At 43.3% G+C, this 143,655-nt stretch overlaps 5 protein-coding genes across 15 annotated transcripts in view; 1 reads left to right on the forward strand and 4 right to left on the reverse strand.

Annotated features, from left to right (window-relative positions):
* Positions 1–5,576: 5,576 nt before the first annotated feature.
* On the reverse strand, positions 5,577–56,850 carry LOC102933937 (OX-2 membrane glycoprotein). Of its 8 annotated transcripts, none has more exons than XR_006288041.1 (9): positions 56,368–56,849; positions 40,629–40,710; positions 39,392–39,712; positions 38,467–38,739; positions 34,857–34,967; positions 30,201–30,278; positions 14,085–14,131; positions 6,768–6,813; positions 5,577–6,567 (listed from the first exon to the last, which is right to left on the reverse strand). XR_006288041.1 is itself a non-coding variant. In XM_037907175.2 (9 exons), coding segments are annotated over exons 3-9 (888 nt in total). In that variant the 5' UTR covers positions 40,687–40,710; positions 41,963–42,077; positions 56,368–56,850; the 3' UTR covers positions 5,577–6,566. The 8 variants fall into 8 exon arrangements, 6 of the variants coding, with proteins under 6 accessions (XP_037763103.1, XP_027675826.2, XP_027675827.2 ...); XM_037907175.2 differs by lacking the exon at positions 14,085–14,131 and adding an exon at positions 41,963–42,077 and having other exon boundaries at positions 56,368–56,850; XR_006288042.1 differs by lacking the exon at positions 30,201–30,278 and having other exon boundaries at positions 56,368–56,848.
* Positions 56,851–71,480: 14,630 nt separating this feature from the next.
* Positions 71,481–91,885, reverse strand: LOC102933707 (nectin-1). Its single transcript, XM_027819990.3, has 6 exons — positions 91,650–91,885; positions 87,223–87,561; positions 81,479–81,778; positions 79,438–79,555; positions 75,840–75,960; positions 71,481–72,986 (listed from the first exon to the last, which is right to left on the reverse strand). The coding sequence occupies exons 1-6, from the start codon at positions 91,729–91,731 to the stop codon at positions 72,813–72,815; spliced, it is 1,134 nt and encodes a 377-aa protein (XP_027675791.2). The 5' UTR covers positions 91,732–91,885; the 3' UTR covers positions 71,481–72,812.
* Positions 91,886–101,071: 9,186 nt separating this feature from the next.
* On the reverse strand, positions 101,072–117,750 carry LOC114018952 (OX-2 membrane glycoprotein). Its single transcript, XM_037907231.2, has 5 exons — positions 116,928–117,750; positions 115,042–115,377; positions 106,452–106,757; positions 105,768–105,913; positions 101,072–101,499 (listed from the first exon to the last, which is right to left on the reverse strand). The coding sequence occupies exons 1-5, from the start codon at positions 116,974–116,976 to the stop codon at positions 101,395–101,397; spliced, it is 942 nt and encodes a 313-aa protein (XP_037763159.1). The 5' UTR covers positions 116,977–117,750; the 3' UTR covers positions 101,072–101,394.
* LOC114018951 lies at positions 117,134–137,047 on the forward strand. Its single transcript, XM_027820021.3, has 6 exons — positions 117,134–117,273; positions 122,601–122,879; positions 129,169–129,218; positions 132,035–132,069; positions 132,746–132,787; positions 135,213–137,047. Exons 2-6 carry the CDS (start codon positions 122,854–122,856, stop codon positions 135,405–135,407), a joined length of 348 nt encoding a protein of 115 aa, XP_027675822.1. The 5' UTR covers positions 117,134–117,273; positions 122,601–122,853; the 3' UTR covers positions 135,408–137,047.
* Positions 137,048–138,044: 997 nt separating this feature from the next.
* C1H3orf52 (chromosome 1 C3orf52 homolog) overlaps positions 138,045–143,655 on the reverse strand; it is a 16,095-nt gene continuing 10,484 nt past the window's right edge. For all 4 annotated transcript variants that reach the window (XM_043538483.1, XM_037907249.2, XM_027820020.3 and 1 more), the window contains 3 exons: positions 143,388–143,458; positions 141,172–141,371; positions 138,045–139,698 (listed from right to left, as the gene is read on the reverse strand). In XM_043538483.1, coding sequence (XP_043394418.1) covers positions 139,697–139,698; positions 141,172–141,371; positions 143,388–143,458 — 273 coding nt within the window. In that variant the 3' untranslated portion in view covers positions 138,045–139,696. The remainder of the gene's footprint in view (positions 139,699–141,171; positions 141,372–143,387; positions 143,459–143,655) is intronic.

Raw genomic sequence — 143,655 nt, forward strand, 5'->3', positions numbered from 1 at the left:
ATATGATTTGTGCTTGGTAAATCTATGCTGGCTGCTAGTGATCACCCCTTCATCTGCCAAGTCTTCACAAATTGAATGTTTTATACATTGCTCTAGTAGCTTCCCAGGTATCAAAGTCAGGCTGACTGGCCTATAGTTCCAGGGCTCCTCCTTTTCCCCCTTTTGAAAGATGGGCACTACCTGTGTTCCCGGACCTCTCCTGTCATCCACTGAGGTTGCAAGTATTATTGCATACAAGGTAGATGTTGTGCCAGTCTGCTACTTTCCTTTGAGCACATAGGTACAACCTCACAGGCCTCAAAGTAATAAGTTACTCATGTTGGAAGCTACTCCAGGCACTCCAGCTTATTCATGTGGGGAAGAAGATTTTAGCTTTTCCGTACCACCTAAAGGGACTCTCATGGTGCCTGGAATGACTTTCAGCTGAGAATGCCAAACTCAAGGCAGACTGTCAGAAAATAGGGCAGATACTCCAAACTGGTGGTATACACTATCATTAGATTTCACCAAACCAGCAATAAAAACGTAATTCTGGACCACTATACTAGTTTTTCCCTGGAATACAGACAGTCCCCTTGCCATTCTGGCCCCTTATTACCATCCAGCCAAACTGAACTATATGATGAAAGGTTACCACACATTCACCACACATTAGGTTCTTCCAGTCCCAAAGAACTAGTCACTTACCCCAGGTCAAAATATGCTCCAGATCTCCCCAAAGACAATGCTGGTAGCCAATTTCTTTAGTATCTAAAATGAAAATGTATTAGCTAAGAGAAGAAAGTAGTTGTTAAAAGGTCAAAGCAGATAAAATACATTACTGTATTGAGAATGTATGAGTCCAGTTGTTAGCAGAGGTATAATGTCTGCTAATTCTCCATAAGTCTCTTAGAATCTTTCAGGGTGTCCCAAAATGGTATTTGGGGGCTCTCAGTCCAATGGGTCAAACTCCCCCTGTTTAGAGTTCAGCAGATCAGAGATGGCAGGATTGTGCCCAAAGTCAATTTTTATAGCTTTCACTCAAAGAACAAGCGGATAGGTGTCCAAACAGAAAAAAGTCACACCTTAGTCTTTAAGGTGCCACCGGACTCCTAGTCAGAGCTTGTGTGTTCCTCTGATGAATAATAGGTGACTGAGTCTGTGAATGTCCCATTGTTAACCAATGTCCCTTGCTTTGAAGTCTACCACCCTTTCCTTTAAAGATTTAAGACTTTACTGTGGTTGCCAGGCCATTCAAAGATAATGCATTTAGTAACTGCCCTTCAACCTAATATGATGGTCTACGGCCGTGGTTCTCATGGCCCAATCAGCACAGAGCTGTGGCCCATGTGACATCCTCAGGGCCATACAGGTAGTATTGGATGCAGCCCACAATGGTAAATAGGTTGAGAACCATGGGTCTACAGATAGTTTACATGATAAGTTAACAAGTTTCAGATAGACTTAGGCCTCGTCTACATTAAACAGTTTTGTTGGCAAAAGGCAGCTTTTGGCGACAAAACAGTGGAGGTGTATACACTGCTATGCTACGCTGGCGACAAAACTGTCCTGTTTTGCTGACAAAATAACACCACCTTGACGAAAGGCACGGAGCTTTTTGTAGCAAAATTAGAGCGACAATGCATCAGCGTAAACGCTGCGTTCGTTAACGTCACCATTACTGGCCTCCACTCACTCTTCTGCTCTGCTCACTATTTTGAACGCCGCTGCCCTTCACCCAGCTACACAGGCATGCACTCCTCTCCTTTCAAGCCCCTAGGAATTATGGAAATTCCTCGGGGTGCAGAGCTAACCTAGCTAATGCCCAGCTGAGCATGAAGGCAGCAAATGCACTGCCGCCTGGACTGCGGGGGAGGAGTGGATCATCTTGGTCTGTTCTGAGGGGAGTCTGTGGGAGAACTCAGGGGGAATCACAGTGTCATTAATGTGGAATCCTGCTCTTCCCGGCACTAGGAACACAGCTGCAAGCAGGCTGGGCGGGCTGCTGCTGGGGGAAGAGACACTGTGCTGTGCATTGCAGAGCCAGGAAGGGAGGCAGGGGCTGATGGCCGGGGGGGGGTCTCCCCCTCTCCCTCCCCCAGAATTGGTTGCTTCAGTCTCCTGTCTGAAGTTGACATAGAGTTGCCAACTGTCTAATCACACAATCCCAAATAACCTTGCTCCACCCCTTCTCCGGGGCCCTGTCACTTCCACAAGGCCCTGCCCCACTCACTCCATCCCCGCTCCCTCCATCGCTTGCTCTCCCCCATCCTCACTCCCTTTCATCAGGATGGGGCAGGGGGTTGGGGTGCTAGAGGGGGTGGGGGATGCAGGCTTCAGGAGGGGGCCCAGGGCTGAACCTGGGGCAGAGGTTGGGGTGCAGAGGGAGTGCGGGGTGCAGGCTCCAGGAGCGGGCTCAGGGCTGAGCCTGGGGCAGGGGTTCAGGAGGAGGTGCAGGCTCTGGAAGGGAGTTTGGGTGCAGGAAGGGGCTGAGGGATGGGACAGGGAGTTCGGGGTGCGGGCTTCGGCTGGGTGGTGTTTACCTCGGGTGGCTCCCGGTCGGCGGTGCAGCAGGGCTAAGGCAGGCTGCCTGCCTGCCCTGGTCCTGCGCCACTCCTGGAAACAGCCGCCGGGTCTCTGTGGCCCCTAGGCACATGAGCAGCCAGGGAGGCTCTGCGCGCTGCCAGTGCCCTGAGTACCGACTCCGCATCTTCCATTGGCAAGGAACTGTGGCCAATAGGAGACGCAGGGGCAGAGCCTGCCTTAGCTACGCTGCACTGCTGACCGGGAGCCAGCCAAGGTAAGCGGGGCCAGGGGGCTCCGCACGCCGTTCCCAGAAGTGGCCAGCACATCCCTGCGGCCCTGCAGGAGGGTCAGGGGATTCCGCGCACTGCCCTCACCTGCAGGGAATGCCCCCGCAGCTCCCATTAGCTGCAGTTCCTGGCCATTGGGAGCCGTGTAATTGGCGCTTGGGGTGTGGGCAGCGCGCGGAGACCCCTGCCCCCCTGCACCCAGGGGCTGTAGGGACGTGCAGTCACTTCCAGGAGGAGTGCAGGGCCAGGGTAGACAGGGAGCCTGCCTTAGCCCCACTGCACTCCAGACTTTTAGCAACTAAAATCTCCCGGGTTGGCTTCAGTAGCCTCCGGGAGATAGAGCCTGATTCCGGGAGACTCATGGTGAAACCGGGAGGGTTGGCAACTCTAAAGAGACAGCATGTTGACACACTCACTTTCTTGCAACAAACACAGACTCTCACATACACACTCCTTCCCCACACACACACACACTCCCACACCACACACTCTCTCTCTCTGCCCCCACCGCACTACTCCCCTTACACCTCCCCCCTTCCATTAAAAAGCAGCTGGCAATCTAGTAGGATGCCCATGGAATGATGGGATTGAGAATCCTGCATCACGTGACGCTGTACCTGCCCCATGTGGCATTGCAAACCCGTCCCAAAGCACCCTGCAGCCGTCTGCACAGTGGGATAGCTACCCACAGTGCACTGCTCTCTGTGTTGATGCAAGAGCTGCTAGTGTGGATGCGTTCTGCTGATATGAGGAGCATAGTGTGGACACGCAACAGCGATTTAAAGTGGTGGCTGTATGTCAGCATAATTTGTGGTGACAAAACTCTGAAGTGTAGACAAGGCCTAAGACTATGCCATTATCCTTCTAGTAAACTTCATCTAAATGCTAAATGCAGGCCTTTTGATCTAATGACAATTTAGTATAGTTGCATACATAATGTAAAGGTAATACAGAGTTACAAGACATGAAAAGGATTTAGGAACTACAGGTTAATTTGGTTACACAGGTATACATTTAACAGAATGTAGGTAGATACAATTAACATCTATTCTTGATTTTTATCAGCACAAGAGAATGGGCTTGTGTCTGCTAAGCTATTTACATACCTTTGTTACCTCCACACAGTGAATTAAGATTTCTTTGAGGTCATGTCCTGAGCTGACTAGCTGTCAGAACCACAGGGACATTTTGCAGAAGCCATTAACAGCTGTGGGAGTTTTTTTGAAAGGTCAGCAAGTGGGTCGGGGTGCTGCAAGCTCAGAATTCTCCAGGAGTCATCATCTGTCCCTCTCTACTAAGGGCTTGTTTACACTACCCAGTTTTGTTGACAAAACTTATGTCAACACCCAAAAGTCGACAAAACAAAAATCGCCAAAGGGTGTTCACACTTGCTCCCTCTGTCGACAGATCACGTCCACCCTGGGGACACCATCATCGACAGGGTGAGCAATGCACCGTGGGTATGTATCCCACAGTGCACTCTTGTGGGAAGGAAGAGCTGATCGCTGTGCATCTTGGGATTCTCTCCGAGTTCTCCCACAGCCCCCTCAGCTGCCGAGAGCAGCACCAGGACTAGCTCTGTGAGCTCTCTGTGCTGAGGAATGGCAAAGCAGCACAGCAGTCTGTCCCCCTCCCCCTGCAACAGCCGTCTGTATTTATATTTAATATAATATTTATACTGCTTTCTGTATTTTTCACTCCATGCATCTGATGAAGTGGGTTTTAGCTCATGAAAGCTTATGCCCAAATAAATTAGTTAGTCTCTAAGGTGCCACAAGGACTCCTCGTTGTTGTTGCCTGCTGCTGTGTTCCTAGTGCAGGGCAGAACAGGAGAATTCCAATGATCTGCTCTTTGTTTGTTCCCCAAAGGGACCAGCCTTGAAAGGAGAGGGGCATGCAGAGATCAAAACACTGAGCAGAGCAATCAGGGCAGGCATTGTGGGATACTGTCGGAAGCCAGTTCTGTCAACAAAACAATCAGCAGCGTCTACACTGGCTCTTTGTCGACAATAAAGGGAGGGGGAAAGAGAAAAGTCTCTCATAGGGGTGGAAGTTTTTTGTTGCCGAAACTGGGCGTTTTTCGCGACAAAAGTCCCATTGTAGTGTGTACACTCTTGCTGTTTTGTCGCCAAAAGGCAGTTTTTGGTGACAAAACTTGACAGTGTAGACAAACCCTAACTCTCCATATTCTTCAGCACAAGGCTCAGACAAGGAAACAATTTCCCCCCCTTCATTAATATTTTCAGATAGGGCCCAGGACACTTAAATCCCACTATCTTAACATAGTTTTTTAAAGGGAAGAATGACAGTATTCTACCCTGTATCTGAATTTTCACCATCACAGAAACATCTTCTCAGAGTTGGATTTTTCCCTCTCCCCAAATTGCCTTCTGTCCTTTTGAACTGGGCGTTGAATGGGTGTCAGCTCACAGCCGTTTGGTGCAACAGCACATTTAGGTGGCGGGTGCCAGAATCTAAATTTAATCTCTTTTAAAATGAAAGTCAGTAGCCATTATGGCTGTACAAATAACTGTACTTTTACAGTTCATCCAAAAGACTGCACCTCCAGCAACACCTTAAAACCATGCTGGGGCTTTGGGTCATTTCTAACTTGTGGGAAAGTACCACCTACTACGTCATGAACACAGCTCCTTGCAGCGGCTGTGTGTCTCTCTCTGCCAGGTACCAACTTGCTTGGCTTGCTTCTGCTTTGCTCAGATGGAGGAAATGGGATCACAGTATAAAGTAATGTGCAGGCTACTCAGCGAACAAATGCATAGAGCCTTTAATTTTCAAAATAGCTTTATTTGGTCTTTTTTCAGCATAGCTAGAACACAACGATGAATAATAGAATCAAGGAATTAGTAAGAGAGGTAGCTTCAGGTAAGAGAATCATTAAGCAGCAATAACAAAGTCCCTAGCACAACAGTAACTGTCAGCAACTATCTCTAATGGCCTTACAAACACAAAGATGAATACACATTAATGCACATACAAATGCTTGTATCACGCTGGGGTATTGAAACAGCTGCAGCTCTGGAAAATTGAAGAGATCTGTCTTTCCTCACACAAATAGATTTGAACTTTGAATCTGAAACAGTTACTTTAGTTTCAAGAAATTCAGCTGCTAAATGTTCCCTGTTGCCTTAATAAATATGCATATAGTGTGTACATAAAACTGTAACCCAGCATGTCTTACAAAAAGTTAAATAACATGAAACATGACTGATGCAAGAACAAAAGTTAATGGAATAGAATAGCCAAATGCCTTATAGGAAGGTAATAACAGTGCTCTAGATGGGATACAAGGCTTAAACCACTCCTGCTCTGTCTGGTTGACGGCCTGTCTTAATACTCATTCACCAGTAGTGCCAGGTAAATGAAGTGTGGCTGGAGCCATGTTGAAGATCAACAGCAAGAGGAGGAATGTAAGGAAGGGAAGCAACAAGTCTTGTGAATGAATTCCATGGACAGATGATCCAGATCCATCAGTCATTCACTGCTGAAGAACCACCGGATCAGCTAGATAGGAGGAAAGAAGCAGGTGGATAGTTGCTGTCCAGTGGGACTGAGACAGATGACATTAGGTTTGTCCCTTATATGTCTGAATCTGGTGCCAGGTTTTTTACTTCCTATCTTCTAGCTGCTGAGTCTAGGTTGGATCACACTTCCCTTTTATTGATGTAACTTTCAGGCCATGCCAGGTCACTGCTTCTAATGCTGAATCAGGTTTGCCAAGGAATGATCCAGTAGATGGGTTAAAATGCTCTAGATTCTAGAAGGGAAAAAAAAAAAAAAAGGGAAGAAAATCTTGTTGATTGTTGAAAGCAAGAAAAGAGGACTGACCGACTGCTTAAAATACAGCAGCAGCTGTAACTAAAGGCTCCCCTAGTCACATTATATTGAGTGTTGGATTTCTTATCCACAGACAGGCTCCCATGTAGCTTGAGTTCCACCTTTATTTCCCTTGCTTACCAGGAAGCATACTTCATCTGGAAATCTCCGTAGCACAGAGAGACATCTAGTGAAAGAAAAACACAACTGCCAGTAAATATATAATTATGTAACATGTGATCTTTAGGGTTTTACCCAGGACCTATTGACCTAACAACAGGAGCTCCGGTCTGTTAGTTCAAAGACTATACAGACTCAAACCTCTATGAGGTCCAGCCACTAAAGACAGACAGAGCACCTTAAGGAGTTACAACTACATCTACTCATGCTCGGCAGCTAGGTCCCCATGCAGCAATTGCTTATCTGTTATCAGGTTCCCCTGTGTGGGCTTCAGTATACTTCTGACAGCAGTCTCCTCAATGCCAGGTTTACTACTTTCCCCCAAGGAAGAGGATTCTTAAAGTGAAAGCCTTCTGGAGGCTGTGTTTTGTTTTTTGTTTTCTAACTAGAGAAAGTGCCTTGAGAATCTGTTTCTGAAAGAGGCTCAAAAGAGATTATTCAAAAGTTAATGACTAGAGCATACTCTGTGCCAGTTTTCAGAGTAACAGCCGTGTTAGTCTGTATTTGCAAAAAGAAAAGGAGTACTTGTGGCACCTTAGAGACTAACCAATTTATTTGAGCATAAGCTTTCGTGAGCTACAGCTCACTATGCATCCAATGAAGTGAGCTGTAGCTCACGAAAGCTTATGCTCAAATAAATTGGTTAGTCTCTAAGGTGCCACAAGTACTCCTTTTCTCTGTGCCAGTTATTTCTCTTTTGGCACAAGCTGTCCCGATGGAACACCGTCCTTCTCTGTAGATTCATAACAGTGGTGATGGTGGGGTTGCTGGTTTAACTTGATGGAGCATTTTACCTGTATAATAGATCACTGAATCAAATCCACCCCAGGTCAGTAGTGAGTAGTTACCAGTGGTAGTTACCAACTGATAACTCTCCAGGACCATGAATAAAAATCAGAATAAAAATAAAATAAAACAAACCAAAAACCCAGATTTTTAAAATTTAAATTGGAGTTTTATTTTTGAAAACAAACATGTTGAAAATTAAACTTAAAGTTAAGGCCTGTAACAAGGCCAGCTGCCTCCTGAGTGACTCCTCATGGCTGGAGATCACTCTGCAGCACCCCACCCACTGTTTCTCCTCTCCTTGAGGCTCCTTAAGAACCGCACTTGGGCTTCTCTGAGTTACCACCAACCGTGCCCGCTTTAATTGAAACAGTTCACAACAATCCTCAGAGTCCCAAAATGACATTCATCACCACAACAGAAAAGTTTATACTTAGATGTGGCATGTTCTATCACCACCAGAGCTCTTCTTCTGCCCCAATCTGTTCTCCCCTCCCTGCTCAGCCCTCCAGTTCTGGCCTCCAAGCCCAGACCCAATCAGGGTTTCCCTCAGAAGGCTCCAAACTCCCCTGATATCAGACATTTCCTGCAAGAGCCTTTCACTTTCTGCAGTTTCCTGATCATGCTCAAATAAATTGGTTAGTCTCTAAGGTGCTACTTGTTTTATATACAGAATCAATTGGGGGCAAGCCATCTTTAACAAACTTTTGAACTCCAGCTGTATAAATATGGCACAACATGCCATGTACTGCCTTAAGTTTTTATATTATTTTTGGTCTTTAGAACGGAGTGAACTCTGGTAATTTATTTATTTCCAGTTGTTAGTCGTTTCAGCCTGTTGTGCACAAAAGATCTGCAGAAACACTTTTAGTTTCACTTTTTTTCTTATGTTATCTATACATTTAAAGTAGTTTTATTTAACTAATTAAAACAATTTTTAAATGCTGATTGATATGTGCATTTTTTAATTCAATTCCAATTTCCATCCAAAAGCAGCTTGATAGAAATCATGGGTAAAAAGTTACCTGGTAAATAAGAAACATATTTTCTACCAATGAAAAAAATGGAGTAATTAAAAATCGAAATATAAAAAGAATATTCAGAGTCTTAATTTCTGAAGGATGGCTACATAGATGGTTAAATCAACGTGGATCAACGTGTATCATGTATCTGTCTGGTTAAAAAAAAGTCATACCGAATCTAATGTAAAAGCTATATTTAACTATAAATAATCAAATCAACATCTCTGTCTGTGACAGCATCAGCGGCAAGCAATTCCCATCTCATTACATCATGAGGCCTGGGAAACTATACATCTGGGATCAAATTAAGAGTTATTGTACAAAGCAAAATTGTATTTGGTTTATTCTAAGGACCTACCCAAATATATAGTAAGAAGATTAATTGTATTTTTCTTCCAGAAAATAGCATCCAGACTCTCTGTGCATCATAGACTAGCTATTATTACATAGTAACTGGCATAATCCTGACTGCTATAGTGCAGGTTGCCAAAGAAACATGTTTTGATAGTTATATCAGCCTTTCCTTAAGAAAATAAGGACAAATGGAAAACATGACTAAAATGGGTGATATAAAGCAAAGTTTTCTATTTGTTGAATTAAATCAACCATGTTCTAAATCAATCCAACTGCTCTCCAGCGGCCTATGAAAAATGACTTGCTATGTTTGCAGTCCATTTCCCAGTGAATAAATATCCTCTCATCACAAAGATCACACAACAGTTGGCACCCTGCTGTACAGATACAGCGGCTAAATGGACCCAGCAGAAAGAAGTTCCAGCCAAGTTTTCAGGAACAATATTGGGATACTTTAACTGCTGCTGCCTGTGGATTATTGATAAAGGTTTTAGTCCCTAGGACAATCAAACTGTTAGTTTCAAACAGCAATGAGTTCTCCTAAGTAAGTTGTTTTGCATATATAAATACAAACATATTCAATAAATACCCCAAAAATATTGTCTTCTGCTTCCAAACCATCATGACACAAAGTTCACGATATTGCACCACATGATGATGTTACATTACCCGAATACTATCATAGATTTAATAAAGAGAGGCCCCAACTTGAACATACAAAACTGGCACAATTACATACACAACCAGAGCAAACAAACACAGTTGTAAGTGCAACTATATATTCACCAGGTGGCACTTATGAGTGCCAAGTCCACTGTATACTGAAATAACTGGGCAAAAATAAGAAAGCGTGTTCAGAGAAGAGTCAGGGACTATAGCTATATATACAACAGCCTGAATGATCATCTCATCTTAATGAAATTTTAAGCATCTAATTTTAGGTAATCTATTTGCACATGATAGGAATTATTGATTATTTACTGGAATCATTTAGAAAGCTTTGCTTTCTATTTCCTATGAATTCACTCACTACGGGATAGATCAAGATGATATTATTCTGACCCTAATTTCCTTGGTAGTGCTATCTTTGCGATAAAGGAAGACTAACAACTAATTTTTGGATGAGACTTCATATTTTGGAAAAAAGTTATTGCAGAATAAAGACAAAAATAAATCTTGCATAATTTGTGTGCAATTCAGATGAAAACAGCTGTTTTAAAACAAATATTCCCTCGCAGCATTTGCAGCCTACACATTGCCACTTCGAGAGTTTAAAGGTGAGATTGAAAATAAACAAAAGCTAAATCAATGTTATTGTAAACAAACAGAATAGAATAAACAGTGAAAAGCAAATGGGGTATTGAATTTTCCCTATTTTTCAATAATGCAAGCTATTACTAGTAGCACATAGATAAGAACATTTGTTCCAAGTACATATACCTAATTTTTCAAATTTTACTCACAGTATTGGGAGTCCAGCTTGAGACACCTAAAAAGGAATCTGATTTTCAGAGGGCAGTGCTCAGCTCTTCTGAAAATCGGGTGTCAGAGCCGGGCGGTAGGCAGCCAGATCTAGTGGTTAGCAACCTGATTCAGGAGTGTCATGTTCATGTTACCAGGAATCAGGCAGGAGCCAGTCAAACTAACCCCAAGAAGGTTAGACAATATTTGGGTCACCAGGAGTCAAGCCAAGGTCAGGATACCAGGAATCAAGCAGGTCAGAGTCTGTAGCATGAGGCAAGAGGGCTGTAGCGAGTGGAGTGGCCTCCCTCCAGACTTGAGAGTGAGGGACCATTCCACTCCCCGTGATGGGAAGAGCCAAACCCTCCCTACCCCCTGCCGGAAGTACCGGGGTACAACAGGAAGTATAAAAGGGCGGGCCCTGCAACACAGTTGAGGCTGCACAAGGTAAGGAAGCAGATGTCTCTTCTAGGCAGGTTGACCCTTCTGCAGGACCCTAGTCCAGCAGCCGAGCAGACCAGAACTCTACTGAATGAAGAGGACCCCAAGGAGTAGCTGAAGAGGCTGCTGCCCCACTATGAGAAAACGAGACAGAACCCCAGCTCGATGGAGCAACGCTGACTAGCTGGGGTAGGAAGTAGCCCCGGGGAACCAGACTTCAGCCAGATTGTGTTGCCGGGAAGCCAAGCAGCGGATTTTGGTTTCCCTGTCATCCCAGGGGTGGGAGTACCCACCACTAACAGGGCCCTGGGCTGGGATCCAGTGAAATAGGGTGGGGTTGGGTACTTCTACCCCTTTTGCTGCTACCCCACACCTAGGGATTGGTAGCACACTCACCCTAGGCCTGAAGGCCTATGCCTTGATTGTTGGTTGCCCCAGCCTGGAGGTTATGGGCTCTAGACTATTGATTGCTGTCTGTCTTAGCCAGGAAACTCAGGGCTAAAGACTGCTTATTGCTCTGCCCCGCTTGGGGGCCAGAGGCCCTCTGACATTATCTGATTAAAATGTGACCATGTAGATTATTGTTACTACTACTGTTATACAATTGCAACAAAGCTTGTGCACAGTATGTCATGTAAGGTGTCTAAAAAGTTATGGTTTGCTGAACATGATTATCCTATTTGTATCATGTATCACTTTTGTTTCTGGAGTTATGTATATTGACTATGTACCTGTATTTCAAATGTGTTTGCTCCTGTGGTAAGACCCACAAGGTATTTAGCCATCGCATTGTGAAGGGACTATTAAAGTTGAATGGCCCATCAAAGAACACTTAACTCACAATGGGCCATGGCAGAAGCTCATCTACACCTAATGGACTTTCCTGTGGATATTCTAGCTAGAGTATGGGTGATGGTTCCTGCTATGACTCAGCAGCGCATGCAAAGGCCTGTGTTGAGACCATGTGACACTAAACACCATCGTGTTACCTGAATTTTTCCACAAGCTGTGCGGAGGGCTTTGTTTGAAACAGTGGCTTTCCCTCCATATAAACTAGGGCAGAAACTATAAAAGGCCCTAGAAACATCTCCATTTTGCCTCTTACCTGATCTGATCTCTGGACTATGAACTTATGCTAATGGGAGTATTCTAACCAAGGGACTGCGGACCTTCCAAATAATTGAGAGCAACCAGAGATTTAACCAGTTAGCAGTTTATGCCATCACTGCTTCAAGAACTCTGCAACACTAAAGCTCACCATCTCTACTATGACACTGATTTCACAGCTGTACTCATGTCTGTTTGTATAATCTTTTAACCAATACCCTCTTTTATTTTTAAAAAATTTTAGTTTAATTAAGAATTGGCTGTAAGCATGTATTTGAGTAAGATCTGAAATATTCATTATCCTGGAAGGTAATGGAGCTGATCCTTTCGGATTGATTGAACTTTCATATTTGACATGGCTGTCTGGGAGGGAACCTAAGGGCTGGGTTGTTTTGGCTTCTGTGTAACCAGTAAGGTATTACAGAAGTTGTTTTGTGCTAGCTTGGAGGATCTAAGTATTGGAATGACCACCAGCTTTGGGGATTGTCTGCCCCTTCCTTTGCAGTTTGCCCTAATAGAGTTAACTCAGTGTGGCTCCCCTGGGACTCTGGACACAGCCTTAGACTCTTAACTGTTATTTGCACAACCCAGGAGGCTGTGAGCAATAGACTGCTTGTTGCTTGGCCACAGCCAGAGGGGCCTGAGCCCGACTACTGTTGCCACATGCAATGAGGTGGAGTGGCCTCCCTCCCCACTTGAGAGTGAGGGATCACTAGAGTGTCCAAACAATAACCAGATAGTGCCTAGTAGTGCAACCAATTTCCTGTACCTCTCTTTGTGTTTAAATAGGAAGCCCTGACCAATCAGAGGTCCTGTTGTTCCTCAAGCAGGCCCAAGGGAGGCCTCCCTCATGTAACTTCAGGTTGTATGGTTGCTCCACTTGGTCAGTTGGGAAGAAGCTGCTGGCTGAGAGCAGGGAGATAGCACTCAGTTGGGAACCTCACAGACTCAGGTTCAAAAGCCACAGGGTCATGACATCAGGCCCCCATAAGGTGATGCAAACTGGGCACCAAAAAATAGGCACCCAAAATCATGAGTCAATTTTGACCATGATTTTAAAGTTGCACAAATAACTTGATATGACAAAATACCTGTATTGCCAACTATCATGTTTTTTTTTTTATTTTTTTATTAGTGCCAGAATTTTAGAGCATTCTGGAGCCCATCTCACAATGATGCAAGAAGCTCCAGGTGCCTTGCAAATTTTTGCCCTGCCAGAATCCAGCAGAGTCTCTACTCTCGTTCTCCATTCTCACAGGAGGGGGGAGGATGCAAAGAGCCCATCAGCTCAGTGAGGCTCTACTCCCTCCTCCCTGCCTGTGAGCAACCCAGACAGAACTGTGCCTCCCCTCCTTGCCCCTCCCCCTGCTGCATCCAGCCTGGGAAGAGGTAGAGGGGGGTGAAGAGGCACTGGAGCTGCGCCTCCCACTCTACAAAGGGGAGAGGGAACCCCTCTGCTGTCGGCCCACATCTAGAAAAAGTAGGGTCAAGAACCCCAGGTGGGACAGAGATGAGGCTGGGCTGAACTGATGGGGAATGTGGGCTGGGTGTGGACTGAACTTTTGGACAGGGCTGGGGGACAGGATTAATTGCTGGGCAGGGAATGGGCCGATGTCGGGGTGAGATCTCATGCAGCGGGGGCCAAAATCACGTTACCCAATACATTTAGGAGAGTGAGCAATGGTAATTGTCACACACACACAGGAGATGGGCAGGAGGCGTTCAAAATCAAAAGATGGAAAAAATAATATCATGTTTTAAAATCTCATTAGTTTGCGGGGGGGTCTAATTCAGGGGGTTTGATCTCGAGGTTAGCAACAGTGAAATACACACAACAAAAAGACACCTGACAAAAGTAACTATAGTGGGAATAGTTTACAACTACATCTGATGTTTCATCCACTGAGTTGACGTCTGATCCACTGTAAATATTTATTCCAATAACAAACAACTTATTCAGAGGGAGACCCACCTTTAGATAAGAAACTACATAAAATCTGACAGCCCAAGGCTGCCAAATAAGCTGATCTAGAAATCTTATTGTATCATGAGTTTTCACAATTTATGTAGATAAAAGAGACCGAAATGGAATGGTTACTCTACTTACATGGCAGAGCCAGCGTTAGCATTTCAAAGATCACGTGCAAATAATTTCTGTGAGGAATTAAATAGGGATTTGTAAGAGTGAAACAATTGTTCATATGTTAAGGTCATGTTAATTTTTTCCTCCATATCAGTAAAATAAAGCTTTCAAAGGCCAGTGATTTTGAACATGGCTACATGATTTGAATGAACAGCCGAAAGGAGCTATTAGAAATCATTTTACACTGTGAAATGACACAAATGAGGTGTGGGAGGCAATTATGTGAAATTCCCCCCTGTGCAGAGGGCCAACAGATGGCTCATTTTGAAGACTGTGTACTGGCCCTTTGCACACAAGAGAATTTCTCTCTTGGTTACTGAGTTACTATGTAGCTGGGAGCACAACAGACTCTTTCTTCTGTAACAGATAAAATCTGAAAGGTTTCATGTGTCCACACTTAGATACACACACAACTGCATGTACAGCCAATACAATTAGTTTCAGTTGTACTTGGTCCTCCAGGAAATAAATGCAATTGCCCATGGAATTTTGCATACACCCGGTCAAATTCTGTTTTTGATCACACAAGTATAAATCTGGAGAACCATGATGGACTGAAACTGAGGAACTCTACATTTAGAGAGGTGTAACTCACAGAAGAACAATGAAAAAGCAATCAGGTTCTTAAAAGAAGAATTTTAATTGAAGAAAAAGTAAAAGAATCACCTCTGTAAAATCAGGATGGTAAATACAGGGTAATCCGATTCAAAACATATAGAATCCCTCTAGACAAAACCTTAAATTACACAAAGACACAAAAACAGGAATATCCATTCCATTCAGCACAACTTATTTTATCAGCCATTTAAACAAAACAGAATCTAACGCATATCTAACTAGATTGCTTATTAACCCTTTACAGGAATTCTGACCTGCATTCCTGCTGATATTGGCAGATGCATGAGTAATCCTGCATTCGTAATTCTTCTTTTAAAAATAACTCTAAGTACAAGTAGAGAGCAGTATGGGCATAGTGTATTATTAAACCAAGAACAGTTCATAAATACTCTTACTTTTGTGTTGTGCAATGTTTATCCTTGGATAGGGCGGGGAGGATTTGAGTAACTTAATTACCACAAAATTACCCCTTTAATTATACCATACGTCACTGTGAGGGATTGTTGTAATGGCTTTCTTTGTGGTTTGTAAGATTATTTTCCACCTGGATCCAAACCAACTCACTGTGGCAAAATGTATTTCTGGAATTGCAGAATATTCATCTGTCCACAACCAAAATACTCTCCCCTTTACAAGAAAGCCACACCAGACTAAACAACGGCAATTCTAAAACAAGACTCCAGGGTCAGGACTCTAGTGGCAATGAGACATTCTGACTGTGATATTCTGCCACCTTGGAAATACAGTAGAACTTCAGAGTTACGAACACCTTGGGAATGGATGTTGTTTGTAACTCTGAAATATTCATAACTCCAAACAAAACATTATCATTGTATTTTAAAAGTTTACATCTGAACACTGACTTAATACAGTGGTTCAGTTAACTTAATTCAGGTGAATTTTCAGTGTCAGATCAGACATGCTGGGTCATTCTCAGACCAAAAACCCGGGCTAAACCTTCCAGTCAGGGGCAATTACTACGTACCAGCAGTAGTGCCACATCAGACACTTCTGCACAGATTTCACAATCCATTTTTGCCTACAACAACTAAATCTTCAGCACTTTTAATCACAGTGCTGCAAAATAGCATTGAGACAACAGAGGAGTAATTCTGAAAATAAGTACTAGACATTTACATGAGTAAGAAGTTAATCAAGACAGTGTGTTCCATTCTTCCAGGGAAGAATTGGTAGGGGAAGTAGAAATGGGTGGCAACCTGGGCAGCAGTGACCATGAGATGGTTGAGTTCAGGATCCTGACAAAAAGAAGAAAGGAGAGTAGCAAAATACAGATTCTGGACTTCAGAAAAGTAGACTTACACTCCCCTAGGGAACTGATGGGCAGGATCCCCTGGGAGGCTAATATGAGGGGGAAAGGAGTCCAGGAGAGTTGGCTGTATTTTAAAGAAGCCTTATTGACGGTGCAGGAACAAACCATCCCAAAGTGCAGAGAGAATAGCAAATATGGCAGGCGACCAGCGTGGCTTAACAGTGAAATCTTCTGTGAGCTTAAACTCAAAAAGGAAGCTTACAAGAAGTGGAAATTTGGACAGATGACTAGGGAGGAGTATAAAGATATTGCTAGAGCATACAGGGGTGTAATCATAGAACGTCAAGTTTGGAAGGGACCTCAGGAGGTCATCTAGTCCAACCCCCTGTTCAAAGCAGGACCAATCCCCAATTTTTGCCCCAGATCCCTAAATGGCCCCCTCAAGGATTGAACTCACAACCCTGGGTTTAGCAGGCCAATGCTTAAACCACTGACCTATCCCTCTCACCTAATCAGGAAGGCAAAGGCACAATTGGAGTTGCAGCTAGCAAGGGATGTGAAGGGTAACAAGAAGGGTTTCTACAGGTATGTTAGCGACAAGAAGGTGGTCAGGGAAAGTGTGGGACCCTTACTGAATGGGGGAGGCAACATAGTGACAGATGATGTGGAAAAAGCTGAAGTACTCAATGCTTTTTTTGTGTTGGTCTTCACAGACAAGGTCAGCTCCCAGACTGCTGCATGGGCAACACAGTATGGGGAGGAGGTGAGCAGCCCTCAATGGTGAAAGAACAGGTTAAGGACTATTTAGAAAAGCTGGACACACACAAGTCCATTGGTCCGGATCTAATGCATCCAAGAGTGCTGAGGGAGTTGGCTGATGTGATTGCAGAGCCATTGACCATTATCTCTGAAAACTCATGACGATCGGGGGAGGTCCCGGACAATTGGAAAAAGGCAAATATAGTGCTCATATTTAAAAAAGGGAAGAAAGAGAACCTGGGGAACTACAGACCGGTCAGCCTCACTTCAGTCCCCAGCAGGTCCTCAAGGAATCCATTTTAAAGCACTTGGAGGAGAGGAAGGGGATCAGAACAGTCAACATGGATTCACCAAGGGCAAGTCATGCCCGACCAACCTGATTGCCTTCTACGATGATATAACTGGCACTGTGGATATGGGGAAAGCGATGGATGTGATATATCTTGACTTTAGCAAAGCTTTTTGATTTGGTCTCCCACAGTATTCTTGCCAGCAAGTTAAAAAAGTATGGATTGGATGAATTTGCTATAAGGTGGATAGAAAACTTGCTAGATTGTCGGGCTCAATGGGTAGTGATCAATGGCTTGATGTCTAGTTGGCAGCCGGTATCAAGCGGAGTGCCCCAGGTGTCAATCCTGGGGCCGGTTTTGTTCAACATATTAATGATCTGGATGATGGGATTAACTGCACCCTCAGCAAGTTTGCAGATGACACGAAGATGGGGGGAGAGGTAGATAGGTTCCAGAGTGACCTAGACAAATTGGAGGATTGGGCCAAAAGAAATCTGATGAGGTACAACAGGGACAAGTGCAGAGTCCTACACTTAGGAAGGAAAAATCCCATGCACTGCTACAGGCTGGGGACCGACCGGCTAAGCAGCAGTTCTGCAGAAAAGGACCTTGGGATTACAGTGGATGAGTCAGCAGTGTGCCCTTGTTGCCAAGAAGGCTAACGGCATATTGGGCTGAATTAGAAGGAGCATTGCCAGCAGACCGAAGAAAGTGATTATTCCCCTCTATTTGGCACTGGTGAAGTCACACCTGGAGTACTGCATCCAGTTTTGGTCCCCCCACTGCAGAAGGGATGTGGACAAATTGGAGAGAGTCCAGCGGAGGGCAGCAAAAATTATTAGGGGGCTAGGGCACATGACTTATGAGAAGAGGCTGACGGAAATGGGGTTATTTAGTCTACAGAAGAGAAGAGTGAGGGGAGATTTGATAGCAGCCTTCAACGACCTGAAGGGGGGTTCCAAAGAGGATGGAGCAAGGCTGTTCTTAGTGGTGACAGATGACAGAACAAGAAGCAATGGTCTCAAGTTGAAGTGGGGGAGGTCTAGGTTGGATATCAGGAAACACTATTTCACCAGGAGGGTGGTTAAGCACTGGAAAGGGTTGCCTAGGGAGGTGGTGGAATCTCCATCCTTAGAGGTTTTTAAGGCCGGGCTTAACAAAGCCCTGGCTGGGATGATTTAGTGGGTGTTGGTCCTGCTTTGTATAGGGGATTGGACTAGATGGTCTCCTGAGGTCCCTTCCAACCCTGTGATTCTATGATTCATTCAGTGAGGTTTAAATGATTAACTAGACATGCAAAATAAAAGAAATAACATCACTACCTGCTACTTTAGAACCAAGCCTAGCTACACAATAATCTCAACAGGGTTGGTGGAAATTTTTTCATCAAATCTGTTCTATGATGGAAAATTGGGTTTTTCAAATAAATGAATTTTTTAGCAAAAAAGTGTCTGCTTTCTGCTGAAAATTTTGGGGATTTTTTTGGTAGAAATATGGAATGTCCAAAAATCTGAAAAAAAAAATCAGTTCTGAAATGCCAGTGTGATGCATTATGTGAGTTGCAGTTTGGTTCCCTCATATTTCTCATCTCTTGGATGGGCCAGGCTTCCCAACTGGCCTTCATCTCCCATGATGCATTGTGGCCACGCAACTGCATGAAGCACTGCCTCATTTTACTAAGAGAGGAGACTGTGGTGCCTAATGGGAAATGTAGTACAGCCAGAGAACCAAGTCTGTAGAGAGAACAGGAGCATGAAACATCTGAACTACAATTTCGATGAGACGAGGCTGGCAAATTAAATATTTTGGTTTTTGGCCAGAACATTTCAGTTTTCAATTTTCACTGAAAACTCTAAATTTTCCATTGAAAAAACCCTCCATTTTCTGACCAGCTGTATGTCTCAGTAACTTGCTCTTGATTTTTGTCTGTACATGAGAGAGAATATGTATGAGCACTGAATACTGTTCAAAAGCTGCAGTTCTCAAATTGTGGAGCCTTGGCTGGTGGACCACAGAATTCAACTTTTTGATAAATACACAGCTGTGGTATTAAAAGAGGAATGATCTGCAGTATGAGAGAGCTGGAAAACCTCTGGCTATGTTACTTATGACAATTTGAAACATCTTGCTCAATTTCTCTCTCTAGGAGTAGCACAGATAGGATAAAAATTACAAGGGCTATAAAGTCATGTCATTTCAGGACATAAACTGATCAGCAGCTGGGGTCAACAGGATATTCTCCCCCACCCCACATGTCACAGTATGGATGTTTAACACCTCTCTCTGGAGAATCCAGCATTGACCACTCTCAGAGACAGGATAGTACAAAAGATGGTTGAAAAACTGTCAAAGGAACAGTTTTCTGACGGAAAAGGTAGTGTCATCAAAATTGAAACGCTGTATGAGAATGTCTCAATTTTGACAAACATTTTTGATGGAAGACAGTTGAAATTAATGGTTTTGACTTTCTTGTTCTGGTAACATCAATGTTTCATTTAGTTTGACTTTACAGTAAAATATTGATTTTAATATTATATATCTATATTTTATATTTGTATTTATTTTAGAATGTATCCATAGTATTGAAAGGAAACAATTCAATGTGTCTGAGTGACTCTTAGTGTCTACACTGTAATTTTTAGCCCCGCAGCCTAAGCCCCAGAAGTCTGAGTCAATTGAACCAAGTTCTGAGACTCAGTGCTGTGGGTTTTTTATTGCAATGTAGACACACTTACAGTGTTCTCAGCCAAGACCCTACATCTGTTGGATCGGCTCCCTCTGAGAATCTACCATGCCTTCAGGGAATGATGCAAGTCTTTTAACTAATTAGGCTTGAACAAGAGTCTGCTGTAGAACAGTAATTTTACTAAATCATCCTTCTGGTGCCATTGATGTTTTGTATTTCTTTTTAATTACTGTAATGTACTCAGATACAATAGTGGTGGATGTCATGGAAATATTTAAGTAAGAGCTTCTGGGGCAGAGAATCTATTTTATAAATCTAGAGATATGTCAAGCACACCCCCATTCATTTCACCTGTTTATGGAAAGCCTTGTCCATCTGTGGTTTATAAATGACTGATTTGCAAACATTATGTTTCCAGCAACATAAGGAAGACAGCCTGATATCTTTGTTCATCTCACGTGACACTTAAAATTTTTATTCTTGCTAGAGCTGTAAAACACAAATTCTTGCTTTTGGCAAAATCGGGGGGTGGGGGGGATACTTTCTCTCCAAGTTTTGATGAGAAAAAACAAAACGATTTTCATTCACACCTCATATATATTTTTGGGAAATATGAGGTGGTAAAAAGCTAATTTTGCACAGAATAGCGTGGAGCTGATTTGGTGAAAAAAAGCAAAATTTTTAAAATTCACAATTTTGCCTTTGGATGTAAGTTTGCCATTTTTCCAGCAAAAAGCCATATCATGGGAAGTAGGTGAGAACCTTTGTCCTGGATCAAATTAATGAATACACAAGTAAACATCCGTTTTCAGTCTCAACTACAAAGCAAAATTTGGTGGGTTAACTCAGATAAGTCTAAGTGAGTGGCAGCATATCAAGAGGGAGTCAAAATTTTGGCAAACTTACACCTTCTACATTCTCCGGCCTATGTCCCGGATGCCAGTGGACACTTAACAGACTGCTTTACTTAGGCTTGGTCTACACCTAAAAATTTTACTGGTATTACTATTTTGGTTAAGGATGTGATTTTTTTTTAACTGACATATTTATATCAGTAAAAGTCTTAGTGTGGACATAATTATGCTGATATAAAGGTGGTTTATACTGGGATAGTCATTCCCTTTTCGATACAGGAACAGCTATACCAATATAAAACACATATAAAACAAATGCATCCATACAAGGAGGATTGTAATTCTTTAACTATACTGTTATAATTAAGGTTGCACAACTTTCTAGTAGAGACAAGCTGTTAGATGCACACTCACTTACTTTTGTATAACTTAGAAACCCTCTTAAAAGTCACCTTTGAATATGGGTCTAAATTTGCACAGCAAGACAAAACAGCATCCCTTTGCTAACCCACTTACTCCTATGACAATAGAACTTTTACATATTTAGGGTGAAATGATGCTTCAATGGAAATCCATGTGAATTTTGTCATTAACTTCTATCAGACTAGGTTTTGGCCCTAGTAAATCTGAGGCTATTCTGCTGTGCAATCAATTTCACTGCTTATCCGTCCACTATGGCATATTCTGTAGTCATTCCAGTGGAAGACGTGAAAGGTCTGTTTTGGGGCTACCAATCGGAGAAAGTCCAGTGGTTTCTTTCTAAGCCACAAAGATGCAATGCTTCTTCATATGATCTCAGCCATTAGTTATGCCAAACTAGAGGGGAAATCTCATAAAATCAGAATTTCTTGGCAGACACTTTTGTTACTTGATTGGAGAGTTTAGCTAAGAGAACATTAAATCCAACCTTTTCCTCCTCAGAAGACATTCATATCAAGTTTTGCATGAGTTCACCTTTATTCCAGCATGGTTTGCCAAAGTCCCTAGTGAGGACATGCAGGTTAAATTTAGCAGCATAGAAGATGGAAGTCTGGCAGATTATAAAACAGTATGTTGTCATCATGAGACAATTACATCATCTGGTCGGCAGTATCAAGTGAACAGTGTTGTTAGGGCTGCATCCATGCTTGGCTGAGCGTGAAGCTTCAAACTTGTAGATGCTGTAGCCTTAACACTTAAGACTAGAAATATTTGGAACATTTCTGACAAAATAAAATTTAGACAAATTACGCTTGTAACAGGTTAGCCTGCCAATTTAAGGGTGAGAGGCCCAGGATAGACAGCCCTGTTCAGCTAGCCCCACCTTGCCACACCTGTACTGAGTGTAGGATTTAAAGGTGAGGAAGGCCAGCAGTTAGGGGCTGGGAAGGTTGGCCTGGGCCCAGGCCCAGATAGGGTGTCATAAATAGAAAGGGAAGGCTAACCACCTTTAAATCCCTCCTCGGCAGAGGAAAAAACCCTTTCACCTGTAAAGAGTTAAGAAGCTAAAGATAACCTCGCTGGCACCTGACCAAAATGGCCAATGAGGAGACAAGATACTTTCAAAGCTGGAGGGGTGGGGGGGGTGGGGAAAGGGTTCTCTCTGTCTGTGTGTGGCTTTTGCTGGGACCAGAGCAGGAATGCAGGTCAGAACTCCTGTAAAGCGTTAATAAGCAATCTAGTTAGATATGCGTTAGATTCTGTTTTGTTTAAATGACTGACAAAATAAGCTGTGCTGAATGGAATGGATAGTCCTGTTTTTGTGTCTTTTTGTAATGTAAGGTTTTGCCTAGAGGGATTCTCTATGTTTTGAATCTGAATACCCTGTAAGGTATTTACCATCCTGATTTTACAGAGGTGATTCTTTTACTTTTTCTTTAATTAAAATTCTTCTTTTAAGAACCTGATTGCTTTTTCATTGTGCTTAAGATCCAAGGGTTTGGGTCTGTGTTCATCTATGCAAATTGGTGAGGATTTTTATCAAACCTTCCCGAGGAAAGGGGGTGTAGGGCTTGGGGTGATTTGGGGGGAAAGACGTTTCCAAGTGGGCTCTTTCCCAGTTATATTTTGTTAGACGCTTGGTGGTGGCAGCAATAAAGTCCAGGGACAAAAGGTAAAATAGTTTGTACCTTGGGGAAGTTTTAACCTAAGCTGGTAAAAATAAGCTTAGGGGGTTTTTCATGCAGGTCCCCTCATCGGTACCCTAGAGTTCAGAGTGGGGAAGGAACCTTGACATAGGGCTTAGCTGCTGGGCTGAGGTTTGAGTCAGGCTGAGTGCTGGTGTCTGGCTGAAGATAATGAGGGCAGGCTATAGGAGCAGGCTGAGTGGATGGCTGCAGCTGGCCCTGGGCCCCCAGCTGAAAAGAGGCTGAACACTAAAACTGATAAAGGAGGTGGGGGAGAGAAGGACAAGGCTATGAAGGAGAAGCAGCAGGGGGATGAGGAATGGTCTCAGCTTAGAAAAAAAAAACACTTGACATTTCAGGATTTGAAGAAGAAGGAATCCATAGAAACGAACAACAAAAATAGGATAAAAGTCAACATTTCATCCAGGACTGGCTCTAGGCACCAGCAAAGCCAGCACATGCTTGGGGCGGCACAATTCCAGGGGCAGCATTCCCGCCATCCTTTTTTTTTTTTTAATTATTTTTTTTGCTTGGGCAGTTGGGGAAGCAAATTTTTTGCTTGGGGCGGCAAAAAACCTAGAGCCAGCCCTGATTTCATTGTTGTCAAATCAGTGGCAGAAGATGTGAAAACAGGAGAGGTTAATGCCCTGAAAATGGCAGAATGGCTCAAGTGAAGTGTTGGTGCCATACAAAGAGCTAAAAAAATGCAGGGTGGAAATCTGATAGAACGTACACATAAGTAGCAACCTGAAAAGCTTCTTAAAACTGTAACCATAGGGAAAATGAAAGTTACTTGTCAACTGCCTAAATTCCTGACAGAAGAAAGAGAGGTAATGTATGGAGTGGTGCTAGGGCTGTCCAAGGATGATAGAAAAAAAAAGAGTACAGATGAAGATAGTATTGTTTGTTAAACAGTTACTTTGTAGGAAAGAGGGAGAAACATGGCCACCTACGGCTGTAAGCATAACACTTAAAGGTTGGCTACTTCGGGATAGGGTCTAAATGGAGTATCAATCTTGCTGGGTAAACCATATATTCCCCCCCGGTGAGGTGCTATAAAATTGTCAAATGTTTGGATATGCTGCAGCTATTTATAAGGGAACAAAGAGGTGCAGTAAATATGGAGTAAATCACTCATATGAGAATTGTGTAGAAGGAACAGAACCTAAATGCAGCAATTACAGGAGAAAGCAAGGTGCAGCATATAAAGGATGTGCAGTAGCAGAACAAGCTACAGAAATACAAAGAAATAAAACCATTCAAAAGGTATCCTATGCAGAGGTTACCAAAAAGTATCCACTGCAGAAAATAGTAAAAGAAAAATACTCAAATATGAGAAAAGATGTATGGCGTAACAGAACACACATGTGGTCAGGGAGGAGAATGTGAGAGGAATGGGAGATGATGTATTGCTTCTAGGTAAAGAGAAGTTTATAGAAGTAATTAACTACCTTGCACACAGGGAAAAAACCTGAAAGGATTAAAACCAGCAAAAGCAGCAGAAAAATATCTAAAAATAGACAATCTCTTGACAGACCACATTTACACAATTTTAAATAAAGGCAATAATACAGATTAATTAAAATGGTTTTACCAATCCTTAGCTGGAATGCACATAGTTTAATAATGCATGGACAGGAATTTAAGAAAGCCATCTTTCAAATGAGAAAAAAACCTGATGTAATGTGTGTGCAAGAAACACAGCTAATAAGTAAACTTGTGTTCAATCTACCGAGGCATGATATACTCTGCAGGGACCGAGAGGAGACATGGATGTGCAGAAACTAAGTTTTAACTATAATGCTATTGAGTTTCCCATGCAGAACAAAAACACTTACCGGTATATACGGATTTATGATGTTTATAATCCATGTAAAAATTAGTTATTTTAGAATCAGAAAAACTGATTATTTTAGAATGTCAAAAACCCATTCATAATTTGCAGAGACATTAATACAGGTCATAATAAGTTATGAGGAAGTAAGAAAACTTACCTTCTTACTTCCTCATAACTTATTATGACCTGTATTAATGTCTCTGCAAATTATGAATGGGTTTTTGACATTCTAAAATAACCAATTTTTCTGATTCTAAAATAATTTATTTTTTGATATGCGTAATATTGAATACAGGATTTAATTCTGTGGATGGATCCTTTTCTGTTTTGGATGTGGGAATTGCAGCAAATCATATAGCTAGTAAATGCAGCTCAGAAATTTAGAGAGAAGATAATGGGAAGTGATCACTTCCCATTAACTTATTGAGTGCCAAGGCTGAGAAAATGTTGAAAACACCAAAAGAGTCCTAGCTGGAATTTTCGAAAAGCTGACCGGGAGCTTTCCTAGATTAAATGTGATAAATATTTATGTAGTAACTGTACAAGTGACAACCTAGGACAATTCTACAACAATGTAATAAAAGGAATTACAACACCAGCTGATCCGGCCATTTACGAAACATCGAATTGCCCTGGGGTAGTCAATAGGGAGAGTGGGGGCCAAATCCGGACCACCAGACTCTTTTGAATGGACCATAAAATCTTTTTATTTCCTTTTTATCATTGTTGTTATTTCTGTATTATTTTCTCTGGAGTCTGGACCTTGACTATACCTTGACCAAGAAATTTGGACCTTGATAAAAAATAATTGATTACCCCTGCCTTAGACTTAGAAATCTGGTTCCCTGGTGGAATGAGGATTGCAAATGATCAATCAAGGGAAGACATAAGGCATGCAAGCAAGCAAAACACACAATGAATAGTTAAGACTTAATGAATTACAAAAGATGTAAGGTGGTGGCACAAAGGATTATCAAAAAGACAAAAAAAGAAAGTTGGAGAAATTTCTGTGGGAAATGGAACAAAGATGCAAAGCTTTCCAAAATTCTATGAATGAATGGGATTTGATGTAAAAGTAAATGTATACTTGGTCTTATCGTAAACAATGAAACTGAGGTGTCCAGCCTAGGAAAGGCAGACATTTTAGCAAAAGAATTCCAAAAGGTCAGTAGCGATATGAATCAAAGCAATAAGTTTCATGAGGAAAACTGTGAACTATTAAATGGCTGGAGAGAATATACTGATGATGTGTAAAACAAAAATTTTAGTATGAAGTATTGCAGCAGTTAGAAAAAGGAAAAAATACAGCTCCCAGTAAAGATAATATAAAGTAATGAAATGCTCCAACACTTGTCAGAAGGGGGCCAAAGATTCTACCGCATTCTATAATAATATATGGGAAAAGGATTGCTGCCAATAGAATGGAAACAAGCAATGGTAATACCAATTCGGAGGCCAGGCGAGGTCCATTCAAGACCTGATGCTTATAGGCCTATTGCCCTCACAACACGTGTGGGGAAAATCATGGGGAAAAAATGATACATGTAAGATGAGTGATATATGTGGAGAAAAATGATATTATAACTGAGGTACAAAGAAAAGTAAAGGAAGATGTGCAGTTGACCATATAATAAGATTAGAAATGAAGGACAAAATAAGCATAAGGACTAAGAACTTTATGATAACAGTCTTCCTGGACACTGAAAAAACATCTGACATGCTATGGATAAAAGGCCTCCTATAAACTAGCCAAAATTGAAATAAATAGAACATTTTTGGTGGATACGGGCCTTTTTAAGGGACAGAACTTTTCAAGTCAAAGTGGGGACAGCTTTATAAAAAAGCTACAAGCTTACAAATGAAACTCTACAAGGGAGTATTATTAGCTCTACTTTGTTTTTCATTGTGATAAATGACCTCCCAGAAAGCGTGCAGTCGGAAATAGGTACTTCCCTTTTTGCAGATGTCTATGTTATAGGAACTAAGGATAAAAGACAAAGTAGCCAAGGAAAAGACAAATGAGGAACTTCAGCAAAATGGTAGGGGATGTAAATTCACTTGCAAAAACTAAGGGAACACTTTTAACCAGGAAGAAAATTAGTGAACACTGGAACTTATTTCTTTATGGTGAAAAAATTCATATAGTTCAAAAGTTTGTTTCTGGGAATAGAGTTTAATAATAAATTAAGTTGGAAAGGTCACATAGATAATATCATACAAAAGTGTAAAAATAGGATGAACTTACTTAAAAGTGTAGCTGGAAACAAAAAGGGTGCAGATAAGATGGTATTGATGATGATGTATACAGCAAGACCAGTTTTAGACTACAAATGCCAACCTTTTGGTTCAGCCTCAAAAACAACTCTTAGAAACTTGGAACTGCTCCGGGTCCAAGCTCTGTGATTGGCATGTTGTCCAATGAGACCACCACCACTGCAGATACCCACAGAGAAGCACCTGTAAATCTAAGGATGGAACTATTAGCTCTAAGCTTTTGGGCAAAGGTAAAAGGGAACCATGAAAACAGAAGTTCACAACAGATTTATGAAAATTACTGGGAGCTTAGTAGACAAAATTATATGGACTGCCACCGATTTCCTCAGAATATCAGGAGATACGTAAAAAAGAAAAATTGAGAGAACTAAAAATTTGTAGTGATGGGAAATCAAATTACAGCTGGAAAGTTATTCCCCCATTAGTGGTTTTGGAATTGTATGAAAAAACTGAGAGAAGAAGAATCCTCACACATTATGGCCAATGAAATTTCTGAATTTACTGATGAAAAATGGGGCCAGCTTTGCCAAGTCCATAAAGATGGATCAAAAGATGACAGAACAGAGAGTGGGAACACTCTTCTATGTTCCCAGTCTTGGAATCCAGAAATCTAAAAGGCTATCAAATTATGTGACAGTTCTGATGGCTGAAGTAATGGGAATAATGTTGCCACTAATCTGCATAAGAGATGTGCAACCAGCTGCAGGTTTAATTTTATCTTATTCCTTGTCAGGCATTATGACAATCAGAACAGGGACTTTGGAGAGTGGACATGACATAATAAGTGACATAATATTCCTAACATCAGAAATAATGCAAGGAGGTATCTGTGTAACAATTGTGTAAGGGGACTGTTGCCCCCTTACTAACAGTCAGTGGGGGTGTTTTAGTTGCTAGCTCCCAGTACTAAAAGGGGGAAGGGTCGATGGGGAATCAGGACCTTGAGACTGCCATCCCTAGGAGCAATGGGGAGAGGCCAATGCTCCAGGTCAGCCTGAATGACAGGGCGGGCAGGCTAATCAGGGAGTCAGGAGGCCAGGGAGGTCCCGTTCTCTGTGTGAGCTGGAATTGCCTGGGTCAGACAGAGTGGGGCTGAGCTAAGGAGAAAGCAGGGGCCCGAGCTGAGCTGGGGAGCAGAGCTGTGCCAGATCCAGAGAGAGCAGACCCTGTCCTGGGAGCAGAGCTGTAGCAACTGGAGGCAGGGGGGCCAAAGAAGCAGCCCAGAAAGTTGGGGGCAGAGCAGCAGCAGCAGCAGTGCTGAGACAGAGTGGTGGAGCTGGGGCTGGAGCAGTCCGGAGCTGGGTGCAGTGAGCAGCTGGGAAGAGTGAGGGGGACCCTGGGCATCGGGCCCAGCACAGGGAGACACCTCAGCCAAGAGGCTCTGCAGGCCAGACTTGGATCGTGACCCTGCCTCCAGGGGGCGACACTGGGAAGAAGGGTCCTACCACTTAGAGCCTGGGAGCGTGTAGCCACCACCAGAGCAAGTGTCCAACCGACAGCATCCCTACAGCACAGCCACGGCCTGAGAAGGCGGCCTGGGACTTACAAGGAACAGACTGTGAACTGCCCTGACATTCCAGAGACCCTGTTTGTGATGTTCCCTGCCACAGAGCGGGTTGATGTGTTTCCTTTAATCTTTCCCATTTTTCCTTATTCTTTTTAAAATTAATTGTTGATTAAATAACTTGCATTTGCCTTAAATTGTATGTAATGATCAGTGGGTCAGAGAAGTGCCCAGTGCAGAGAGAGTACCCCGGAGTGGGGACACGCTAGCCCCTGTCCTAGGTGACCACAGCAGGGTTGGGGGTTAAGCCCCCCAGGAATCCTGGGCCCAGCCTTGTTGGGGTTATGAGGACTCTGCCAGACAGGAGAGTGGAAGGGGAGTCCTCAAGGGCAGGGAGGCCACTGGGTAAAGGAAGTGGGAGCGAGGACTCAGATCCTTTCGCTAGCCCACTTCACTGGGGTAGTGCAGAAGCCAGGAAAGTTCCCCACAATAGCAGGACTATTCCTCCGCTTACAATTGCATGGATTCTGGCACATATTGGAATATCTGGATTTGAGAGGGCTGACAGAGCTCGAAAAACGAGGAGGTGGATATTAAGATACCATTAAGTAGACAAGAATGTACAAGAATGGTCATGAAGGAGCTTGCAAAGGAATGGCAAGACCTATGGACTAAGGAAACAAAAGGATGAAGAATGATGTATGCTCAAAAATCAAAGATAATATTATACTCCACATTCATCATAGAAAAAGCAAAGTAGTCATTTTTAGAGTGTTAGTCTTAGATGATACATTAAACTTATTAAAAAGATATAAAGCTGGGTTAGGTAAAGCATGCAAAACCAATGAAAATGTTGATCATCTTCTATGGCATTGTGGACAATATTCTATGGAAAGAAAGGTTCTTTTTAAAAAAAGAGCTGGCTTGGAATCAAATATTTTTCTCAAAAGGGACTAGGGAGAATGTCAGGGAAATGGAACAATAAACAAAAAAGCAGTCTTGCTGTGTTTCCTTAAGGATATTAGACTGAGCGAAAGGATATTTTTTTAAAAAATGGCTAAAAATTAATAAAGAAAAATGGCGGTCATAGCCTCACATGATGAGGCTGCTGTGCCAAAACACAAGACAAAGACAAAGTTAGGGGCTGGCTGTGGAGGAGAGCAGTTGAGCTGGGTTGTGGCTGGAGAGCTGAGCCCCAGGAGTGGTACTAACTCCTGTGTGGAGCCTCTGGAATGAGGCTCCAGGGAGGCAGTCCTGGGGCTGGTGCTCTATGATAGAAACTGGGAGCTGAAGAGGAGCCCAAGAGGGATGGGAAGCCTGGGGAGTTTAATTTTGTTTGTAGTTCTGAGCTCTACTGAAGGGCCCAGGGATAAGTCCTGGGATCTGCTCTTCTGCAAAAGAAGAGTGTGATTCTGTTAAGTTCTGTTTGATTTTAGAAGGACTTCACTGTGGACCCAAGGGGAGACGGGTAAAGGGAATTTGAAGAGGTCAATTGGAAGAAGCCAGCTTACAGCAGGACTTAGATACCCTGGAAGGTGACTGAACTTTAAGTGTGCGGACGGTCTGCAGAACCAGGTTGGCTGACAAACGGGGCACTAGAGTGAGAAGAGTCTCTACAATGCTGCCTGCATCCTAACCCAAGGGGGAGCTCTGGTGGCAATGCTGTTTCACTGAAGCTGAAACATTTTGCAGACACACATCTGGTTCAATGAAGTTTTGTTGGGAAGATATTTTGAGAGAGAGGCACACAACCTCTCTGGCACTCTGCAGCCTGGAAGCTAGGGCACTGGCCTAGGATGTGGTAGACCCCGCTTTAAGTCCCGGCTCTGCCTGGTTCAGAGTGAACTACAATTAAAAATTCTCATCTGAATGAGACGGAGTACCTTGAACTTGGTTCTCCTGCATCCCAGCCAATGTCCTGTCCTCCATGAACAGACACTTGGGGAGCTCAGGTTTCAATCCTAGATAGGTAGAGAGAGACAGAGATACACAATTCTGTTTTCACAAGAACCTTTGAAATGTTTTGTCTCTGTGAAACAAAAACAAATTTTAAAACCTATAAAGTTGCTGTGGAACAGAATTGTCCTCCAGTCAGCTCTACCTGAGAGTACTGACAAGACACAGTGAATAGCTTTTTCTGGCCTAACCCTCTGGTCTCTTAGCTCCTTGTTTCTCTTCCGGGCAAGTGGGATCAGACTGACATATGTATGATTTGTTCTTTGTTCCAGCAGGCTCTGGCAACAATAAATTAGTAGCATAAACTGCCCACGCAGGATGTTTGTCTCTTTCCCTACTAACTTGCTCTGGCCAACACTTTTAAAAGCATTAATGAATTGCAAAGGCAGCCAAGAGGACATCAGTCTCTGCAACACCAAGTCTAAAGGTAACAATTTTTGGTGGGAGTAAACTAAGAAGAAATGAGGGGAAGAGCTAGAGTGAAATCTGAAGGGGACTCCATACAAAACCGTGTTCACTTTGAAATATGATTATAGTTTGAACATGATAAAAGGTTACTGTGGGTGTGTCATAAATATAAAGGGAAGAGTAAACACCTTTAAAATCCCTCCTGGCCAGAGGAAAAAACCCTTTCACCTATAAAGGGTTAAGAAGCTAAGATAACCCCTCTGGCACCTGACCAAAATGACCAATGAGGAGACAAGATACTTTCAAAGCTGAAGGGAGGAGAAACAAAGGCTCTCTCTGTCTGTGTGATGCTTTTGCCGGGAACAGAAAAGGAATGGAGTCTTAGAACTTAGTAAGTAATCTAGCTAGATATGCATTAGATTCTGTTTTGTTTAAATGGCTGATAAAATAAGCTGCGCTGAATGGCATGTATATTCCTGTTTTTGTGTCTTTTTGTAACTTAAGGTTTTGCCTAGAGGGATTCTCTATGTTTTGAATCTGATTACCCTGTAAGGTATTTACCATCCTGATTTTACAGAGGTGATTCTTTTACTTTTCCTTCTATTAAAATTCTTCTTTTAAGAACCTGATTGCTTTTTCATTGTGCTTAAGATCCAAGGGTTTGGGTCTGTGTTCACCTATGCAAATTGGTGAGGATTTTTATCAAGCCTTCCCCAGGGGAAAGGGTGTAGGGATTGGAGGGATTTTGGGGGAAAGACGTTTCCAAGTGGGCTCTTTCCCAGTTATATTTTGTTAGACGCTTGGTGGTGGCAGCAATAAAGTCGAGGGACAAAAGGTAAAATAGTTTGTACCTTGGGGAAGTTTTAACCTAAGCTGGTAAAAATAAACTTAGGGGGTTTTCATGCAGGTCCCCACATCTGTACCCTAGAGTTCAGAGTGGGGAAGGAACCTTGACAGGGTGGTTCCATAGTTCTTCTTGCCATTATATGAGCTCAAACTTGCTCTATTAACTAAACAGAGCAATGATTCCCACACCACCCAGGTCCCAAATGGCCTGTGCTGCAAACAGCCTGAGATTTAGAAAAAAATATAGCAGAAAAAACCCATTTCTGCCTGTCCCACCACCAGCAGCAACACAGATTGTGCAATCAGGACTTAGCTGACACTTCTCTTGATGATAGAAGAAGCGAAACAGAATCCTGCTGCCTCTGCAGGACTCATGGCAGTGCAAACTGTTTGTGACAATTGAGTTAGTAGATGTGACTTGATGACGCTCAGGGAGCTGACCTGGTGAGTGACAATGTGCTGTTATTAACTATTTTTCTGATTTTGTCTGCTTTTTTATCAGTTTGGGGGTAAGCAAAAAGCAGCCAATACAATGCAGACCTATTGTACACCATCTTGTATGACTGACCCTCCAACTAAAATGGGAATTAATTTAAGAAAATTGTCTACCAAATAACTCTTGGGGGAAAAAATCATACACAAGACGAAGAGTCTGTCAGCAGTTTTCAGTAAATAGATAAAAACAAGTAGAAAACCAGATGCTGGAAAGTGAAAAAAAGTGATTAGAGTGGGCAAGTTCTGGAGAGTATTTTACAGCATAAACTAAACAATGAGGCCTTCAGCGAATCTGATGTTTATTAAAAGGATGGGAAACACCTTTCCTCAGTTTGTCCCTCACAGCAAGGAATATAAAAGGAGGTTACAATGACTTTAGACAAAGTACTGTTGTGCAGAGGACTTTACTCTAAGTTTTCCAAACTAACAAAAGTACAACTCAACGTGTTCTATAAAAGTGTTTGTATGTAAAGAAAAGTGAGAAATTAATAGACTGGTCCAGACCTGCACTGAGTACGTTAAAAGAACAGAGGTAAAGGGTCCTTCCAGAGTTCTGGTAAATTCACATATTAACATAACAATGAGCAGGCAGATTTTAGAAATGGGAGGAAATATTTAGATTTTAAACGATCAAAACGTATTTTGATCGGTTAATGTTACTGGGATGAAGTTGCTGACAAACACTGGAGTATGGAACTCTATGCTTCTCTGTCTTCCACTCTTTGACCCCAAGCTCCAACAGTGAGCTTCTGGAACACACACAAGCCTCTTCTGGGCTCGCAGCACGAAAAGTATTCTGTGTTGTATCTGTCAGGATGCAACATCACAACACAGCAGTGCGAACGTGGTGAGTGTGTAAAGGGAGGTCTGTCAAACCAAATTTGCAATATTTGCACTGCGTTGAGCAAATTTTCAGTGAAGAGACTGATATTCACTTCCGGAGAGCACTAAGCCAGCTGATGATAACTATTTCAGAAGCCATATTTGCAAAGCTCACTTGCAAACCTTTGCATTTCAAGCAGTGTCTCCAGAGACCAGTGCTAGTTGTCCATATATCCAAATCTCGGACTATTCAAAAGCAATTGCATTCTGCTCTCAGCCTCTCTTTGGGTGGGTTTTTCACCATCCATTTCATCACTATTGTAAGAGGACACAACTCTGCTAGTTTCAGTGGAGTTGCACTAATTTATGCAATCGGGATATTTTGACCTAAAGATTCATTCTGATATATTTTGATTGGAAAAAAATACACTCTTATGTTTGTTTCATCAGAACAGGTTTCAAGAAGGAAAAAATAGTTTGGCTGCTTCGTGTTGTTTGCATGGAGCAGGAGATTTCTCTCTCTAGCTTGCCGGGCAGATTCTTTTCTTTTCCTGGGAAAAAATCAACTTCCCAATTCTGCAGCTTGCTCCCATCAAATCTTTTCAGAAACCACATCATCTCTTCTATTTGTTTATAAATTCATTTATATTAATTGTCTATGCACTTTTGCATTGATTCAGATGTTGTTAGAATTAGCTACATTACAAGCTGGGGCTGGGCTCTTACATTTTATAGCAACATAAGGAGTGCAGACCTTTCTGTCATTTTGAATATTTAGGAGTTAATAAAAATAAATACAAATAAGGTATGGGTTGAGAGGAGCGAGAGCGTGTAGGGTGGGGGGATGGAAACAAGGAGACCATGAAACCAGGCAGCTTGACTAAGTATTTGGCCTGGGAAATTAGGAGAGGCAGTGGGGTTGCGCACAGCTGTTCAATGAGGAGGCCTAGTCTCCCAGTGCTGGAGCCAGGGTGAAAGTAAGGTGGTAAACGCCAGTACAGTGCACTGGTAAGAAGTGGCCGCCGGTACAGGTCCTTATCACTGACTTTAAAGCGCTGCCCCTTTTGAGCCCCCTGTCCATGTTTTACTGGTGGAGGGGGAGAAGGAAAACTGAATTTTCCCTTGAAGAATTTTTGTGTTTATTTGGGAGATAAAATTCATTTATTAGAGTGTGAAGCAGAGGGAATTTAACTTTAGGAGGGAAAGCCCATAACCACCACAACATAGCACTTGCTTGCACATATCAAACAGAAATAGGTTTTTCATGTGAAACCTGCACAGAACAATGGAGGCCAGAATCAGCTCTCACCAAGACTCCCTCTTGTCCATCTTGTTGCAAAGTAATGGGATTTAGTGAATGATACAGTTTAAATTGGGTGTGGGGGGTTGTTTGTTTTTCATTCTTTATGGGACCATAACAAGATTGCGTGTGCTCTGCATCAGTAAAAAGATGCCAAAGACTATATTAGGGATTCTGATCAGTAATTAAAATCCAACTGATGATCAGGTGAGATCCCTTCTTCTGATGGGGTCTGTGAGTGGGGTCATTGTTTAAAAATGAGGGAAGAAGTCATCTGTTTCCTTCCTGAAAATCCTCTCAGAGGAGACTTGGATTGGACTCCTGTGTAAGACCCTGTAAAGCCAATAGAGACGGGAAGGGTACCTGATCTGCGCAGTCATAACTCTGAACATGAGATTCGGAAATTATGCTTTGCTGTGATTTTAACCTAACTCTGCTAATCTGCTGTTAACTGAAATGATACGCATAGTGTATTATCCTCACCAAGAGAATCTCAGACAAATAGTTTCCAAAATTGTAAGAAACGGAAGCAACCTCTAATAAACATGGAAATAACACTCGCAAATGTACCTGTCTCATATGGTACTACCATATACACCTCAGCAGGCACAATTTATCCTGTGCAACTGCCATTTTACAAGCGCTTAATACCACCTGTGTGGAAGCAACACAGTCAATCAGCTATTGGCTTTCACTTGAAAGAGTGACTCACCGCTTTGCTTTTTCCTGCGTCTTCTCCAGCACACCACAGTCAGAACCAACACAACAAAAACTATGAGTAGGGCCGCTGTGGCCAGCAACCAAGGAACTGAAAACCACCAGCCTGTGGGAAATAAAATCAAACAAAGGAACTTCAGATACATGAGAGAGTGTAGAGGGCGTAATGGGGAACACAGCGATGGTGGGCTCTTTCCAAGTTCTATTTAGGTCATCAGTAGAGTTGTTCAGAGCAACATTGGCTGAGTAAATTTATCTTTGACAACACACAAGTCAAAATACCTGCGGTGCCCATCTTCACCACTTATTTCTCCCCTATTCTGTTTCCACATCCTCTGGGAAATCAGAAAACATTTCATCAAGCTAACAAGATGTAACCAGAATCATTACCAGCAAAGAAACCTTACTGTCTCTCCATCGCTGTCATGATAAATAAGCAGGACCTTGTGTATTCAGAAGCTATGATATTTTTTGAAGAATCCTACCCATTCCAGATTCCAAGTTTTCATTTATGAAAAAAACATGCATTTCTTCTTAGTTAATATTTCTATTGTAGTTGCAAAGGTTAAATTAACCTTCAAAATATGAATTGAGTGCATGTAATGATGCCTGCAAGCAGGCTTAAACAATAGTTCAAAGACATGTAAACTGCTTTCCTTCATCTCAAAGTGGAATTAGCAATGGAACCCCAATGATGACAATTTAAGGGCTTGATCAAATTCTCATCTAAGTTAATGAAAAGACTCTCGCTGACTTCAATGAGAATTGGATCAAGCCAAAAATGTCCATGGTGTCAATAAGAGATGGTTCAATGTTTTCATCTGAAATTGTTTTTCTTTGAAAAATTGCAGGTTTGTCCAAATTGACACATTTTGCGAAAACAGTTCGATTTCACACACCTTTTGATTTTTCAACAAAAACAGTTAAAAAACCAAAACACTGTTTTCTTTTCAAAACTGAAATTTTCACGTCTTTTCAAAAACCTAAACCAAAGATTCAATTCCAGATGAAATTAAAATTGTCATTTTGAATTTTTTCAATAAAAATATTAAAAATCCAATTTTTTGGTGGAAAATTTTGACCAGTCCTGGTTGTTAACCATTTGTGTTAAAAAGATCATTAAAAATCATACAGCTTAATTGATTCAATCCACAGTCCCAGACTGCCTTGCATGCCTTCCCAGGTGCTATAAAACTAGAAGGATTGTCTTACAGTCAAGGCACCGAATATACTATAATTCGGGCCATGTGGGTTTCATTCCCATTTCTTTCACAGGATTCTTGTGTGACCTTGGACAAGTAACTAAAGATTGAGTGCTCAAAAGCAATCAGGTTCCTAATTTCTATTTAAATCAGTGGAAATTAAACAATGGAAGGAGCCTAACTCCTTTTGAATATTCAGCCCTTAATTTTTTAATGCTTCCATTTCCTCTCTATAACAACTGGGCTAATAATACTTCTCTACCTCACCAGGATGCTGGCAGGACAAATTCATTAGCACTGTGATGTGCTCAAATACTTTAGTGATGAATCCAAAAATACCTATTAAAAATTGAGCCTCAAATGTCTCCCTCCCAGCTACCCAAAACACCAGTCTCCACTGACATTGTTGGGTTGGCAGTAAAAAAACAAAAAGTTGATGTCACACTGAAAATGTAGGGGCAGAGAGCACGTAACTGAATTTATTATTAAAATAAACAACAAGTGATACTGTACTGACTGAATTATTCATTTTCATATTTAAGTCAATAAAAACGCTACATAGAATTTTCAGCCTGAGGCATGGGTTTGCCACAGGAATCATGGGGCCTTGTCCCAGAGAGCATACTGATACCAGTCAGCTCTGTGTTCTTGGGGAACCGGGGCGCAGTATCCAGCCTGTTTGACTCATGAAAGACACCTCCCGCCCCCAGCCTCTGCTTGAACCAAAACCCATCAGAAGAAAGACTTACAGAAAGCAATGAAAGGCGGCGGGAGACACACCTAAACCCCTCCTGACAAGGGTGACAAGATTAAGGCAACTCCCCTAACCTCATCTGCATCAAATATGGAACAGGGAGGCATCTCCATTAGCATACAGAATGGACAACAGAGATTCCAAGGCACTGAACACTGGGACCAGAAAAGCAGGGAAGCACTGCATCCTGGGGGATCTCTGCTCCAGATGTTAATGAACCTACGCCTGCACACACCCAGCTCAGCAATTATCAGACCAATTCTAGTAATGAATCCTTGACTGATATCCAAAATACTGAAGCTGCCCAATTGCATTGTGAGCTCCCTGGTAAGAACCACCACCCATAGCCAAGAGTGATCAGTTCCTATTGTCTAGCCTAAAGAAAACCCTTGAGTCAACAGTTTACCCATAAACAAATCTAGTGTTCTCCCTTGAACCATTGTTATTTCCCTACAAAAACCCCCTGCCCACACTCAAGTAACTGTTCTGATGCCTGGATTCAAACACCTCATCCGTTCCACTGGGACTCCCTCTTCTCCTGACTGATCGTGCTGGGGGTCTGCCTGTCTCCAGCACTCAGGACCCTGAGCTACCATCATCACCTGGGAACCCCAACCAGTTCAAGCTTCATGGAGTGGTGAGACCCCATCTCTCTCTTTCTGTTTTCTTTTCTACCTCAGGTATAACTTTTTAACCCTGACTTGTTTGATCAGTTTTTGTACTCCTTAATCATGTAACTGTTATGTCTGTTTAGGCTCTCCTGGTGTGGTTATCACTTTTATTCAATAAATAACTTTTATGGTTAAGCTGGTTGCTTCCCTCCTGCTCTCTCTGAACTTTACTCTTTTGTGTTTCTGGCTTTCCCATTTACTCTGCAGCAATGCTCCTCTTACCTAAGCTAAAGATCCCTGCAGTGCCCAAAAATCCTGTGGGGTTTGCTCATCAAGTGGGTTACTACCAGAACAATTGTAACGTGAAAGTGGGGATAGGGACGTGCTGAACCTGTGACATGTGAGGGTAGCAGCTTGGAAGTGCTCCTCGACCCAGACTACCGAGTCCAGGGACAAATAAGGGGTCGGCTTGAAAGTGTTGCCTGACCCTATCCACTCAGACTTGGTTTGTTAGTCTGTGTGTGTGTGTGTGCGCGTGTATGGGTGTGCGCGCGCACCTGATTCTAGGGTTGAGGAACCCAGCCCTGGGGCACCTAGGTCCTGCAGGATAGCTCCATTGGGAGGGGACTTGCAGAAGAGAGAGGTAGAGCTACATACAAAAAACACAAGTGACACAAGCAGTACATTGACAGAATTACAGAACCTGTCCCCCTCAGAAGAGTAACCCTAATAAATGAGCATACCCCGAAGTAATGGGGAAATCTGGTAACAATACAGAGCTCTCTAACTTTTTTTCCCCTCCAGAGCACATAGTGATAGACTGCCGACTCCTGCACCAAACCCCAATGCAGTGCTGAACTCAGAGTAGGATCCTCTCTCTTTCTCCCTCCCCACCACACAAACACTTGCCTCTCCTCTTTCTTGGACATTTGTTTCCCGTTATCTCCCCCATCCAAAAATGGGGCTGAAGATATGCTAGTACAAAATCTTGCAGCCAAAAGGACATTAACACTGGTCATGTATATATCACTAACTGACCGTCTTCCACTTTCACACTGTAATCTCTGTCTTCCTCCATGTGCCGTACTCTGCAGATCAGCAATTGCCCAGCCAGGCTTGTAGAACGGTTGACATAGAGTTTGCTGATGACGGACAATGTTCCATTGGGGTGCGTGACCACCTCTTCTGTCTTTTCACTCTGAGCTTTCGGCACAATCCAAGAGATCACAGGACGAGGCCAGGCATTAGCAGAACAGATGGCTGTCAAGTTACCTTCAGAGATTATATAATGGAGAGATCCTCTGAGCTGCTCTGAAACACACACAAACACAAGGAGCTTTTGATCAAATGGAATAGCATCGAAACCAAAGTACCTCATTGCATTCTGATGCAGCCCCACAGGGAAGGAATACAAACAAGTCCCCCTGCCCCAGACCCTTGCTATGATTCATTCCCTATTCCCTTGGTCCCCTATATTGAAGGGAACTATCATGGAGGCATTAACTTCTTTTGAGATCCCGGAATTGAGGGTTTCTACCAAGAGATAAATCATGTGGCCGCTTGACAATGTTCTCCTAGCTGCTACCAATAGTGCTGTGCAGTGAGGAGGCTCACGCAGCCTGAGTCCTAGCCATGACTGGGAAGACCGTGCAGGGAGGAAGATCCCCCTCCATGAGTTTTAGGTGGCACTTAGAGGACATTAAAGTAAGGACGCTCACAGTGAGAGTCTCCACATGCAGTAACAGGGGCCTGCAGTGAGGCAGCTCACATTGCTGGAGTCCCTCTAGCAGCGACAGATAGGGTATTCTTCTAACGCAGTTCCAGCTAGTACAGACATGGTACTGCTGTGGGGAAGCTCCCAGTGCTGGAGTCCTTGATGCAACTGACCAGTGAATGCTGCAAGCAAATGCTGCAGCTAGAAAACACCTTCCCTTTAGAGATTCTTCCCCACAGAGAACCTTACCATAGACAGTCAAGCAGGTGTCTTGTGGGATGGCTCCGGTGGGAAAGGTATTAAAGAGGCATTTGTAACATCCGTCATCCTGGATTCCAACTCTCCACAGGGTGATGGCCGTATCATTTAGTGACAGGCGTGTGACATTTAATCGACCTCGGTATGTTTCAGCAACAGTTACTCCTTTAGATACACTGTATGTAGCCAAATTCTCTCTAGTATTTTTCTTCTGCCATGTAACTTGCAGAATGTCATGAGATCCCATCAGGAGGCAGCTTAAGGTCACATTGCCACCCACCTCCACCACTTTTTTCTGTATCACTGTGTCTGCTGTAGTGATATAAAACAATACATGAAATAGACAAATATCACCTTCGGTCATGCTTAGAAGTCTCTTGCTGACTTTCTGGGCCAGATAACCAGCAGATGTAAATTGGGGCTATTCTATTGACCTCAATGGAGCATTGTTGATTTACATCAGCCGAGGTCCTTGGCCTCCATCTTTATTAGACCATCAAAAAGGGAAAGCCACTTACTGCATCTCCTTACCAACCCCTCTATACACCTACGTCCACTTGATTAAATCCACACATGGCTTCTGGTTCTCCCAAAAGATTTTTTTTTATAAGAGGTTAAAGGAAGACTGGTTAGCAAGAGAGACCCAAAGCCATTCCCACAGAGTCAGATGGAGAAAGAATCCATTAAGTTATCTATGTACACAGAGAAAGAGGGAGACTGAAATTAACTGGTTTCTGAGAGCAGTCGTTCGCAAAGTTATTTGCTTGCATCCCCCTTTTTTCTGCCTGAAGTAGTTTATGCCCCACTCCTGCCACACAAGTACACATACCAATTAAAAAAAACCCAGCAACATGCAACTTTCACTAAATAGTAAAAACATTAAGGCATTGATTCAAACAGAGCCATTTAAGTATATAGTAATGTAAATTTTAAGTGAGATACTGCTTACTGGCATCACACTGTTGTTACTGGTGTGAAGGGTGCACCTGTTTTTGTGTGTGGAGAAGAGCCATTCCATCTTGGATTGGTAATACCATACCATGCTTACTTCTGCCCAGCTCTGAAGGCAGCCAGCTCTCAGAATACATTCCGTTTCCCCCCGTTTAAGAATCTCTGTCTTAGAGGACCCAGTGAGCTGTCACTTCACTTCTCTGGTGGAGCCTCAGGAATCAGAGACCAGCCCCCACACCCCTTGTAGAAATCTGAGAGGAAATACCACTGGCCTCACCTTCTGCCCTGCAGAGCATGATAAAGACCACAGTCAAAATCAGACCTTGGCAAGTCATCTGAGAACTGATCTGTTCTTTCACCTGGAGAAGCAAGAGAGATTTGATACATGAAGTTATGGGCTTAACAGTAGATCTATTTCCAATGATAATGCTCCCATTTATGGAGCCATGACAAAACCGCTCTTGGGTGTAACAGGAACACATTTGCAAACTGCAGAGAGAGTCCATTCTAAAGTCCATTACACTACCAAATGCGATTGAAGTGTAGGAGCTGGAAAGTTACCTGAAGTTAAATCTCTTTCCTCCCCCCACACCCCCAAAGTTCTACATTTAGAGCTAGAATTTCAAACAGCCTCTAAGGTTGTGTAACCCACACACCTTCTGGGTGTGGTGTTCTGTCCCATCTAGTGGCACTGAGATCACTTAAAGAGAGAGCAATTAATGAGTCTGCTCTACAGCCTTAGCTAATAGGCAGTTGGCTTTTAGTTCATGCAGCAGAGGCTCATGCACTAAGCTCCGGATACCCCCGGTTCAATCCTGCCCGCCAGCGACCAGGGTCTGTCGGCGTTACAGTTGCACCCCAAAAAACTTTGTACATGCACTGTACATGTAAAATAGGCATTTGCTCATGTAAATCATGTTTGTGCACCCAGCACCTATATGCATGGAAAACTCTTGGGCCCAGTTTTGGAGGTATAATTGAAATGTTGGCATTTGGAGGCTTAGAAGTACCAGGGATGGAGACATACAGGGATTTGGGAGCTGTAGGACTTTGCTGGCATGTTTAGTTGTTTTCTTACGATAATTTTATCCACTAGGATACAATTATTGTCCATGAGTGAGTCACTCTGCTGCTCAAAGCCTAAACTGGCCACCAGCTGTGGATGCTGGGTACAGAAATAAATGTCTCCTCTACGTATAGCATGATTAGATGAGTGGTCTCTGTCACAAATGTTTCTAAGGCACTTGTACCTTAGTGCTATAGCATCTAAGAGCTACAGGGGTATTTATACTAGAGCTGGTTGATAGCCAGGACACATATTTTCATTAAATTTTCACAAAAAAGTTCATCCTTTTTTGTGAAAATTTTCAAAATTGATAAATTTTCATTCAGCTCTGGTTTATACCCTATGTCTGGCAATGGCCACACTGGAGACAAGATACCAGACATGATGGATGAGTCTTCCTTATACTTTCCCCCTTCAAAGACAGGGAGAAAGTAAGAGGCACACAAACACATGCATGTTTTCAACAGCATTAATAGCAAAGCATCCATATATAGTATTGTAACCGCCTTTCTTCCCTGGGTTACTCGGGAGCAGGCAACACTCACTTGTGTCCCTGGGCACCTGACGTTGTTGACATTAAAGGAGATCCTGAGTATCCCAGTGGTGATGTTGGATAAGTGGGAATCCTCTGTCCACCTCTCTGCTGCAGTCCCTTTACTCCTAAAGGAAGTTAAAATTGGTGGTACCTCCACCTGGCTGTTCCCTGTACACACTCAATGGCGTGCCTTGGGAACCACCAGGAATAAACGCCTTCAAATAGTAATAATAATAAATAATAATAATAACAACCTGTGGCATGGGTCTAACTCAAATACCAATTATAAATAATATACATCCAATATACTTAAATTAGAGCTAATGTAACGGTGACAGACCCTGGTCGTCGGTGGGTGGGATTGAACCGGGACCTCTGAAGCTTAATGCATGAGCCTCTACCGCATGAGCTAAAAGCCAACAAGCTGTTAGCTAAGGCTGTAGAGCAGACTCATTTGATCTCTCTCTCTAAGTGATATGGGTGCCCCTAGGTAGGATAGAACACCACACCCAGGAGGTGTGTGGGTTACACTAACACTCATTTACTTAACAATTTAAGAAACAGGGTATAACAGACTAAAATTAAATGTCACTACTAATTTAAATCCACAGAAACAGCTGAATAAAATCAATTAACAAATATAATATATAGTAATAAATTAAACTTAACTGGCATTTACACTGCCACCATTCACTCTACCCCACAGTGCACACTCTGGATCTCAGAGTCCTAAACGCTTGCGTGGGCGCGCTTGAAGATCTGCAGCTGGAGACAGCACTCTCTTGGTTCCGTGTATCAGTCCAGCCAAGTCAAAGAGCTGCAGAACCCCTCTGAAACTGGAGCTGGCCCCACCAAATGTCAGCAGCTCTGGTTCCTCGTTCCATGGAAAGATCACTCTGCCTCTCCTCTGATTCAGTCTCTCTGCGGTGCCCCTTCCCTTGCAAGTACTTTCCCAAACAAGAGTGGGGGCTACTCATAGTTCCTTCACTGCAGCCCACCTCAGTCAGCTCTAGGCACAGCAATAGTCTCTGCTCTTGACTCCAGTGAAGCCATCAACAGCCTCTGAGGCTCCCTGCTCGATCAAATCCCCTGCAGGCTCTCAGCAGCAGCTTCTGGCTTCCGAGCAGCAGCTCCTGGTATGGACCAAGCTCCACAGCAGCAATCTCACTCCTTTTCCCAAAATAGAGTCCACCGCCTGTTCTCCCTGCATGAGGAGATTGCTCCCCCTTTCCCCAAGGCATCATGGGAGTTGTAGTCTCTAAAGCTAGATTGCAGCACACAGGCTTTTCCCTTGGAACACTCCCCCCAAAAAGTTCAGAGGCCCCTCTAATAAGGGGTGCCTACATTCTCCCCCCACCAGAAAAATCCTTAATGTCCCCATTAAGGAACCAGAACAAAGAAGAAAAACAGTTTAATTTACAATATAATACATACATTCTTAATTCCTACTGCTAGCTGGGGTAACAGTCAATGGAAGGTAAAGTGTAGGCCCACTAGAATAGGAACAATTTAAGCATCTAGCCTGAGGTAAGCACCACCATGAAAAACGCTTGAGCTTATCACATATTCTAGTTTGGAATCCACAGGTGTTTTGAAATCTTTCAGCACAACCACCCCACAATGTACTGTGGGGATGGACACCTCACTGCTGACTCCAACCACATCATATGTTAACCGCTGTGGGGGCCTGGATTCTTGCTGGAACCTCCTTAAGGGCTGTACCATCCCTTCTTCATCTTCTACAGGAGGTGTTAATAAAGCTCCGTCAGAATTAGCCATTGTAGAAGGAGCAACATCTGTAGCAACCTTGTTCCCTACAACTGAAGACCCAGGGGGATTGTTGCATACATCTACGCCCTCCCTGAGGACTTCTCCCACAGGAAAGAATGGAAGAGCTTCTGGGTTTAAAGGAGGTGTGCTAATTGCGCTTTCAGGTTGATCTGGCTCAAGTGGCAGTACAACAGACCCAGTAGATATATCTGAGGGTTCTTGATACATAGTTATATAGTCAGGGCAAACCTCCTCAGAATCAGTCTCTGATGTCCATCATGGTAGCAGGGACTGGCACAGGATTAGCACCACCTATGGAGTTGTGGGAGGAACTCTTGGACGTCAGAGCTCTTCTCTGGTTAGATGATCTGGGTAGAGAGGTAGGCTCGATATCCGATAGAGCATCCATTCTGACGTGTTGCCCCAGAGGAAGTAAGTGGTTTCGATGTAAAGTCTTTAATGGGCCACCATTCTTTTCAGGCTTTAGTTAAAGACAGGTAGCCCAGGCATTTGATTCTCCACAATGTAGGTCTGCGAATTCCAGCAGTTTGCAAGTTTATGTTTTCCGGGGAGACCAAGATTTTTTTGATAAGAACACGATCACCGGCTTGCAGATCACAGTATCGCATCTTCTGGTCATAACGTTCTTTATTGCCCCGGTTCATCTTATCAGATGCCACCTGAGCAAGTTGATAAGCAGCACACAGGTCTTTTTTTAAATTAGCCACATACTGGAGGTAAGACTGGTGGGAAGATCTATCCACTGAGACCACAAAACAGAGGTCTACTGGTAATTGTGCTTCATGCCCAAACATTTGGAAATACGGAGAATACCCAGTGGCCTCATTTTGGGTACAGTTGTAAGCATGCACAAGTTGGCTAACATGCTGGCTCCACCTAGATTTCAGTTTGGTATTCAAGGTTCCCAACATATTAAGCAGGGTCCAATTGAATCGTTCAGGCTGTGGGTCTCCCTGTGGATAATAAGGTGTTGTTCTGGATTTTTTTATACCTAGCATAGTCAGAAGTTCTTGAATGAATCGACTTTCAAAGTCGCATCCTTGATCAGAGTGCATCCGCTTGGGTAGCCCATATTGCACAAAGTACTTTTCCCAAAGAGTTTTAGAAACAGTAGAATCTTTTTGATCTTTAGTGGGAAAGGCCTGTGCATACCTTGTAAAATGATCAGTTACGACTAGCACATTACAAGTATTTCTGCTATCGGGTTCAATTGTGCGAAAATCCATACAGACCAAATCCATAGGGCTTTCACTGTGAAGACGAAACAGTCGAGCAGCTCACGTGGGTAGAGTCTTCCGTTGTATACACTGTTGTATACACCGGCCACATGTCTTACAATATTCCTCAACATCAGTCTTCATCCGTGGCCAGTAGAATCGGTCTCGTGCAAGCCCGTAGGTCTTATCAAACCCAGGATGCCCACAGTCATCATGTAAAGACTGTAGTACAGCTTTGTGAAACTCTTGAGGTAAAATCAGTTGTTTTTTTGTGTGTTGCCCGGGATGGTTAGTGATTCTATACAAAAGTCCATTCTACAGGGAAAATCGATTCCATTCTTTCATTAGGAGAGGAATATCAATGTGCCTGCGCTTATTCACAGCATCAGGATTCCCTTGATCAACTGCCAGCCAAACCTTTCCAGCACAGGCATCATTCTGTTGTGTGGCTTGAAGCTCAGAACAATTCAAATGGGGAAGGTGGAAGGTGTCTAAAGAAGCAAGCTTGCAGTAAGCTTGGGGAATAGCATCAATAAGGCAGGCAGGTAACCTTTTAGTCAGTTTCCCACTCACAGTAGAAACTTGACACAAAGCTCAAACCCCAGGGGCAGATATCTCTTCCCACTCATCCTCAGGTGCCGTCATCTAGACAATGCATCAGCATCCAAGTTCTTGCTACCTGGGCGGTACTTTAGGCTGATGTTGTAGGTGGACAATGCCACTAACCACTGGTGACCAGTGGCATCCAGTTTGGCTGATGTTAAAATAGAAGTCAAAGGATTATTATCCATGTGAACCTCAAACCTCGTCCCATACAGATAATCATGCAGCTTGTCTACTATAGCCCATTTTAAAGCCAGAAATTCAAGTTTGTGCACAGGGTAGTTTTTTTCAGTGGACGACAAGCTTTGGCTGATGAAGGCAACCGGCCTCAACCCCTCAGGGTGTTCTTGATATAATACACCTCCTAATCCATCCATGCTGGTATCCACATGCAAAACATAAGTCTTTTGAGGATCAGCAAATGCCAAGACGGGAGCTTTGACGAGGCTTTCCTTAATTTTTTGAAATTTTCTTAATTCTTCCTCACCACAACAATTGGGAGGGATACGGGTTTTGTGACTCAGAAATTATTCCAGCAGCCATCAAGTCATGTAAGTGTCTCCAAACATCTTCCACATCAGCTGGGGCCAGGTGACAGGATCGTTCTCGAAAAGGTTCAGAGTCAGTTAGACAGATCTCATGCTGAGTACTTTTTGCACAGCCCACATCCCACTCATATCGGGAGAAGACATCAGCATGTTCTAACATTTTCCTACAGAGGCACTGTTTCCACTCCTCAGGGGTAGGGGAATCTCCACAATCAAAACAATCGGGTGTCAAGTCAATAGTGTGGTTCTTGTCCGCTGCAGCATGCATCTGAGGTACTACATCAACTAGGCAATCACTGTCCCACGCCGAATGATCACTTCGTGAGCAGATACATTTCTAACAGTAACTGTGATCCTTCTAGCAGACACTGCCGTAGTCGCTTGCACCTCAGGCCTGACCACAAATCCTCCAGAGAGAGAGATTTCCTCCGTTGTTTCCAAGAACAACAACTGATCAGTCGACTGAACAGGAAACTTAGGTCACTTGATGTGTGCTGCTGGGTGGTATGTAGACATTTCTTTTCTGTGCGTGCCACACATTGCCGTACCTGTTAGCATCCTCATCAGAAACAGAGAGATTCTCCTTGGAAGCATTTATAGGCCTCACGGATGTTAGGGTGAACAGGCAGGGTATTGATGCATTGTTTTTTGCCTACTTTGAAAAATCGCCAGACCAGACTGGTGTTGGTTTCAACCAAGATTGCGACATTACTCTTGACACAGGAGTCTGGGCACAGTAGGACTAAAGTGTCCAGCTTCTCGGGAACTCCCATAATGGACTATGGGAACTCAATATGAATGGCAAAGTACCCCTCATATGGGTATTTTTGATTACTCAACCCCCAGATTTGCAAATTATCTAAGGGTTGGATGGGCAAGTGATGAAGGTGGGTGTTGTAAAATGTCTTATATAGAATGGTGACCTGCGAACCAGTGTCCAGAAGGGCTTGAGCATAAATGCCTTCTACTTGAACAGGGACAATGGGAGCTGGACTGACCAGTCCTTGGGGAAAATCCCTCCAGGTACAAGCAACCTGTTGGTAGCACTTAGTGGAGCATACCTTCCTTGAAACACCAGTTTGCTCCTTCACTGGGCTTCTCTGAAGTTTCCCGAATTCTTTCTGGCTTGGATAAGCTTGCAGGTGACTTTCCGTAAATCCTCTTTTTTGCTTCACAGTCTCGTTTTGTGTGACCATTCTCCCCACATTTGTAGCAAAAGACGTCACTTCTACAAGTAGTTTCCACAGAGCCTCTTGAATGACAGGTGGTAATATCAGCACCTGCATCACTGGTTCTCACAAAGGCATCCCTCCTTTGTAACTTAGGATATCGGTCAGGTTTTTCCGCTAGAGTATGCAGCTGGAGTAGCTGATTAATTTGCTCAGTTAGATACAGCAGGCCCTTCTTTAAGTCAGCTATTCCATCATGAGGAGCCGCTGCCAGTCAATCCTCCTCTTCCTTAATATCCCGTACCAGTCTGGAGAAGGAGGGGGGGATTCCAAAGTGAATCAGAAAGCTGCAGCTTCAGGGTTGTTAGATTGCCAGGAAAAGCATCCTTCAGTACTTGCTCCATCCTCACCTGATCCAAGTGGGTAGCAAGTGTTCCCTTCTTTACCAGTACTTTATGTAGTAGCTTATCCAGACAGCATATGCACTGTGAAAGTTTTTCACCTTCTTCTTGATATGGGGACCTGCTATGCCACCACCAAGCTCCCAAGAAAAGGCATTCAACATAAACAAGAGACATTGTACTGGTGACATCCTCACTGGTAACATTCCATCTCTGAATACCAACAAAATACTGCTGTGTCCTGGCCCTTTCATCTTGTGCACACAGCTTCTAATTCATTTACTGTCACTGTGACAGCTACCCCCTCTCCGCCTCCTTGGCTCACAAAGGGGCATTACATTAATGTAGGGTGGGGAACACTTGATGACAATAAAGAAATACACTTATCTCAAGAGTGACCTTCCAAGGCAAGGGTCTGCGTTTCAGGAGCAGAGAAGGAAACAGATGTGACAAGAACAATAAGGAGTGGAGCATTACTCAGAAGAAAAACAAAATTCTTGCATTGTCAATGGAAACACAAGAGACATAGTAAAAATAAGAAGTGCCCTCCAGTGAAACAGTAGGAAAAAGATAAAGACCGATAGACACTGAGAGGAAAGGTACCAGAGAAAGTAGCTGTTTCCCAGGACACCTGACCACTGAAAAAAAATCTCTCCTTGAGCCCAGAGTCCTGCAGCCACGCAATCAGCCCTTAAGGCTTAACAGAAAAAAAAACCCATAAGCCACTATTTATTATTATTGTTAATAATAATAATACCACCACCTGCCCATCAGGTTACTCTCCAAACACATGTATTCTATTTAGTAAATCATTTAATGCATATAGTCAATAATGCATTTGTAAGGAGATAATGTAAAACATCTAGTTCCTGGTTAAATTCAGCTTGCCTTGCTGCACTGCCAAGTCACTTAGTAATAAAATTCTTCACTATGGTGGAATTTGATCCAGTTGTTCTCAGTGACTTCAATCTGCATGTAGATTTTAAATCTTCTAAGGCAGTTTAGGATTTCCTGGGTGCCAAGAGGACCATGGGCCTATATTAGGCATTTATTGGTTCAACTGAGACAGCTGATCACACTTTGGACCTGGTTTTTGGATCGGGATTGGAGGCTAAGTAACTTCACTTAAACCCATGTCACAGATCAACCATTACCCCCTGCACTTTGAGGTTGGGGCTTATCTTTCCTTTTGAGGCAAAGGACCTGTTTTGATGGTCTGCCCCCAGAAATTAATGGAGCCAGAAAGATTCCAGAACACTCTGAGGGAGAATTTCATTTGACAGACAGACCACTGCCTGGATGGGTTTAGTGGAACATAAAGGGTATGTCTACACTGCAATAAAACACCCCTGGCTGGCCTATGTCAGCTGACTCAGACTCACAAAGCTATGGTTGGGAGGCTATCAAATTGCAATGTAAAGGTCTGGGCTTGGGCTGGAGCTCGGCTTCTGGGACCCCTTATTAGAGTATTAACATACCCTATAACACTTTTTATCCTCCATCCCTAGGTACACTCTTCGCTGTCTTGTTTCTCACAGATCACCTTTGATTGACAGATGATCTGCCACATTCAGAAGCGAAAGAAAAGAAAATCCTTTCTATTTTCCTCCACCAGAGCATCTTCAAAATCTCAGACAGCACATTTGTTTTGGATGACAAAGTATCTGATAAATCCTAATGGTCTCGGCTTAGTAGTTAGCTGGGTTCCTCTCACTGTGAGAAAACTATTTGTTATTGTATGGACAAGATTGATCAACTTAGAGACAGGCTGTCTGTTTCCATGGTGACCAAGCAAGGTCTTGAGGGAACAAGGTAAAGTCCTAGTCTTGTTTGCTAGAACTTCAGCTGGTAATGCTCACTGAGTGTGACACTCTGTATCTCGGGGGAACACCCTGCACCCCCATCTTCATCCTTATAATAGGATTGTGTTGTATCCAATGCAGAGTTTGTCATGGTGCACTGAGCACTGTTGTTATAGTAATGTTATAGGTTGTAATTTCATGTATATAGTTATGAGGCTGAAAATGTGTCCTCATGGCTTAAAACAAGCCCAGGGAAAACTCTCCAGGAACAGAGGGGCAGTTCACACCTCATCAGGGCATGTATGGGACAAACCCAGCTCAGCCTCACAGGAACAAAGAACACTGGCCTAGTCAGCAACAAAAGATCTGTTGGACTCTTGAGTGAGTCACCCCCCTTCCCTTGGTCAGTTTGGGACTATGATGAGGTAATGCTCACCTGACCCTGAAAGAGTGGGGGGAGGAGGAAGCCAAGAGGGAAGAAAGAACATGATAAAAGGGAGAGATGTTTGCCGTGTTCTTCCTCTCTCTTCCACGTCAATCTACAGACATCACCACCAAGTGACTGAAGCACTGATCAAAGGGGAGAGCCTGGCTGAAGGGCAACCAGCCAGCCTGTGGTGAGAAGCATCTAAGTTTGTAAGGGCATTGAAAGTGTTAAGATCAGCTTAGAATGCATTTTGCTTTTATTTCGTTCGACCAAATCTGACTTCTGGTGCTTTGACTTAAAAATCAATTAAAATCTATCTTTTGTAGTTAATAAATTTGTTTATTCTACCTGAAGCAGTGCATTTGGTTTGAAGCATGTCAGAGACTCCCCTTCGGATAACAAGCCTGGTACATATCAATTTCTTTGTTAAATTGACGAACTCATATAAGCTTGCAGTGTTGAGCGGGCATAACTGACCACTGCAAGACAGAGATTCCTAGGGTTGTGTCTGGGACTGGAGATACTGGCTAGTGTCATTCAGTTGCACAATCCAAGCAGCTTACGTGCCAGATGCTGTGCGTGAACAGCCCAGGAGTGGGGGTTCTCACAGCAGAGCAGGGTAAGGCTGGCTCCCAGAGTCGAGGATTTTTGGGTAGATTGTGAAGAAGGTTGTGGAAAAACAACTCTCACAGTATCTAGATGCCCTAGATCTCTTTGACGCTTGTTAATCTGGTGTGGACCTGGCTTTGGCACAGATACTGTGCTGGTAGCTGATCTCTTCCTAGCAGTGGATGAAGATCAGGTGTCCACACTAATATTATTAAATGCATCAGCTGCCTGATTGATCACAAGGGTTGACAACTCACCTAGGGACCCCAACAGCAGTGGAAGGGGTTGCTCTTCAGTGTCTTTGTTATTTTCTCTCAGAGTTTGCAATGGATAGTTGTGGGCAACCATTCCTCTTCTCAGAGAGTCTTCAAGCATGGGGTGTCACATGATGCCATTCCATCATCCCCCCTATTCAAAATGTATATGGGGGTGTTAAGGAAGTCAGCAAGGAGGCATGGGGTGCAATGTTTTCAGTATACTGAAAACACCCAGCTCTATGACTCCACCTTGTCAGACCCAGATGATGGAACTCAGTGCCTCAACCAGTGTTTAAATGAGACTGGGGTATATATGAGAGTAAGCTGGCTGAAGCTCAACCCAGACAAGTGAGGATGGTTGGTTAGGGGAATCAGAGGGGATGGTGGAGGGAATAGTAATCCTGTTAGCTGCTAGGAATAACTTGCATTAGTTACCAGAAGGGCTGGTCAGAAAATAGCTCCCCCCCCCGCCCACACAAACACCCCTTGGGAAAAATTTCAACATTTTGGCAAAATATTAAAAAACTAAGTATTTCAGCTGAATGTAAAACATTTCTATTGAAAAAATGGCATTGCAGGTCCTTATAGGAATTGTAGTTTGGGTGACTTATGCTCCTGTTCTCTTCTAGGGGGCTGGCCTCTGTGGTTGGACTACATTTTCCATGATGCACCACTTGCTCCCTCTTGGTGAAGGGGGAGGGTACAACATAGTTGATCAAAGTGCATCATGATAGCCCTGCCAATAGAAAAGAGAGAAACATAAAGCACCCAAATTAGCACTCCCATAAAGCGTGGAGGTGCCACTTTAAATCAGAACATTTCTGTTTTCATGTGTTCAGTTTTTTTGATGAAATACTGAAGTTTTCCACAGAAAACAACCACTTTTTGTGAAACAATTTTATTTAGTCAAAACCCCAATTTTCCAGTGAAAATCACTGTTGATAGAACGTCTTTGACCAGCCCTAGCTAGTCAGATTCACAACTTGGGGGTGATTTTAGACCCTTCCAACTTCTGTGTTATGATTATATTACAGTAATAATTCAGTCAGATTTTTATTATCTGTGTCTGGGTAGGCAGTTACAACTTTTCCCAATGATTGTGGGCCGTACCACTGTTCCCCATGCTTTTGTTACCTCAAGATTAGACTGGTGCCAAGCACTCCTTGGGGCTACCATTAAAACCATTCAGATTCTGAAGATGGTGCAGAATGTAGTGCTTTTTTATTAAGGCAGGGATTTCACTGAGAACACGTCACAATGTCTCTGGGATCTGCACTGGCTACCAGTTGGTTTCTGGGTGAAGTTTAAGGTGTTGGTTATGATCTCTAAAGACCTAAATGGCCTGGAACTGGACTAGCTGAAGGATCATCTCTTGCCGGAATCATACTGCCATATCCGTTGTCTCACAGGACATAGGTGCTGACACCATGGGTGGTCTGGGGCTGAAGCACCCATGGGGAAAAAAATAGTGGGTGCTCAGCACCCACCAGCCACAGATGTTCGGCAGCACTGCACCAGCACCACAGATCAGCTGTTTGGTGGGGTCGCCGATCAGCTGTTTGGTGCTTGGGGGAGGGCCTTGGGGGAGCGCAGAGAGCAGCAAGTGGGGGGCAGCAGGGAAGCGGGAAAAGGTGGACTGAGGGTGAGGTTTCCAGGGAGGGGGCGGAGCCTCGGGGCAGTGGAGCACCCCCGGGGAAAAATAAAAAAGTCAGCTTCTGTGTTGCAGGGGCACTCAAACTGAATTCCCTTCACTAAAAAATGGAGGGGCCAGATAGAAGGACGTTCTCCGTGAGGGTGCTAGGACTCTGGAACTTGCTTCATCCCTCTGTCCAAAATAGATTGAAATTTGGTAACCTTCCAAATAAAAGATATTTGTTTCACCAGACTTGAAGAGGGCTGAAGGTAAACTTCCTAGAATGATGAAGGGGCAGAAAAGAGGTTTTTGTGTGTGTGGCTAGTTGGCTGGCTGGATTCCTGTACAGCTAATTATTTTAGTGCTGCTGAGATTTAATTGTATGCAATGGTATGTTATGGTGTCTCGAGCCCTGGTTAGGTGTCTTTTAGTTATTTAAACTGAAATCAAGAGTAACCAAACCGCTTTTTCAAGATTCCTAATGTGCAACAAGGATTACCAACATCAGCCAAACTGACTGACTTTTTCTGTGAAGAACAATTTCTGTGAAGAAAGTAAACACTCAGAGATTATTAGCTTTTTTCAGCAAGATTCAAGGAAAGCACTGGAACACAGAGTTAATTGCAAGTTATTTCCTGTGTCCTGTTATCACTTCTGTTCTTAGGGAGGGAGGCTGCAATTTAAAAACAGAACTTCTTTCAATTTCCCAAACAAATCTTTAGAGGAAATGGTAGCGTACAGTCACACACAGTAATCAATAACAGACTAACACGGCTGCTACTCTGAAACCTGGTTTATTAATATAGCCTTTTAGCCATAGGTCATAGCTCACAATATAAAATAAATGCAAGTTTTAAAATAAACACAGCTCAGTCAGATGGATACAGATTTGAACAATCTGTCTTTATGCTTCAAATGGGCTAAATTCATCCCTGATGTAACTCTATGGAGAAGAACAGTTATACCAGGGTTGAACTTAGACCAAGGTTTTCCATCACATGGAATAAAACGGTAAAACTAGAATCTACCAGCAATGACACAACTAAATAAGGAATTTGCCAAACAGCAAATACCAGCCACATTCAGCTGGTGGATCATAATCCAACCATAATTCAGCCATAATCAACTGATGGATATTTGAAAGAGCGCACATCCAACCATATTGAGGGTAATGGCTAAAGGAAGAATTGCACATTGTGTGAGTATTTCTCTACCACAGAGATAAGTGCCTTAGATATATGATGTCACATAGGCATGTAAGCATGCCAATAAAGTTTTGGACAGAATAAAGTACTAGTGATTGTGTTTTAATGTCATGCCCTGTCTTTTCTGTGGCTGGTAATGTTACTAATGGTGTTAATCATGGGGATCGCAGGGGTTACATTTGTGACTGGCCTTTGCTCCTCGGTAAGAGGAATGGGGGAAGTGAGGGGTAAAGAAATTTCTAGTGCTGTCTCCTGATTATGTATTTGCACAGGAACTAGTCACACTGTGCCATTTGCTACAGAGAGGAAATTCACAGGGTTAGTGATGGTTACTACAGTTCACTCGGGAATAAAAGGTTCTGCTGATGTCAGCAGGCAGATGAGATGAGTGAAGCAAAATCCCTGTTCCTCCCGACAGATTGGAAGTGGGGTGCTTTTAGAGGCCACCCTGCAAGGAAGTCATCCCTAGAGCTCTTGCTCCAGGCAGCTGGGGGATGGTGCTGTGGTCCTGGTACTCCAATCTCTAAATCTTACTGCTACTCCCCGCTGTGTCCCAGTGCCTGGTAGGTCCTGTCTTTGGCCCACCCTGGGACTCCTGCTAGTAGTTTATGATCTCTCTACTTCAGTGGTTTTCAACCTGTAGGCCAGGGACCCTGTGAGGTCCACAGACTATGTCTGTTGGGTCCGTGAAAGGTTGTCCTTACTGTAGAGCAGTGGTTTTCAACCTAGAGGTCCGTGGAGGTCTGCAGACTATGTCTAAGAATTCCCAAGGAGTCTGCACCTCCATTCAAAATTTTTTAGGGATCTGCAAATGAAAAAAGTTTGCAAACCACTGCTCTACATAGTTTGGGTCCTTGTTTAATAGAGGACTTTAAAAGTGTAAAAAAATGATTTAACCTTGTTTGAAATATAAAATTGACCTTGGTGATTTCATATTCTTCTCAAAAACAAGTTTGGGTGGCTATTTCCTGGTTGTATGGCTTTCTATATTAGAAACGTCAGGCCTTGTGTCCTAGAATACACTATGGCAACTGAGGAATTGGCATAAATACAGAGAGGGAGAAATCTGATCGTAAACATTTCCATTAAATCATTCAGTAGGTTTAAAATTCTTGTTTGTTGTTTTTCTCTTGAAAACATCCATTTAACTTGAAGAACTGAGAAACACTTCTCTGAAAAGACTTTTGTTCTAGACTGATCACTTCCCACTGAAATGATTCGGAGACCTCTGACAAGTCTTGCAGCAAACCAGGCTTTATATTCCTGATAGTTCCAAAGTTAAAAAATAAAGCAAACAGCAGCTCAGCTTCCCCTACCCCTCATCCACTCTCTCGCTCTCTCTCTCTCTCTCCCCCCATGTCTTCTTTACATCAAAAAGAAGCAAATGCTTTTCCCTTTCAGGTCACCATTAAATAAAAGATCATTATACAAATATATACTTGCTAGATGTGGATACATATATTGGCTTACAACAGCTTCTCCCCATGCCCCCTACCTCTTCTATTTACAAATTTTGATGGACAGAAGGAATTATCACAACATGTACAAATTACAATTGTAAAGGATTTCAACCCCACAGATTTTCAGAAGCATGCAAACTGGTGTGTCATTAACTGAAATTAAAATAAAATCTATTGTTCTTTGAAAGATCGCTATTAAAAAACCCACAGCCAGTTGTGTTATTTGTGGATTGGGTGGTTTTGTTTTGAATAATCAAGTATAGATTTAAGGAGTTTAAGGCCAGAAGGGACACTACATCATTCTAGTCTGACTGCCTGTATGTCACAGGCTATTAAATTTCTGCCAGTTACTCCTGTATTGACCCCAATAACTTGTGTTTGGCTAAAACTTATTTTAGTAAAGCATTCGGTCTTGATTTGAAGACAAAGAATCCACCACTGTCCTTGGTAGTGTGTTCCAGTGGTTTAAAACCTGTGCTTTATTTGAATGTGTCTGGCTTCAGCATCCAGCCTTTGGTTCTTGTTATGGCTTTCTCCCTTAGGCTAAGCACCCCTGGTATTTTCTCTTTGTGAAGTAAATAAGATGCAATCAAATGGACAACCTCTAACCAACCCCCGAGTTAAAAAAAAATGGGACAGACCCGCAGCTGATATAAGTGGGTGTAACACCCTTGACTTCAGTAGAGTAAATGTCAAAATAGATCAGGTGAGGAGCTGGCCTTTTGTTAATTAAGAAAAATATCTATACTAGTATTACCACGCAGTTCTCATAATTGTGTGTGCAAAATTGTTTTATACATTGTGTTACATTTGCAACAAATCAAGAGCAAAGAGAGCGGTTTTAAAAGACTATCTAGGTTGCTGCTCTAAGAGTACCAGGGAGGTTGCTCAAATGAATGCTTTGAAGGGTGCTAACAACTCACCAGACCTTACCCTGCAAGAATCAGATGCTTCCATTTGATCTCTGATACAAGCAAATTTACACAAATACTTTATATTGTCTACCTCTAAAAACCGTATGAGTTGCTCCATTTCATATCTACATCCTGCTAATTAGACTGGTTTTCACCCAGGATGCTTAGACTACCTCCAACCTTAGGCTGTTTTTAAGAGTTGTCAAACACCTTTTTAACCTTATGTTTTTCGTACACATCAGTCACTGGCTTCTCCTCCCCTCTCCACCCAAGCCACAGATGCAAAAGGACATGTACAGACGATAATATAATTAGTGCTCCTTGCAGAGATTCGCCCTTCTCTGAGGAGAATCTATGCCTGTTATTTCAGCCTCCTTACCCTCAGTCAGATCAGATTACCGCTCCTTGATTTTCCTCCTCCTTGGGAAGAGCCGGGCTTTGGAACCAGAACTTCCAGGTGCCGTGCAACCGAGTCCACAGCGAGAGTCTCTGCCAGCCAAGAGTGCACACCGGCAAATGAACTGCTGCTCCGGAGTCTCACAGGGCTGTCCCCACAGAGTTGGATCAACAGCTCTCTCCCCTCCCTCTTCCTGTGGGCTCCAGGCTGTGTATGTATATGAATCTCCCCACTGTATTTTCCACTGAATGCATCCGATGAAGTGAGCTGTAGCTCACAAAAGCTTATGTTCAAATAAATTTGTTAGTCTCTAAGGTGCCACAAGTACTCCTTTTCTTTTTGCGAATACAGACTAACACAGCTGCTACTCTGAAACTTTTCCAGCTGTGTGGGCTGCTGCTCTGTGGCAGGGAGAGGGAGATCTGTCTGCATTGCTCTGTCCGCCCCCACCCCTGCGCAGAGCGAGTCTAATGAGATTCCCAAATGCCCCCACTAGCAGGACGGCTGAGAGCCCGTGCACCCATTAACCGCCGCCCCCAGACCTCACAGCAGGGATTTCCCTACACCCCCCCGAATTCTCTGGCCTCCACCCCAGTTTTGTGAACTAGTTACATGCAGTGTTTCCAATTTAGTGATTGTTTGGAAATTTGAATTGAAATGGAAACATTAATACACACTTTAAAAGCATATAAAGTTTATGATAAAATAGGTGTATCTGAAAAAAGTATAATAGATTTGAAAAGTACGAACATAGACTAGCTTCCTTATACAGCTGTTGTTTTTTATGACAATGTCAGTGCAGTCATTTTGGAGATGTTTGCTAACCTAATAATTTCAAATTATGAATTGTAAGCAAAGTCTAAATGAGCTCTCCCTGACAGCTAGTGATGAGCTGGGGGAAAGGCTTCATGACCAGATTGTATTTACATTCACTCCTAATCTACCTAGGTATCCAGCAAACAGAGCTCTGTTGCCCAAGTGATAGATTTTGGCTGGAGTTGGGTTACAAATCACTTGAATGCAGGGGGTGGGGGGTGTTAATGAAATGTTGTTATTCTTATTGTATGAGTAAAGGGCAGTAGAACTGTACTTAGCTGTGCTGACTGAGGGCATCAAGAGAGTGGGTGGGGACAGGTGTTTTGCTTGATGGTCTGCCTTAGTCACAAGTACTATTTGACCTGTCCCTTGACACTGTTTAAAGACAGAGCTGATTAGCCTCTGAATTAAAATTATTGGGGGCCCTAAGTACACCCATGATATGGGGTCAATGATAGTTCCACTATAGCCTTGCCCCATGCGCCTACCCAGAGCGTGAAGGTCTCCTCTCCTCCCACAGAGGTAGCGACAACAGCATGGGGCCCCCAGTTCCAAACTCAAGAAGCAACAGCAGACAGCCCCTCTCCCCAGAGAGGATCAGGGTGGCCGCAGGGGAGCCCCAGTCTTTACCTCAGCATCTGTGGTGCATCTGCTTGGCTGGGCCAGGCCTGCTATACACAGAGTCCAGGACTGGCATGGCGTTAGGAAGTGTCCCAGTGCAGCGTGTCTTGTAGTTAATATCCCGTAGGGAGCCATGGGTCAGTTCACAGGTCTCGGAGTTCTCATTTCTGGTTTTCTCTAAACTCAGACTTATATCCTGGATTCTTCCCAAGCTAAACAGTAGTGATCCATGCGACAGTTTGAGGGATATGGCCATGGCCAGTTATGAATTCCATTTGGTTTTATGAACATTATTTGTACTTGTAACCATCAGTGCGGATTAGAATCTATTATGTAGCAGGAACAGACTGTGTCTGAGAAGCTGAAACAGGGCCATCAAAAGCGCATTGTTTTATCCTCATTGCTACTGACAGACCCATTGACTTTTAATGCCTCTTTTCCCAGTAATCCCCCACATGGAGGTTGGAGCATGGAAAACCCTCAGTGGAAGCAGAGAGACAGAAAAAGTGTCAGAGCCTGCTTTTAAAAATAACAAGCTCTGTGAGCAACCAAGACAGCTAGTTCACCATCAGAAACAGAAGACACAGCTGGAGGAATGGAGGCAGGAGGGGCTCTGTTCCCCCCCCCCCCCCCAAAGACATTGACCAACACTCCCAGTGACTCTCAGGAATGACAAGAGGGCAGGGAAAGTATAAAATTATGTTCAGGCTTTATTGTTTTGCCTTGATCGGTAACTCTGTGCTGTTGACAACTATAGTTGCTTTGCAGAGCTTATGTTCCTTATTTTACCTGCCATGTGTCCCTGTCACCACTTCTTGGGATGGTCTCTGGAGGGGCCTCAGCTGCTCCTGATTGACCCTCCTTAGTTTGTTCTTTGTCAGCCCAGGTCCTGAACTCTCACCTCCAATTAAACCTGTTAGTCCTTCACTTTATGGGCTTGCAGTCTTATGGCTAGTTTCCTGGAGGTAGCCTGGTGCAGGGCAGTCACACCCCTTTGCTGTCTCAGGCCTTTCTGCCTCCCTTTCCTTCTCTGTACTCTCCCCTTTCTAGCAGGCCTTGTTTCCTCTGTTGGCTGCAGCTGTGGTGCCTGCCTCCATGACTGGCAGCTGTATGGGGCTGTGATCAAGCTGCTTGCTGGTAAACAGGAGAGACTCTCCTTTCCCTCTGTCTATGCTCAGTATATCATTTGTAAGCCCCATTACAGTCCCCAAAGAATTAAACTCTAAATCAGAGCGTTCACGCGGGTGAAGTGTGGGAGAGTGAACAAAATGACTGAGGAGATTTGGGAGAGTTATCACTGGTTTCAGGGCCTAAGGCCACATCCCAAGGAAGCAAGCCAGGTAGAGAGTTCTGCATCCAGGAGCAGGCCTTGGAGATGCAGAGGTAGAGCCAGTGACTGGATGCTGCCCAGAGTCATCTGGCTTGATAGCATGTGGGCTCCAAAGGATGGTGACAACTAATGCAATCTAGTGGCCATGCACCAGTATACTCAGTCAGCGCTGTGAAAATACCTAATGGAGAAGCTATGCTGACTGTTCCTTGTTTCCTTTTGCTTGCACGTGTCCAAGATCTCCTTCTCTCTTAAAAAGAAAAACAAATGACGCTAGTTACTTTGAAAAACAGATGAAACAAGAAAGAGACAGCAGCATGTCACAACACGAATGGCCAGGGATGCGTGGATCAGAGAGTGAGAACCGCTGGGTCAGAATGTTCAGACCGTGACACAACAGCAAAGGTTCTGCAGCCAAACGAGCTGTAAAGAGACTCGTGTGTGGCTGTTCCCAGCACAGACTTGATGTCTGCAGCTCCCTGAAGCTCTCTCCTTCTGTCAATCTCTCTCGCACTTCCCCTCCTCTGAAGGGAGAAATGCTGCTAATGAAAGAAGCTGAGAGAGAGGCACAGAGCAGTTAAGGAAGCACAGAGAGAGGAACTGAATGATCAAGTGTGTCCATTCACTCACACCACAGTTATGAAAGAAATCTCAACTGTCAACTTTCTTCCTTACCCTCCCTTAGTTAATGTTCTTATTTTAAATGTAACCCTTCTGCCCATCAGAGCTGGCAGCAACAAGGGCCGGGTTCAATATCTAGGGGATCCATTCCAATAACACAATGCAAACCGGCTCGAGCCCCCACCCAGTGACCTGGGACAAATATATACCACCCCCCTGGGCGCCTCCAAGAGGCAATACTTCCCCTCTCGCAAGCACATAGTCTGAGTGTAGCAAAAAGCCTTTTAATAACAGAGAGAAACAATGTGGCATTATGTTGGGGAAACACCACCAACAGGATTCATAACACAACCCATGAGCAAAAAAAACCACCCCAAGCAAATTGGGGCATGCCCCTTTCCCTCGGGTTCTTGAGTCCCAGCACCCAAACGTCTCTTGAGTCCAGCAATCCACAAATCACCCAAAGTCCAAAAGGTCCAGCCCCAGAGTTCAAAAGTTCATCTGCATAGTGTTACTCCCCCAATCTGGCTAAAATGTGCCTGTGTGGGGGGGAAAGGGGTAAGGGGCACCTTACGTGTCCTGAAGCTGACTGCCCCACAGGGCTCTGCTCTGCTACGCTGTCTCACGAACGGCTCTGCTCCACCACGACCGGCTCCGCTTTGCACAGCTCGCCGTCTCACGAACATGCCGCTGTCTCACAAACGGCTCCGCTCCACCACGACCGGCTCCGCTCTGCACAGCTCGCCGTCTCACGAACGGCTCCGCTCTGCACAGCTTGCCGTCTCACGAACAGCTCTGCTCAGCTCGCCGTCTCACGAACACACCGCTGTCTCACGGACGGCTCCGCTCCACCACGACCGGCTCTGCTCTGCACAGCTCGCCGTCTCACGAACAGCTCTGCTCAGCTCGCCGTCTCACGAACGGCTCCGCTCTGCACAGCTCGCCGTCTCACGAACGGCTCTGCTCTGCACAGCTCGCCGTCTCACGAACGGCTCCGCTCTGCACAGCTCGCCGTCTCACGAACGGCTCCGCTCTGCTCAGCTCGCCGTCTCACGAACGGCTCCGCTCTGCTCAGCTCGCCGTCTCACGAACGGCTCCGCTCTGCTCAGCTCGCCGTCTCACGAACGGCTCCGCTCTGCTCAGCTCGCCGTCTCACGAACGGCTCTGCTCTGCACAGCTCGCCGTCTCACGAACGGCTCTGCTCTGCACAGCTCGCCGTCTCACGAACGGCTCTGCTCTGCACAGCTCGCCGTCTCACGAACACACCGCTGTCTCACGGACGGCTCCGCTCCACCACGACCGGCTCTGCTCGGCACAGCTCGCTGTCTCACAAACAGCTCTGCTCAGCTCGCTGTCTCACGAACGGCTCCGCTCTGCACAGCTCACCGTCTCACGAACAGCACCACTGCAGTCTAGATCTTCCGGCTCCCCACTACTTGACACAGTGCTCAGTGATTTCAGCTCTCAGTGATTTCAGCTCTCAGTGATTTCAGCTCATAGTAGTGGGGGCCTTAGTGCTGGTGCACCATAAGGCCAAAGTGAATGCAGCACAGTACCTGTAGCAAGACTCTTAATAGACCCAAAATTAGCTCTGACATTCTACAGTGGAGAGAGACAGAGGTGCAATTGGTGCTTCAGGCCCTCACAAAGGGGCCCACACCACCAGGTACTAATACCTGTCTCAAGTCTCTCTCCATTCACACAGTTTTGGAACCCATGACCCTTGCCTAGCGAGTGCTACTTAGTTGATGGTGAGTCCCTCCATCATAGCAAAAGGCCAAGTACAGTTCCAAGCACAGTTCCCCTAATCAGGGTAATAACAATTTATTCTTCCTGCCCCAATAACAGAGACACTGGGGATCCCACAGCAGCCGAAGTGACCATTTGGGCAGCTATGGCCTCAGTCTAGGCAGGGTGGGTGTGCCTATGCAAATGAGATCAGCCCCTGAAGTTTTTTTTTTCACAACTTGCCACACCTCACCACCAGATGTCAGGGTGGAGCTCATCCTGACACTGCTTACATAAACAAAACCTCAAAGGGGATCACAGACCCAAAGAACAATTCAAGTAAATTCAGTTTCCCAAAAGAGCACTTAGACCCAGCTGGGTCTGAATCACTCAGCAAAATGGATCCCGTATCTGAGCTACAGCATAGGAGGAAAGGGCATCTTCGATCTCCTATCGATGGAGCCTGGAAACTGAGTGGAGAGGAGAAACCAGCAAAGTTTGGAGCAGACCTGCTTTTGGCTCCAAAATTAACTCAGCAAGGATCCTGGAGGAGATCTCTTTGGACTGAGCCCTGATGAACCCAATATTGATCCCTTGGTGCCTATTTTCCCAGAGAACTACCCATTAACCAGGGAGGAGAGTAGATTTTGTTTTTTTCTATGTTACCAGCCCTCTGCATTCTATGACAATCTCACTGCATCTAGCAGGGGCGGCGCTACCAATTTTGCCGCCCCAAGCAGTCGCCACCGCCGCGCCCGGAAGAGCGGAGCTGCCACCGAATTGCCCCCGTGGGATATGGGCTGCCACCCCATTCCGAATACCACCCCAAGCACCTGCTTGAAAAGCTGGTGCCTGGAGCCGGCCCTGGCATCTACCCTAGAGCTACAGTACGTGGCCTCTCCCTGTCATCCCTAATGAGGGAAAAAAACCAAGTTCATGACAACACTATAAAATTGAGCAGTTTTCAATAATCAAGAAAATTTTTCTTATTTTTGCCATTCATTTTTGCATTTCACTCAGCTTGGACATGAGAATAGATTGCTCTGTTTCACATCTAATTATTTTGACTTTCTGGATCTCATCCCCTAACCAAAGGCTACAATGTTTGAGGATATGTTGGGGCTGCAAACACAGTAGGGGACTGTTCATGTATTAAAAAACATATCATTAGGTACATAAGAATTGGGTCAGACCTGAGGGTCCATGTAGTCCAGTATCCCTTCTCTGACAGTGACCAGTAGCAGATGTTGCAGAGGAAAGTGAAAGAAACCTCAAGAAGGCAACTACAGAACAACCTGCCCATAGTGGAAGTTTCTTTGTAACTTCAGTTAGAGGTTGGCGTATGCTGAGAAGCAGAAGAGTTTATATCCATTTCACACTTTACAACGGTACCAAACTAAAATGATTAACGATTTTCTTATTATCCATATAAACATCCTGCTCTTCTGTAACTCCACCAAGCCCTTGGCCTCAGTGACATTTTGTGACACTGCATCCCACAAGTTAATTGCGCTGTATGTGAAAAGGGGTTTCCTTTTATCAGTGTTCAAACTGCAGCTTTTCATTTTTATTGACTCTCTCTCTGTTTTTGCATTAGGAGGGGACCAAAAAAAAAAAAAAAAAGCACTGGATTGCCATACTATTCCTTATTCCCTACGCCACTGACCGTCTCTCGTATTTATTTCATCTCCAAGTGAAACAGTCCCATGCTTTTCACTCTCCAAATATGGAAGGTTTTCCCATTTTCCCATAAATCATTTTCTCTGTGTCCAATCCTCCTCTCTCTTTCTGCAGTAAATATTTTTTTTAAAAAAACCATGGAAATATTTGTATTACTCTTCAACTGTGCAAAAGCCTCCCCCCCTTTTTTTAAGTGAGTAATGCCACAGCTATTTTCTTATAATTACTCAGGCAGAACTTGCACAGAGCAAGGACATAAATGGGAAGGAATTAACTATTGACCCCAGTTTTATTTGTATCTCAGAGGATACCTATTTCCTGCTGGAACTCTCTAATGCCATCTCATTAGCTAAACACAGCAGGAAATCTGATCTGTAAGTGCTGGGAAATTTAAAATTCATTTGCTTTTTCTGATTAAAAAGCAAGAATGTAGACAATTATCAGCAGCTAACATGAAAAATCAATTCTGAACTGTGAGCCCTCTCTCTATCTCCACCTCATTACCCCTCCCTCTCTGCTTGCCTGATAGGACTCTCCATGTCCATTCTCTCCTCCCCATTCCCCTTGTTTTATGTCCCTTATTCTCAGCTCTCTCTGGGGCTGAATCACCTAGTGATCCCCCTCATGCATCTGGATACGAGTGTGAGGATACAGTGAAACTCCTACTCACCTATGACTGGAGCTCCAAGCAAGCAGAATCCCCAGAGCTGACAGTCAGAATTCACAAAAAGAAAAGGAGGACTAGTGGCACCTTAGAGACTAACCAATTTATTTGAGCATAAGCTTTCGTGAGCTACAGCTCACTCGGCTGCTACTCTGAAACCAGCCAGCATTCAGGCCACCAAACTCTCTGCAAACACATCACCGAGCAGGTTTATTCCTGCTTAATATTTTTCTTTCCTTAACCTACAGGCAAAGTTTCTCTTTCCATGAGAAAAACTTTGGGTTTAGCACCTTTTTCATATTCTTTAGTGACTAATCAGAAGACATTTAACACTAACACTGACCTCCAGTTCCACTCCTACAAGATTACCAGTGTTTATCCAGTCAGGGGCACACTCCCAACCCAGCTCATCATCCGCTACTTTGATCTGCTGTAATTGTAGCCAACACTTGTTAGCAGGCTCTGTCACTAAAGAGGGAGTGGAATGGGATTATCAGTCATTAATCAGCTGCACCAGCCTGGGACCTTCACCAGAGCAAACTATCTATAAAATGTCATTCCCCCCTTCACCAACACCTGTTTCCAAACACATCTATAGACGCTTATTCTGCCAACACCCCTCTGGCCCTCCCATGAGTAGATTCGGCCCTCCCATGAGTAGATTCAGCCCTTCCCTACACTTCTTTGAGGTGATTTGATCCCCAGATGGCCCAGTGCAAAACAGTCTATTATTTACTGATATTTCACACTTGTATACAGTGTGGATCACTTAATGAAATGATTGTCTCTTGGATATCTTCTCCCTGCCAACATGAATGCCTTCACCATTGCAAACATTCCTGTGGCTGCTATGCCTAGTGGCCACATTTTGCAGTCTCATGTGTGGCATTTAGTGCAAATGGTTAGAGCTGGCCAGGAATTTTCCAGCAAAATGACTTTAATGGAAAATGCAGTTTGTGTAAAATCAGATTTTTTTCCATGGGAAAATGTAAGTGTTGTCATAAATATTGATTTTCCATCAGGAAAACCAAAATATATCAGTTTCTTGCACTTACCTGAAACATTTTCTTTCAAGTCAGTTCAGTATTAAACAGTCTCCTGATGTTTCTCCTCTGCTCAGCTTCTCCTTCACCACTGTGATCCAACAGTGGGGCAGTGAGAAGGGCAACAGAGAAGAAACATAACTGCTTAGCTAAGTGTAGAGCTGGCTCCAAAGAGACCTCTTGCAGTTAGCAGCAGCAACTGCAGCTCATTCCTGCAGCCCAGCTTGAGCGCATGAGCATTGCAGGGCTGTGTGAGCAGGTGTGTGTGCCATTTGGCAGCCCTGAATGCACGAACCCTTCTTCCACAAACCCAACTGTCAGCTTTCGCTGCCCTAGCTCAGAAAACACGCAGTGCTGGAAATCCAGCCCTTCCATGATGTTCCTGGAGCCACCCTTCCCTGCTTCCCCACCACCCGTCTCTTAGGCCTTGTCTACACTACGGGGATAAGTCGACCTCAGTTATGCAACTCCAGCTACGTGAATAACATGGCTGGAGTCGACATAGCTTAGGTCGACTTATTGTGGTGTCTACACCACGTTGTGTCAAAGGGAGACACTCCCGCATTGACTTACCTTACGCTTCTCGATCTGGTGGAGTACCGGAGTCTACGGGAAAGCAATCTGCAGTCGATTTAGCGGGTCTTCACTAGATCCACTAAAATCAACCCCTGGTGCATTGATTGCTGCAGCGTTGAGCTCTGGTAAGTGTAGACATGGCCTTTGTGTGGACCTTACCTGGTGTTAGCTAACACTTGGTAACTAACATGAGGTAAAATTCTAGCAAAAACAAGGCAGTGTATAGTTTCCACATGCATTAGCAAACTGGGGGTGGGAGCTTAGTGTTTATGTGATGTGCAAAAACTACAAACCGCCTTGTCCTTGCTAGGAGATCACGTGTTAGCTCACACTAGGTAAGAACACATCTTTTCTCCTAAGAAAGACAAGGGCCTTATAGAATGCCGCCTTCCCGGACACTCTGAGCCCCAGATCTTAACATACCGCCCTCCCACAACTCAGAAACTTGACACCACCGCACCATAGACCTCACTCTCCCCTTCTTGTATTAGAAATCTCCATGCCCACGATCCCCAATCCCATTGCTCAGAGCCTCAAGAAACACATTCTTTCAGCCTCTGCTCCTCAAACTGCCCTTGCAACTCCTCAGTGGCCTGACCCTTCATTCCTATGCTGGAAAAACGTACCACCTTGGTACTTACAGATAGATGGCTAAAATAGGAAAAGCCTCATGCTCCTTGCAGAGCTGTGTTAGGCCATCATAAACAGGCTAAGCCTGGTTGTTAAAGGTTAAAGCCCTTGTGCAGTAGTGCACTGATTCTGAGTTATACTTTTGTTTTATATGTGACCTGTTGTTCCTATTATCCTTACTCAGTAGCTCTTAAATTTTAGCCTTTGATAATAAATGTAGGCTTGTTTTCACTTATAACTAACCTCAGTGCTGAGATGTTATCAAGGACCGGATCCTGAGTTGTCCCAGTCATACTGTGTGTACACTGTTCTCTTGGGCACAGCAAACCTGGTGCTTTCTGTGAGTGTCCAGTGACAGGCTGGATACCACACAGGGATGATTTCAGAGGAGCTGGGCTGGGCCATAGGCATGACTATGGGTGATCCGGGGCTGGAAAAGCAGCCAAGAAAAAAAAATGGTGGGTGCTGAACACCCATTGGCAGCCCCCCCATCTGTCCCCCCTCCCCCCAGCGCCTCCTGCCCAATGCTATCCGCTGTTCCGCGGCATGCAGGAGGTGCGGGTGGTGGGGAAGGGGTAAGGCGTGGTGCTCTGGGGAGGGGGCGGAATGGGGCAGGAAGAGGTGGGGCAGGGGCAGTGCCTTGGGGGAACGGGTGGAGTGGGGGGGGGCAGGGATGGGCTGGGGTACAGCGGGGGGGTCTAGCATCCCCCGGCGCATGAGAAAGCCGGCGCCTATGGGCTAAAGTATACCTAGCGTTACCTGTAAGGCAAAAGTGTAGGCTGGCAAAGCACTGAGGAGATTGTTTGAGTGGCTCACAGACTGGTGCTGTCAGGGAGCCGACATCCCATTAAGCACACGCAAGTTTCTCTTGTTAAGGCGAAGGGTTAACAATCTGACTCTCAGTTCTGGGGACCCCAAGAAGCAAGACAGAATTCCTACCCATATGGCTCAGAGTCAGCCAGCATGCCTCAACCCTAGGGACAGGACTTTCTTTCTTCCTTACATGCTAGTCATTTATAAATATTTGAAACAGAAACCAAAAGGGGTCACGGACCCAAAACAGCACATGAACTTAGTTTCCCAAACGAGAAGCTGAATGTGGCCATTACCTGGTAGGCCTCAGTTACCCACGAAACCGATCCTGCACCTGAGCCAAACATGGGACGAAAGAGAACGCAAGTCACCTCTCACTGGAGCCTGGAAGAGGGAGTAGCTGGGGTGAACAGCACAGAGCACAGTCTCCTCAGCCTTCAGTGTCACTTTACAGACAGTTTGGAGGAGGTTTCTTTAGCTTGATTTTTCATCTGTCTCCCTCCTGTATTTTTAAAGAATATTAGTAACAAAAAGAGCCCACATAATGGTATTGAGTCAATTCCTAGATGGAAATGGTAGAATTGCCACTAATAATTCAGATGCGACAGATATGAGCAATAAATATTTCTGTCCTGTATTTGGGGGCGGGGGGGAAACCTACATCACGTAGTTATATTACATGATGCTGATTAAACACTTTCCATTCCTCTGGTAACTCGAGACAATGTTAAACAGCAGTCATTAAAGTTAGACATTTTTAGATCAGTAGGTCCAGATAACTTGCATCCCAGAGTTTTTAAAAGTGTTGTCCAAGCAGTTTGTTGGACCATTAATATTGACTTTTCTATAATTCTTGAAACACTGGGGTGGATGTTTCAGGACACCAGAATAAAGCTACTGTTCTGTTAATATTTTAAAAGGGGATGTGTCTATGTACTGTGGAAAAAATACCATGTTAACAAGACCTGGAAAGGCAATAGAAAATAATTGCCTATATTTTTTTTTAAGTCTCTGTATTAAGGTCTTACAAGATAAAACTACTTCTACAAACTGAACTAATTCACTGTCACTGGCTTGATCAGATATTTGTTCATGATGTGTTTATGCCACAGACTTTTGTACTCTATTATGACACTGCATTGCATGTAGATGGATGTCCTCAATACTTATCTTGCAATCTCACATTAATTCAGATGCTGGCATTTTCTTGAAATTCTAAAATTGAATGGTAATGTCACTGGTTTTTTCCTCAGCTCCATGGAAGGCTTTTGTCTGTCTCTAAATGTTCTTGAGAGTAGTGTAGATGTAGATGTTATGGTCTCCTACCCTTTCAGGAATTATGTCTGTGTATTCTGCTTTGAAAGTAAAACCACCACCAAGAGCCCCTCTCTCTTGTCCCTCTTTCTTCCACACCCCTACAACAGGGGTGTAGCCAGGTCTGACCAAATCCAGTGTCAGACCTTCGAGTTGTTTCAATTTCTCCCTTTTCTTCAGTTAAACCACCACAACTGTTGCTGTTGAATTACTCTCCCGTTTTGGGGTGTCTTGTTGATTAACATAAAATAACAATTGGTGTCCCCTAGCTTTCTTCTCCAGGCTCAGCAGTCCATTAAGCCACTCCGGGTCTCAGAATTGCCTCCACAATTTGCTCCTGCCTCTCACTGCAAATAGTTCCAGACAGACCTTTTCTGCTGGTTGGTAGGGAGAGCTTCTTCCCCAGACATCACTGACCCTGGGTCTCCTCAGGTGCCTGCGAAAGCCATCCCATTCCTTTCAAGTTTCTTTACCCTTTTACCTTGTATCAGGGACACCATGCCCCTGCTCTCACTCATTTCCCAGATCTCTCTGAGCAGGGGAGATCTGCTGGGCCCACTCCAAACTGTAGGCTTCCTTGAAGAACCTCCTCAAAGTTTTTCATAGCCCCTAGTTTTCCCCTCTCTAATGGAGCAGGCTCCCTCTTAGATGAAGTTCCACCCAATGCTACCATCAGATGCCTGCTCACTAGCTCAAACCCATCAGCTGGGAGGCAGATAACTAGTAATACCGTAGGCAGGTTGAACCCAATTCCTATCCTGTGCTGCATTTCCCAGTCAGCAGTTCACACCTTCTTCTTGCTAGGATGTTTTTCTTTCAGCTAGTAAGTGCTTTTACATGTTTGCTTTTTAAGACAGACATTACCATACCTTTCTTACATTATCCCTGCCTTCCTGATGAGTGATTTGGAGTGTCTTCTTACTGGGTGTGGAGGATGTTAAGCAACAGAGTTCTCTCAGCCTTTGAGGAGATTTGATTTTCATTTTTAATTACAGATAGTTCATCTCCAGTTTCTTTTTATACTGGTTATAGTCAGTTTCTGGTTAAATATTATATTGGTGGCATTTGTGAAATTGTCCTTGTTTTTTCTATATAAACTTGACTTTGTTCCAAATATGGCCTATCTAGATAGTGAAATATATAACCATACTATTCCATACTTAAGACTGAAGCAGATTTTTCAATTCTCTTTTTCAGTTGTTCCTGTTTTCCTGTTTTTTTCCATGTTGCACCTTGAATCTGTTACTTTTAAATGATGAACGAATGAATAATTTTAAATGAATCAATTGAGTGAATACCTTTACATGATGTCTTTGTTCAAAATGGCAGAATGTAAATGGTGTTAACAATCATATGAACAGACAAAATAATTTCTTATTTACAAAGCAAGAGTGTTGCTCCGACATGGTTACAAGAGACATCTCTCTGATTAAAGGCACAGGGAACTGAAAAGCAATTAGCTCAGAGAAGTCAGTACTTCCTTTTTCCACTGACAGAACAACAGTAGTACCAAATTTTAGTGCACAAATCTATTAACTCTAAATTGTAAAAAGAACCACAGGGTAAGTCGGGAAGGTACATAATTCCAGAGGGGTGAACTGACAGCACCCTCAGAATACTGGACAGCTCTGCCACAAATAAGGGAGCATCTCCCTTTGCAAAAAGAAATATTTGTTTTCTGCACCTATTTTGGGTTTTCATGTATGGTTGGAGAGTTTAATGCCACTAAATCTGGACAGAATCTGCTAAAGAATATCCTTTGACAAGAAGACGCACATGAGAAGGAGGAAATTCCAATGCTTAGGATGCTACCCTGGGACTTTGGACACCTGGGTTCAATAACCCACCCCTGCACAGACTTTCTGCGTGACCTCGGTCAAGGCCCTCTGTGCCTGAGTTCTCCATCAGTACAATGGGGATAACAGCACTTCCCTACCTCACAGGGAGGATAAATACACTAAAAACTGTGAGCTGAACAGTTACAACTATAATGGTGTCCTATCAGGGGCCAAGGCTGTCCACGCACACCCTCTGTTGGCCCAGGTATAGACCCACTGCCCACATCTGGGGTTATGCCCTTTGCTTCTTTCTTAATAATTACTTCACAGACTGCTTTTGCCATTCCACCAATTCTGAGGTTAGGTATTTATTTATTTGATCAACCCCATTCCACTGCACCACGATCTTCAGGCCTTTGATCATCTTTTTCTGGGTGCACATCTCAGTCCTTCCCTCTCCACTCCCAGTCAGCCCAAATTAATGTCCTCCCGTTCTAGGACAATTATAGTCATTTACAGTTCAGATAACTGCCCTGCTGGTAATTTAGGTAATTGTGACTGTTTTTTTCCTGGCCATTTTTGGGAGCTCACAACTGGTTTGAGTTCCTGTCTCTGCCCAAGCTACCTTTTCCCAGAAGGGCTTCCATGCAGCATTTCAGGGCAAACCCTTTCTCCAACCTCCCTTCCCATCCTACTCTGAGCTGCCTTGCTGTCACATCTCCTTCTTCTCTCTACAAGTCCCTCCTTAGTTTCAAAGCCAAGTGCCGCCCTGCCTCTCACCAGGCCCCCAGCTGGATGCACCTGCTTGGTCATCAAGAAGCCTGGACCCTCTTCTTTTGAAGGGGCCAGCCACCCTGTGACAGGGCCATATAAGTACCTAAGATATATAGATGCTACTGGAGTGTCATATTATGGATTAGGGGCTACTTGATATCTAGAGAGAAAACACTACTATTAGCAACGGGTTCCCTTTTTCTCAGCTAAGCACTCTTCATATTCTAGGCTGGATTATTCCTTGATGCCTTTAGAGAGGCAGCTATGTTAACAAGTGTTTCTCCATTAAATCTCGCCCTGATGGATGTTGGTATCCAGCTGGAATACCTACAGAGATGAATTCTCTAGGCGCGTTAATGATTTGCTTATTCAGCAATCGTTGTGACAAGAAACCATTCTGGATTTTTAGGAAAAGAGACTTTCTACTGAATAACAATACTGGTGAAATGAAACAGACTGATTTTTATGGGGTGCTGCTAAAGCCCTATTGTGTGGGAAGTTATTTTAAATTGCCTCTTAAGGGAAAAAATGCTTAGATTGTAGAATTGGAAAGGAGCCGGAGATCTTCACAGTTAAACCATATGTGCTCTGGTGATCATAAAACATTATTGATATTGACTAATCTAAGTGAAACACTCAATAAGATCCAAAATGAAAGAACATTATCACTTCAAACTTTGTAAGAGTAGATTTTTTATTCTCTGGCAGTAAAATGGACGCTGTTGGCTAAGTAGCCCTGTACACATGTACAAAGAAAAATCACTGATATTAAAGCAGACGAGAAAGTTTACAAGGATTTGGGGGCAATTAAAAAACTGCATTTTACAATTTCTCTACATTGTATTCATCTGACATAGGAAGTATTAAAATGGTACATCTGCTTTTCTATCCAATCTTAGTCTAATCTACCTAGATTTCCAGATCAGAATTGCCCTCTTTGATTTTAGAACTCCTGCTGTTTGCTCCAAATGAACTTTCCTCTGCATTTCTCTCCACTCATCTAACAGTGACTACCTCTTTTTCTTTTCACTTAATTTGGCCACAGCTTCTCTACTCTGGGAAAGAGAGAGGACAGGCTGGGAGAGATGTTCCACTTGTGTCTGAACTCTTTAAGAGACAGGATTTTTTTTTTAAACTGAGGTCAGTATAGCAACAATGAAACCCCATTCAACTTTTTCATCTGCCTGATGTAGCAGGAAACAAGTAAACTGAAGATTAAAGAGTCTAAAAGGGGAGATAATTACTTTTAAATGTAAATTTCCATGAAAAGGGTGTCAAAGCTAGAGATGGGTGAAACTTTTCAACTGAAACTTTATCTTTGGTAAAAAAAATGAAGATTCAGTGACACCAAAACTTTTGGTGAGTTTGCGTCAATTTTGCTGAGTTGTTTTTATTGGGGAAAAAAAGTAAAAAAATGGTTTCCAAAAGCTGAAACATTTTGATGTCTCCAACTGAAAAACCTTTTTGTTTCAAAATTTACTTTAAAGGTGATTTAAGAAATTAAATGTTGAAGTGCTCAGCCAAAACATTTTGTTAGAACCAGAAATGAAACATAGCCTAGATCTGCTGAAAATTTTGAAAAAAAATTGTTTTCGGTTTGACCCAAATAACTGTTTTTTCAATTTTTTTGGAATTGCCAGCAAACCAAGAAATCCATTATTCACACAGCTTTAGCCGCAGCTATTCCTTTGGGGGAAGGGGTGGTGGCGAGAAGGAAAGGCGTGTGACCTGGTTTTGTTCACCTGCATGTTTTCCGTCTCCAAGTCTCAGATCAAATGGATTCTCTGAAAGAGACACATACGTTTTACGTACCATAAATTGAGGGGAGAGGGAAATGAAGTCATCACCTCTTTCCCCTCCCCCTCGCTTTTTAGCTCTTTTTGCGTCAAAGTCATGTTGTAAATAGGTCCTCTCTCCAAGCTAGTGCACAATGCTTTGGAAAAGTTCTTCATTGGGGCAGGTTTGAATGCTGAGTTAGTGACATTGGTTTCTCTGCTTTTTTCATTTTCAGTAGTGAAAGTTTACCTTCTCTCTAATTTTTAAAAAACGGAGTCATCAATCTCTTCAATCCCTTCCATAAATGAATTATTCAGATTGCCTTCCTCGTACTTTTCTTTTCCTTCTGCAAACACTGATCTGAGTACCAGTGTATCTGTTTGACTCTCCTTTGATTTTGAAAACGGTTTTCTCTTGCGCGAACTTCCTGGGGTTCCCTATGTAAGAACAAGTGATACAGTTATGTGGTACTAAAGGTAAAGGTTTAAATTATCAGAGAGGGAAAAGCAATAGGGAAAAACACTAGCACACAGATGAACTGAACAAAATTCCTAGAAGCCAGTACCATAAATTAGAACTAACACATTAAAAAGGCAATGGGTATAAATGAGTCAGAGTAAGGAACAAATCAGTAGGCTGGAGGTGCTTGCAAGATGTGAAAGTTTTATAACTACCACTAGTCATATTATTCTCCTTTACATTCATGTGACCAAAAGGGCAGAACAGAGAGTTTGGGGGAAAAGCATCTGTGCGATGCTGCATTTTGAAGAATCTAAACTCTGAACTGATTCAACCCATCCCTTCCCTCTACCCCCGGTACCTTTCCCCAGCTCCCCAGTCCCTTTTTAAAGTAAAATATTGGTGAGGATCTTACTTCAAGTGTCAGATAATTCTATCGGGAATCACAGCTTCTCAAAACAACTGATTTCCTGGCTACTGATTCATCGATTCTAAGTCCAGAAGGAACCACTGTGATCAGCTAATCTCACCTCCTATATAACACAGGCCATAGAATTCCCCCAAAGTAATTCCTAGATCATATCTTTTAGAAAAACATCTCATCTTGATTTGAAAATTTCCAGTGAAGGAGTTTCCACCACATCCCTTGGGAAATTGTTCCATTGGTTAATTATCCTCTCTGTTAAAAATGCACATGTGATTTCCAGCCAGAATTTGTCCAGCTTCAACTTGCAGCCATTGGATCTTGTTACAACTTTCTCTGCAAGACTGAAAAGTGCATTATCAAGTATTTGTTCCCCAAGCTGGTACTTGGACTGTGATCAAGTCACCTTTTACCTTTCTCTTTGTTAAGCTAAATAGATTGAATTCCTTGAATTTATTACTAGTGCCCATGTTTTCCAATCCTTTAATAATTCTTGTGGCTCTTCTCTGAATCCTCACTAATTTATCAACATCCTTCTTCAGTTGTGGGCACTCAGACCTGGACATACTATTCCAGTAGGGGTCGCACCAGTGCTAAATACAGAGGTGATAATAACCTCCCTCCTCCTACTCAACATAGGAGCAACACGGGCCAATGAACTAGGAGTGGAGAGAACTGGCCTCTATCACCAGCATAGCCGCTGACTCACTCTGAGACCATGAGCAAGTCAATTCAATGCAGTCTACCTCAATTTTCCATACTTTCAAAGAGGGATAATAATATGCCCCTGTGGCAGCATACAGGGGGCAGAAATGGCCCCCTGAGAATACTCCCAACAGGTTTCCATGAGAGGGCAGGCCAGGGTGGGAGGAAATGTTACCAGAGCTCACCATACTACATCTAGTCACCGACTTCCAGGATAGGATCCACCTTTCCCAAAATGTAGGAAATGAAAAAGTGACCTGAAGCCACCTTCTCCCACTCTCTATTTCTGACACAAATACAGAAGCAGAGTAACGGAGAATGGGCCTTCATCATGTCTCTGACATTCTCTCTGCCCCTTCCTTACACTCATTTCTCTGAAACCACCCCCCCCCCCTCAATTATCCTTCTTTTATAGTAAATTGAGACAGACCAATGATTCTTGGGTTGCAGGAACTGAATTTCCAGCAGCCAATGTACTAGATACTGCTATGGGAAGCAACACGACTAACTGGCCACTGCAATAGAATAGGATTAGGCTTCTACTGCCAGCAAAGCCATCACCTTGAAAGCTGACTTTGAGCAAGGCATTTAACGTCCCTCTGCCTCAGTAGTCCCAAGTGTAAAATGGAGGCAATGTTTACTCACCTATATATAGGACTTTGAGATCTATGGGTAAAAAGCACTATGTACGTGATAAATGATTATTAAGGCAGATTCTAGGACTACACGGGTGATAAAAGCAGTGCTTAATTTGTGCCAGGGCTGAGCCCCGGCACTTCATGCCTTGTCAGTTCAGAGCCTTGGCACCTGTGGGTTTGCCACTTCAGATATGAAAGAAAAAATTGCTAGAACCCTGGCACCTCTTTCATCGCAAATTAAGCACTGGATAAAAATGAAGAGCAAAGCCAAACCAGAAGCACTTTAAGGTTTTGTGCTGTACCACCCCTTTATGACATGGTCTGAACTTCCATTGTCTTTAAAAGAAAGGCTTCCATTCCTGTTCATTTTCACATTGAAATCTCATCACTGTCATGCCTTCCCTCTTCCATATTGTTGCTGGAGGTGCTCAGTGAGTTCTTAGGGGGGCCTGAATGGTGATGTCACCTGAGGTGTCAGCATGAGCTTTGATTCTCCCTCCCCTCAACTGAGATGGAGGGGGCTGATTCTTAAGGAAGCACAGAGGAATAGGAGGGAGAGCTGAACATCAGGTTAGAGCTTCTTGGAGCATCATTATTCAGATCCTCCAAATATCTTGCCAGACTCCTGCACAAAAGATGGGAAGTGAGGGCTTGACGTTCTCCAAAGTGAAGAACATCTGGAACGTGTTTGTAAACACATGTGTCTATCTGGACAGATAAGGAAGTCAATTAGCCTGCAAAAGAAAGTCAATGTAATGTTTAAGTGTTTCTTTTAAGGAGACATCCAATGTCTGTATTGTAGCTGTGTCAGCAATGCTTAATTTGTAATGAAAGAGGTGCTGGGGCTCAAGCAATTGTTTTACTTTCATAACTGATGTGGCAACCCCAGAGGTACCGGGGCTATGAACTGCCAAACCTAGAGGTGCCAGTGCTCAGACCTGGCAAGCCATGGCACAAATTAAGCAGTTTGTGGCAGACCTCAACTCCCTAGCATTCGGCATTGCTAGGTTGTTTGCCTCATATAAGACATGAATGTGAATTGCCTGTCTATGATTTGCTGTTACCTCATTTTGATAGGAAACACTCTGGCTCTTAGGTGTTGGCAGGCACTGGTGTCTGTCTCCTCCATCTTGCTTCAAATTCTTTTTCTCTTCAGGAGTGCCGGGCATGCTGCTACTCATTGGTCTGTGAGGTAAATATTGAATATTTATACAGTGCCCAACAGTGTGCTAGACATTTTACAGAAATATGGTCCCTGCCAAAAGAATGTAATGTCTACTTAGATAAGAGGAGACAAGTGACAATGACTATAATGGGCTAAGACAGTGGAAGGGGAGACAGATCACAAAAGAAAAGTCATGAGGTGACTAACGTTTATGGTGACATCCTGGTTGTTCTGCTATATGGGAGAGTTCTCCTTTCATTTGAAGTGCCACGATGAACTGGAATGGGCTTGCATAAGTCCCTTTGTAACAGATCTGGCCTTTGGGCCCTGTGAGAGGGAATCTCAATTTCATTTTTTTTAATAAGTGAGTTTCTTTTCCTGTGAAGCTAGATATGACACAGAAATCAATGTGAGCCAATGATGAGGCTGAAGTGGAACAAGCAGCTGAACTCCTCTTCTGCAGTGAGAGACTGGGGAGCAGTATGTTTCTGGGAGTGTTGAAAACAAAAACTGCACTCTGTCCAAAAGGACTAAGGCCGGCTGCGCTTGTGAAAAACGTTCAGTCACCTCTGAGGCTGGTACTGAGCTGTATCTTGCTCATTCAGGAAGCAGCAGTGCTGCAGGGTATCTCCATTATTGTGTGGTGAAACTGGGTGGTCAGAGGGGAACCATCAATAGCGATTCTGAAGCCACCGCAGCCTGCCATTTTCCCCACTGGTGCCCACCTGGTCATGCTCAGCCTGGAACTGGAAGAACTTTGAAACCCATCTCATCTCCCCTATTCTCCCCACCCCCACTAGCAAGGGAAAGAGTGTGGAACTGATACAGTGTGTGGCAAATTGCCAGTACAATGATGATGGGTCCCGCGCTTCTTCTTCTTGGGGAGGTTCAGGGCACAGTTTCCTGCCCCTGAACTAGGGTATTTACTGTCCCACTAGTAACCCAGAGAAGGGTAGTGGAGAGAGAGGGACCCAGGCCCGCCCTCTACTCCAGGTCCCAGCCCAGGGGCCCTAGGGATAGTGGTAAACCACTTGAACTAGTGCTTCCTTCCCCTGGGCTACTTCCCTCTTCAGCTTGTGGGGCTTCCTGCCCTCTCTCTCTGCACAAGCCAGGTGTCTCTTTACCCAGGGTCTTGGTCTTCTAGCCAGCCACAGCAAACTCTCCAAACTCTCCTCTACTTCAATTCCTCCAAACTGCACCCTGCTCCAACTCCTTCAAACTGCTCTCTGCTCCAACTCCTTCCCCTAGCTGATTGAAGCAGGGGATTTTTATCAGGTGACTAGCTTCAGGTGCTCTAATTGGCTTCAGGTGCTTTAATTAATCTATAGAAACCTTTCTTCCCTCTACAGAGAGTAAGGCTTCTTCTCATCCTGGGACTTACATATCTTTCCTATGTTTCAGAGTAACAGCTGTGTTAGTCTGTATTCGCAAAAAGAAAAGGAGTACTTGTGGCACCTTAGAGACTAACCAATTTATTTGAGCATAAGCTTTCGTGAGCTACAGCTCACTTCATCGGATGCATACTGTGGAAAATACAGAAGATCATGAAAAAAATGGGTGTTTATCACTACAAAAGGTTTTCTCTCCCCCACCCCACTCTCCCGCTGGTAATAGCTTATCTAAAGTGATCACTCTCCTTACAATGTGTATGATAATCAAGGTGGGCCATTTCCAGCACAAATCCAGAGTTTAACAAGAACGTCTGAGGAACGGTTGGGGGGGGGGGGGGGGGAAGGAATAAACAAGGGGAAATAGGTTACTTTTTATAATGAATCAACCATTCCCAATCTCTATTCAAGCCTAAGTTAATTGTATCCAATTTGCAAATTAATTCCAATTCAGCAGTCTCTCGTTGGAGTCTGTTTTCGAAGTTTTTTTGTTGAAGGATAGTCACTTTGAGATCAGAAATTGTGTGACCAGAGAAATTGAAGTGTTCTCCGACTGGTTTATGAATGTTATAATTCTTGACATCTGATTTGTGTCCATTTATTCTTTTACGTAGAGACTGTCCAGTTTGCCCAATGTACATGGCAGAGGGGCATTGCTGGCACATGATGGCATATATCACATTGGTAGATGTGCAGGTGAACGAGCCTCTGATAGTGTGGCTGATGTTATTAGGCCCTGTGATGGTGTCCACTGAATAGATATGTGGGCACAGTTGGCAACGGGCTTTGTTGCAAGGATAGGTTCCTGGGTTAGTGGTTCTGTTGTGTGGTATGTGGTTGCTGGTGAGTATTCGCTTCAGGCTGGGGGGCTGTCTCCCACGATTTGTGAGAATGTTGGGTCGTCCTTCAGGATAGGTTGTAGATCCTTGATAATGCGTTGGAGGGGTTTTAGTTGGGGGCTGAAGGTGACGGCTAGTGGTGTTCTGTTATTTTCTTTGTTAGGCCTGTCCTGTAGTAGGTGACTTCTGGGAACTCTTCTGGCTCTATCAATCTGTTTCTTCACTTCCGCAGGTGGGTATTGTAGTTGTAAGAATGCTTGATATATCACTCTCCTGCTGCCTTCTGGCCATGCTGTATTACAAGTGGCACAGAGGTGGAGAGTATTTTACCCAGGGAACATTGAATGCATCACTGACTGAGACAGAACATTTTGGAAGCAGACCCTTGTTAACATTATGGCAGCACATCACTAGCTGGAGGTGTTTTTGAAGCTGAAGGACAAGATTTATAGTCCCAGCTTGCCATGTGTAAGATTTATCCAGTAGTCAGTCTGCTGCACATGGAGTCATGATAGCATTCCATGATAGCATGGAGTTATTCTGCACAGTCCTACTTCTGAGTTTTCATCCAGAAATATAATAATTTTCCCATCTATGCAAAAATCCTAGAAAATAGATGAGCCTTGCAGCATATCCCAAAGATCAACAGAAAGCCTTACAGGAATCCAGGGGAAAGGATATTGTATATGCAGGTCTCAAAACTTGTCAACACTTTGGATACAGACTACAAATTTCCTGCCAGCCCCAAAAACTGACAGAGCCCTGTCTACATGGGGGAGTTAGGTCGGTATAACTACATCACTCACGGGTGTAGGTATAGGTCTGTTGTGTAGACCTGGCCTAAGTCTCATTTAAAAGGCACCTAGAAGCCTAAACTCATTGACTATTAATGGAATAGTGGCTCCTAAGTGCCTAAATCACTTTTGAAAATGAGACAAGTTCCTAAATCAGTTAGGCCTTCCAATACTGAGTATAACAACATGTAAATACTTCTAAAAATCTGGGACAGACACCAAGGTTTGTTTTCAAGATCTGAAGAAATTCAGGTGACACATGCTTTATTTTAGGCTACATTATAGATTGAGAACATCATCTCTGAAAACAGACCAGAGAGGAAAGGATATGTTTTGTATGTGTGCACTGAAGTTTGTAAGTGTAAATGTTATGTGGAAACTTTCTGTTGTAACATGGTGTTAAGCTATGGAGCAGGAAAGATGAGTGCAATAGAGTTCTGTAAGATAATTTACTAGAAAATGATCATTCAACTTACTTATTCCCTTTGCTTTTCTTGCATGTCAGGATGATGATGGGGACTCCTATGGCATTCAGAGTAAAAGAAATTATGCAAAGCACTTGCCAGATACATATTCCGCTCTCCTCATCAGATGCTGAAATGCAAATTAGCAAACACCAAATGTCACACAGAACCCAAATGGATGTCAAAGTGTTTCTTATGTTTCCTGTCCAAATACTGGGAACCAGCAAACACTGAGTTCTAAACTAAGTTTAGAAGCTGGACATGTTGGTTAACCTCTCTGGGTATCAGTTTTTTGAACTATAAAATGGGGATATTCGTTAGAGCAGGTCAATTATTCATGATGAATAAATAATCTGACGATAAAACTTTTCTTCTGTTTCTGAATTGTTCACAAATCATTGCTGATCTCTGGTCACGTCTTCCTTATTCACAGTACAGTGTACCGGATTTTTTGAACAGATAGGGTAATATGAACTTTTCATTTCAATTATCAGCTCTTCTAAATGTGATTGGTCATCTGGGTTACACAGTTCTGTTTCTGCTCTCTGATTGGATGGAAGTTTTTGTGAACAGGAGAACAAGGATTGATGAATAGCCAATAATGAATAGTGAGTAACCTTGTGCTATATAAACACAGAGCTTTGTTCATTCTTAAAATAGGTATGAATCATGTTTTTGCATTATTCTTCTAATTCTAGTAATACATATTTCACAGATGTGTTTTGAGGATTAGTTAGTAGCTGTGAAATGCTTTGAAAGTGCTAAGTAGAGATTCTTAATAAAAATTACTGTTAGTGAAGAGAGAGTCCCATGAACATTCATTTATACTGCTATTTATACTGCTCTTAGACCTACTTGAAAAATGGAAAAAAAACAGGTTGCAAGTTTCAAAAGTGTCTCCATTTCACAGAGTTTAGAATGAACCCTTTTAAATCAAAGATTCAGCAATGTGGGTTTTTAATATATACTCAATTTGAATATATTCAATTTTATTGTCAAAATCATTATTGCATTTTTGTTTAGCAAAGTTGTCAATAAATGAAAAAGTAAAAATGAAAATGAATATTCAAAAAATCAGTTATTTTGAAACTGACCAAAAATGAAAGATTTTGATGGTTACAATACTTTTTGTAAAAAATTTCATTTCTAAAAAATGGCCACTTTGGTGACCTTTTATAAGAAATAAGGTAATTTGTTGTAAGAAATCCTTAGTAGAGTACATCCTTTAATCTAAAGCTCCAGAAACAACTCTAGGATTGAAATATCAGGAAAAGCTTTGTCTTCTGAATACCTAAGAGTATGTCTACACTGCAAGGGAAGGCCCGATTTTAGCATGGGTAACAATAGCAGTGAAGATGTGGTAGCACATGTGGCCCTCAGGCTAGCCACCCGTAGGTGCTCCAGTGGAATTAGTTACCCCCTGCCACCATCCAAGCTGCCACAGCCACTCTGCTATTTTTAGCACACTATCTCCATCTAAGTTAGCATATCTCTGTCTACCCATGCTGGGAAGCACCCTGCCAGCTGCTGTGCAGACAGACCATCAGGGTTTGTGTTCATAGCACACTCAGTGCAAGTTGTAACTCGAGTGTTATCCTTAACTCGACTCCCATCCACACACAAGTCTCTAGCTCAAGTTAAGTGGTGTTTTACATTTGCGTGAGCTGGCCTATCAGGGGAGCAGGTTGAAATAGGAGTGGTGCTGAAGTTACAAAATCTCATTAGCAGCTAATCCAATCACTCTGCTTATCAAAGCACTATGTGTAGCTGCAGTGTAGTAACTCAAGTGCACTAACTTGAGCCCGCTGTTGCAGTGAAGAGAAGTCCTCAGATATGAGCCATTGAAGAAAAGCACGGTTCACAGGGCAAGTCTATGACCAGGCAAGATTTAAGCACAACTGAATTCACTGTGATTTTACATTAAAATTTTCTTTTTAATTCACTGGAATAGAACCAACATTCTTTGGACAACTTTTTTTTGGGGGGGGGGTACGGCTTTTCTCTGCTCTCCACTCCCCAGACTATCATATACCAACACCCAGATCTAACCTACCTTCATATTCTTCTAGTGGGTAAATTATCTTCTCTTTCCTTCCCACAGGGTGGTTTATTATACAAGTCAAAGCCTGGAGGTTCTTTGATCGCAGGAGGCTCAAGGAAACGTTGCACGTGCTTGTCATGGTTACTGTGCCATTTGCATTCTTAACTCCATGTATCTGAGGCTGGTCAATCAGGATGCCCTCAGGCTTCCATGTGATTTCTGGGGCAGGTTTTGCTGTAGCTGAACACATTGCAGTCAGGAGCCCCGGGATACTGGCATTTGAATGGAGTTCAGTTCTTACTGCAGAAATCGCTAGGAGAAAAAGTAGAGTGCAATGGAAATGTCAATATTCCTTACCAGTAACCAAAAAACTAAAACATTTTCAAAGTTTTTAATAGAAAAAACCAGACTATTCCTGATATGTTCAATATGTTCCTTTATAGTCTTAGATTTTGTTGTACCTATAAAATAAAAGCCAGCAGGATCTTATTAAAGGGGAAAAGGCAAAATGCCACATTTATTGTGAATATAGAAAGAATCAAAGTAAGCAGTTAGTTATAGCTATAACATTCCATTCAATTTCATATTTATTCACACATTCATTCACACACACACACACACACACACACACACACACACACACACACACACACAGAGGTTCTGTAAGGTTGTTATCATAGTGACCAGCCTTAGAGTTGCTCATGCCAAGCCACTGGCCAGGTGGCCTGGACACAAGGAGGGAGCAGGGCCTTGTCAGATGCTCATCTGATGCTCCTGAAAGTTGGTTTGCAGAATCAGACCCCAAAGTTCTCACTTTTTAGAGTCTATTTTTATAGGAATTTCTTCCTATGCCAGTCTATGGGAATTGCTTCATCATGCTGTTGCTGAATCAATCAGCAGCTGGCACATTCCTGACGGCTCCATGCTGCCAGATGTTATCTTGTTCTTCGGTTCTCCCATCCTTGAGGCTGTGGGGTGGATTCCAGTCTGCCCTCCGGGGGTCTTCTCGTTGTTTCCACTTGACACCTTCTTCGGCTGATGGACACTGGATTCTTAGGCTGGCACCTCCCTGATCATTCATTTATTATCCACACCAAGCATCCATCCACATACATCCTCTATCTCTATTTTAATCACAATTATTAAAGTGAGATAAATACAACAGAAGGGCAGGGAGTCTCTGGGTGCTGTTTCGGTTGTTACAAAGTATCGCTTTGATTCTCTCTCTCTCTCTCTCTCTGTGAGTACTTGTTACAAAGTATTGCTTTGACAACAGACTCTGTCTTAGGATGTACTAACACAATTAGCAGCTTGCAAGTTTCACACGGAGAGGGAGAGAAACAGTAAAAACAAGAGATCAAAAACCAAGAGACCTCTTAATTAGTAATATCCTGGAATTTAAACTATGGGGAATCAAACTCATTTGTGATTTTAATACAGAACTTCTTTAATATGATCCAAAAATTTTAATGGTGTATTATTATATTTTAACTGTTTGGTAGGTGTATTTATGCAGGAGGCATAGGGCTGGAAATTGAAGAAAACTGGGCCAGATGGTACCTTCTTCACAGATCCACAGGAAACTCCCTGCACATTCATGTGTCCTGTTGCTGTGATGGGAAAAAATGTGCTGATAAATACTTTTGAGGTACCATCTCCCTGTCCCTAAATCCAAGGAGAGCCCTTCATTGAATGGAAGATCCACATATGGGGAAGGGGAAAGTTGGGAGTAAGCCTGGAGACACATCCTCTTGCATCAATCCAGGAGAAAATCCACTCAGAAATTGCTGTATTAACTTCTGAGTGGAAATTCTCCATGCTATGGGAGCCCCCTTTGGGAGTTGGATACAAGAACCATGGCCAGAAGGGAAAGCCCTGTCAATTCAGCTCCATAAAGCAGATCAGTGGTATGCCTGGTATGTTCACAGGGCCTCTACACTGATGGACCCAGTGGAACCCTCAGTGGATTTTAGGGCATCAGCAATACTTGAGGAAGAACTAACTTCTTCTATAGGAGTGCAGCGGGGCTCGGAAAGGGTTAAAAGCTAGCCCTTGGAGAGGACTGGGGTTGAAAGCAGTCAAGGGAGGCTGATTGGGTAGGCAGCCGCAGGTGTGGCCACACCCAATTAGGGTCCAGCTGGCCCTGATAAAGGGACTGGGAGCTGGGCAGGAGGAGACTCACTTCAGTGGGGGAGTGGGAAGGACCTGGCTGCTGGCTAGAGAAGAGTATCTCAAACAGAGCAGTGCTGGGGAAGGACAGGCAGAGCTGGGGAACTCTGGCCAGGCAAGTCCCCAGGCTGATGCCATGCAAAAAGGGCCTGTGGTGGTACTGAGGTTGCAGCAGGGTAGCCAGGCCAGGAAAAGGCAGCAGATCCAAACCCCCTTGCCAATGATGAGCAGCCATTTCAGACTACAGTTTGCCCCTGAGAAAAGGGGCTAGATGAAGACTGGCAGTCAGTCACTGAGGCAAAGTGGGCTTCAGGGAATTGGGGTTCCCCAGGGAGGGGAGGACCCCTAAGTGTGGGGTACTACCAGGGGGCAGTGCCTGAGAGAAGGGGCACCACAGGCCAGGAGGGATGTGGGGCCTGAACTAAAGTGTGGGGGAGAAAAGGGAGAAGCAGGCAGCAGGAAGGGAGACACTGGCCAGCAGGAGACGCTCCAAAGCTGGAAAAGCTAATTCCCACACCAACCAGCAGGAGGTGCCGTACTAGTGGGTGTTCCACCTTGCAGCAGGGAGTATGTAGCAACAGCACCTCCTCAGCTGAAAACTACTGAGGAAACATCACAAGAGAAACCTTGTAAAACTTTCCTTCACTCGAGACCTCCTGTGGATTTGATCACAAGGCTGGGGGAGGGGCTTGTTCTGCTATATAATCATGAACACAGCTAAACTTTGGGTCTACAATGATGAAACCAACATAGTCTTTGAGAACCTGTGTGTTACACAAGGAGGAGGAGGATGTTAGAGGACAAACTGACTCAAACTTGGATGGGCTTCTTCTACTGATCTAATAGCTGAATATTGTTGTACATTAGAACATCTTATACTGTTTCATCTCATGTCTCTGCTGATCCAGTGGCTCTGTATTTATACATTCACAACCTTTTGTATTATCAGGTCAAGTGCTAGCAATCCCTACATTTAGGTTGTGTAATTTTTTTTCTTTGTAAAAGAATAACGTGTTTTTAGAAGCTCTAAAACCTTCCTGGTTTGCAGCAACCCTTTGAAATTCAGCAGGGGGAAAGCTCTCCAGCTGGAGAAGTGCCTTTTCTTTGTCCCATGAAATTCCATTCAGGTTTAGCTGAGTTCTCAACAGTTAAAGATCACCATTCCCTTTCTCTTGCTTGCCAAATTAATAATCAAAGATTTGAACACTGAACACCACTGCCAAAGCAGCAGCAGATGCACCAAACTAGGAATGGCTGTGAGAATAGCTGTAGCAAGAAGAATGTGGGGAGATCTGGACTAGACAGAGGAACATTCCCTGAATCTCATCTCTCCCAGACTTGCTGCCCCAGCATGGAAGAGGAGTCCCTGTCTCCTGGGGATAGGGAAGAGAGAAATCTGGGCAGGGCTGGTTTCCAACCTCTGGACCTAGCACATAGTGCCAATGAGCAGTTCCCCCTCTGGAACAGCAGCCTTCTCCGGCTGCCAGTTAGTGCTGTGGAGGTAGCAGTCTGGTGCAACAGCAAAGGCTCAGGGATCCAATCTTATTGATGATACATGATAGGGGCTTGTTACAGGTAAACCTAAGATAATTTGTTTTAACCTTGTCCTTTAGTAAACATAGCAAATTACACTAAAAGACTACATTGGAGAAAAGTTATTTAACTGTATTAGTACCTTCTTGGGCATTATACATGATACAACTTTTAATTACATGATCATATATTTTTTCTAGACTACCCCAGCCTCCTTCAGTGTAGTGGGTAGGGGAGAAAAAGAGGGTAGAATTAAGGTTGTTTGGTGATCATACACACAGAATTTATTTTCTAACTTTTGAGTGCTTAACTTTGCAACCTTCATAACATTCTTTAAACACAGAACGTGTAAAAAAACCACCTAACTAGATGGTAGAGGTTTAGTAAGAGATACCACAAAAACCATTTCCATGTTTAGAAATAGTTCTTGTGAAAGAGTTTGTATACTCAACATATATTTTTAAGTTAATGAAATCAAAATGCGATGGATGTGCCCTCTGTCTCCCGCTGGGGCTGGGAAGGAGGGGGATCTCTCCCTCACCACAGCAGCCACAGAGCTGAGGCTGAGAAGGAGGGCCATCTCTTCCTGGCAGCTGCAGCCCTGGAGCTGGGGAAAGTCGCCTCTTTCTCTGGCTGCCGCAGCCCTGCACATCCCAAATTCCCCCCACTCCCTCTTCTCACCTCACTGCCACTTCCACCTACCCCCTACTCCCCCCAAGGCCACCACCTCACCTTACATGTGCATCTTCACCAGGGGTCAGGCACCAAATTAGTGGAGCCACACCTGCACAGCTCCACTAATTAGGTGGGTGGCCCTTCATTCTCTCGTGTGCAGCCGCCAAGGTGTGCACCTTAGATGGAACTATCCGCGGACCACCTGAATGGAGCTCTCACAGTTTGAGAGCCTCTGAGCTAGATGTTGTCCAGTCTAATAGGGTTGAGAGTTTAGACTGCGTGCTTATATTCTATTTTATTTTGGTAACTAACTCTGACTTTTTGCCTATTACTTATAATCACTTAAAATCTATCTTTTGTAGTCAATAAATGTGTTTTACTGTTTATCTTTATCAGCGAGTTTGTATGAAGTGCTAAGGTTTGCAAAGCCTGGTGTATATCCACTTTCCATTGATGAAGTGTCGAACCAATTAATACATTTGCACTGCCCATCTTGAGAAGCGCAAGATGGTATATTCCTGAGGTACAGTGCTGGGTGCTGGGGGGATTTGGCTGGTGCCTTTCTCTGTATGATTCATGAGTGGCTCTGGGAGAATTCAGACAATCTAGCTGGCTTTGGGGGCTCCTCATGCAGTTGTGTTGAGAGATAACAGCACCTGGAGGGGTTTGCTGCTTGTCACTAGCAAGGCATTGTGAGAGACAGCCCAGGCTGGAGAGAGTTAAGGGGGGTACAGTGGTCCCACAGTCCAAGGCTGCACCTCGGGGAACCCGTCACAACAAGGTTAAATAGACAGTTTAGCATAACTTTCTAGAGACTGAAAATCATGGTCTTACTAAATACAATGCATTTATGGCTTATTTCTAAGGCCCTACTTAATTTGTGATATTGCAGAAATTGCAGATCCCGCAATATTAGGCTTCCACTGTAATTCTGACAGGAGGCCCCCTGGGCAGAGTGGGGATCCCGAGGTTAGCTTTTCCAAATTACTGCAAATAATATGGCTTCATTTTTACTTTTCTGTGATTTTCCATGTCTTGTCTGCAACTCAGTTGCAATTATTTGACAAGTATCCCATGACTTAAGTGTGGCCTTAATTATTATAACCATCTGTAACCCACTATGACTACAGGGGTGTTAATGGGTTACTGGACTTTGAATGGTCCCTTAGATTTAGAATATGTGCTAACAGTTATGCTAAACAATCTGTTCAACCTTCTATTTAGCTGTGACACTCCCAAACCTGAAGAAGAGCCCTGTGTAGCTCCAAAGCTTGACTTCTCACCAACAGAAATTGGTCCAATAGAAAATTACACTGACATTCTGGGTCCAATCCACTACAGGGTGCTGCACCATTAGAGAAAAGGGGTTTAAAACTCACATTGTACAATGAGGCAAATTTCTCTGCCGAAGGAGCCATGTGGAAATGCGCTGAAGATGCACTTATAACATGTTTCATCCTCCAGTATCACATTACGAAGAGTGATGGATGATGCTTTCAGACTTGTATCATTGAAACAAACTCTCTTATTGAAAGGCCCTATGGATTTAGTTCCATGTGCCTTGCTGTAGGTAGCTATGTTTTTGAATGAAGAGCCTTCCAGCTTCTGCCAGGTGACTTGTAAAACATCAAAAGAGGGTCTAAAGTTACATTTCAGCGTCACATCTTCACCTAAGTATGCTGCAGGAACTCTCTCACAGCTCACTGCTTCATTGGCACCTGGAAATAGAGCCACATCAAGGATCACATTAAAAGAGAGACTGCAATGTCCACGAAGGAAATGTCTATGACAGCCCTGGAACACCACATTATGCATGTATGTATTTTACATAGTCCCCGGACCACCATGTGGATACTGTATGCAGCTCAGATGATACTAGCTGCCTTGGTCTTCTGTGCAAGAGATACACTTCAAGCGTCACACACTGTCCTTGTCTGTGTGGTCATGGGAAAGTAATAATTAACACAGCATGAGGTTTTTCAGGCTAGGTTAACAGCTGGTTATAGGCACGCTAGAAAAGGAAATGCTGTATATGATCCTTGTTTTGCCCAAGTAACACGGGGAGAAATAGGTCCTCTGGACAGCCTGCTGAAATGTCCCTCCATCTGCCTCTTTCCTGTCTGGGGAATCAGTGACAAAACAGCAAGCTGCAATGACTTCACAAAGCCGCAAGATGGCAGCAGGTATCACAGAACTGAGAGGAAGTTCACAAAGGAGCCCTTTATTTAGCCTGTTATAAGCCCAGAGCAGGGGTGGCCAGCCTGTGGCTCCAGAGCCACGTGCAGCTCTTCAGAAGTTAATATGCGGCTCCTTGTACAGGCACCGACTCCGGGGCTGGAGCTACAGGCGCCAACTTTCCAAAGTGCCGGGGGGTGCTCACTGCTCAACCCCCGGCTCTGCCACTGGCCCTGCCCCCACTCCACCCCTTCCCACCCCCTCCCTGAGCCTGCCGTGCCCTCGCTCCTCTCCCTCCCCTGCAGAGCCTCCTGCATGCCACAAAACAGCTGATTGGGAAGTGTGGGGAGGGAGAGGGAGGCGCTGATCAGCGGGGCTGCTGGTGGGTGGGAGGCGCTAGGTGCAGGGTGGGGGGGCTGATGACATATTACTGCGGCTCTTTGGCAATGTACATTGGTAAGTTCTGGCTCCTTCTCGGGCCCAGGTTGGCCACCCCTGGCCCAGAGGATGCAAAATGAAAATTCTTCACTGAAATCCTCCCCGGAGGGGAAGTGATAAAATAAAACACAAGCTTAGACAGTGATCTTTGTCCAGCGAGCGCAGCCTCATGCACTTCTTGAGCTCTGTTTCAGATTCATCGAGGTAGTGCCAGATTTAAGGGGTCTAAAACCTTTTTCTAGCGTGGGCCAGATCTTACAGAGATCGACTCACAGACACCTCCCCTTCCATTCTGTAGCATGTGAATTAGCCTCCATCAAATTTGTCATTACACCATTAACCTGCACAACTTCAGCAACTCCTCACCTGATGAAGGAACAGCAGGGGAGGATTAGTGCGAGTTTTCGGCTGTCTAAGGAGAAGTTTATCACAGAGTTTCTTTGCTCTTCACTTCCTCTCTCTCTCTTCTTTGGTCTGATCCCCTCTTCCCTTCTAATTGTCTGCCACCTAGTCCTTTCCTTATCCTGCCAAGTCCCTTTCTCTCCGGGGACATCACGCTCCCACTAGCAGCTCCTGGCTCTTCCCTTCCCAGTGGAGAAACCTATGCTGACTCATTTGTTTCCTTCAGGTTTTAGAGGTGTGGAGCCCTTCCCACCACCTTTTAATTATTGTTTAAATAATGATGTTTCTAGAAGTGTCTGGAAACAAGACAGACAACACAGAACCATGTGCCAGACCAAGGCTCTGTAGTGCAGAGTATGAGAGCTGCTGGGTTAGTGTGTTCAGATAGGAGAGTGACACTTCTGCAGCTTGAAGAGATCTAAACTGTTCTTGGTGTGTGGCTACTCTGGGGGCTGAGGGGGAATAATTGTTCCCTGGAGCTGTCTCCTTCTCTCAGCTTTCCTCAAGTGTACACAACTTTCAAAAAAAGGGGAGAGGGGAGAGAGAGCAGTTAGGGAATCACAGAGAGAGGAACTGAATGGCCAGAGAAATACTACATGCTGAATCATGCAGGGTATCGATGAGACTGATCCAACCTGCATGCTAGCAATGCTTCCTCCACTCACGTCATCAGAAGAGACTTGTGACATGTATCTGGACTGTCCACCTTTCTTCCCTGCTCCCTCTTGGTTAATTAATATGATCTAAAACAAAACCCCAAAGTGGTCACAGACCCAAGGAGCAACTCAGGTGAGCTTAGTTTCCCAAAAGAGCACTTGGACCTGATTTACATTTAATTTGCCAGCAAAACTGAGGTAGAGCATGGGAGAAAAGGGCATTTCCTGTCACTTATCACTGGAGCCTGGAAAGATGAAGACAGGATAATGCAGAGAAATGAGCTCCCAGCTCACAAGCATCTTAGGGTCGGGGGAGTTCTCTCTGGATTTATTCTTTCATTTCCCTCTTTTACTGCAGGGACCATCTGTCAGGTGATCCCAGATTCTTCCTCTGACACCTCCCCCACTCCCTCATTAACCAGGCAGGAGAGCAGACTTTGATTTTTGCTGTGAATGCTAAGGCACTCTGCTCTCTCTGTGAATTTCACTGCTCCTAGTTCTCATTCAGGTCGTGTTTAGTAGCTGTTGTAATCCTAAAAACGAGGGACTGGAATAGGATTTTGAGTCCTTGAAGCAATACTTGGTTAATAAAATTGTTAAGACCAAATTTCTAACACTGCTTCAGATTAACAACATGGAACACAGTTTAAAATAAATGAAATGCACTTTCTCCCATTTGCTTTTTCACTTTCATTCACCTTGGACATGAGAATAAACTGGTCTGTTCCATTTCTGTTCTAATCAGTTTAACTTTCTGGCTGTCAAGCACAAACCAAAGGCTGCAATGTTTGGACTACTATGTAGGGTTGCAAACACGGCAGGGGACTGTCCATTTTGATAACACCTAAATTCCACTGGAAACTCACGAAAGCTGTAGCTCACAAAAGCTTATACTCAAATAAATTGGTTAGTCTCTAAGGTGCCACAAGTACTCCTTTTCTTTTTGCGAATACAGACTAACACGGCTGTTATTCTGAAACTGGAAACACAGGCATTGCCATACTAGAACAGATCAATGGCCCATCTGACTGTGATGAGTAGGAGGGGCAGGAACCCCCTGATGGGAATTTATAGAATCACCTCTCTACAGTGGCATTTCTTTGTAACTTCAGTTGGAGGTTAGCTAAAACGCTAAAGTGGAAAAATGTATATCTATTTCACACTTAAATATATCCTAAACAAATAGTGGTGGATGTTCTCATTATCCAGCTAACTGTCCAATTCTGGTGGATCCTGCCAAGCTCTTGACCTCAGTATGCTGTAGGGATGAGTTCTACAAGCTTATTGTGCATTGTGTGAAAAAGCGTATCCTTTTGTCAGCTTTAAATTGGGTGCTTTTCCTTTTTATTTAATGTCTCCTTTTTGTATGATGAGAGGACAAGGAGGAGTACTTGATTTCTGTAGTATTCATTATTCTCCAAACCATTATCATGGCCACTCTTGTTTGCCCCAATCTTTTCATTCTCTCTAAATATTGAAGTTTTCTCCAGCTTTTCCTGTAATTATTTTTACTGGCGGTTTCTGAACTGCTTCCTTTTTCTGCAAAAAATATATATCACATTAGTAATGTGCATTAGTCTTGAGTTTTGTTAAAAATGTGGGGCCAAGGTGAACTGATAGTGTCTTTCATCACCTGCACTGCTAATTTCTCAGGGCTTTCTCAGGCAGAACTCATGAGAGTAAGGATGTGGGGAGCTGGCAGACCCGAGTTTGGGAGGGAATTTGATATTGACTGTTGCATTCTTAGTTGAGAGGACATGCTTTTTCCCTCCCAGAATTTTCTGATTCTATCCTATGAGTTAAACTGATCAGGACATTTTTCTCTAATTGCTGGGAAATTTAAAATTAATTTGTTTATGTTTATTATAAGTGGGAATCTATAGAATTATTGGATAAAGTAAAAAAGAAAAAATTCCTCTCACTTCCCCTGTCAAAACATGCAATTACTAACCGTTGCTAGGTACCATTATTAACAATTTAGAACTGTCTGATAGGACAGTCCATCCATCCTTTCTCTCCCTCACTCTCTCCCTTCTTTATGTTGCACGTTCTCAGCTCTATTTACGACTGACTCAGCCAGTGATTCCTGCTATGCAACTGATATACAAAACAGGATAAAGGGAAACTCCACTCACCTGTGAATGGAGCTCTAAGCAGGCAGAGTATCCAGAGCAGAATGAGCCAGAGTTCAGGCCACCAAACCCTCTTCAAAAACATCTCAGGGAAGGTTTATTTTGTTCTTATGGATTTTTTTCCCCTTTTCCCCCTGGATCTGCAAAAGGAGCTTCTTTCAAAGGGCGACTTGAATGTGGCGCCTTTTTCTTGCTTATGACTCATCTCGTCTGATAGGCCACAGCTCAAAACGGCTCAAATTCCTCTGTGAGATTCCCTGCCTGCATCCAATTGCACGCGCTCTCTCTCTTCCCACTCCTCATTTCCTAGTTGCAGCTGCTGTAAGTGTAGCTGACACCAGAGTGCCTGTCTGGCACCAGCAAGACAGTGGAACGGGTATGTCAATCATTAACCAACTGCCCCAGCCCAGGGTTTTCACTGGAGCAAATCGACTGTTCACAGAATAGGGTGCTCACTCCCCTTCCTCTCGCTCCACTTTCCTAAATCACCCACAGAAACCCCTTCTGTAGACACACCTTAAACGAATTAGCCCTTCCCCTACACAGCCTCAGCATGATTTCCTCCTCAGATTGCACAGGCTGACGCATTCGATTACTTACCTAGGGCTCAAAGTGGCACTGCACTGGGGGAGTCTGTGGATCTCCCTCTTAATACAAATATCTTATCCATACAACGCTTCATATTCCCGCGTGATCCCCTTCACTGCTGCCCAACGTTCCTCTGGGCACTACAGTCATCTTTGCTTCACAGAAATGCCTGAGGAGGTAGGCCGGGCTGGAAATCCAGCTCTTCATAACTCATGATGTTCCCGGAGCCACTTTCTCTGGCTTTCCCATTACCTCAGCCCTTAGAACCCTCCCCATAGCACAGACTTCCCCTCTTCAGCTGCTTTCCCTTACACACCTCAGAAACTTCCCCAAATAGTCCCTACTTCCCTCTTCCAATGCTAAACACATGCGCACCCAAAGCTCCCCCTTTCGGCGCCTGCTCTGAAATCTCCCCTCTGCTCTCTAAGCTTTCCCTTCCCACTGCCCAGAGCCTCCAAAACAGACACCCCCTGCTCCTGCTCCTCCCTGTCCTTTGCCTCCCACAGGTCAGAATTCTTCCCTCCCCACCCTTATCTGCCCAGAAACGTGAACGGTTTTATGACCACATGACTGAGTGCCTCTACTTATACAGTTCTCCTTCAGATGCACACAACTCAAAGGCAGGAATCAGCATATGGGGAGGTGGATATGTTCTATTTTATGCTGAATTTTGAAGAATCTAAACTCTACATTGATTCAAGTCAGCCCCTCTCTCTGCCTCTCCTTCTGCCTTCCCACGCCCGTCCCTTCCACACTACAATTATTCTGTAAAAAACCTCACTTCTCCTTGAGCCAGAGCAGCTTCATAGTCTCACCATAAATCACAACTTCTCCAAGAGCCCCTTTCCTGGGTGCAGCTATGGGAGACTGCATGGTCCTCAGTACAGAGCACTAGACTAGGAGACTAAAGACAGAGCTGGCAAAAGCAGCAGTCACTGAATCAGCATGTGTCTTTAGCCAGGTCACTTCACTGCTCAGTGGCTCAGTTTTCCCAGCTGTAAAATGGGGGAGAAAATGCTTACCTATGATGTAAACTGCTTTGAGATGCACAGATGGAAAGTACTATGTCAGTCCTAAGATTATTTTAAGAGGTTCTGGGTATATACAAGCTTAGCAAGGAGAGCAATAGAGACAACAGGAGCTTTGGGATTTTGCCGTTTATCACGTATCAAAGACAGGTTCAAATTTTATTCTGCTCATTTTTTTGTATTGGGCATGTGAGAACTAGCATATTTCCCACCCTCGCTTTTTGCGGGTAAATTCTTTGAAAGACCAGTTCATTGATGGCAGGTGGGGCTGTAACCTGAACTTCAGCTCTCCCTCCCCACAGTGGGGGAGGGGCAAACCAGGGGTGATTTTTAAGGCTCTGGGAGAGGAGAACTGAGGAATAGGGGGAGACTCTCAGTTTGGAGGTGGGAGGGGGAAGAAAGATTCCAATCTAGTGACAGCCTCACATAGTATCATGCTTCAGGTCCTCCTAAGGTCTTGCCCAGTTCTTCAGCAGAGACAAAGTGAGGAGCTGATATTTTGAAATGTAAAAAAGCAAAATGGGAAGGAAAAACTTTGAGCGTGTGAGGCTGTCACATCAGAAAGGAGCCTTTTTTTTCTTTTATTTGTTTGTTTTGCTGTTCATTTTTAAGGCTGGTTGTGAATTTGTTGTCAGATAAGAAAAATAAACTTAAAAATTAAATGGCAAGCAGCTAACTGAAGGAAGGCATGCAATATCTGTATCACACATCAGACATTAACAGGTCAAGCACCACCCTTTTGAGACATCAACAGGTCAAGCACCAGTTCTGGCAATGCGTCACTTACTGAAACCATCAATGTAAATCATATCTGTCATTACCTTCTTTTCAGAGGAAACACTGGGGTCACTGGCGAATCCAGCTGCTCTTTCCTTCCTCCTCATTCTTGGGTCTGATGCTTTTTCTCTGCAGGAGCACTGGGCACGCTGCTACCCTGCAGCCGGATGCCATTATTTACTTATGCAGTCCCACAAGGGTGGCAAGTGCTTTACAGACAAATAAAGACATAATCCCTGCCCCCAAAGTGTTTACAAACTAAGTTTTAGACATAGTGAGACAAGTGATAAGAAACACAGTCTGGGAATAAGGGAGAGGGAGACAGGTTATAACAGAAAGGTCATGCCGCCAGTAGGATTTGTTATGTTCACATGGTGATTCTGACATACAACAGAGCTCTCCTTTTGCTGAACTGCTGGACACATCAAAGCTGAAGCAGCCTGATGCGGGGTTGGGGGGGGAGTGGGGGGGGCAGAAGAGTCATGCAAGTCCTTTGTTAACAGAGTTGGCCTTTGGGTCTATGCAAATAAATCTCAACTTTCGTGGGATTTTTTAAATTAAATTTCTAAGCATTTTTAGGATCTGGGCTTGTTAGGAGACTGTAAGTGGGGTCTGTTCTGTTCCTGTACCTTAAAAGGAAAGTCCATGTGAGTTCTGCTTCCTACTGCAAGCTGGTTTAAAACAAACTTAAGGAAGTACTTCTTCCGACAACACAGAGTCAACCTGTGGAACTCATTGACATGGGATGTTGTGAAAGCCAAAAGAGTAACTGTGTTCAAAAAGAATTAGATAAGTTCATGGAGGACAGGTCCATCAGTGGCTATTAGCCAAGATGGTCAGGGACAGAACGCCGTGATCCAGGTATCCCTAAGCCTCCAACTGCCAGAGTCTGGGACTGGATGACAAGGGATGGATTTCTCAAAATTGCCCTCTTCTGTTCATTCCCTCCGAAGCATCTGGTACTGGCCACTGTCAGAGCCAGGGTACTGGGCTATATGGACCATTGGTCTGACCCAGGATGGCTGTTTTTTTGTAATGAAGCATAAGATTAGATGAGACTACATATGCATGTAGGCTATTTATTGTTTTGAAATAGTTTTTTCTAATATTTTGTTCCAGGCACTAAATAAAAATACTTTGTTTTAAAGGGGGCTTTTGGTGACCATCATTGGTCACAAGTTCCCCAAGGGAAGAAAAGCAGGACCCCAAAACCAAATTGAACCTGCTGGGTGATAAGCACTTGGTTTATATGAGGGTAGCCTGACCTAGACCTTGGTCTAAGACACGGACAATCGCAAGATTACACCCCAAGACAGGTGAGGGCAAAAGGTCCAAGACCTGAGCTGGTGTACTCAGAGAGACAAGAGAGGAGCAACTAGTCCTATAACCATGACAAAAAAATAAGAATCAACACAGCATGAGGGCAAGCTCTATTATCAAAGTAATAGGCCCAGTGGAGAACCTTCTGGAATTTACACCTAGACTGACTGTTCCTAAACTCTAATTCACTCTTTAGAATTGTTACAGACATCTCAGTCCATGCAGTGAGAAGTAAGGAAATTGTAATGACTCTATGCAGACACGAGATGGCAGCAGGTATGACAGAGCTCAATGCTGTGGAAGAGGCTCACAAAGAGGTGCTCAGAAGTTGCAATAAGCCTAGAGGCCACAAAATGAAAATTCTTCGCAGAAAGCCCATCCTGGACACCAAGCAGTGAATTCAGAGGCAAAGTTAGAAAGTGATCTTCAGGCAGTGGGAGCTCCCTCAAGCACCTTTGAGCTGTACGTTGGGTTTGCAAAAAGCAAGTCAAGACTGCTTGGTTCTACAACTTTTTCCTAACAGTATTGCCAACCTCAAGTATTTAAGAAGTCAGTCACAAGAATGGCTAAAAATCAGATTTTTATTTTGCTTTCTCGGGTTTGAACTGTCCAGGTGCATTCAGGTTAATTTTTTTAAAGCTTTTCTCCACAACACCAAAGGCTAGAATCTTAAAAATAATAATAATAATAAAAATATTTTCTTGACATCACATGGCTCTGGGAGCTGGGGCTTTAAGAAAAACACCAGATATAGCAAGACTCAAGGTAAAATTTGAGCTGGAGCCCTTCGTAGAGGAACTGACTCCTGGTCACCTCATTTCCTCTTCCTGATCACGGGAATCACCTTCTGTCCCATATAACACTCCCCACCCCCATCTTTCATGTGACAGCTTCTTATTTGGTAGAGGAATAAGGTGTGGGAGGAAGGGGAGGATTTAGGTAACTTTAGCTGTCTAAGTTCTGAAAAGTGCTTTGCATCTCCGCCTCCCCCTGGCCTGGTCCCCTCCCCCGTTCTGATCATGTGAATGCACTACCTCACCACTTAGTCGTCTTTTCCTCCTTTCCCTTGCACAGGCTGCCCAGTCCCCTTCTCCCCACGGCAGTCTCCTCCCCGCCAAGGCATTCCCTTCCCATTGGCTCCGCCTGGGTCTTCCCCTTCTATGCATCAGTGATCTCTACTGGAGAAAGCTGTGCTAACTTAACCAGGTTTCCTTCTGTCTTTAACAAATGCCAAAATTCCCCACCCTCCCACCCCCCCTTAATCTTTTTTTTAAAACCACCTAGATCCTGTGAGAACAGACCAGAGTATGAGAACCGCTGGGTTAGAACTCTCAGACTGAGACCGGAGAGTCATGCGTCTGCAGCCCAAAAAAGACTTTCTTCCTTTGGAAGACTTTCCCCTGCTAAGGGCAACTCATTAACCAGGCTGAAGCGTGCCTGCTGTGTGTCTGAGAATCACACTGCTCTTAATCCTTGCTCTGGTCAGTTCAGCAGCTATAGGAACCACAAGTAATGCTGGACTACACTGCCTTTTCCCATCATCCCCCATGAGGGACTGGGATTTTAATTCACTGAAGGGACACTGGTTAAAGAATCATATTTTTAAGTACGTTTCTTTAAAGGTGCTAGCTCCTAGGGGGATGTCTACATGGGGATTAAAAAAAGAAACACCTGCGTCTGGCCTGGCTCAGCTGACTCAGGCTTGAGCTGCGTGATGAAAAATTGCCGTGTAGATGTTTGGTCTCAGGCTAGAGTCAGAGCTGTGGGACCCTGCAAGGGTGGAGCGTACCAGAGCTAGGGCTCCAGCCTGAGACCAAATGTCTACACAGCAATTTTTAGCCCTGCAGCCCGAGCTCAGCAAGCCTGAGTCAGCTGACCCAGGCCAGCTGTGGCTGTGCCACAAGGCTCTTATCCCCATGTAGACGTACCCTTAGATTATTACAATGGAATGGATTTTGAAAATCTCATGGTTTCCACCATTTATGTAGTTTGCTTTTTGCATGTCACTCACCTCAAATCACAAAAATAGTTTGGACTGTATCACTTCTGTTTCCAGTCAGTTTTACTTTCCAGCTCTCATGCACTAGCCAAAGGGTTGCAAAAATTGGGTTGCTAACATTGCAGGGGACTGTTTCTTAAAAACCAAATAAAAACCAAAAACCCTGACCTCAGTAGGAATATAAGTAATGCAGTTCCAGCTCAGATGAATAGTCATCAATAGAACAACAGAGGCCAGTATCAGATACTTACAAGTTAGATTCAAGAAACCCCAAGGGAGTAATTATTAAATTATCAGCCTATAATGGAAGTGTCTTCCTTACATCCTCCATTAGATATTGGCTTGTATCCCGACACAGAAAGGCTTGTATCCATTTCAGGGCTGTGAGCAGGAATTTGAATTTCACCACTGTTGGAGGGGCACGTCAGAGCAGTGGCCAGGGCTGGGGGCCGGAGCAGAAATACATATTTTTTTGATGAATATTGCTTGTCGTTTCCCTCCCCCATCACACTATCCTTTGAATTCTGCCAAAGTCTTGGCCTCCCTGAAATCTCATGCCAGTAAAATTCTACCAGCAGGTTGTGCGTGGTTCCTTTTATCAGTTTTAAATTAGCTGCCTTTCAATTTTGTTCTATGGCCTCTTGCTCTTGTATTATGAGAGGGGTAAGCTGGAACACCGGCTTTACCCTCTCTGTACCATTTGATAGGATCACCTGATTTCCCTTTTGTACCATTAAATATTATCTATTGACTTGTCTTATTTGTCTCCTCTGCCACCTGCCCAAGTCCAAACCTTCTCTATTTCTGCAAAAGATTAAAAAGGGGAAATATTTCCATTCATCTTAACTTTTATAGAAGCTTGTTTTATTAAAAATACTAAATTATGAATCAAAGAAACCAGTCCTGGCTCGCTAATGGACTGCACAGTTAATTTCTCAGTCCTTAATCAAGCAGAGCTCCAATGGAGAGCAGGGACTTCAGAATTTGGACTCTATCCTCTCCAGCGCATCCAACTTTTTCTGCCCACCAGAACTTTAATTTTTTGTCTTATTAGCTCAACTCCGCAGAGAATCTGAGCTGTAAGTGCTGGTAAGTTTTGGATAAATTAGTTTTCTTTTTCTCAAATTCTTTAGAATTATGACTGGTGAAAAATGAAAAATTCCCCAATTGCGAGCGTTTTCCAGCTGCATCTTTTTGGTTTCCTTTCCCCAGCCACCGCCAAGCTGCACTATTACTAACCATAATGGTACTAATAAGGGCTTGTATGAGAACACTATATTTATTCATTCTCTCCTCCTCACACTTTCATTTCATAGTGTTTGTTTGCAGCTCTAGTGTGGACTGAATCATTCGGAACATGTATCTGAGAAACAAAAGTGAGGCGAAACAAAGATTGCACTCACCTGGCACCCAAAGCAAGGGGAGATTCCAGAGCCCACAGAGCCCAGTTTCAGTCCCCATACCAACATCTTGGTGGCTTATTCTTTCTTACTATTTCTTTTTCCCCCTCTGGATGTGCATTTTCAGTAAGCGACACTCAAATAAATTTGTTAGTCTCTAAGGTGCCACAAGTCCTCCTTTTCTTTTTGTGAATACAGACTAACACGGCTGCTACTCTGAAACCTGACATAGGATTTGGTGTCTTTTACAAATGATTAATTAATTACCAATCTGAAGCGACTTCTTGTTGTGCGAGTTGACTTTAGAACCATGCGCAGAACCAATTTTTCAGTTTGGCAGCTAAACAAAAATTTAAAAGAACATTTCGGGTCCACCCAAAAATGAGAAAAAAAAACCCAAAAAACAAACACCCCTATTTTCTAGTCAAAAAAAGGGGGGAAATTCTTTTGGGTTGAACAAAACATTTTGTTTGAGGGTTTTGTTTTTCAAAAACCTACCTTTTTCAAAATGCTGCCTGTACCATGTATTCACCCACCCATGTACTCTATCTGTCCCCTTACTCTGCTTTCCCCCACTTAAATTCTGCTTTGCAACAGTTGTAATTTTAGGCTTTACCAGAATACCGTGCATCATTAAGGATGGAGAGGAATATGGCCCAGAATCATTAATTAAATGCACTGGTTATTGTTTTTTACCAGAGCAAATTGACAGTCCATACAGCATGGCACTTAACCCCTTCCACCCGTCCAACAACCCATCCAAACCCAGTTCCATGGCCTTATCCAGAGCCTTCTCTTCCAACCATCAGCCCTGCACATCATCTCCCAAAGAGTGTCACAAGATTTTAAACAAAAGATTGCATCAGGTTAGACAAAGTGCCATCAAATGTGCTACTCTAGGGGGTCTCAACCTTGTTTATAGTGTGGATCCCCCTCTTAATGGAGAAATTGCCTCTTGGACACCTCCCATCCCAGCCTCCCATGATCCCCTGCACAACTTCAGACACCACTCTGGCAGCTGTAGAAACACTTGCTCCATAGACCCAACTGTCAGCTTTCTCCTCTTTTGCTCAGAAGATGTGCTCAGTGTTCATGAAGTTCCTGGAGCTCCAACCTCCCTCCCCAACCCCCGCACCCCCCCCCCCCCGCAGCCTAGCAATCTTCCCCCCACCACAAGCACCCTCTCAGCCCCAGCTTTTCCATGTCCCCCTTTCCATAGGACTCACAGAAACCTGCTGCCTCCTAGTGACCTTACTCCCCTCTCTCCTTGTTCAGAACCCTCCATGCCCAGAAGGGGGTCTGAGTCCCTCCTCCACACCCAGCTGCTCTCTAAGCTTTTCCCTTCTGCTACCCATAACCGCCACGACAGACACCCTTCAGCCTCTGCCTCCTGAGCTCCCCCTTTCTCTCCTTCCCCCTATTCATAACCCCCACCACCACCACCACACACAGCTCCTACAGCTGCTGCAGAGAGTGCTCTCTCTACATCCTCTCCTGTCCTAACTTCCCTCCTCTGTCCAGACTCATTCTGCTGACATGCTGGCTAGCTTCAAGCACCAGCCCTTTCTTTTCCCCATGTTCCCTTGCTTCAAGGCCCAGCCATAGCTTTGTTCCTTCCCCACTCTCCAGTGTCTCCCCCTCCTTTGTCCTGCCCCCATAATGAACACCTGGTGCATGGCCTCTTCTCCCTGCTGGGCTAAGTATCCCTTTATTGCCTACCCCCAATGCCCTCCTCCAAACTCCTTCCTGCAACTATGATGCAACGGAGTCAGGGCCCGTGGAGAAACCAATTGTGGTCAGAGCAGGATACTGCGGAAAGAAGGGAAGTTAGTTGCGGGGAATGGAGAAGGGATGAGGAAAAGAGAACAAAAGGTTCCCCATTCCTCTGACATTTTCTCTTTCTGGGAAAAGCCCCAAGATCCTGTTAGTGCCGGTTAATAGATTTCCCATTACTGATGGTTTGTGGCTTAAGGCCTGCTCCTGGCTCCAGTTCCTCAGGGTGGCTACTGGCCCTGCTGCAGCCTCTGGGTTTATCTCTAAGAGCTTTGAGGTTCAAGTCCCCATGTCTTACAGAAGCTTATTATAGGGGTCATTCGTGGCTGCTGCTTTGCTGGCTCCTCTCAGTGTTATTTCTCTATCACTGTATTCGCAGCACCTCTCAGAGGAGTACCCACCACAAAGTTAATTCTTGCTTTATCTATTCCCTCTTACAGATAATTCAAAATTCCCAGCATCATAAAATCCAGCACAGCTCCCCAGGCCTCGAAGAAACAGCCTTCGGATTCGTGGCATTAGAAGCAACAACAAACAATACGCATAATACAAAGATGTTAGAAAATACAAAACTTGTGTTTTATTGTGCAGATCTGCAAAACTATAATTTAACAGTCTCCGATAAATACCTACTGCATTCTATATACAACTACGCTTATTGGCTCATTTATTCAAACATAAATAGAAATAAAAAAAAATTAGTGGGATTTTTTTTTGAATAAAACATGGCAAGTTGCACGCAATGTGATTCATGTGGAAGTCTGAGATGTTACAAATACAGCTAGACATCAGTTTCACACATCCAAACCTAGCACTGTTTTCATTTCACCACTGTAAGGAAAAATTCTCCCAACACCATGCGTTCATCTGTCCAAGAGTTCTCTAAAGGGAGGAAGCTTGTCAGGGCCTTGTTTATCATTTTTAGTGCACTGTCCATGCCTCATGTCCTTGGTGCATATGGGAAGAACCTGGCAGAAGAGAAAAACATTGCTTTTTAATAAAATGTGAATGATTTTGGTGCTGGAGTAAGGCGCAAGGCTGACTATCTTGTATGCTGATGGTCTGCTTCCGCCTGTACCAGAGATGGCGGACAAGTTTCTCCCACATGGTCCCACCAATGGGACTCTAGTGATTAGAGCAGTACAGCCTCCAAAAGAGATCTTTAATCTTAGCCTCTCTGCACAGTGCTGCTTTCTCTACAATGTTGAACTGTTGCTGAAAGTATTTTCCAGCAGTGGTTCTCCTGATTTTGTACTGAAAACTGTTTAAGGACCATACTGTAGATCAGACTAAACCATTTCCATTTTTGTTTCTCAAAACACAACTGAGGCTTGCTTCCAACAAGATAGGCATCATAGACTGGGATAGGCAGGGAAGAAAGGTAAGCAGCAGGATACGGACCCTGGACTTCAGGAAAGCAGACTTCGACTCCCTCAGGGAGTGGATGGGTAGGATCCCCTGGGGGACTAACATGAAGGGGAAAGGAGTCCAGGAGAGCTGGCTGTATTTCAAGGAATCCCTGTTGAGGTTGCAGGGACAAACCATCCCGATGTGTAGAAAGAATAGTAAATATGGCAGGCAACCAGCTTGGCTTAACGGTGAAATCCTAGCGGATCTTAAACATAAAAAAGAAGCTTACAAGAAGTGGAAGGTTGGACATATGACCAGGGAAGAGTATAAAAATATTGCTCGGGCATGTAGGAATGAAATCAGGAGGGCCAAATCGCACCTGGAGCTGCAGCTAGCAAGAGATGTCAAGAGTAACAAGAAGAGTTTCTTCAGGTATGTTGGCAACAAGAAGAAAGCCAAGGAAAGTGTGGTCCCCTTACTGAATGAGGGAGGCAACCTAGTGACAGAGGATGTGGAAAAAGCTAATGTGCTCAATGCTTTTTTTGCCTCTGTCTTCACTAACAAGGACAGCTCCCAGACTGCTGCGCTGGGCATCACAGCATGGGGAGTAGATGGCCAGCCCTCTGTGGAGAAAGAGGTGGTTAGAGACTATTTAGAAAAGCTGGACGTGCACAAGTCTATGGGGCTGGACGAGTTGCATCCGAGAGTGCTAAAGGAATTGGCGGATGTGATTGCAGAGCCATTGGCCATTATCTTTGAAAACTCGTGGCGAACGGGGGAAGTCCCAGATGACTGGAAAAAGGCTAATGTAGTGCCAATCTTTAAAAAAGGGAAGAAGGAGGATCCTGGGAACTACAGGCCAGTCAGCCTCACCTCAGTCCCCGGAAAAATCATGGAGCAGGTCCTCAAGGAATCAATCCTGAAGCACTTACACGAGAGGAAAGTGATCAGGAACAGTCAGCATGGATTCACCAAGGGTAGGTCATGCCTGACTAATCTAATAGCCTTCTATGATGAGATTACGGATTCTGTGGATGAGGGGAAAGCAGTGGATGTATTGTTTCTTGACTTTAGCAAAGCTTTTGACACGGTCTCCCACAGTATTCTTGTCAGCAAGTTAAAGAAGTATGGGCTGGATGAATGCACTATAAGGTGGGTAGAAAGTTGGCTAGATTGTTGGGCTCAACGGGTAGTGATCAATGGCTCCATGTCTAGTTGGCAGCCGGTGTCAAGTGGAGTGCCCCAGCGGTCGGTCCTAGGGCCGGTTTTGTTTAATATCTTCATAAATGATCTGGAAGATGGTGTGGATTGCACTCTCAGCAAATTTGCAGATGATACTAAACTGGGAGGAGTGGTAGATACGCTGGAGGGCAGGGATAGGATACAGAGGGACCTAGACAAATTGGAGGATTGGGCCAAAAGAAACCTGATGCGGTTCAATAAGGATAAGTGCAGGGTCCTGCACTTAGGACGGAAGAACCCAATGCACAGCTACAGACTAGGGACCGAATGGCTAGGCAGCAGTTCTGCGGAAAAGGACCTAGGGGTTACAGTGGACAAGAAGCTGGATATGAGTCAGCAGTGTGCCCTTGTTGCCAAGAAGGCCAATGGCATTTTGGGATGTATAAGTAGGGGCATAGCGAGCAGATCGAGGGACGTGATCGTTCCCGTCTATTCGACATTGGTGAGGCCTCATCTGGAGTACTGTGTCCAGTTTTGGGCCCCACACTACAAGAAGGACGTGGATAAATTGGAGAGAGTCCAGCGAAGGGCAACAAAAATGATTAGGGGTCTGGAACACATGACTTATGAGGAGAGGCTGAGGGAACTGGGATTGTTTAGTCTGCGGAAGAGAAGAATGAGGGGGGATTTGATAGCTGCTTTCAACTACCTGAGAGGTGGTTCCAGAGAGGATGGTTCTAGACTATTCTCAGTGGTAGAAGAGGACAGGACAAGGAGTAATGGTCTCAAGTTGCAGTGGGGGAGGTTTAGGTTGGATATTAGGAAAAACTTTTTCACTAAGAGGGTGGTGAAACACTGGAATGCGTTACCTAGGGAGGCGGTAGAATCTCCTTCCTTGGAAGTTTTTAAGGTCAGGCTTGACAAAGCCTTGGCTGGGATGATTTGATTGGGGATTGGTCCTGCTTTGAGCAGGGGGTTGGACTAGATGACCTCCTGAGGTCCCTTCCAACCCTGATATTCTATGATTCTATGACTGGTGGATACGGACAGAGTCAGATCTGGATGATCTCTGGAAAGTCACTTCACTTTTTCTGTGCCTCAATTTCCCTACCTGAAAATGGAGTTAATGATATTCACCATCCTTTTCAAAATGCTTAGATATAAAAATGAAAGGTCATAGGCAAGAACTAAGTAGCAGTGTAAGGCATGCACAAAAGGGAGTGCTATGATTTTCCATTGATAGTGAAATTTACACAGTGGTTGATTTTTGGGACCTCCCTCCCCGCACCCCCCTCTGCCACATACACACACAAATAGATGGGGTAATTTCTAGATACTCCCTATCCTGGCTCGGGTACAGGGGCAGCTATTTTAATCTGAGCCCTATTTCCTACAGATCTCTGAGTCACCTTCTGCTATGCATTACAGGTGTGTGCTATAAGTTTATGGTTTCAAGAGTTCTAAAACATTTATTGCCTCAATATAAAATGGTTCAAAGTATTAGGAATATGTGGCTACAAAAACATAGTTTCAGTGTGTTGTTTTACTCTATGTTAGGCCAAGCCATGGGCACAGAGCACTGTAAAGGAGCAGAAGGCTTAAGCCAAGTAGCTTAGTGTTATTAGGCTATTTAATCAAGTTGTTCAGCCATGTGTGATGGGGCAAGGCCAGATGGCTATAGAAAAGTAGTGGGAGACAGATATATTAGCTCCAGGCTAAACCAATCCCTGGTACCAGGATAAGTGAAATGGCAGCTGCTCCCGGTCAATTAAGACACCTGGTGCCAATTAAGAACTTTCCAGAAGGCAGGGAGAAGGCTAGGTTGATTGGGACACCTGAAGCCAATCAGGGGCTGGCTGAAACTAGTTAAAAGCCTCCCAGTCAGTCAGGTGAGTGTGCCTGTCAGGAGCTGTGAGAGGAAGTTGAGCTGTTGGAGAGGCTGAGTAGTACACACCATATCAGGCACAAGGAAGGAGGCCCTGAGGTAAGGGTGAAGTGGAGCTTGAGTAAGTGAGGGCTGCTGTGGGGGAAGTAGCTCAGGGAATTATACATGTCATGTTTCTAAAAGGTCAGCTACCATAGCTGATACTATTAGGGTCCCTGGGCTGGAGCCCGGAGTAGAGGGTGGGCCTGGGCTCCCCCTCTCCCCACCTTTGCCCCCTGATTAATCACTGAGACTGGGAGACAACAGAGACTGTGCAAGGAAAGATAACTTCTCCTCACCTCCCTCGCTAGCTTATGATGAAAATGGCTCAGTAGACTGTGACCCTTGTCTCTAGAGAAAGAAGGGTTATGTGGAGGGTCACAGTGAGCCTCTGAGGCTAGCGAAATCCGCCAGGAAATGCGGGACCCACGGAGGCAAGGACAGAGCTTTGTCACACATGTTAAACTGGTTTTGAGCCATTTTAGTTTGAGCCCTGTTCCACACAGACCCCTGAGTCTCTCTTTGCTCTGTATTACAGGCGCCTGTACTATCAGGACCAGAAGAACCCTGTGCCTTCGAAGACTGGAGCCTGAGTTTGACTGTGTTACAGCAGCATTGTCATATTCTCAAACAAGATTACACAGGAATCACAAAACACTCAGAGGCAAGTTTGACAAGTATTGACAAACCCAATGTTTAAAGTCTGGGTTCAGTGTAGCAGCCATGAGTTTATTTACTAGCACAGACTAGCCCCTGAAGAGGTATTTTGGGAAGACTCACCCAACAGAGATGAGCTTTGTTTCTATCCATTTGGTGGTGTTGCTTCCAGCGGATGCACAAGATGCAGAAGCAGATGCACAAGAGCCCCAAGGGAATCAAAGCAACCAATACGTAGATTGTTACAGCATCGACTGTTGCTGATTGGCCTGTAGGGAAATCAGCAAGCCTTTAACATGGGCTGCCACTGAATAACTATCCGTCAGACACTCCTTCACCATTCTCCAAGGGAAAGAAGGAAAAGGGAAGGCTATGGGTACGGGGGTCTGACAGAGAAGGGAGAGGGGCAAACATGCAGTGGCATATATGAGGGGCACTTCCAAACAAAATTCCTTTCACCAGGGCCTCATGCACTGTTTATATACACAACAGTTTGTGCCCAAGGTTTTTGTGGGGGTCATTTTATTTCTGTGGCCTGGTGTTAGGTGAGTGTCACCACCAGTCACTCCTCTCTCTCTCCCATGTGTACCAGACCCACCTCCCCACTTCTCTCAGCTGCCCCAAAGGTCCTTGTCCTCTCTCCCTCCTGCGCCAAGAGTTCCATCATTCTCTTCCAGCTTTTCTGGGGGCACCTCCCTTTCTTCTGCCCCAGGCTCCCCCCCCTCGAACTGCCTCTTTCTCTTCTCCCTCCTGTATCAGAGAACACAGCTTCCTTTTTCCTCTTCCCCACACCAAGCTCACACTCACCCTGGACCTGCCCATCCTTGGACAGAGTCAGCGTCACGTTTAAGAGCGGATGTTGGATCACACAGCCAGCTGGGTTCTCCGAGTGAATCCTGGAGGGGACATGTGTGAAATTGCTGATAACAGTCACAGTCTGGTCTGAGTGATTGATGAGATACTGTCGTGGCTCCTGCTGAAGGTGATGGGACAGGTTCCAGCTGATCATTGGAGCTGGTTTCCCTGTTACTGAGCAGCTTATTTCCAGCACCTCCTCCTCACCATTGTCTGGACTGGACACGAGCTTGGCCTCCAGTATGGGCTCTGATATTGCTGTTAAGCACAAGAAGGAAAACCCGTTATTAACACTTGCAGCTCTGTCACTATGGTAGCTTAGCGAGCATGCTTGGGCAAAGAGGAACTTGATGCCTGTGTCTACTGTTGACTGAAGAGAACAAGGACGGCATTCGGTTTTACTGCTCAGTGCTGCCTATCGTCTCAACCTGACAGGGTCCAGCATGTGATACATGGACTTTCAAAATGTCAGACAACAATGCCAAAATGAAGAAGTCATAGAGGCACAGGGTCTGCACTAGGCCATAGCTTTTAAACAATCCCTTAGAGGAACCCCTTCAGTGCACCAGACTCCCAGGGGAATTTCACTCTTCCTTAAGGGTATCCCACACAACCTCAATGGCTTCAAGACTGAGGGTTGGTCCACACAAGGAAAGTTAGATCAGTCCAACTCCATTGCTCCAGTGTGTGAAAAATTCATACCTCTGAGAGACATACTTAAACTGACCTAAGCCCCAGTGTAGACAGCACTAAGTCAACCTAGTTACCTCCTTTCAGAGAGGTGGATTTACTACAGGGAAGGAAGAATCCTTTTCGTTGCTGTATTGTGTGTACACTACAGCTCTATAGCTGCATTGCTCCAGCTGTGCCACTGTGTCATTTCTAGTTTAGACATAGCCTGAGCCTCTGGGCTCCAGCACACCTGTTTCACACCCTGAGCTCTGCCCCGCAAGTCCAATTGAGATGGTCTCTGAAGAGGAGTCTTTTTGTCCTATTCTGGGATCAATGCACCTCAGCTAGTATTTGCAGTGATCTCAGGCAGCCTTTCCAAAACAGAGTAGGGTTTGTTAGCCAACTAGAACACAGCGTTACCAGGTCCTTAGGTTAGTATAGAGATGCAAAGGCCAAGACAGAGTTCAGACTGGCCAGTGTCAGGGCTCTAACCAGCCAAGCTGATGTAGAAGCCATCTTGGCCGGTTTCAGCCTGTCCTTAAATGACCCATTCAGACCTCCCCAGACAGTTAGGTGACCCAGCACCTCATATCTTCTGCTCTGCCTCAAAAGCAGCTTTTTAAACTCTTTGTGCTCTGTACATAGTAATTCAAACTTGAGAGGGAAACTGAAGCATGCATCGGAATAATAAAAATATTAGCCAAATTCCCACATTCCTCAAAGAAGAAAGCAGCCAAATCAGAGGCGGGGAGAATAGAAACGTGGGTGTCACAGACCAAGACTCAATAACATCATTATCAGATTTCAACTATAGTGCTAAAGCAGCAGGTGGTATACATGGGAAGTAAGAAATCAAATGTAGCTCTAAAATTGGTGATCGTCTCCACTCAGCCAGATTTCTGTTCCTTTTCTGTTTAATTTTTTAAGGGGAATTACTGCTAGATGAAAGATTCTGGGGCTCTCAGCTCTGCAACTGAAGTCCTCTGTTTATACAAAAGTAGTGCAATCTTCCCCACACAGACAACTTCCAATCAATGTATGATAACATTTACTGCATATTTACGTGGTCATGTAACTGAAGCTGATCAGTGTCTGTCAATAATGTGCACATTTTTTTTTGTTTCTTTTACATGATATTTAGGGTGTGTTTATATTTAGAGATTATTATCATTATTAAGGACAAGATTTACAAAAATGGGTTCCTGAAGTTAGGTGGCAAAATATGGCTTTAGAAACCAGAGGCTTGGTTTTCACAAGTGCTGAGTGAGCATCCAGCAGCTCCCATTAACTGCAACAGGAGCTGATGGGTGCTCAGCACTTGTGAAAACCAATTCACTTATTCAGATTCCCCCATCCTGCCAAGACTTATGCGGGCACGTAACTTCACACATGTGAATAGTTCCATGACGTTCGGTGCGACCACTCATCTAAGTGACAGGTTTCAGAGTAGCAGCCATGTTAGTCTGTATCCGCAAAAAGAACAGGAGGACTTGTGGCACCTTAGAGACTAACAAATTTATTTGAGCATAAGCTTTCGTGAGCTACAGCTCACTTCATCGGATGCATTCAGTGGAAAATGTTCACGAAAGCTTATGCTCAAATAAATTTTAGTCTCTAAGATGCCACAAGTACTCCTGTTCTTTCATCTAAGTGATGCATCTGTGCAGGATTAGAGCCTAAATATGGGATTAGGAGCCCAAACGTAGCCACCTATTTTTGAAAATCTTGACCAGAGTATTATGTAATTGCAGCCACAGCAGCTCTAATTTAATTTGAGTCAGAGCTAAGAGTTCTGCTGTGATGAATGAGTATATTATGTGGGCAATGCAACTTCTATGCTGTGATGAACTATTCATTACCTAACTTTGAAGTGCTGTGCTTGTGAGTGATGTGATCGATAACTTCATTGCCATCATTAGCAACTGTACCAATTTTTAAACAAACATTTTTATTTTTGGAAATTCCCAGGTTTATGAGTGTTTTATAAATCATTGCTTCCTCTTGCACAGGTAAATGACGATATTATTCTTAAAAATTCATATTCATGGAACAGACGAGAAACTAAGTTAAAGGAAAGTGTGGGATCAGCCAAGTTTATATTGGCTCCTGCAGATAGCTGTACCATTCAATATGCACCTGACAAGACTGGATGAATTTTCCAAGCCATAGTGGTAGGAGGGCAAAAGTAGGACATCATGTGGCAACCTTAATAATGGAGAGGCCACAGCCACTCCATACTCAGAGTTGGAGACAGAGACATTCTAGAGGGGAACACTAAGCTGATCTTATTTTTTATCTTATGTCTCTTTCCCTACAATGAATTTCACGTACATTAGATTCTATGGCATGAGCAGTTTTTTTAAGTCGTACTTAATTTGTTTACAGTGGTTGTGCTTGCTCATGAGACTTCACCATCAGCTTCTCACTTCCCCGCATCACTGATCAAGAGAGGGACTATCACATTACCCAACTGATAGTGCTGATAAATTACAATAGCGTTTTTCTTAAAACTGCAGTGTCAGAGCCAATGGGGATTTCAGCTGGAACTTCTCAAAGTCTCCCATGTAAGTCTGGAAATCGAAGGGCTCAGTCTCACAAAGAGCATTCTGTTTCAGTTCACAAATAACCCTTTGAACTTCTTCTTTTTTTCACTGGGTACGTAAAAATAACAGCTTTTGACTACCTCCGCCCACTGCATCGGCTTCAAAAACTGGATTGTGACATCCAGAAACAGCGAAGCAAAACCTACACAGATCACATGGGCCAATGTTTCCTGCAACGTTCCACTGGGAGGGCTTTAGTGGAGCATCAGCAAAGAATCATTTACAAGAATGTTTAATAATACACAGCACTTATATGACACCTCCCATTTCAAATCATTTTACCAAGTCACAGAGCAGTCACTGAGGCACAGAGGTATCGGAGCTTGCCTAAAGTCACTTACATCTACACAGGGGCAGACTAAGGTAGCAGCAAGTTTCAGAGCCTCAGGCTGTGGACTCAGACTCGCGCTATGGTGCACAAATAGCTGCCTAGACGTTACGGCTCAGGCTAGAGCTCAAGCTCTGGCGCTGCAGGAAGGGGAAGGTAAGTCTACATGGCTCGTTTTAGTGCCATAGTGCGCCCTTGCGTCTGTAGAGCCAGGCTCGGAGACTCGCTGCCATGGGTACTTTTTTCCTGTGTAGACATACGAGTAAATGGCAGTAAATGCTCCACTAAAGCCCTCCCAGTGGAACGTTGCAGAAATAGAACTATTGTCCCAAATCTCATTTCCTTCCAGTTCTGACTAGACCGTCCCTGCCTACCCATATTAGAACAAAGGGTGATCACCACAGAAGACATATACAGCAGATCTCACCAATTCTCTGCCTAATTAGCTCTCCAACTCAATATACAGAGGATGAAAAATGTTTCATTCATCTTTACTAACATTTGACAACTTTGGTTATATTTAATTTTCTTGTCTGTTATTAAATAATACAAAGGACACTCCGATATAAAGGATATAATCTACTCTAAGGGCCTGAACCTGATCCCACTGAAATCAGTGGAAGTTTTGCAACTGACTTCAAATGAGAGCAGGACTGGGTCTTATTTTAGGGCTTACAATTGTATCAGTGGATGTAGACAGGAATTGGGAGTGCCTCTGCCATTGACTCACTGCATGGCCTTTGGCAAGTAACTAGTTTCTTTGCACCTCACTTGCTCCATCTATGAAATAGGGATAGTACTTATCCATCATGCTTTGAGATCTTCAGAGGGCTGGTGCCATCTATGTGTAAGTTATTTATAACATATCTAGATACACATGAACAAATTCCTAAAGGATTCTGTAAACTGGCCAATCTTGATTCTCCCTAAACTAGCCACTAGTTAACAATTGTTTCTCTCCCTCAGATTTAAACTTCAGCAACTTCTATTTATTCTTCTTTAGTAATATTTTGTAGATCTTAAATTCTGAAGGATATCATATAATAAAAAACATGTTGGAGGGGATGCTTGGAGGTTTTTTTAAACTCAGGGAGTGTCTCCTACACACTATCATTTTCACAAGGTTTCTCTCTCCTGTTCTAGCAAGGCAGCTTTGAAATTCCCACCCGAAAACCTATCCATTCCCCCATATCTATGCTTCCTGCACATATGATATACACCACCTGATTTGACTTCACTTCCCTTAAACAGGTAGAAAGAAGTTACGGTGGCAACACGGGAAATAACGCACATATGAAATATAGAGGTCACAACTGCCTGGCAATCACTAGAAGGTAAACTCCCTTGTAATCCCCACCAACCCCTCCAGGGCAAGTAAACTGACAATTTCAGTTCAAGCTGGGATCTCCATAAATTGATTTGCACCTTGCTGTGAGAGTGACTGAGGGTTTCAGAAAGCCTTTGGGTCCATTCTCATATCATGTCCCTAGAGAGTAGGAATACTCCCCCCACCCTTTTTAAACATGTTAACCCCCATTAATAGCAACGAGAATAAACACATAAATCAGGGCTTTAAGTAGCTTTGAGACAGGGACACATGAATTATGCAAAATGAGGGGCCTGTGCTGGGGACACCCAGTGCAGACTAAACGATTTGTAATCTATTTGGACAGAGAGTGCAAAATATTTTTTGAGGATAGCACTGGATGCGAAACAAAGGGAAAGGACCTTAGGATATGATCTGGAATCCATCCAAGTGCTAAATCTTATTTTATATTTCAGAAAAGGTATGTTTGCCTTGTGTATTAAACAGTGATAAGATCCTTGTGTGTATGATCCATCAATAACTAACATCCCTGATAAGGAGATGTCATACAGTCTTATTTGAGCACCTAGAAAGTTTAAACTTTTAAAACAAACCATTCCCTGGCCTGTTCCTGTCTGGAATTATTAAGTGTTCTTGTAAACTGCCTGGACAATAGCCAGTATTTGCCAGCCCTAGGTCAGTGGCCCTATGAACATAACTAGAGTCTTTTCCAACATCTTTTTTAATACAGTCACCTGCTGGTTTAGCCTCAGACCTCTCTTCCTTCACAGGGTGGGCAAGTGAGTGATGTAGAACAATATTTACTCTGTGAGGGTGAAGTCCCACCAACCAGGATAACACAACCCCTACTGCTATTTTTTTAATTAGATGTTATCTCACCCTACAGGATCCTTAAGTACTTTATAAACTCTATTTGCTACAAAAAGCTCCTCAGAAATGCAGCTCTCTCTGTAGCAGATGATGGTAACCATAAGGTTTACATACAGGAGTGTGAGGAGAGAGAGAATTTTGGCCACCGGTATCAGGACAAATCCCTGCTCTTATCAAGAACGCCTTGGGATCTTAACACCCACATAGATCAGCCAGGACCTGCGCTTTTACGGTTTCATCTGAAAGACCCACATGCAGTAAACTTTACAGAATTCAATCTGTTCACTTGAGAACAAAGAGCCAAGTTAATGCACCTGGGATCTGATTCAGCAGTTCCACCCATTATATTTCCATCATTAGAGCCAACATTTACATGGGAACAGAATTCACCTTTCCTGTACTTGAGTGCGACCTCTGGCCCTCAGACTGTGTGTCTCACACATTTGCTGGAATGTATCCTCTGACTAAGTTCTCCATACAAAAACCTTAGCTTTTAGTTAGTGTGGAGAAAAGGAAACGTGGGATTCCAGTAAGAATGAGACTTGTGATTATCCCCAAACTATAATTAACATTTGTCACAAACATAATTAAGAGTTCTCTGGTTACTTGCAGATATAAAAGTTTCCTCAGTTACATAATAATAAAATTAAGATTTTAAAGGGATATCAACTCTCATGCTTCACAACCAACCACTAACTGCTTGTGGGGAGGTTTCTCCTAGCCCAAATGCATATTATGATGTAATTGTTGCATATATGGATTTTATACCTTCTTCTGAAGCATCTGCTACCAGCTACCATGGACGGGCTATTAGTCTCATTCCATATGGCAAGACCCACCATCATCCATTTTAACCAGTATTGTTTAATTTATTTATAACAGCACTTCACCCTTTATGTAAAAAGTAGTAGTATAATGTTAAAAACAAAGACATCTCGCTCATATGAGACCAAACAACAACATTCAGCCAGTCGATTTTTTTCAAAAGTAGAACAAAACCACCAGATAACTCTCAGAAACTCCAAACACTAACGTTTGTCAATTAGAGAAGTGAACAACGGTGAGGTTAGACTGTATACATTATGACCTAAACCACATAAACAAATGTTCCCGAGAGCACGTGCATTCGCAGAAAGTAAGTACTTTTCAAAAGGAGAAGTTTGCTATTGGGCAGATCAGAGCAACGCAGAATATAGGGTTGAGTGCTCTGTAGACTTTGGAGAAAATCTCCCTGGTTTCAATGGTAAGAGAAAGGACTTGGATGGGCAGGGCCTCCATTCCTGAGTTTTTCTGCGGAAAAGGACCTAGGGGTGACAGTGGACGAGAAGCTGGATATGAGTCAGCAGTGTGCCCTTGTTGCCAAGAAGGCCAATGGCATTTTGGGATGTATAAGTAGGGGCATAGCGAGCAGATCGAGGGATGTGATCGTTCCCCTCTATTCGACATCGGTGAGGCCTCATCTGGAGTACTGTGTCCAGTTTTGGGCCCCACACTACAAGAAGGATTTTTTAAAAATTGGAAAGAGTCCAGCGGAGGGCAACAAAAATGATTAGGGGTCTGGAACACATGACTTATGAGGAGAGGCTGAGGGAACTGGGATTATTTAGTCTGCAGAAGAGAAGAATGAGGGGGGATTTGATAGCTGCTTTCAACTACCTGAAAGGGGGTTCCAAAGAGGATGGATCTAGACTGTTCTCTGTGGTAGCAGATGACAGAAGAAGAACCAATGGTCTCAAGTTGCAGTGGGGGAGGTTTAGGTTGGATATTAGGAAAAAAATTTTCACTAGGAGGGTGGTGAAACATTGGAATGCGTTACCTAGGGAGGTGGTAGAATCTCCTTCCTTAGAAGTTTTTAAGGTCAGGCTTGACAAAGCCCTGGCTGGGATGATTTAATTGGGGATTGGTCCTGCTTTGAGCAGGGGGTTGGACTAGATGACCTCCTGAGGTCCCTTCCAACCCTGATATTCTATGATTCTATGATTCTATGAAAAGATATTTGTACACAATTCTTAATGCTATCCTGTAGCAAACAACCCAGTATTTTTTAAAAGCACATTTCCCTCCCCACTACCTAAAACGTTAAATTGACTTCTTCCCATAATTTGTCTCTTTAGGTTTAGGAATTAGTCATGGGTCCACTTGTCTCCTTCCCACAGGAAAGACAAAGCCTTTCTTCCTAGCCCCTTCGACTCCTCCACACTTTTTCTTCCTTCAGTTTTCCAGAAGTGTTTCAGGAAGAAAAAAAAAACACCTTTAAACATCTGAATATTTTGTTTTGACTTTCTAAACAAAATATTTTGGTTTTTCAGTTCAAAATGACTGTGTCAAAATTTCCTTTTGTTTCAATAAAAGCAATCAAAAACATTTTAAAATGGTCAAAATCTAAACAAAACATTTACATTTTGTCAAAACTAAACCTTTTGTTTGACCCTGAATGAATTATTGTTTTTACTTTACAATTTTCCCCCCCAAAATTTTTTTTAAATTATTTTTGGTTTGACCCGAACTGTTTTGGTTTGGGTTTTTTTTTTTTTTTTAATTACCATCCATTATTCACACAACTCTGCTCACCACTGCTTCCCTATCAGAGGTAAAAAACCAATGAGGAAGGGAAAATTAGGTCACCTTCCCACTGAGAAAGAAAGAGATTAACCAGCGCTGCCACTAAAGACAATCACAAACTAGGGAAAGGCTGGAGTTTCTGAAAGGTCAAAGCCCCCCTTTGTGATGATGAGGTCTTACCATAAACCTTGAGGCATGTCCTGCCAGTGATGGATCCCATGGGAAATGTGTTGAAGATACATTTGTAACAGCCTTCGTCCTGCAGGGTGACAGCATGAACAGTAATGGCAGAGACTGTCAGCTCACTCTGGGTGAAGTTCACACGGCTGCTATAGTTACCCAGGATTCTGTGTCCGTTAATCCTGCTGTAGGTTGCTATGTTGCCTTTGCCCTCTCCACTCTCCTTCTGCCAGGTGACTTGCAGTACTTCATGATCCGTGACAAGCTGGCACTGGAAAGTAACATTTTCTCCAGTCTTGGATGATTGGACCTTCCTATGAACTACCTGCAGTGAGCCTGTGGGCAGACAGGACACATAATTTTGAGATTCCCTTTCATCCACTCATGGCACATACTAAACAGAGATTCCATTATTTACCAAGGCAACACCCCTCTGCAACTTCTGAGTGAGAATTCTTGGCATGCTTTGCCTTCAGACCTTCCATAAAGAGATTCCCTGTGAATCAGACTGGGACATTAAACTTCACCACGACAAATAAAGCAACTCCTAGCCCATTCAATCCTAGGCCTGTCTGCTCAAGTTTCCAGCAAGAAAGCCAGTTCAGATCACAAGAACAAGGGCAATTACAGTATTTGTGATGAGGACATTTGTCTGCTCGATCTGACTCACACAACACTTACTCTTAAGCTAATGAGCAGCTCCACTATATTAATGATTTCTGGACCCTATGGACATCTGTCCAATTGGAAGGGAATTCATAAAGCCCTAGCCCCCCACCTTGCCCTTAACACACATTTTGACATCCCCTACATACACATCTATCAGAGACCAGAAAGGTTAGGTCAAGTCAGACTGAAGTTTAGAGTGAATGCTTCAATTATAACTTATTTTCCAACCACAGTCCATGGACCACTAGTCACCTGCAGAGCCCTTTCTGACGGCTCGTAGAATAAAATGTTCTGAGAATCAGTATTAGTGGCTTATTAGTTAGAAGGGGACATGCCCATGAAAACCTGTCTCTCTAAGCCAGAGAATCATGGGAGTGGAGCTCTCCATGCAAAATTATTGTCCTTCTTCTCTTTAAATGAATAGAAGCAGGCTGAAATGCCATTAAGGCGAAAAGTGAGAGATTTCCAGTCTTAATCTTTCACTCAACACCACTTTTCTCACAAAGCCAAAGTTAACATTACTTGGCTGGTTTACATCAGTATGTGTACCGTACACCAGCATGTGAAGAAAGATGCCAGCAACAACAGGCACAGCATTGAAAAGAGCGTTTTATACATTAACTGCTGCTTCACAATCCACATGAGAAACTACATATAGTGTTCTTGAAGAGGTGGAAGGTTGTCCCATAATACGATGTGGCTATATTTCCTTCACACAAGGCGGTGTGGCAAGGATCAACTAGCCTGTATGTCAGTCATTACAAACGACCCCATCTTGACCAGAAGGAATCCATTTACACTCCATAACCAAAATCTCTGTCGTAACGTAAGCTGAAAGCAAGTCGTAGTTTAGGTGGCTCGTTTGCTTATTGTAGTTTGTAAATAAATATGTCCACATGCCTCGAGCTAATGGATACACTCCTTTTAAATCAAACTAAAGACACTATAAATAAAATCAGAAACATGAATAATGCAGTGACAGCACAGGAAGCATTATCAAGCTCATTTCTGCTTATCTCCAGGTCACATCACCAAGCACAACACAGCTGTGTGTCTGGCCAGAAGTGTTATATCATTGATGGTGTTAATCAGGAGGTGGTAAATAAGGAACAAGGGGTTCTGCAAAGATCTTATAAGAGCTGTACATCACCAGGTTAGCAGGATGTTTGGTCAACAAAGTTTCACATACAATTTTAGCCAAAGAATAGAAAATTTACCTGCTGCTATCGCCCAGACCCAAGAGAAGAAAATGCATGTGAATATCATCTCAGCTGTGCGATCAACTAGATGAGCAGGCAACAGAAGGCATTCAGTTCTGAACTTCCCTTTTTATACACTACTCCCTTTTGGGACATGCCAAGTTCGTCATCTACTGTAAATTATATAATTAGACTCTTCCCTTCCGCAATAACAGTACATTTCCTTTGTAGAGCAGCTATGAGAAATTCCCACTGAAACCTGGATATACTGATGACTACTGCTGCTTTGTAATTCAGAAAAACAAATATTGGCAGCTAATATGGATGATCTTTCATCTGCACTCATGGAAATTTAAACACAAAGGTAAATGCAGTTGTGTGTATGTGTGTTCATCTGGCTACAAATAAAGGAGAACTAAAAGATGGGCTATTGGGAAAGGGAAGGTTAGATGTCACGAGTGGATGCATGTTGGGGGATCTAATTTTCAATCTGCCGGTTGATAACAAGGAATATTATTCTGAAGGTCTCCAGCATAATCCCAACACTCCATAATTCTGCATGAGCATCTACTGGAGAGAAACATGGGCTGGAATAGCTGACTGTAGTGTCAATCTTGAAGGAGATGTATGGACAGAGTGGAGTGAGAGTTAAAAAGACAAAAGAGGGTTTGTTGGAAATCAGGACTAAGGTGAATGGTAATAGCAGGGGTGTTGCAGAAAGTATTGCCAAACTCAAAAAAGATTATCTTGTGGTTTTTTGGCCTGTCCTTTGATATTCCAATTCCTCCTCCCCATCCCCTGGCTCTCCCTCTCTTTGTCAATTAACGCTGTCTCTTCCCTCAAATTTATTGGGGTAACGTGATTTTGGCCCCAACTGCAGAAGCTCTCACCCCCACACCTGTCTGTTTCCTGCCCAGCAAACAGTCCTGTCTCTCCAGTCTCTGGTTCGAGTCTGTCCCCCAGCCTCAGCTCTGCTTCTCCGAGGCTCTTCACCGCCCCCCCCCCCCCACACACACCTACCAGGCCTGGGTGATGCAGCAGAGTCCCTCATTCCCCTTTAAAGGCCAGGTGTTACAAGGTGGGAGGAGCAGAGACGTCAGAGGAGGCAGAGGAGGTGTTCTGTTCCCCCTTGCCCCATGAGAATGGCGTCAGGTTGCTGAGGAGAGGAAGAGAGCTCTGCCTGTAGCTGCTAATTGGTTGCTTTGGCCCAGGAAGCTGGCAAGTAGGGCAGGCAGCCATTCAGAGGGGGTTTGCTCCCCAGCATGGCTCAAATTCTCCTGGGGGCTGTAGGGTCTCATGTCATTGTCAGATGGGCGCTAGCCCCCGCCAAAATCCAGTCACTCAAAATCATCATGAGAGTTGGCAGCACTATGAAAACTGGTGAATACTGAACACTGGGGAATATTCCAAATCTGTTTATAACATTTTCTGTGTACATTATATTTGTTTACTACAAAATGGTATGGTACTGTTTCTTTGAATTTTGGCAGTCAACTACTGGCACCTAATTAATCAGGGTTTTATATACAATAGCCCTGAAGTTTAACTCCGTGTAATACTTTCTGAAAAGTCCTGAAGACAGAACACTAGACTTTCAGACAAGCTCAAGCTCAGATTTTCAAAAGAGCTCTGCTCCCATGCAGGCAGCTAAAGAGAAAGGCCAGAATTTCCTAAGTGCTCATACAACAGCTTTCAACGTTAACGCAATGGGCGCCAAACTCTTGACAATGTGGTATAGATTGTGGGTAGAGTTGGCTGAAAATTTTTGTCCAAAACATTTTCTTGGCTGAAAAATGCGGATTTGGGTCAACCAAAACATTTCGCAAATTTGTGTCAAATTCATTGACTAATTTTGGTTAATAAATAAATAAAATCAGAAAAAAATCAAAATGTTTCATTTTCACATTTTCAAGAAGAAAATGCCACATTTTGTTCAGGATTTTTACTGCAATTTTGTAAAAATATTAAACTCAAAAGCCAAACAAAATGTTCGGTTTCAAGTCAAATAAAATGTTTAATTTTACTCACAATGATTTTTTTTTTTTTCATTTTTTGGTTCACACGGTTGTAATTGTGGGTACCAAGCCTTTTGACAATTCTGGCCATAGTTCTTACTCTAATTTTTAATGGTTCAGAATGCACATAAAAGATAGTTAAAACTTAGAGAGGCAGCATGGTCTGGAAGACTGACCACATGACTGGCAGCTAGGTACTCCCAAATTTGAATCCCTGCCACTGATTTTCTGGGTAGTGTTAAACAAGTCTAAACAAGTTAAACAAGTCTCTTATTCTCTCTGTGCCTCAATTTCCTCATCTGTACAACAGGAGTAATACAAACCTACATCATTGGATGTTGTGGGTAGAACTTAGAGCTATTTTTATGAATCTCTTCATTTGGTTAGTTTAGTCCATTATTCTCACTGTCAGTTGTCTGTAAACAGGTCATTATTTGTATTAATTTGTTGATAATGCAAATTCTTCGGTAGCTTAAGCCAGCAAATCTCAGCCTGTAGATTGCTCACAAACAGCCTTCACTCAGTTATTCTCTATTCAGAATTTGCTTCTTAGACGTCAATTGATTACCTGAATCCTATGGTGTTCTTTCGGTTTCCTGACTGGATGACCTTTTATAAACTGTTACGGCACACACAAAAAATTGTTTTTTTATTAAGCAAATCTTAGATGCAGGCCTGAAATTTATGGTCCTTGTATGAATATTCAAACAATCTCTGAGTTGCACAAATATTTGTGAAAGGCAAACAAAAACAGCAGGCCCAAATCAAAATATTATTCCAAATTCTCCAAAATGTTCACAAAAACATTTCCTGTTGTGTCTTAGCTCTCATTCTGAGGATTAATTCATTAATGCTATAAGAATGTAAGGGTTAAATATCAGTATTACTATATGATTAGAAAAAAACATTTTTATTGTGGATTTGAATAGGCTGCTTGTTTTATGAATACCTAAATATGCTCTCTAGGGTGTCTTTGTAAGACAAACATATCACACTGCTACCAGGAACAAGTAATCTGGCCTGGATTTAAGAAGGAACCATATTCTCAATATTTCATTGCCACTTTAAATGAAACTCAAATCACTTCATGCTTTCATACTTCTTTTTTCTTTTTAAAGAGATCCTGACAGTGTGGTTTATTTATTTATTTTTTTAAAACATTTATCATTTTCAGTGTCCCACTCTGCTGCTTGATTCCTGCTAGGAAGCTGTTCTCCCTTTGCAGTGTTTCTGGCCCAACCAAAAATATTAAGTACTTGAAATTTAAGAAAGACTGTCCTTGTGAGATTTCCAGCACAATTTTCCAGATGCTAGAAATTCAGATAGCTTTAGCTGCAGAATTAAACACTGGAATACTGATTCCAAGTGACAGGAAGAACTTGTAGTTCTGAACAGGTGAATTTTGTAGTTTACAAACTATCAAATTTATAATTTCTCAAGGTGTCAGAATTTCTCATACCTGCGTTAAGCCAGCACAGCTCCACTGAAGTCAATGAAATTTGACTTACATGCATGCATGCACTTACATCAAGTCTGGCCTTAGCTCCCACATTTTTCACTAACGGGATACTGATCTGTAGAGAGAAAAGCCCAGATATATTTCAGGCTTAGCTAATGCAGTTTCTTCAATTAGTAGTGTTATATAATTATTATATTATAATATTTAACTGAAGCTTCTCCAACTGAACTGCACCATCCAGTGATCAAAACAGGAACTTCATTTTATTATTTGTTAAAACTCTACCATGGTCACCATTAAGAGTTTGAATTGCCATTTGCAGGAAGCACAGGTGCTGGAACCCCCTGGCTTGAAGTCGTAACAACAACCCAAATACATAGTTTCCGGCTTCAGTGCCTCACAAAATTTTATTCACCCAGAGTGAATAAACTTTTATAGAAGAATAAAAATAACCATTCAACATTATGGTAAAGGATAGATATTGTAGCTGGACTGTTTTTGTTATTATAACACTGATTTACTATATTCCTTATACTGGTACAAAGAAGCCTATATTCCCTAATTCATTGGAATACTGTGGTAATAACTATGCAAAGGCAAAGCTGTAAGAGTTTGACAGGGGCCACTATGTGAGAAACGACACATTGACTCTTATTGCTATCCTAATTTAATATGCAGTTAAACATTCTAACCCTTTTAATAATGATCTAGATTCTCTCTCCAGTTCAAAGTAACTCAACAGAAGACTTCAGACTTATTCTCACCCAGTCGTGGAACAGTAACAATGCTGTGGGATTCATGTGAACTATCCCACCTAAGCAACCCAGGCCACGAATGAAACTGCTGAAAAATATTGCAGAATGAATACGTTCAGGAAAAAAATCACAATCTGTTCTCCGAACAAACAGCCACATTCAAATACATTCAGCTCTTGTACCTGTGCAGCATAGACAAGTTTCATGAAGCAGAGAGTTATGTAACGCATTACTGGGGTTTCAGTGTCTAGTTTCAAGGAGCTGCCAGTAACCTGGACTCAAAACAAGGCTCTCACTTCATCCACCACAGAATTTCAGCCATTCCTAGAGTGAGGCAAACATCCATTTAACTGCAACGCCATGCAACAGTTTAGGACAGGAAGAAGTAAAGGATCCTGTATCCAAATGAAGGTCCTTGATGTCATGCTCAAGTGTTGGTCGACCGAATGCGTGCAAGCAGCGAGGCACAGCACTTGCAGTATCATAGTAAACCCTCTAAATCCATGCTGGGATTTGGAGACCTACAACATGACCAGGATAAGGAGACCAAAGTGTCTGTAGTTTGGAAAGGCGTAATAAATAAAATCCCACAAGGAGGAACTGTCCTTTAACTATTCTGGCCTATGAGCAAATTACTGCAAGGCTCCAGAGGGAGTGGAGGGCTGGGTGCCTGTAGAACCGTGCCATGCTACCAGGGGGCATGAACCGGGACAACCCTCTGTCAGAGTAGGCTACAGTTAACACCTGTTAATTAAGACTGTAAACACACAGTTAGCAAGTGTAGCATAGATAAAAGACTGAGAGAGAAGTTGCTTAGCTGCCACATCTCTCACAGTGCAACATGTTCACCTGTAAAGCCACAAGCGCGCACCCTGCAGCATGTGCTGTGAAATCATCTTTAGACAGAGTCAGTTCTTTGGTTAACCACTCTCTGCTAGTTAGATCTGCACTTCAGGTGACTCTGCTGCAGTGCTTCATGCCTTATTGCATCACCAATGGCGTCTTATCAGTGTCCCCCCATCAATATATCTACGATAAAATGGCTTATTTAAGAAGCACTGGATCCCTGAGCTCTCCCCTCTGACTGATTTTGTTTCAGGTTCCTCCATTGTTCAGAGGTCTCATTCTTTCCTGTAACTCCATTGGCTCTGAGCAAACAAATAAAAGCAAGGAGAGTTTTTGTGCTGCTCTCCTAGTGGAATCATAAAAAGAAAGCAAAAATGAAATATAGCTGAGATTCAGTATTGATGTTGAGTTTTGGTTTTTTTGTTGCCCTTTTTTTTTTTAAACTAACTTTTGTCGCTCCGTTTCTCAGAAAAGCTGGGTAACAAGAGACTGTGGTTTCTGTTTGGTAAGAAAACCCAGCAGTGGTGTTTTAGTCTCACATCCCAGTAACAACTCAGCTTCTCCTTGTTTGAGGGTAGAGGCCATGAGCAACAAACTGGCTTCTCTCTCACTCCAGCATCTCAGGAAGTGACAGCAGTCATTCTTCCCTTCTGTCTTCCTGTCCACACCCACACTTGTCAAAAAGAGATGATCTGCAGTGGAGATTTGGTATGCTGAATTTGGGTGCACATGAAGATGGTGTCATAAAGTGATTCCACCTGCCCACTAGGTTTTTGATTTACAAAAGTCCTGGTAGAAAATACAACTAAAACAGGAGTCAAAAAGAAGAAACTACCTGCTTTCCAGAGCTGCTGAGATTCTTTGAAAGGATGGGGAACTGCCTACCAAAAATGAGGTAGGTTCAATATCCATTTATGTTCAAAGATTGGTGTAAGAGACTAAGGAGAAGGGCTAAAGCTGATAGATATTTTGTGAAACGTAGGAACTAAACAGGGACAAATGGCACCCAAGACCGAACCTGTCTTTTATGATCACTTAAAGGGGCCATCAGAAATCTGTTGCTTAACTGAGATGATCTGCTAATCAAGGCCAAGTAAAATTGTACTCAATATGTTTAAAGACAGAAAATTACCTCATTATAATATTTAGCTCTTATATAAAGCTCTTCATCCGTAGCTCTCAAAGCACTTCACTGACGTGGTAAGTATCAACCCCATTTTACAGATGGGGAAAATGAGGCACATTTCAACTGACTGGCCTGGGGTCACACAGGTCAGTTGCAGAGCCAGGAAAAGAGGTCAGACTAGATGATCACAACGGTCTCTTCGAACCTTAAAAAAATCTATGAAAACCCAGATCTTGAGTCTCAGTCCTGTCTCCTATCCCTAGCATGTGTTCCTTAAGGACAGTGTCTTGTACAGTTATACGGGATAGTAGGCTGCAAACATAAGAAAAGACATCACACTGGCTGTTTAAGATTCTTGGGATCCCTTGACTGTATCAAGTAAGAGAAATACTCTATTTAAAATCACCTAGTTTCTCATAGGGCATACATAGGAGATGTACGTCTAGCACCAACAAGTTGCAGGTCCAGCTCTGCTGGGGAGGGGATGGGGAGTAACGGTTTCTAAAAGGTTTGATGCCAGTTCAGAGCCAAAATTCTCAGCTGATGTCACCAAGAGGTGGGAGATGGTCGTAGATGTTCCCCTTCTAGCTCTGGCAGATGAACTCATGGGATATTTCTAGAGTTTAGTCACATCCCAATGTGCCACTGTTCCATACTATATCTGTAGCTATGGTACCACCAAGAAAACTCTCTCAAGGGGCTGTTCCCCACAGTACTATAGAGATACAGATTTCATTCAATAAAAGTAGAAATAGTCACCCGATGACATTCCGGGGTGCAATCCAGACCAGCGAGGGGGTATTTCACCCCTGACCTCAACCTGCAGTGCCTTACAATGCTTTGCTGCAACAGCTGCCACCTGGGCCGCTCATAAACAGGCAAATAGTGTGCAGGGCACACCCAGAGTGTCTATATACAGCCACAGGCATGGTCCAGCAACTCTGACCCCAGCAGCCTATTACCAAACATCAGCCATGCTCTGGTTTCCAGTAGCCTTGGTTACTACTTGCAGGGTGACCCCAACATACTCCGAGTCCTGATTTTCCTCCCAAGAATGCGTGTTCTGCAATGTCCGGCCCTCTCCTGGGCAGTTCAGATACATTAGGTCCATTACCCCTCTTAGGGGATCAACATACAACAGTCTGCTACTCACATCATTCGGTTTAAAGACAACACCAGATTAGTTTTAATTAAAGAATAAAACAAGTTCATTTAACTATAAAGAGATAGATTTTAAGTGAGTTCAAGTATTAAAGCAGGTTTCAGAGTAGCAGCCATGTTAGTCCGATGCATCCGATGAAGTGAGCTGTAGCTCACGAAAGCTTATGCTCCAATAAATTTGTTAGTCTCTAAGGTGCCACAAGTACTCCTTTTCTTTTTAGGTATTAAAGTGTTAAACTCAGAAATAGTTACAAGAGATAAAACACTTTCTAAAATGTTAAAGATAAAACACTTTCTAAACTTCACAAACTAGACTTGTTGAAGGTAACATTCTTACAACAGGTTCCCAGCAACATTGCTGAGCAAGTTTCAGGGCAGGATTTGCTCCCAAAGTCCATAGTCTGTGTCTTTTGTCTTCTTAGGTGGAAAAGAGAGAGAGATGGACAGGGAGATATAATACGGGGTAGTTTTGCCCCCTCACTTTAATAGTTCTGTCACCCTTTGAAATGCATTTTCCTGAAGGTTAATCCTTAGATAAAGGTCTTTCCAGCATGGAGACATGGGGGGTCTCATCATGAAAGAGGTTTCATGCTGTTTGCTAAAATGCAGTTTTGCCTTGTCTCCCTCTTGCTGTTTCAAGGACCTTGTTTACCACTTATACATAAATTGAGGTATGCACACATTCCTTTATTTAAGACCTGCTTGACTAGTCCTACCTAATTGGGGCTACATGGATTTGAACATGTGCTACCAACATTACTCAGGGGGAATTCATAACTTTACAGATAATGTTGCTACACACATTTCATCATATTATTGACCAGTGAGTTATTAGTTTTCAAATGATACCTCAAAAGACATATTTTGTAGAAAACATTATTAGAATGGTGTGTACGGTGACAATCTAGGGGTGCATTCGGTCACCCAAATACACTGGATTATAACTTTTGGAGACTTCTTTATGGAAATAATTGTTTTTCACTCAACAAAGAGAGGTTTGCCCTGTGAGAACTGCAGTCTGCAAACTACACTGGATTGGGGCAGTTTAGGACTTCCATGGTACTTGGCAATAAACTGCATTTCACTATTCTGGCCTTGCTAGCCACTGTCCACAATTTGCATTTGCTGAACTTAGTCATTCACCAGGGTCACAGGCTGGGATATGCCAGTCTTCTAAAAGTTAGAAGTCATTTCTCAGACATGAACTTCCTCAAAGCCATTCCCATTTACCACAATGGCTATTATCTTTCAAGCCAGGCTTCTTGTTCTTTGTTTCATACACCACACAGAAGGTGGCAGGTGCTGTCAGAAAACAAGACGTAGGGGGCAAATGTGTGGTTTCCTCTGTGATGCACATGTCGGCACGAACTGACAGAAGCAGTTTTTAAGGGGAAAAGGCTTTGCCTTGGTGGTTTTTTGGCTGTGGTTTTAGTAGATCAAAAATAGACTACCTCAGAATGCGCTGATGGCTCAGAGTCAGCTTATGCCTTAGGAAAGCCAAATGAGCTCCTTTGTTGTTGCCGTCAAAATCTCCAAACCAAAATTCAACCTTTTGGACAAAGTACTTGGTTACTACTCTGAGTAATGAGAGGACTGGAAGAAACAATAACCTTACTACACCTGTCTAATTCCAGTGTTAAAAACAGGACAAATTTTTTAAGAGCACCTAAGTCCCATTTTCAAAAATGACTTAGGCATTTAAAAACTGAAACCCTATTAATTTTCAATGCTTACTATGGTGCAGAAGTGCCTAAATCACTTTTGAAAATGGGACTTAAATTCTTAAAAATTTTACACACGTGCTTTCAAGCAGCATTCAATCAGAAAAATGTGGGAAAACTGAATGCCAATGCAGACATTTGCACTGTCTAATGATACAGCAAATGAAACCATCCATTTAAGTAAGTCCCACACGAGGTGCAAGGAAGAGGCTCCAGCAGAGAAGCAGTTAAACCCCAAATGCAGCTCTGCATCTCAGTTCATGCCTGCTTCTCTCCCCTTACCAGTCTCTTCCTCTGATGAACAAGTGCTGGATGAAGGAAATATAGGAAGGACATTAGATGTATGTGCTCTCTGTTACCCATGACAGATTGTATTTAATGATTCCATAGCACAACTTATAATTGCTGTTATCACTACCTGACCTGACTCAGCTTGACTGTCAAGGCTCGTCAGATTGCTTTCACATGGCAGGAAGGATCCTGACTGTGATAATTTTTGTCTGTTATAACCTCCTGCATGCTGACAAATCCACATCTATTTGATCCATCATTCAACTTCCCTCACCACCGCAAGGGACTAGAGTGACAACTTGCAACAATGAGAAAGTCTGATCCCAGGTTACACAAGGCTTGAATAAACATGTTAAATACTCCTTATTATGGTAAAGGTCTAGAGCTTTGCTGAAATTCATCCTATTTGGCAGGAGGTTGCCTGGCTGCATGCATTTCATGGTCACAAAAGGAACCAAAGAAGAACTAAAGCTCCTCTGTTTTGAAAGCATAAATAGCTGCCATTTGGGCTAGAGAATTATCTCAGTAACTGTACTAGGATTAGGGTTTGTGTGTCTTTACAGGTTGGCAGCCTGTGGACATGAACAGTCATGCACTCTTGGCAAGGTCTGATACTCCATCCAGTCCATCATCAAGTCTATACTGATCCCACTGAACACTTAGGGTGCTTCTACACAGCAAAGAAAAACCTGCGGCTGGCCTGTGCCAGCCGACTCTGGCTTGTGGCCTTGAGCTGAGGGGCTGTTTCATTGCTGTGTAGACCCCACAGGGTCTTAGAGCCTGGGTTCCAGCCCGAGCGCTATAGCCTACACAAGCAAGGAAGCAGCCCACGCCCGAGTCAGTTAACGCTGGCCAGCCATGGGATGTCTAGTTGCTGTGTAGACTTTTGTGTCCTGTCCCAACACTCATTCAGCATTGTGTAGTTTTTTTGGAAGGCATCTGCGGAGCTGCCTCTATGCTTCCTGTTCCAAAGTGCTGGCCAGGAGCAAAGAATACATTTTCAGGACCTTGGGAAAGTTGATCTCATAGAGAAAATGAAAAATGCTAGGTGGGTAACTCCATAATGAACTCCACTATCCTGAAACTTTTAATCATCATTAACCAGAAGAGCAGCTGACACATCAGGGCCCTTTAAAAATATTATGTTCAATAGGTCTGCACCGTGCAACAGCAGGCTAAATGTCCCACACAGCTGCAACTCTACCCATCAATGTGCTGCCATCCTGACCAAGGAAGCCCCCATTTAGGAACGAAAGGGACATTTAAGTCCATTCAGTCCTTGGCATCCCTGCTGTGATGACTGAAGCGGGTGCCAATCAGTACCAACTGTAGCGGTGGGTTTTGAGATGTACATCGACTAAGAACTACAATGAGATCAGGAACTCATTTCTCCCAAGCCACAGTAAAGTTACCAGAGTAACATTCTCTTTGGTACCAACACATACTGGAAGCAGGGAAATGGTAACCTAGAGCTTAAAGATTTCACATCCTGTTATTAATCCACTGGCCCATCAGCTCTCCACTATTATGTTTCTTGACCCTATTTTCTGCTTTTCATTCTCCCCTCACCCCATATTTGGCCTTTTGTCTTCATCAAAATGAGTTTTAAGCTGTACATTTCTATTTTTGACTCAGCCACTTCCTGCATCTGTAACAGTCTCTGGGAGGCTTGTAGGACAGAGCACTAGTCCTACAAGCAGCTTCTTTACACCAAACAGCTTTGGGGGAAGATTTCAAAGACATTTAGGTGCCTAAAAATGCAGGACTCTGTTGTAATGCTATTAATTAGGACGAACAATAATTAGCACTTGGATTTATACAGTGCTTGAGAATTATATAAAAAATGATGGAACACTTCCCTTTACATGCACTAAGGCTGGGCTGTCACTGACTTGTGTCTTCCAGCCACCTCCTGTTTCACGGCTACAATCAGCCCTTATAGCACCTTTTGTGTTTCTCCCACATCCTCAATTTAAATGCCTGTGGTCACTACCAACTTTCTAGAGCAATTTCTCACTAGTCAGAACTTGGAGCAGATTACCTGCAGGAGCCCAGAGCTGTATGTCCTTGCTGCAAATCTCCAGGGAGTTGCTACCAGGCTGGGGATAAGACCCCAGGTTTCAGCAACCATGAAATGTGATTGGAATCTGCCATCTCCTAGTTTCTTTCTCTGCCCACTTGCCACTGTAGGCAGGCATGAGTGGCTCTCAGCTCCTTCTGCTGTGGCCATTCAACACTACCACTATGGGGGCCAGGATTAGTGCTCCTGTTTCCCCCTTGTCAGGCCCACCATAGACAAGGAGCCATGTGCCTTCTTCCCTCTCTTCCTAACAGTTCCATGTGTCAGGAGGTATGCTCACAGAGCGAGGGCAGGATGGAAAAAAAAGCGAGAGAGGGGAGAAGCTGGGGAAGATAACCCACGTCAACCTATCTTTGGGAGAAGAGAGCAGGCCATCCCCACAGGTTGTGTGCATCTGGCTGGAGAAAGTAAATGCTGTGGGGGACCATCAGCTAGAAGTGGATGAAAAAAAGGGAATCAATTTCTGGGACAAGTCTCATGTCTCTCTCTCACCAGACCCAGGGCCTCTGTGTTCTGCCTCATTTCCTCAGAACTGTGGGGGAAGGGAGGGGTGGCAGAGCGCCCCAACACTCTCCCTTAGCAGCCTTCAATAAAAGCTTTTGTCACTTTCTGTGGCAAAGTGAAATTGTCTACAACCTTCCAAACAGGCAGCCAGAGAGACATTTTAATTTTCCCCAGTGGCTTATTTAATTTTTTTTTTTTTAAGCAAGACTGAAATTCTCACAGAAACTGTCAAAAGTCTTTCGAACAACATTTTTGACCACCTCTCTCATCACTACCAAGCTTGCCTCCTTTTATTTTCCAGCCTAGAATCATGTGCCGACCTCAGGAGGAGGAGACGCCCACACCAGCATGGTAAGCAAAATGTGGCTGTGGCTTCAGCGGATTTCCCCTCTCAGGCAGGACCAGCCGTTCCTAAACACTGGAAGAAGCGTTTAGCCATTTGCAGTGCAGTGCCTTTGTCAACATGGTATCCCAGAATTCTCATAATTAACTACGACACATAGGGGAAACCTCTCATGCATTTCACGTCCTAGTCAGGCTACAGGTCCATGTACAAGCACTCAACACAGATGGGGAATATACTCCCCCTTTGCCACAGTCCATAGACCAATTGCCAGACTCACACTAAAGAAACAGTAACAACGTGCAGGATATTCAGGGCTGTTTTCACGTTGCTGTAGAATTAGTACTTGCCTTGGAACACCTGGCATCCAATGCTGAATGGTGCCCACAGCCAACAACTGTCAGCTTTATACCAGGCCCCCAGTTTAACTGGCAGTTATGCTTTCATCCTAGTTGTGAAAGATATAAAGTAGCATAGCCTGAATTTATCTGGAATTGCACGGGTATGCAAAATGAGTGTAATTTGTGACGCACATGTACCATAAACAGCTAGAAACAGAGGATAAGATAAACCTGGAAGAGTGCCGGCTCTATCTTAAACCCTCCCCAGTCACCTTGATTTTTCAGTTACCCATGGTTTGGCATGCCCAGGGAATGCAAGTTAAACTACTTTGTTCCTGTTCACTGACCAATTTATACCCAAAGAGTATCTGTCATTTACAACAATGGCGAATTTGGCCTATTTGCACTAACAGTTACACTCTAGCCTGAAAATACCATTGCAGGAAGGGAGAATCATTTTTAGGGGAATTCACTGTGAACTTAGGGAAGCCACCTTACACGAGAGGTGAAATTTTAAGGCCTCCAAGATCACACATGATAATCAAGGAAGAATTCCAGATTGCTAGGTATCATGAAAGAGAGGCTGTTTACTGCATTAGGTCATGGACAGTAGCAGCGTTCCTGTGCAACTGTCTGGGCATGCCCACTTACACGGTCTATACCAACAAGTACAGCACCATGCTTGTGCTTTTGGAAATGCGTTCAGGCACTTGTATCAACTCACAAGAGCTAGTGATATTAATATTACTGTAAATATGGATGAGTGTTTTGGCACTTTAAGTACATGCCTGAGCATATGCATGTCAGCATGTGAGCACATTTAGAATTGTGCAAGTCTTTTAGAACAAACCCCTAAACAGGGCAAAATTCACAGTGTCGATGACTCACGGTGTTATGAAAACCTTTTCTTTAAGATGGGTTGACTTTTAAGGGCACCAAAGTTAAGTTTCAGGTCCTGAAAAAGAATGCATGGTAAAAGATGCAATTAAAAAAAGAGTTTTAAGTGAGATTCCCTGAATTTTAGGTTTAGACAAAATAGTCTCATGGTCAAAACCTTACTCTAAGAATCAAAATCATTTGAGGATTCACAGACTATCCGGTCTCTGAGTAACATTTTTTCATAATTGAAATGCAGAAAAGGGGAAGAATTGTCTAGTGGCTAGAACATGAGTCAGATCATCTGAGTTTCAGCTCAGACTCTGCCACTGTTTCTCTCTGACACATAGTGAGGTTACATGACTTACCTGAAATCTATTACCTGTTCTTTTCAAGAGGCATGATCTTTCCCCACCGCAAATGCACTGGAATTCTTACTGCTTTACTTAGACTAATTGCTGAGGGCAGAAATTATGTCTCCACTTAATTCTGTGCAGTGGCAACCCCAATTTGGTGCTCAGCAAGTAAGTACTAATAGGAATATTACTAACGTGTCTGAGATCTTTTGATGGAAGGTGCTGCTAAAGTGCAAAATATTAGTATTGATAAAACACAGTGAAACCAAATTTCAAAGGGGGAAGATATCCACATGTAGGCACCAAAGTGAGTACAGTATAAGGAGATCAGAAAGAAAACATTAGCCTGTCCTACCAAGGATATAGCAAGCCACTCAAAGATACATGCCAGAGCCTAAATACCTGTTTTCAGTGCCTTAATACTGTACTGACTTATACTAGACTTGATGTATATTTTAGGTGCCCAAAACTGAAAGTTTGGCTTTCCAAGTTTACAGAAACAGCAAATAGTCTAGCAAGCCTAAGAACAAGAAACAAACCACATGTACTGAAGTGTAAATCAGTTGATAAAGATGATGTTGACAATTCCCCATTTATACATCAACAATTGGAACAGAAACAGTCACCAGGATGAACTCTGCATACAGTCCACCAAACCACTGTGCAGAACGGCTAACATACTCACTGCCATATAGAACATCCCATACACTACCAGGCTTAGATCCATATTTACTACACAAACATAGGCAGGATAAAACTATATAGTCAAAAGGAACAATCTTGCATTACTGAGGATGACAAGATTATGCAGTACGAACTACAGAGCATCACTGAGCTAGGAAAGTACAAAGGATCCCCCTCTCTATCAGGGGCAGTCTCTGAGCCTGCCCAGTCAAAAACAAAAGGGAAAGCATCAAAAGGCATAGAGCTGTGTTTTATAATGCAGTGAGAGCAGTCTGAAGTCCACACTAAGCTCAGAAAAAGGTAACTAAAACTGCTTATACATGTGAATTTTATTCAGCCGTCTGTGACAAGTTTCTAACCTTTTTCCACGGTCAGTTTCACACAGGTTGGTAGTTTTCCAGGGATTGTGTTGATGAAGCAAGGTCTGTATCTGTGAGAGTCCTGTTATAGAACAGAGTTCTCCTTGTCCCTTTGATAGCCAGTCTCTCACACTTTTGTCTCTCCTGCCTCCATGATGTGCCTGTGCCAAAGGCTTGAAATTTACACGTTTTGCTTTTCTCTCTCCAGCACAGGCCCAGGGAAGTGCCCCAGCTGCCACTAAGGTAATGAAAGCTTTTCTGCAGTTTTAGGACAATGCCTTGGAGCTGGAAAGCTTTTGATTAAACCTTCCAGTATAAGAGTAAAGTATGAAATCTTTGAGTGGCTGGCTAAATCCTTGGTAGGACTTCCCTAATACCCCAGGTGGGAGAAAAGGGGAGTAAACAGACCAGATCTGGGAGGTCTTTCGAACCTTGTCATGGGGAAGGATGGGTTGAAGTTGTACCCTTCAGTAGGTTTTCCGCAGATGAGCAGAAAACAGCTGGATTAAAGCACAGGGGTCCATCTCACATTACTATGCAGAATTAGTCAGGGCTGATATTCTGATCAGGGGGCTGACGGTGAAGAGGAGAAAGTATAGGAAAAAGCCTGTAGGTTTTGGTGATAATGACTCATGGGTACCATAGAATCTACATATTCTCATTTCACAGTCAAGCAGGAGGCATGCTGCTGCTGCTTCCAGTCTTCACACTGCCAGACAAAGCCAGCTACGGAAGAGAATAATTCACTGTGTCCCGGATTCCAGCCACCCTCTGATTAATACACTCTGCCACAGTACCCATTTAGGGAAGCAACTTTACTGAGCATGTCCAATCCAGTCAGACAGCTACATTAAACAAAAAAGTAGCTGTAAAAAGTAGCTCTTAACCCAATATGTACTACTAATTATTTGTATTGCAGTCTCATCTAGGAACCCCCATCGCAGACCAAGACCCTGCTATGGTAGGTATTGTACAAACACAAAGATGACCCGCTTCTGTGTCCAATATTGTATAAAACCTAGGAAAGCCTTCAGGGATTGTGTTTTCTTCATCAGTTCATACCTGTTGATAGAGAACATGGAGGACGATTCCTTGAAGACATTAGCATAGTGGAGGACAGACTACCATTCTATCTCTATAATATAAAGGGTGGCTACAGAAAGCACCTAACTGAGTAGGACCTACTTAAGTAGGACCTACTTAAGTACAGTTCTAGTCATACAAATGACTAAAAGTGGCACCATAGAGGTCCATGTTTAATGCTGCTTAATGATTTCAGATCTCGTTTACAACTAAATATGTTTCCCCCAGCCCTGAATACTTTTGCCCCCTCACATATCCCCCCTGGAATAAGTTAAACCTCTTTCATCTATTATCTATTTACACACACACACACACACACACACACACACACAGAGAAATGAGCATGCGGAATAGACAGAGGAGGAGCAAGTGATACTTCTACCTACGCCTTTTAGTGGCTTTTCCTGCTTCTCTTCACTCTTCCGGTCCCTTGGCCTTGTTATGTTAATTTTGATAGAATTAATGGGTCCAACCAGTCAACAGTACTAACATGACCCTGTTGCTGTACAACACTAAACAGTTAAACAGATTTGGAGTTCCAAGCACAGAGACCTCTGCCTGCTTACTCCCATGGCCACCATATTATTAAAAACCTTAATCTTTTATTTAAGATACAGAAAAACATATTACAAAGGCCTTAACTGAAGTATTAAACAAGGCTTTCATGTTAATAGCCCTTGTTCCCTTTCTCTTTCCCTGTATAAAGCTTTTAGAAGGAAAATCCCCTGCCTGACAGGCTCTTAGATGGAATTAAAGAGGGCAAATAACTCCTTTTGTGGAGAAAAGAGAGGAAGTTAATTGAGATGGGCTGAAGCTGTTGCTGTAAAGTCCAATCCTTTAAGGCACACAAGAAGAACACACCAAAAAAAGGGAGAAAAAAGAACAAGCAAAGAGAGAAAAATGCAGCTTTTGTCTTGTGTACTGACTTACTTTCATTCTCACTACTCAAGCAAACATAGGCCCCGTAGGCCCACTCCAAGATCTGGAAAACTCGTACCAGCAATGGTCTGTTTAGGGCATTACTTTTAGCTCTCTGTCATAAGCTTACAGAAATGTTCCAAAATATGCAGTAGTGGCCAGCTAATCCAGACTTATCAAAGAGAAGGCAAAAGAAGAGGGCTAGAAAAGAGAAGAAACAAGGTGGGGAAGAAAAAGGACACATGGGGGAAGGGAGGACAGCAGGAACCAAAGTCTCACATTCCAGGTGGTGTCTGGGATTTAGCCAGAGCCAGTCAAGTGGCAGTATCATTAGTATCCCTCCCTCTGGCTCAATCTGGTCAGGACAACAAAGACCTGGGGGTCCCAGGAGATGGTGGTGATCGTAATCATTATGGTGAAGTTTGCTCCTTCCTGTCCTCCCAGTCCACCAACTTGATTCTTCCCCTGAAATCCTTTTATTAACAACCCTGAAAGGAGTGATGGAAGGAATACCCATCTCTTCATTATTTTGTCTACTAGCTAGGTCCAATTTATGACACACCTACATGGTTTCCAGTCCAACACTCCTCTTGTTTACCTGATTTGATCTCACTCCAGTCCTTGGGTGGCATCAAGAGACTTTTTGGTTTGGATTAAGTCAGTCTTCGTCCTTGACTTTTGCTGACTTGTACAAGCAGTTCTGTGTTACAGGGACAGCTAGACTCTTGTTATCTTGAATAACTTATAGCACAGGCCTCTGCACAACAGCCTGCAAGCTGCACCAATTTTGGCTTTCCTGTACTCAGAAGGTCAAACACAGAGGTGATGTGTAAAGGAGTTAGGTGTATGTTAGATGCTAGTAAATGGGTGCGTCTCTCTTAAATTATTCTAAATGGCCCCTAGACTAAGTGTAAATTAGGCTAATATATATATTGATTGTGGGGAACACAGAGATGGTGTAAGTTACACCAGCTTAGACTGTGTTCACCTCTGAATTTATCCCTGCATATGCATAAGCAGTATTTGAACAGTCTTCCAAGCGCAACTACTTCTGAAGCACAATTGAGCTCTTTACCAAGGGGGGTAACTGTCTTACTGCCCCCCAAAACAAGATGGGAAACTTTAATGACCCTGAAGATCAGGTCTGCAATTTTACATTCCATTAGACAACAAGCATGCATAAGTGGATGCTCCTACGCATGGTAAACTGCAGTTTACACAATACTGAAGTGATTGCAGATTTGGCCACAACAGTGAATATTGTTGTCAGGCACTCAGTACTGGGCTAGCAACAGTGCTACCACATGAGTCTCACTCACTGTATAGTCTTCAGTTTCAGTGCAGGGCAAGAGATTTTTAATACTGCTCTCTCTTCTCATTATCAGGACAATCTTGAAGAAAGAGACTTGACTCATCCTAATGAGATATGCTACGCCACCATCAATCATGGCCTTACGGAACCCCCCCCCATGATAAACAGCAACCATGAAACTGAATATGCCTTAATCTGCATGCCTGCCAAGAAAGTGACTTTTACCGGTCACCAGGACAATGAATATGATTATGTCCTGATAAGTTAGGAAACCTGCTCCTCTCTTTACTGCACCAAAGGAGCCTGCATATTCTAAGCAACTAGGATGCGTCTTCCAAACCATTTTCCCAGTGACATCAACACTTACAATAAACCCAGGGGCATCCCTTTAACATACACAGCCTATACTTTGGGGTAGTCCTGCCATTCACTGTTCAAGTGACATTTTACCATAACAGATTTAACACAATGAAATTTACACAACATGATGCTGGGACTAGTTGGGTAACAAAGCAACACGAATCAACAATATCTGCCCATTGCAAGATGGTATAGTAATTTAGGAGCTTCATTATTAGAAGCTGCTAAGGCTTTCAGTCCTCTTTGCAGAGTTTTAAATAATTGCACAATTTATTTTAGAAGGGGACTAGTGAACATTTCCAGTGACCCAACTGTTGGTGAAAATTTCAGTGACTCTGGTAAAACCTCACCAGAATGCTTGTTTACTTAAATTATAAAACAAAGACCTACAGTGCCCTTGCACTGGCTGATCTTGCTGTAGGATGGTGTGGGTACAGAGCTGTGGTGGTTAATTTGACCATCCGTACAGTGGTTTTACAACCTGTGACCCAGATCTCAGAGAAGTCTTAATGAAGTTGCTTTTGAATGAAGAAATAAAATTACACTGCTGAGGATTCATGTGCAAATAATGCTATCGCTAGTCATACTCACTGCCACCACCTAAAACAAGATGAAGTCTTACCATGGAACCTAATGCTGACTTCAAATGCACATGTGCTATCCCTGTCATTTCCAATAGGAGCTCCGCTGGGACACAGCTCTTGCAATTCACTGCACTCCTGGCTTGCAGCACCATATTGCAGATTTGCATATTGCAGCACAGCCTACAGATGGAGTCATAACTTCTGCCCGCAGTTTTGAAAATGTAACTAGTCCTGGCCAGCAGAAGCCCTACCTCCCTACTGTTCCAGTCCTGGGATTTTTCCAGAGACACACAAATATGACATTTTTGAGATGGATAAAGGTCTACAGTCAACTAGATGAGACAGCTGAACTCATTTTGTCTTGCAATTTCAGCGAGACTGAAAACCAAGTATTAAACAGATTAGAAGAATTAATGCTGTGACACTAAGCCCCCTGTATCCTTGCCTGGATATTTGAATGCCTTCAAATTCTGTATTAGAACACATCTGGAAAAACACATATTGTGTCTTTTTTCTGGTTTTGAACTTCCCATGTACATAATTGCTGACAGTACCTCCAGCATTTCTGTGCCTAACTCCTCCCTCGTTTGCAGCTCATTCATCGTAATATCGTCACATCTCCGTGCTACTTCTTTGAAAGACAGCTAGGACTCATGAGTCATGGAAACTCAGCCAGCATTGCACAGACATTGCTAAGGCAAGGCAGTCTTATCTGCATCTGGAGTTTCTGCACACCAGCAGAGAGGAGAGCTGCATTTAGAGCACCGTAGAGAACATGCTACCATTGGTTGTTGTACAGAGGACAATAGACAGAGTTATCAGGACTAAATTTTCTCGTCCCCTTTCATTTTGGTTCCAGGATCTTGGACATTACATTCAAATTAGTAAAGCATTTTAAAAAATATACTAGCCAAATTATTGTATATTTTCATGTTGGATAACATTAAAACCCATTCATCTGCCATGTTATTGTCTTGTATGGTTTAAACTTAAACTCAAAGAAAAAGGTAAAGATCATTTTAAAAAAAAATCTGTTACTCATGTAAATGAAGTGCACAGTTGCGGGATCTATTTTATAATGGAGGCCTGACTGCGTGAAGACTGCTGACAGCCCCTTTTGTGCACAGCCCTTCAGATTTACTGTATATAAGCCTTACTCCATGTAAGGATCCTGGTGCATTTCCCCCACAGCACTCTTACTGGCCCAACTCCCCCTCTCTGTACTATAACAGTTGGGAGCTACTCCTTTCTCCAAGTATGGCAAAGCTGGCTGGGATAAGGGGAGGACTGGAAAGTGGTGAGTCTCCCATTAATTCTCACTCCAACACCGCTCTCACTCCTCTCACCGAACCCATGTGGAAAACAGGCAAAGAAAGATTATCAATTGTGCTGCTTCCCTGCAGGGCCCAAAGGCAGGTACAGTCACCGCAGACCATGCATCACAGGACTAAGCAGCAGTGCAAAGGCAAGGGGACTGGGCATGACTCCCATTGCTCTGGAAGATCTTCATGGCCCGTTGCTTTGCAGGAAAGACTACCTGTCACTTCCATGAGGGTGGGAGTGAACTTTATCTTCCTCAGGCTAAGAATCAGGAAGACAATATACCACCTAGGTGCAGAATATGGCTCTAAAAGCACCTATATCACACTGGTGCATTAACATCAGTCACATTAAAAATGAGAACTGACACCAAGTAAGGAAACATGAAGCCCTGGCCACGTTGTACCTACGAATGTGGTGCTGGTGGCAATAGCTGTGTGACAAATGGGAGAATCAGGTGATTCGCTCATTTATCCTGCACCACTGACCAGACTTCCTCATCTAAATTGACCTAGCCCAAGTTCTGAGTCATTGCTGGTTACACAAGTTTTGCACGGCTCTATCTTTATCGTCATCTTTCAGCTCAAAGTCACCAGTCAAGGCCTAGAACTGATACAACAACAATTCAAACAAATGTTAAATAATATCTCAAAAAAATAATTTAATATATGAGCTACAGTTTTGTCATTTTCTAAAAATAGATTACAACTTTTTTTAAAAAGTGATTTCTCATATACTTGTCTCTTACTGTAATGCCATAAAGTTTCCTAAGATAAATCTTACAGTAAAAATGTATTAAAATTCACATTTCAGTATAAACCTTCACTTCAAAATTCAGAATTCACTGCAGGAAGTTGCACTTCCATAGTATAATGTTGAAGTTCTCTCTTCAGCCCACATGAGTCACAAAATTCATAGTTCAGTTTCTCCTTAATTTTTCTGCCATGTGCAAATGCAGTATTACTGTCATTACATGATCACATGTTGACTTTCTGATGTGACATGCTTAGAAACAAAGGATTTGCCTGATATTACCACTGACCAATCTAGTCCAGTGTTTTGCCTAGAACTGTGGCTAGTATTTGATCATACAAAAGGCCGAAAAACCCCATCTCCGGTCATATATCGTATCTGTATATGGAGTGTTGGTGAGTATTTCCTGACCCCTGCAGACAATCAGGATATGGACCCAAAGAAGGGTTTTTAAAAAAACAAATGATAGTTGTGTCAAATACTTGCCATTTGACACACATATTGTGGACTAATTGTATTAAGTTAGCAAGTAAACAGGTATATTGACCCATGAGAAATTCCTAGAACACTGCATACTGGAACATGTCACTGAGGAGCACATTTATCCTACATACCTCTGGGTAAGCAGTCCTAAATTCACTTTACTCATATCAATAATCCCACTGAATGGAATGGAAATATTTGTGTCTAAGTGCTTGCAGGGCCAGGCCATGGGACAATAGTAAAGCATCATAAATATACATGGCACTTCACTGTATCAATAAAGATAAAGTCACTGCTCCATCAGAGCTTACAATCAATCTAAATTAAGGCAAGAAACAGGAGCAGACATCTCCAGAGGGAGGGAGAGAAAAGGGAAAGATGAACAAGAGAGCAACATGACAGAGGTCTCTGGAAGAGACTAATGCAAAAGTTTGAAGGTCAGTTAAAAAAATCAGGAAAACGGTGAAGTATTTAAGTGTGTTCAGTTTGCAAGAAATGGGTTTGGAGAGGGATTTCCGGTTGAGGGATGAAGTATGGTCGATGCAGTCAGCATGAGAGAAGCCAGGAGGTGAGTGTGGGATACAAAGTTCAGGGGGCAACTGCATGGACAACTTGGCATGTGCAAAGAGGAGAATGTGACTGGCAGTAGGGTGGGAAGAGTGGAATGTTACAAAGGAGCTTGAGGGAAAGAACAAGTGCTGGAGTCAATTGAAAAGGCAATGTAAAACTAGTGAAGGTGCTGCAAAAGTGGATGAACGTGATCAACATCAAGTTACATGATTTTTGGCAACAAAGCTTCAAGTGGATTGGAGAAGGGTGGAGTGAGTGTCAGGCAGCAGTGAAGGAGCTTGCTGTATTCAAAGTGTAAATAGCTGTGATAAATATATTGCATTTGCTACATACATTATTGCATTATGTAAAGTGTTCACAATAGAGCCATATTCTTCAGAAACGTTTCAAAATAATGAAAGTAATTCTCATTCCTCAGGATGGTAATAGATACAGGAAACACATGTCCTCAAGTAGCCGTGGTAAACTAGGAGTCTTTCCGCTATTACTCTGAAACAGAAACAGTACATTAAAGAAACCTTAAAATTAAATGTTAAAACAATCTCAATACATACGTTTCTTAACTACTTTGTGTTTTTTTTCATTCACTCCATTACTACTTGAAAAATGAAGTAAGTAGTGCAAGATCTAAAATGACAGCACGAGTCGGCTTTCTGTCCCATGCTTCAATAGCTGGACTATATTTCTTGCAACTAATGTGGGAGCCTTTTTTACACACACATTATGTGGCGTGATTTAGACTGGGATTTTTGAAAGCGTGCAAGGTTGCCCAACTGCCATTTTGCCTTTCAATGAGAATTGGGCATTGAACGTCCTTCTTTGAGACCCCCACACCAAAGGAACTAAAAATCACTGAAATGAGGCTTTACAGACAGGTTGGGAAAAGGTAAGAAGAGGGTCTAGAGCTTTGAATAAACTACCTCCTAACTGACCAAAACATTTTCAGAGTCTGGTTTGAATTTCCTTCCTGAAAAAGTACTTCTACAGTCTTTTTACAACACAGTACTTTTTACAGTGCTTACATTCAGCAGTAAGGAAGAAAAATCACCCGACCCTGGGACTTCAGTCAAACTTTAAGGCAATAGGATTTTTAGCTGGTATGTATACATTGACATTTTGGAAACAGGGGATAATCATCTCATGAGTTCCAACAGGCCACAATATAATGAGGGGAAGGAGGGAGGAAAGTCAGGGTCTTTTATAAAAACCTGATCATAACAGACAATTTCCATAAGCTTTATCCAACACCTATGTACATATGAAGCAATACTGTTCCTGCACATTACATTAAGGATTTAACACTCTTTTACAAGCATCTGAAAGAAGGGCCTATATTAATGAAGTCTTATATAATTATAATATTATATAATTATAATATATATAATATATAATAATAATATAATTATAATATATTATATATATATATAATGAAGTCTTCATTACTGAGACCTCTTGTAACGAGTTTTCAAAACTTATTGTTCTTTGTCTGGGACCGTGGCTGGAACTGTAGTGTGAGAAGCTGGAGAGATAGGGCAGGCTGGTGGAGCACAGTGATCTTTTCAAGTATCAGGGGGTAGCCGTGTTAGTCTATACCCACAAAACCAACATGGAGTCCGGTGTCACCTTAAAGACTAACAGATTTATTTGAGCATAAGCTTTCGTGGGTAAAAACCCCATTTATGCTCAAATAAATGTTAGTGATATTTTCACAACTCTTTCTGCATCTACTCCATCTAGTACTAAATAAATCTCTCTCAGAATGTATGCATACATTAAAGTAAGAGTAGAACAATGTTATAAACACTGATTGTTGATATTTTAGAACATTACCAGTACCTCTATGTGCATGAATATATTAACTGCCAAGTCTCATTATCTTTCCATAAATACTTCTTTCATTTTAAAGACCTGTGAGTACTTATTCTCTTTCTAGAGATAAATTCTATTATATATGGCACTTACAAGTTAGTGTGAGAGAAGCTGGATCAAGCCTTATCTTAGTACATTCAGGTGCTTCCTGAGCATAAGTATCTTCCTGATCATAAATATTTTGTCGCAAGACATTCATCACAAACTCTTCACTCATCGTGTACTTCATGAACTCGTCAGCCACTGGTGGTAAGGAGAACACCAGCTGGTAGAATGCAGTGGCATTTTCATGTCTGAAAAAGAAACAGACCTCAGGAGGAATAAGCACTGAAAGCTTTTAGAATTGCCTTTCCTTTTAACATGAGCATTTATTTTGAAAAAACATGACCTAAGGAGAAAACATTAAAAACAACGGCATACTTAAACTAACATGTTGTCCGCCTTCGCCCCGCAAGAGCAATTACTGTTGATGCTAATGGGATTTGTACATGTAATCCAGATATAGCACGGGGAAGACTTTCAAAGGGTACAAAAACGCACTGAGAAGTCAAAAATCTCCCCCATATGGACATGATTGTGAGCAATCCAAATATGGTGATACCAGGAGACCTGCTGCAACAGGACACCTTTATTTTACATAATAGCTCACAGAAGTGACTGCTTTCCTGATAACATTTTCCATTCTTCCCTCTAACAATATCTGACAACAAGCCAATGTTTCTAATTCAAATTCTGGAGTATATTATGTAAACCACTGAATTGAAGTCCAATTCTGGAGTGAATTGTGAATTCATTGAACTGGAATCACAACATTATATTCGATAGATACAGATTGCTTTTTTTTCCTGGTATCTTTTATCCCAAAGGATCACAAGATATAGCATGCAGAGCAAATTGCCTCAGCACATGCCTATCTCTGCGGTATTCTACCATAACCATCCTCACCCAGTGTGACCCTAAGAAAGCATCACACCAAGATCACTAATGACCACTCCCTAGGTGAATCTGAGGGGGTTTGTCTCTGTCCCCTGGCTTTCAGCTGTGTGCTTCCTTTCATGCTCTTCATCATAGTCTTTGCAAATCTATGTTCTCCTAGTTTCCCCCTATTTTTTTTAGCCTTTTATGTCATTTTATGTCTTCTGTGGGCATCCCCTGTACCAGGTCTCCTTTGCTTCTCCCCTCCTACCCCCTCTCAGTAAGTGATTCCATAAGTTTCCACAATTTCCACTACCACCTGTACGTGGACAATTCTATAATCTACCTCTCAATCCCCTCTCTAACCTCCTCTTCTGTGTTAAAACACTGCCCTCAAATTCAGTCTAAGCCCTTAACCTCCCTCCAGTGCCATACTGATGCTGACAACTCCATTGTCTTCCCCCATCTCCCATGATTGCAGCTTTCTCCTGCCTTTCCAGAAAGTCCTGTTACTTCTTACTCTGTACCACCACCACAATCTGTCCCATCCCTTCCTTTCAATCTTGTTGCTAAATTTCTCTCCATAGCTCAGCCACCCATTACCTTTATTACTGTAACCTCCAGCAATCCCTCCTCTCATTTCAACCTCTCCAATCTATCCAAAATACTGCTACTTTACTCATCATCTGCTCCTGCTACTCTGAGCAAGCCATGTAGAAAATGGAAATCAAGTGTGATTTTCTTGTTGCTTGTGTGTGTCTATGCTGTCTTTAAGTTCTTTAGAGCATATACCTCTCATTTACAGAAACACCTACCATGCTTTTGGGCACTGCGATTGGATTTTAAAAAAGGTATTTAAGCAATGCTTCGCTCATTGCAACGTGCAACTGATTTAGGAGTCTAAATCTCATTTTCAAAAGGGATTTAGGTGCCAAAATCCCATTCCCTAAAATCCTAAGTACCTAAATTGCTTCAGAAAATGAGATTTAGACTCCTAAATCAGATAGGTGTTCCAACACTGAGCACAGCAATACCTAAATACCTTTGAAATATCTGGGCCTAATAATGTATATTAAAGCAAAGTTGCCCTGAAGCAATTCCAGTTTTCTCACTTCAACAAGTGTGATAAAGCTGGCAGTTGAGACCACCAAGGACTGAGCATATGGACAATACTTAAAGATATCCTATAACTTAATAACATGTTCCATTGGTAGGCAACTTATCCTTTACAAATGTAATTGGTTAATTTTGGTGGAAACATAACTTCACTGATTGTACTGATATTTCTCCTGAGAAAGATTATTTCAGAGTTTTAGAATGTTTTGTATGTCTGTGTGACAGATTCAATTCTGCTAAACAAACACTTAAAGAAAATTCTGACATTAATTTCCTACCTGAAGGAATCCACTTGAGCAGTGATAAAATAGCGCCCCAGGGCTGGAGATGAACTGTAGACATCTATTAGCTTGAAAAGAGAATCAAATATTTCTTTCATGGCATACCTTCCAACACAAGTAGAAGAAAATAGGGTAATTTAAGTTTTCAGAATGAGGGAGTGTATGGAACCTTGAGGTCAAGTCCTGGCAGATATCTGTACAAGGAACTCATTTTATTTTAAAATCTAATGGTAAAAATCAGTTTCTGCTCTCATTTGGGAGTTCA

Source organism: Chelonia mydas, chromosome 1 (genome assembly GCF_015237465.2).
Source record: "Chelonia mydas isolate rCheMyd1 chromosome 1, rCheMyd1.pri.v2, whole genome shotgun sequence".
Classification (NCBI taxonomy): domain Eukaryota; kingdom Metazoa; phylum Chordata; order Testudines; family Cheloniidae; genus Chelonia; species Chelonia mydas.

What these genes read in the sequence shown, in the direction of transcription:
- LOC102933937 (XM_037907175.2), bottom strand. Translation starts at nt 40,686, where the DNA reads ATGACTTGCCAAGGTCTGATTTTGACTGTGGTCTTTATCATGCTCTGC. An exon ending in CAGTGTGAAAGTGGAAGACG is followed by an intron (nt 34,968 to 38,466) that starts GTCAGTTAGTGA and finishes TATTTCCCACAG; the next exon opens with GCTGGTGGTTTTCAGTTCCT. An exon ending in ACGCAGGAAAAAGCAAAGCG is followed by an intron (nt 30,279 to 34,856) that starts GTGAGTCACTCT and finishes CTACCTATCTAG; the next exon opens with GATTGAAACCTGAGCTCCCC.
- LOC102933707 (XM_027819990.3), bottom strand. Translation starts at nt 91,731, where the DNA reads ATGTTTTTGAAGAGGGTTTGGTGGCCTGAACTCTGGCTCATTCTGCTC. An exon ending in GCTTAGAGCTCCATTCACAG is followed by an intron (nt 87,562 to 91,649) that starts GTGAGTGGAGTT and finishes CTCTATTTCCAG; the next exon opens with GTGCCAATGAAGCAGTGAGC. An exon ending in AAGAAAAGCAAAGGGAATAA is followed by an intron (nt 75,961 to 79,437) that starts GTAAGTTGAATG and finishes TTTACCTCACAG; the next exon opens with ACCAATGAGTAGCAGCATGC.
- LOC114018952 (XM_037907231.2), bottom strand. Translation starts at nt 116,976, where the DNA reads ATGATATTCACATGCATTTTCTTCTCTTGGGTCTGGGCGATAGCAGCA. An exon ending in GGTCTGGGCGATAGCAGCAG is followed by an intron (nt 115,378 to 116,927) that starts GTAAATTTTCTA and finishes GTCTGCCCACAG; the next exon opens with GCTCACTGCAGGTAGTTCAT. An exon ending in ACAAAGCTCATCTCTGTTGG is followed by an intron (nt 101,500 to 105,767) that starts GTGAGTCTTCCC and finishes CTCTTCTGCCAG; the next exon opens with GTTCTTCCCATATGCACCAA.
- LOC114018951 (XM_027820021.3), top strand. Translation starts at nt 122,854, where the DNA reads ATGGGGAACTGCCTACCAAAAATGAG. An exon ending in AACTGCCTACCAAAAATGAG is followed by an intron (nt 122,880 to 129,168) that starts GTAGGTTCAATA and finishes TTTATTTTCCAG; the next exon opens with CCTAGAATCATGTGCCGACC. An exon ending in GTGCCCCAGCTGCCACTAAG is followed by an intron (nt 132,070 to 132,745) that starts GTAATGAAAGCT and finishes TTTGTATTGCAG; the next exon opens with TCTCATCTAGGAACCCCCAT.